Source organism: Anastrepha ludens, chromosome 4 (genome assembly GCF_028408465.1).
Source record: "Anastrepha ludens isolate Willacy chromosome 4, idAnaLude1.1, whole genome shotgun sequence".
NCBI lineage: Eukaryota > Metazoa > Arthropoda > Insecta > Diptera > Tephritidae > Anastrepha > Anastrepha ludens.
This window is the reverse complement of record NC_071500.1, coordinates 50,537,572-50,681,750: the sequence shown is the minus strand read 5'-3', so window position 1 is coordinate 50,681,750 and position 144,179 is coordinate 50,537,572. Positions and strand designations below refer to the sequence as shown.

The 144,179-nt window shown below is 37.0% G+C and overlaps 2 protein-coding genes and 1 long non-coding RNA gene across 14 annotated transcripts; 2 read left to right on the top strand and 1 right to left on the bottom strand.

Annotated features, from left to right (window-relative positions):
- Positions 1 to 25,513: 25,513 nt before the first annotated feature.
- On the bottom strand, positions 25,514 to 142,370 carry LOC128862259 (protein encore). 11 transcript variants are annotated; one of them, XM_054100784.1, is made up of 17 exons: positions 141,766 to 142,370; positions 120,614 to 120,994; positions 120,370 to 120,519; positions 71,013 to 71,165; positions 47,651 to 48,644; positions 47,444 to 47,600; positions 47,211 to 47,361; positions 46,809 to 47,141; positions 46,499 to 46,743; positions 45,903 to 46,244; positions 34,863 to 35,254; positions 34,628 to 34,803; positions 34,262 to 34,561; positions 33,716 to 34,172; positions 28,869 to 31,003; positions 28,496 to 28,601; positions 25,514 to 28,438 (listed from the first exon to the last, which is right to left on the bottom strand). In XM_054100784.1, exons 4-17 carry the CDS (start codon positions 71,139 to 71,141, stop codon positions 28,374 to 28,376), a joined length of 5,982 nt encoding a protein of 1,993 aa, XP_053956759.1. In that variant the 5' UTR covers positions 71,142 to 71,165; positions 120,370 to 120,519; positions 120,614 to 120,994; positions 141,766 to 142,370; the 3' UTR covers positions 25,514 to 28,373. The 11 variants fall into 11 exon arrangements, with proteins under 11 accessions (XP_053956759.1, XP_053956765.1, XP_053956766.1 ...); XM_054100790.1 differs by lacking the exons at positions 120,370 to 120,519; positions 120,614 to 120,994; positions 141,766 to 142,370 and adding exons at positions 71,307 to 72,226; positions 80,641 to 81,012 and having other exon boundaries at positions 33,716 to 34,052; positions 34,113 to 34,172; XM_054100791.1 differs by lacking the exon at positions 71,013 to 71,165.
- On the top strand, positions 85,495 to 87,621 carry LOC128862261 (uncharacterized). Its single transcript, XM_054100794.1, has 3 exons — positions 85,495 to 85,727; positions 86,938 to 87,051; positions 87,553 to 87,621. Exons 1-3 carry the CDS (start codon positions 85,535 to 85,537, stop codon positions 87,570 to 87,572), a joined length of 327 nt encoding a protein of 108 aa, XP_053956769.1. The 5' UTR covers positions 85,495 to 85,534; the 3' UTR covers positions 87,573 to 87,621.
- LOC128862262 (uncharacterized) lies at positions 89,958 to 114,041 on the top strand. Of its 2 annotated transcripts, none has more exons than XR_008454447.1 (3): positions 89,958 to 90,169; positions 112,698 to 112,833; positions 112,888 to 114,041. It is a non-coding gene; the product is annotated as an uncharacterized LOC128862262 (long non-coding RNA). The 2 variants fall into 2 exon arrangements; XR_008454446.1 differs by lacking the exon at positions 89,958 to 90,169 and adding an exon at positions 90,178 to 90,376.
- Positions 142,371 to 144,179: the final 1,809 nt, after the last annotated feature.

Below are 144,179 nucleotides of genomic sequence, written 5' to 3'. Positions count from 1 at the left end.
TTTGATGGCTCAATTGCCATAAATAATCTACACTCGGAACATTTGTTTTAATTTTTTTTTGCTTCATATTTTTTTCTTGCTTTCGTCGTGCCTCTGCATAATCATTCAATATTTCAGCTTAGCGCCCATCGAGCTGCTTCTGTGTTTTTTGTGGTTGCTTATGCATTTAATAGCTTTTTAATATATTTTTGTTATTACTTACTTTTGTTTTTTATTATTCTGATGGTAATGGCTCATTTAGATTTTTCTTTAGGGGCAACTTATATTTGTATTTCCCAGTAAGTATAAGCTCCACATATTACGCTAAAGCAGGTATTAAACACTTTTTTGTTTCAATATTGACTTGTGGAATTTTTTATGGCTCTTAGCCAACAACTCACCACGCGCTCCTTTGTCACACAATACCCTAAAGGGTGCTTTGTTACAGACTGCAAACATTTTATGGTTGTATTCTGTTGTTAATTTCATGGCAAGTTGAAGTTCAAAACACATTAGCTATAAAAAAAGTAGATAATATTAAGATCTGTCCTAAGGATTAGATGATCGACTCTATATACAGAGTCCGGCAGTAGAAGTGTAACCAACTTCAGACCGCTCGTACATACATCGGGCCGAGAGTAAACGCGAGAAAATAAAATCAGTAATGGATTTCAAACGCAATAGTGTGACTGCATTATATTTGGCTGGAAAATCACAACCAGCAAATGTTCGTGAGCTCGAACACCTTAAAGTAAATAAAGTTTTTGTTTATCGCACCATTACTCGTTACAATGATACTGATAGCATCGCGAAACCTCATGGAGGTGGTCATCAAAAGACTGCAACGTCACGTGAAATGGTTCAAAAAGTGAAGAAGTGACTTGAGCGAAATCCCCGATGAAGTGCCAATCAAATGGCGAAAGAACTGAAAATAACTGACCGTAGCCTCCGCCGCATACTGAAAAGTGATCTCAAAGTCATGACTTACAAGATACAAAAGACGCATGATTTCTCACCAAGGCAGCAACAAGTCAGGCTTGAGAGAGCGAAGGACTTGCTTCGCTTGGCCGAAAGCGGCCAATTTCCGCACATTGTGTTTTCTGACGAGAAAATTTTTCAAATTGAGCAATTTCTAAATTCCCAAAACGATAGGGTCTATTTGGCCGACCGTTTATACGAGAATTTGAGTTATCGATTGGCCACCAGGAGGCAGCACCAGCCACAGGTACGGGTTTCGAGGCTTTCCAATCGTTTTCATCGAGCCTGGCGTCAAGGTAAATGTGAATTATTATAGGGAAAGTATTCTAGGAGGTTGATTTGAAGTCATGGGCAAACAAACATTTCAGTGGCAGACCGTGGACGTTTCAACAGAGCTCGACACCGTCTCCCAAAGCTCAAGTGAACCAAAAATGTCAAAAAAAAACGTTCCGAACTTCCGAACGTCCACACAATAGCTCTTAAATTCACCAGACGCGAATCCGATTGATTATTCTCTTTGGTCAATTTTGAAGAGAAAGGTCTGACCTGAAAGATTCACCAGTCTGGAGGCGCTGAAAAAAGCCATTGTCTGCGAGTGGGCCAAAATACCTGCAAGTCACATTCGGACAGTTTGTGATTAGTTTCTGGACCGTTTCAAGGCCATAATCAAGGCAAAAGGTGGTCATATGGAGCAAAAGTAAATTGATTCTTAATTTCGTATTATTTTCGCACATTTTTTACTTTGAATTGAATAAAAGTAAGTTTCCAAACTAAATTTATGGCCTTTTTAATTGGTTACACATCGAGTGCCGGACCCTGTGTATGTATGTACATATGTCAAAATACACCCAGTTTAGTACCTACGTTTTTCAATAAACAGCGTAATTTTTAATTTTTTTATTTTGCTCGCTCATTTTAAGTGTTCGCTAAAAAACGAAACAATTTTGAACAGTATCTAGTAGATAATTTATTGACTTTCGAATGAACCAATTCTCGCACGCATCAGACTTCTACATCAAGAGATGTGGTGCTTTATAGACACAAATTCTTAGTGGGCAAGATAAAAATCGCTGCTATTTCTACGGCGATCGAGTTGAACGCCAAGTTTTAGGTCTCTTTCATCTTAAAATTAGCCGCTGAATATAATAGTCGGTAACAAAACACCCTGTATATTGTTACTATCTTCTGCATACATATGTTTGTACCTAAACATAGATGGGTTGGCCCTTTAGTAGGTTTTAGGTCGAAGTGCTTTTCGTTGGTATCAGAAGCAATAGTTATTATTGTTTTTGTAGTTAATAAAAACGCCCCAAATAATAAATTTTGAGGCATGTACATGTGTATGTATGTATGTAAATAGCCTAGAAAAAAGTGCAGAGCAAACAAGACGAGAAATACAAATATCGAGAAGCAGCACATGTTGCATTTCCAAAAAATGGCGATAACACATTGCATACACATACACTTCGCAGTCACACACATATGCACATAAGTATGGACTCACACTTATGTAGATACACATATACATACATACATTGTTGCTTAATGCGATTTCATTGGCCCGTAAATCATTCGGTTGGAAATAACCTCAATTTGCCATATTTACATGCATTCTTCTCGAAATTGTTATTGTTATTGTTGCGGTATTTCTATTTATTTTTTATTTACTGAACGCTTTTTTAATATGCGTATAGAAACATACACGCACGTATTTAGGTATGTCTGTATGCTGTTTAATCGCTCAACTCAGCGTGTGTTTCACCACTTTGTTTATTTTTCGGTCTGTTCTCTTCGTATGATCGACCTTTTGTTGGCCCATTATATACAAAATTAATATGTGTGCACACATATGTGTATGCTTATTTACTCCACCTATAATATCGTATACATACATCCAAAGATTTGCATACTTTTTGGTATTAGTTGTTTATCTGATGTTATCTTTTATTTTACGTGCCTAATTGGATGTCATAATTTGTCAGTTAGCCTCCTCAATTACGGTTTGTCTAATATTTATTGATCCACTAATTGCATATTGAAATATTCAGGTACTGCTGTATTAGTATTTCGATGACTTTGAAAACATGAGAAATAAGTTATTAGCGATTAACTGAAAGAGTAAAGCTCTCTAGGACCTCATTTATTTTAAGGGTGAACACCACTGTGAACGCATGAAAATGAAGTGATTTTCATGCTTTTTTTTATAAGTAGAGTTATTTGAGGATCGAACAAATTATAATTTATTTAAAATATATTCACCTATACCGACACAAATTTTTATTCAAAAATATTAAAAATTACAATTGTTATTAATATTAATGCAATGACGTCATAAAAAACTGATGCACCCAGGTGGCCACGATACAGCGGTGAAAAATCATCTGAAAGCAAAAAACCAAAAACATTCTTAATCTATACACCCATAGGCTATCGTCGTACGTAGCGATTTTTTTTTTATTTTTATTTTTATTTTTTTTTAAAATGGTGCAGGTTTGAAAAATGAGTTTGTGCCTTTAAACTTTTTTTTTTGTTTTCGAAAGGCTTGAAAAAATATTAGTTTTCGAATTTTTTAAAAACGATTATGTACGACTGTAGCCAACTCATAAGTCTTCGAGAAATCGAGAAAAATTGTTTTGAGAAAAACGCGTTTTAAGTTTTCTTTCTTCTGTAACTTCGTCAATTTTAAAGATTTTAAGTTAACATTTTTATAAATAATGCAAAAAAAACAAAATCGATTTTTTTGAAAAATCACTGTGGTGTTCCTCCTTGACCATAGCTTAAGGTCCCAAAAAGAAAATCTACTTGGTCCTATAGTGGAAAATCGTTTGTAAATTTTTTGATTCTCGACTTTGCCGCTGCACCCAGAAGGTGTTTGCAAGTGCAGATTTTCCTCGAAGCCTCTTCTTTCAAACTATTATACGAATTAATTTGAAATTTCCCAATTAAATTGTATTTGACGTAATAGCCATTTAAAAACAAACCATTTTTTCGATAAAGCACTATTTTTGTAAATGGTTTTCCAATAACAGGTGTTATTGGTGAATGGATTGCTCTATCGAGAGATGATTAACAATTTTTTATGGCCGGAATTGGATGGTATTGATCTGGACAACGTTTATTTTCAACAACACGGCACTACGTGCCACACACAGGCAACGAAACCATTATTATTTTACGGGAAAATTTTCCGGACCGTGTTATCTCTCGAAGAGGTGATCACAATTGGCCATCGAGATCTTGTTATTTAACTCCTGTGACTTTTTGGAGCCACGTGAAAGAGAAGGTCTACACACCAACAGCCCAGTGTCGATTCAAGACCTCAAAGATGGAATTCGTGAGACTATCGAGGACATAGGGCAGCCACTTTGCAATTCGTTTGTGGAAAATTTCATGAAAAGGATATTGTCCTGTAAGCGTGGTCGTGTTGGTCATTTGCCTGATGTTATTTTCCACTACTTATGGCATATCTTCATCTTTATAATGAAATAAACATCCCATTATTTATATTAAAAAATAGCATTTTCTTTGAATATCAAAATAATACCTCTTATTAAAAAACCATATACAATTTTAATTACAAAAACTTCCATGTTCCCCGAAGGACAACATTATGTGCATAGGATTAAAGAAAATGGCATTATTATCCATATATTCCAAAAGAAATCCGCCCAGTCGTAAAGGGGTTTTAAAAAATGTGGCCATAGCTACCAGCACAGTAGGTTTTGAGTTAGAGAGATTGTCAATTGGCGCCTATCGTGGTCCCGTTACTTTATTTTCAGCAAATTTGACAATTTGAGTGACGTCGCCCTAGCCTTTGTTTTTCTTGTTTTCCTTCGCGCAGGCTTCTCTCTCTTCCAACTTCAGTGCTGCCTAGTTTTGGATATAAAAAAGCAATAAAATGATAATTTAACCCTTGTGTTGCTACCCGAATTCTCGGATGCCCATCGGCGTACATTTTATTGAATAACTTTTTCCTATTAGAGATAGGCCAACCTCCTCATGGTTTGACTTATTTTGTATCGAAATATGCATTAAACATATTTTGAAAAAATTGTTGACTTAGAAATTTTTGCATATGAAATAAAGTCATGAAAATGTAATTTAAAGGTGGCTTTCTTTCAAGTCTCAAAACTAATAAATAATCAAATAACTCAAAAATACAATTAACATGGTTTTATAGAGCAGAAAGTGTTCCATTGAATGAATACTTAGCCTTTGCCGAACAACAAATAAATCGTTGTAAAATAAAAGAAAATACATACTATATAAAATCGCTAAAAACTTATTCCCCGACCCAATTCATACATATATACATTTGATCTAATTAAAGTTTTTCTACCTTTGGATAGACTCCGTTGATGTTGATTCCTTCCTCAAGCAGTCGCTTCTCGCTTCAATCTAAAGGAAAGTAGCCTCGCCGAACATAACTTTAACATTTTAACTGTTCGGCGAGAAAATGGGTGAACAGCCTCAACATTACAATGGCCAGCAAAGAGTGCATCTTCGTGAATCAATCGTTAAATTTGATTTGAGGCAACTCTCAGCCTCAGTTTGTTTCTTGCTTAAGGAGCGAAAAGAGGTACGTTAACATTTGACATGCAAAGATGTTGATGATGGATGATGGGTGTGACATATTTAATTTTCTTTTATTTTCATTTATTCATATAAATCCAAGTTTCAAACTTTAGGCATATTTAAAAAAATCCAAAAATGGTCTTTAAAATATCAAACTTTCTAATAAGAATCCTTGGAAAAATTTAAAGATGCAGCTTTATATCCTTTTAAATTTTTATCTAACAAAGAGCAAATTTGAGGTTGTTCAGAAATCGCGTTGATTTTTAGCAACTTTTTTACTGATAGTGTATTTTAAAATGTAAGATTTGATGTGACGTGATTTATTAAAAATATTTTGTGTATTGATTTTTAAAATTCCTTTAATTATTATAATAACCGAATATATGCAGAATCTTGCGAAATGTAGTTTTCATAGCAGCACATAATTCCACCGCCTTCGATATTTGTTAATCCCCATTACCGGCCTTTTTTTTAGTTTATCACGCATTTAGTGATATTGAAAGAAGACCGAGTACCACCAAACCTTGGATGGATATGAAAAAAAATAAAATTGACAATTTACAATATTGGTGGAAGTTGTACAGCACAAATTGCAAGAGATTTCACACAAAAATTTACCAAATACATATACAATATATAACTACATACAAACATATACCCGAGTGGGTTTGTTCGGTTGAGCCAGTATTAGAAGCCCATCAAATCTCCGAATGAGCTTTTTGTACTTGATTTGTGACCATTGATGAAATCCTTAAATCTTGAGACGAGACAACAGTTCATAGTATCGAATAGACGCCCATTACCGACCTCTAAGTAGTTGCAGGTTTCGAGCTCTGCTTGAATGTTTAGGGCGAATGTTTTTTTGCGATGCTCAGATAATCATCAGGGTTGCTTATTTCCAAAAGGGAGCTACTGTTACGGACTCCACACTATCCAAATCAAATAAAAGGGTTGCAGAAAGTCAATAACGAAAGGAAGTAGGGCAGCTAGGAGCACAAGTTTTGTTATATGAAAACAATGCACCCGCACTCATACATATCTCATTTTTCATGATCTAGCTCCCAGCGACTTCTTCTGTTTTTCTTGGCTACAGAAACAGCTCGGATACAGGAAATTTGGCAACTTTACGAAATTTTGGTAATAGCAGCCGTGGAAGCGTTTTTTTCGAGGGCCGAGAGAAATAGTTTTTTACTTTAGAGAAGGGATGAACTAAATGCTCCCACATATTAGGTCCACAGTATGGACACCATAAACACCATTAATAATTTCAGTGTCCCGGCTTGCATTTTGGGCTTTATCAAAGAAAAACTGTAAAATGTACCAAATTTTCTCTTTGTTGACATCCATTGTTAATACTTTGTAACTCACAACTGAATGGAACAAACAAAAACAGCAAAATAAGTTTTTAATGAAAAATGTCGCCACAACAACGAGCATAAACTTTAAAGTGTTTGATTGATACTTCACGAGATATCAATCACTACAGCCATCTACCTAGAAAACTATGGATTTTTCTCTCTGGATTTTTTTACCGAATGAGTCGGCAATTCATAGGTTGGTGAAAAAATTGCAAGAAACTGGTTCTGTCGAGGATAGAAAAAGGGCTGGCAGACCAAAAACTGTACGTTGGGTTGAGAATATTGCTGTTGTAGCGCAAAGTGTTGCTGAAGAACCTTTAACGTCGATATTCAGAGGTTCTCAATAAATTAGGCATTCATGAACCGACTGTTTGGCGCATTTTATCTGTAGACATGCTCATGGCGGATATTTAAAGGTTGTCACTTTGCACATATAATTTTTTAGAGCCATACTTTAAATAAAAATGGTCAAACTGAAAGAAAAGCTAAATCTTCAAATATTTTATTTGAAAACAATAAGTGGGAGCGTGGCATTTCTGCGACGTTTGAAAGACCCTTATGTACTCGTATATATCCATGCCCGCATGTTTAGTACTTTTCGAACTCCCACAAAAACAATAATTATACACATTTTAAAATTCACTTAATTAATATGTATATATATTTTTATCTCTCTAGTGTATATAAATTAAAATAAATAAATACATTATGTTTAATGTTTATTTGATTTTTTTTGTTTTAATTTTCACTGCACCCTTTGAATTTTAAGAAATAATTTTTACCTTTATTCATTTTTCTTTAGTTTTGTATTACGAGTAGCTTATTAGTTGTTGTTATTATTTTAGTTTTTTTTTTCAAGATATTTCACTTAATAATTCACATTAGTGTTGTCACATTAGAATTATAATTATTTTATTTTCATTACCTCAGTTATATAATTGTGTATACTTGCATTTTTAAGCTAACATAATAATAATTTATGTATACGTATGCCTGTGTCTTGTTTTTATTTCAGTTTTGGTACTAATTTGTATGTAATACTTTGTCATTTTCGTTAGTATTATATTCTTATTTAGTTTTGTTTTCCTTGTTGTGGTTTGGTTGTATGTATAGGTATAACATTCGTGCAAATTGTTGCTGCCTGCACCATTTCTGCTTTACGCCATTAATCCCTTCTCACTTAGTAACTTATTCAATACCTAAATTTGTTTATACTCGTATTAATTTTTTATTTGGTCAGATAGTTGTTAATCGCTCAACGAAAAATATATGTAGATAATTAGGGAGAGCAAAAATAGAAAAGTGCTAACAGTATGAATTATTCAAATATGTATGTGTGTATATAATCAATAGTAACTTGTCGGGTAGTGACGAAATTTACGTAGATGTATGTATGTATGTGTATAGTTATTTTTGTGAGTGTCTCATTTGTTTGTGTGAACCAACCGCTCGCTGCCTCTTTTATACCAACTTAGTGCTGTACATACATACAAATGCACATGCTTGGGCGCGTATGAACAGACGAGTTGCTTTTATAGTATGTATGTATGTATGTACATTCTGGAAGGCCCTCTGGTGTGTTGAAGGCATTTGATCCTATATATTTGCATTATTCGTTTCATTCACTGATTCAGTGCTTTCTGCAGATGCAACTGAGTTTTCATATCTATCGCTTTTACGGCAACTAAAAATTCACTATGTCTGTATCATTCATTTCGATTTTGATTCCGTTTTTGTTTCAATAGTTCAATAATATTTGTGCTGAAATTTCACTGAGATAAAATAGTTTACTGTTGATTACTTTCTATTGCTCCTAGTTTGTGTGGTAAATTTTCATAAGAATTGTAAATTGTTGAGAAGAAGTTACAGTAATTAAAATTTATGAAAAATAGATGAGTTGCATTAGTTAGAAATTCGGTATGCTTACGATGCACTTATAATTATTGACTGTTTTTGTTTTTTTTTTTTTGCTATGTAGTATGCAATTAATAATTTATTTACATCGTTAAAATCAATTTAAAAAATCTATTTAGCTCACTGATTTGCTATTCGTGCAATATTTTTCACAAATACCCATGTTTTTTCTATTCCTTAATTCAATTGGTTTGTGACCTTTTGCATGTGTCCATTTTCATATGTATACAGTTTCTATTAAATACGATTTCAATACATCTACATACATACATATATGTATTTAGATACTATTTCTTTAAACATACACCATAAAAGTGTATACTTTGCTTAGATAATTGTATACGTAAATTATTGTATTTACATTTAGACATACAAACAACATGTACCAAGTACACATTATATACTACAGATATTCGATTATTGGAATAATCATTGTATGTATATAGGCAAACAGAAGTCCATGTATTTTGAACAGTCCAATAAAATAGTCTGTACAATAGTGTAGGGTTAATATGGATCACTACAAAACAAAATTTAGTGCTTTACAAATGAAAGTGGAAAAAAAGTAGTCTGCTTGTAGGGGCAAATCTTAAGGTACTTGACCACCTTGGAAAGCTAAAAAGTACAACATATTCAATAATTTTTTTTCATGTTCTGTATAATATATTAAAATAAATTTTTTTTTTTAATTTTTATTTAGAGCTTATATAATACAAAAAAAATTGATTTATTAAAATTTCTTTTTTTAACATATATCCAGGAGGCGCCAAAGTCGAGGCCTGAAGAAAATCATGTCTTGCGGCGGACAGTTAATCTTAGAAATGGTAATTCTAAAACAAAAGAGAGAAACAAAATTTTCAAAAGGAAGGTTCCTTGCGTGAGAATTTACCACAAACTGACAAAAAAAAAATAATAAAAAAATGGCGGATGTTTGAAAAAAAGTTAAGAAAACACCCCTGTTTTTCACAATGTTATGCTTAAAAAGCAATACTTTATTAACTTTTTTTTTGCAAAATGTGGTAAATTGGCATACAAAACATCTTGACAAATAAAACAAGACCAAAATCATTAAAATCGGCTAAGCAGTTTCGGAGATAAAGTGTCCGCCATTCGAAAAAAAGTAATTTCTGGAAAAACGCGTTTAAAGTTAAAACTTGCTATTTTCTTTCCGCTGAGTCAGCAAGTAATGAGTGCAGGATGCGCCTGCACATTTTCACTGATTTCACTTTGTTAGAATTCGAATTTAAAAAAACAGTTTCAGGTGATGATTTTTAAAAGTATAAGGATTGAAAAAATGTAAAAAAAAAATTTAATTTTTTGAAACTTATAAGGTGGTCAAGTACCTTAACCAGCTGAAAACTAGTGCTATTTTCTCAAATTTAAAGCAAGCTGGACACCAGTGAAAGCCTAACCAAAAAGTATTTCGTAAATGGGTATTTTCCATCAATACAAAACACTAAATTAAATTCCAAAGAAAACGAGGAAAAAGCTCAAAAATGCATAAGTACATTTGGACAAATAAAAAGTTACATACTTTTCAAAGTAAAATAAAATAATTTCAAGCGATAAATTCACTAGAAGAATTTATGTATATTTTTTACTTTGCATAAAAAAAACCAAAATGCATACTATTACCGTCTCTGATTTCATATTTTAACTTGCGAATTTAAGAATTCTTGTCTATAAATATGCACGTAAGTAAACTGAATTTTCATCTTATTAACCTGGGAATATACTCCAATTGAATTTGTCGATTTTTTAAGTAGGAAAACGAAGCAGTGCTGGTATCGCGCCCACCACTGATGCATAAGCGGCACAAACACCTGCGTAAACATATTTTACCAGAGGCGGAAGTAAAACTTAATAAAATGAAACAAATACTAATATTTATTGCGGAAGTTGGGCTCAGAGAAATATGATACTTTGAATCCATGAAGCGAAAACAATGGATCTTTCAGGTCGCAGTGTTAAATCAGTTCGTAAATAAAAATTTTTCGCGTTGCGCCCTAAGCAGATATTTCCTGCTTACACTTAAAAATAAGATCACTAAAAACCTCAGACTAATATTGTATAAAAAATAGTATTTTGGAGAGCCGGTAGTAAAGTGTGCCAAGAAATTTTAAGGATAACTCATAAGACTACTTAAACTGAGTGCTACATATTTTGAGCATAGAAGCGTTAGTCGCACTCCGAAGCGTATACGGCTGTGAGCTATGCTTGGCATTTTAACCTGTTGTATCCTCTTAGGAAATCAGAAATAGCTTTAAGATTGCCCCGAGTAGGTTGTACAAGTTCCTTAGACACGCCAGTGAATGGCTAACTGAGATTTCTTCCGTAGTTTTTATATTTAGGTGTGGAAATTTTTTTATAACTAAGAAGACGTTAGCTAATATCGAAAAAAAAAAATTAAATACGGAGCTGATACTTTTGCACCAAAAATCTCATTAGTATCACATTTCAAAAAACTCTCATGAGCATAGTATTTCACTAATCATATTCACAATATTGTTGATTGTTTTCAATAAAATTAAAATATTTTATTCGGGGGTTAAGGTTGGATAACGGGTGGAGGTTTGGTGAAGAAGCTTTTAAATATGTTTAACGATGTTAATACTCAAATAACAAATATATATCGCACCTTAAATACAAAAGGGTCACAACTCAAAATGTACTTCTGCTCAAATATGAACGAGACGTTATCAATAAAACGGTCCGCGGATGACATATGGCAAAAAGAAATTTTTTGTTTTTTGGTAGGACTGTTATAAGCTTACATGGCAAATTTCAGCGTGATATGTCACATAGTTTGTTTTCTGTGCTACTGTAAACAAGTCAAGCTCGAGTGTGGAAAATTTTGAGTTGTGACCCTTTTGTATTTAGGGTGCGATATATATACTTACACATAGTAATGTATGTATATAAAAATACTCGTAAATAATGCACAAAAACGGAATACGAACAGATCAAACGTAGGCCTTGTAGGTCAAATTTACAATATTTCAAATTTAGTCATGGTGATAGAAAATTATACATCAGCTTCTATGCAAAATATGGTCGGATGAAAGTATGCCTGCCGATTAGAGTTTAAGTGTGCTCTGCCCAATCCATAAGAAAGGTGATCCTGCAATCTGTGACAATTAGCGCGGGATCAGTTTTCTAAATATCGCCTATAAGGTTCTAGCGAGCGTATTGTGTGAAGGGCTGAAGCACACCATCAACCAACTGGAAAGTCTACCATCGACCAAATATTCACAATAGCTGCATTCGACAATACGGAAAGGAGTTACCTGTATGCCGCGATGCGTGAATTTGATATCCCCGCAAAACTAATACGGCTATGAAAGATGACGTTGCTCAATACGAGGAGCGCCGTCAGAATTTTGAAGGACCTCTCTGAGCCGTTTGATACCAAATGAGGTTTCAGACAGGGTGACTCGCTATCGTGTGACTTCTTTAACCTGATGTTGTAGAGCATCGTACGAGCCGCAGAACTTAATCGCTCAGGCACAATTATTTATAAGAGCGTACAATTGTTGGCGTATGCCGATGACATTGACATCATCGGCCTTAACAACCGCGCTGTTAGTTCTGCCTTCTCCAAACTGGATAAAGAGGCAAAGCGAAGGGGTCTGGTGGTGAACGAGGACAAAACAAAGTACCTCCTGTCATCAAACAAACAGTCGGCCTACTCGCGTATCGGCACTCACGTCACTGTTGGCAGTTGATTTCGAGGTTGTAAAGGTCTTCGTATACTTAGGAACCAGCATTAACTCTGATAACAATGTCAGCCTTGAAATCCAACGTAGAATCTCTCTTGCCAACAAGTGCTACTTTTACTAAGTAGGCAATTGAGTAGTAAAGTCCTCTCTCGACGAACAAAACTAACACTCTACAAGGGTTTCATCATGCCCGTCCTAACGTATGGCGCAGAAGCGGGGACGATGACAACATCCAATGAAGCGACGCTTGGAGTGCTTGAGAGAAAAATTCTGCGCAAGATTATTGGACCTTTGCAAGTTGGCAACCGCGAATATCACAGGTGATGGAACTATGAGCTGTATGAGCTTTACGACGGCATAGACATAGTGCAGCGAATAAAGATCCAGCGGCTACGTTGGCGGGGTCATGTTGTTCGAATGGATACAAACGCTCCGGCTCTGAAAGTATTTGATGCGGTAGCAGCTGGTGGTAGCAGAGGAAGAGGAAGGCCTCCTCTGCGTTGGAAAGATCAGGTGGAGAAGGACTTGGCTTCACTTGGTGTGTCCAATTGGCCCGGTTAGCACGAGAAAGAAATAACTGGCGCGCTTTGTTAAACTCAGCCAAAATCGCGTAAGCGGTTATCGCGCCAATTAAGAAGAAGAAGAAACAAAAAATAATGCAGTGCGGCCAAACCATCTGCACCAACGCTTAAGTTTTGTTAGGTAAAATGGTTGCCCATGCGAGGACCCACTTGACGAATATGCAAAATCTCATCCGAGTAGAAGGAAGAAATAGAGGAATGATAGTATAGCGGATAAAGAGTTATATTTTAAGGTTTTTGGATAAGAAGACTGAAATATGACTATTCACGGTTGTGTAACCGCATCACAACACTGATGAAATTCATCAGGTGTGTGGTATTTACATTAACCCGCCATATGGCCTGCCAGGTGTAGCAAAGCAGTAGGAGCCATGATTTGTGATTCGCAGCTTGGCAAGAACGCGGCAGCAGAGGAAAAGAAGCAGAAATGATTTCACCTCATCCTCCAGACTGCTGTTGCAGTAAGGACTGGAAGCAGTATCGAGTCTGCAATATAATGTCTGGTAAGGACACCCACAAAAGTCGAGATGAGGCTTTGTTAGCCTTAGAAGTTCCCTCGAATGTCTTTCCCGCAACAGACCGCAGGTTTTCAAGGGAACCCTAATGCCTTCGTTTCTTAGGGAAACCATCTCGAGGGTCCCCTGTCTAGCTAGCCACAATATTTCTGTGAGGAAACGCCCAAATTAGACTAATTTCTGTGAGCAAACGCCCAAATTAAACTAATATAGAAGCATTCCGATGCGGTCGAAAGAGAAGTCAGACATTCTCCCGTCTTATTTCGATAGCACAAGCAATGAGCTCAGGGCTCTAAATACCGCTTGGCTGTCTGACAGTGATTACACAAGTATGCCACCAATCAACTTTTCTTTGATTGATTGATTTCGGCTACCTCCGCTCGAAAAATACTTCAGTGGTCCGATAGCCTGAGTTTGAACATGATGGGGAGCTCCTCACAGAATACTCATCTACCCACCTTTCTACATATATAACTACGAGCCATCCGTGATACAGTTTACCAGGCTTTATCTCCAATGACTGCATCCTCCGTCCACTCTTCCCTTGATGGAATGTGAGCCGAGAATGTCCCGCGTGGACTAAGGAGGGTGTACATTGATTAGTCACGAGGGGATGTCTTCTTCTGGGGCTACTTGAGAGTTCGTATGTGAGGACACCTGTAGCCCCCAGTCTGATTACGGCACGTACCATGCAATTTTACCTGTGATGTCCACCACAATGGATTCAAAGAAGTTTTTTGGTTTTAAGCACTACCCGCTCGTTGGTTAGTCAATCGAAAGCAGTTGATGATTATGAAATTAAAGTGCTTAATAATTGAATTATATTTTTCCTAAGAATCTGTTTAGTTACCGTAATTTGTACTTTTGTGTGATAAGAAATCGTTTACAATGAAAAAATTAATAAATGATTATAGTTACATATTTGCTTTTTATTAATTTAGATTTATTTAACTATATGAACGAAAAAAGCTGAAATCTCGCATTTAGGATGTTGTACAGGGAATTGCGTATAAATAAACAAGTTAGAATAAAGTCAATTAGATATAATAAGGTATTGTTATTTTGATTATTTATGATAATTTTTCTAAACTCCAAGTTAATAGAGATTTTTTCTACACGTTTAACCCTAAGTTATGAAAAAAGGAATGACTACAAGTCCATCCCATGAATGGATGATTTAGAAAGAGAAACTTTTCGATGGCGTAACAATATCTACGGAAATGAAGTGAATGGATCAAACAAAAAACAGCAAAAAATTTTTTTTAGCGTGAAATGTCACCTTGACAACGTGCATAAACTTTAAAATGTTTGGTCGGTACTTTACGAGATATCGATCCCCACAGTCATCTACCGAGAACATAATGGATTTCTTTATTAATTTATTACCGACTTCTAAGACATTAATTTTTTCGAATAGCGAAGTACTCATTGCCATATTTTGAGGGCAGAACGAGGGCCGGAAAAGTACTTCAAATCTGTCCTGGCACTGTATCTAACAAAAAGGATATTCAGCCTTCAGTAGTACTACATTCAGCCCAACCACCCAATAAGCAAAATTTATTTCCAAATTCTATAAGCGGCAATATCGAAACTACTGACCACACTAAAGTTAACATTTTTGGTATACCCAACAGTGAAATACATTTTTTTGTACTATCAGCATTAAAATCTTTCATGTCATTTTATGAAACGAAAGCATCAAAGATCCGTAACACAAATGATAAGGTATGAATTTTAGTTAAGCAGCATTTCCCAAAATCAATTAATGCAATATCACCACAAATTAATTATTTAAGTCACACATACGCTAAAGAATATCCTATACGAACATAAGGAAAGATGTACTTACACTGGTAATCAACGCCCATTGTGAAAAGATTTTAAAGGTGAGCTCTTTAACAGACCGTTATTCGGCTCTGAGTGAATTTGAAAAAATCAGCTGATGTGCTTACGTCACTAGGGATGTGTTTACAAAAAAACTGAGATTGTGTTGTTGATATTCGAAAAAAATGAACCAATGACACTTCGTTGCCGTCTGAACAACGACTCACTGTGAATATGTCTTTGGACGAGTATATGAATACATGTAAAATGCTCGTGCAGATTTCCCCTCGCAATATGATTGATTGGACGAGTGTGTGAGTACATATGAAATGATCGAGCAGAATTTTGGTTTCGAAACCCAAGTGAATTCAAACTGCCCATAAAAATTTATGAACTACGAAGATTTTTCGGAGTTATTAATTTGTACAGGACATGCTTGACAAGTGACAACTTTAATATTACTTTCTCAAAAAAAAGTTCTGACGCTTGAATAACTATAAAATATGTAGTCAAATATTGCACCTGCCTAGCTGCAAAAAAATATGACAGCTTTCTTGGAATTGTAGCGGTAGCATCAACAGCAACCAGCAGGTAATAATAGGTGATAGGTAAAAATAGGTGACAGAGTACCTATCGGTGATAAGAGTACTTTATATACTATAAGCAATAAAACATGAATTCCACATCTCCTCAAATGATGTTCCATATTTGACTTAGCAAGAGCAGTATCCTCTAGTGATCGAATTTACAAGAAGCGTGACCATTTTAACTATCTATGCACATACAAAATAAAATAAATAACACAGGCCGAAAAATTTAACCAACATTCAGACCCAGAAACCAGACTATATATTTCCGAAGGTTTATGATGCGCTGAATCCAAATCTGGCCTCAGAATTGCTCTATTAGTTTGAGTTTTCGAGATATCCTAACCTAAAAGTGCAAAAAACCCCATTTTTGCCCATATTTGAGGTTATGTAGCCTTGCAGATGTTTTCTTTCACCAAAATTAAAGGATGGCATCTTTAAATACAATCCTTCTTTTTTCAAATGGCGTTTTGTTTGCTCAAATATCATTTTTTTTCGCAGAGATATCGCATTTTGAAATTTTCATGTTTCGAAATTTTCCTACACCTGAAAATCGATTAAGATAACATAGACATGATATAGTCGCTTACTAATTTTCTTGGGTTTGAGGGCCTGAAATATATGGATTAATATTATGTAAATTTGGAGTTTGTGGGAAAGCCTGCTTGCGGTTATGTGGGTTAGCCTGCTCGCGGTATGATAGGGGTGGTTTCTAGGGGTTAGGGCTGTGTGTGACTCGGTACCCAAAGGTTAGATAGTGTAGGGATGTGGTGAGTCAGCACACTTATGGTGTGAGACAAAATTTTAAGAAAAATAAGACTCAATTCAAGAAAATTAGTAATCGAATATATCATGTCTATGTTATCTTAATCGATTTTCAGGTGTAGGAAAATTTCGAAACATGAAAATTTCAAAATGCGATATCTCTGCGAAAAAAATGATATTTGAGCAAACAAAACGCCATTTGAAAAAAGAAGGATTGTATTTAAAGATGCCATCCTTTAATTTTGGTGAAAGAAAACATCTGCAAGGCTACATAACCTCAAATATGGGCAAAAATGGGATTTTTTGCACTTTTAGGTTAGGATATCTCGAAAACTCAAACTAATAAATTAATTTTAGTTATCAATCCGAATTTTGCATGGACAGAGAAGCAGATATTAGTTTAAATTATTTCGGATACTTTTCCTTGTAGACTAGTGTAATTGGCGCGTAAACTTCTGATCGGTCTTTGGCCGAGCTCCTCTTCCTATTTGTGGCGTGCGTCTTGATGTTGTTCCAACGAAAAATCTCCTCATAAAACCCATCTGCTGTTCGAGGGCAACATAAAACTGTAGGTTTCTCCAGTTGTATAACAACAAGACGCATTCCACAAACTAGAAGAATAGCTCGTCTCAGCACTCAACAAAGGATGTAAGCGCTAATTAAACATATACTTACATATTTACAACATAAATACAATATGCCATTAATACTCATTGAAACTCATTAATACCATCGACGACTGCTGACGTGGTCGGTCTACACGTGCTCATGTGCCCGAAATATTTTTGATTAAATTTTAACTTTTTTATATTTTTAATTTTCTATAAACTTTCAACCACTTCAAATGATATAAACATAAATTTCAACTGAAATAAAGGAAACATGGTTTCGATTATTCTTCGCTTTAACTGTTTAAATATTTTAAACGAAAATGTGCACTTTATGAAGATGTTTCTCACCAATTTGTCCGAGAGACTTACAACTGGCCGCAGAGCTAGGCAAGACGCTGCTGGAACGCAACAAGTAGCTTGAGAGGCTGGTCAAGGAGCTGAATAGCACACTTGACGAGCAGCAACAGGAAATTGTGTACTTGAAGAAACACACAAATGCATTGCGCGAGGTCAACGATACGCGCCTCAAGGTGTACGAGCAATTGGTCACTGGTATACAGGATTTAGAACGCGTTAACCCACGTCCAACTGCTGAGAATACCAGTGACAAGAATAATATGAAAACACCTGTGCCCAGCATCGAAACACTAGAGGCGCGTTAAGATGAGCTCAACAACAAAGTCGAAGAAAAAACGAGCGTTTCCGCAACGGCAATGATAAACGCTTAGCGGCCGGTGCGGACGGTGAGACGCATCGGAATAACTGAGCGCGAGATAGGAGCTCTGCCGAATAGTCAACTTCAACACACAATGACTGTGAGAGTAGCGGCGATTACGGTTACGAGTCCATTACAACTACACCTGAGAACTCTAGTTTTGGATAGCAAAGTCAACTTGAGCAGTATTGGCACCAGCCAGCGCCAGAACACTTCGATGGCGTTTAGCGACTTAGTGTGCAGTAGCAAAGACAGTAAATAGATTGACAGTTTAGAGTAATTTACAGAAATTTTTACAAATAAATAGATAAAAATCATTAGCCACTGCTGCTGTGTGTTTAATGTGCCTTCCTAGAAACCTATTATGCACTGGAATATTTTCATTAAATCCAATTCATTTAACATCATCCGGGAGAAATTCCAATCATGATCACTATTTTTTGTGCTGTTAAATACCTTTGTCACGAAGCTGTGTACCTTGACCGGGGAATTCGATATTGTACCTTACCAGGGCAGGCTGGTTAGTGAGCCATTAATTCCCAAGCTGAAAATACATATTAATTATGGTTACAATCTTATGTGTATACTATAAAATCTATTTATGATATGTTGGCGTTGGAAGTTTAACCGCAAAGACTTCGCATTTCCTAGCCATATTAGCCCAAGTGCAGGATAAGGTTCCTAGGATCGCAGTTGAACGAATATGAATCACGAATTTCTTTGTGGAATCATTAAAATCTAGTTAAAATATGACTTTTTTACTTATTTTATGCTGAACTTTGAAACTTTTATACTCGTGAATAATACGTAAAATGTAACAGTGCGAGTAGAAACTTGAGCAGTCTCTACACAACGAGAATAGACATTCCTTGCAAGCAACTAAAGCATGGAACAAATACTTCGCTATGGTTTGTTACTAGTTCCCCTCATCGAAAAAACAGGCGACAATCTGAAGCAGCTACGAAGAAAGCAATGGCCGTTCGCTCTCCAGCAACAAATACTTAATCTTCGCCCGTGTTTGTGTCTTCAATAGCAGAGATATATATATTAATTCAAAAGGAAAGATCCGCAATGCAGTCGTATATTGATCACTACGGAACAATCAAGCGTAAACCAATCCCAATAAAAGTCCCGCAAGGTGTAAATATTGTAGATTCGCTATTCTAGGCCAACAAACTAATAAGCCAAATATATCTTCATCATTCGCTCTCCAAGTAATTTGCGAATTAGATTTTTGTTCGCCAATACTTAGATTTTATTTAGTTTTCATATAACCTTAGAGATTGGCACTCAGTACGTCATCACGACCGCGCCAACAATATTTTCCATCGTCCATGTTTACCATGTTTTGTTTTGCCTATTTGTTTATCTGTCTTCATTTTCGCACTGAAGTCTCCACATGTTTTACATTTGTACGAAAAATCTATTTTTTATGGCATATTTGGAGGAATTTCATCCAAAAAACGGGAAAGAGGACTCGGCGAATGATTCTCTTCTGTTTCTCAATTTACGTAAAATAAGGAACTTACGAATCTAAAACCTACAGCTCTCTATGTTTTAAAAGTTAAGTGAAGTTTAGGCTAACATGAAACACGTGATGCTGGTATGCTCGGTTGGCAGAAGTTATGAAAAATTATGGCTAACAAAGCTCTTACCCTGTTTCCACGGCGCATTCGTAATTCACTTTGGCAGAAATGTTGGTTCTTAGCTTTTTATTATCATTTTTTTTGTATATCAGAAGTGGAGTAAAAAGAATTTAAAGCTAAGGTTTTACTTAGTTTATTCCTTCCGTTTCCAGCAAATTAGGGCTACTAATAGAAATATGGGGCGAGAAGTAAAATGAGTTGAGTGGCTGCCAGAAAAACACTCACAAAATATTAGGAATAGTAGAGGAGTTGAAGAAACTAGTATACAATTTAGTCTCCTACATAATTCTAGAGGTGTGGTGCAGCAACCTCTAAGGTATAATAATTTACTATTAATATTGAACTTTTTCTGGTTATTATTCGACGTTGGTTAATTTGGTGTTGGTTTCCTCTTTCGGTTTTTATTTGACAGTTAAATTCGATAAATTTCCCATAAAATTGAGCGTTTTTAATTCGCAAGGTTACTGAGACCCAATTACTTGCAAATGGGGTAATACGCTTTACAAATTTTGTAATGAGGGTAAATGGAAAGTGAATTACGAATGAGAGAACAAATTGCATGCCGTGGGAACATTGCATTCAAATCCTCGATCCACCTCCGATTTATTTATTTGCGCGAACGCAGTTCACACTCACACAAAGATTCATTAGAAAATAATACCGTTTTGTCAGACAATGATCGGGATAAAAAAGTCAAATTCGAGACGAGTATAAGTACAGCTAACACACATACATATGTAACACATGTCCTGAAAAGTCCCGGGCCTAACCTATAGACGACACTAGTTTTATTGCATTCACCTCTTTTTCAGTTAGTACTAACCTTCAACAGACAGCCGTTAAAAAATTATGATATTCTAGTCATTCGTTCGTAAGTTATTGTGCTAAGAGTGACGCTACCTTTATTATTTTCAAAGCAATGATGTATCAAACAGAATTTCATGTTTTAACCCTCTAGTGCATATAACCGCCTACAGGCGGGCAACACTTAAAAGCAAAAAAAAAATAAACTAAAAACACGAAGTGCTTTTTTGTTTGTCATGCAGCTTACACGATTCATATTCTTCAGTTTACCCTTGATCGTGAAAGCTGCATGTGCTCATATTACAAAAATTTTGCAAGTGGAATTAAAAGAAGTGATCAAATAACCGAAAAAAGTATTTTTCTGAGAAGGTGTTTTTGTGAGACTTCCTAAGAAGTGCCCTATTGGAATATTGAGTTAAAAAAATATTTGGTAAGTAGATTGAGAAGTGTAGAGTGAGATAAAGTGCTCTCCAAGTTTTTTTTTTATGTACATTGTGCCACTGTGTGCTTCACGCTGCAACCGTCTACAGGAGGCCGTATGCAGTGCGTTAAAAAAAAAATGTTCAGTTATTTTGAACTTCAGGTTCACATATTAAACTCTGATTTATATTTTTTTTCACTAGAAAAATGTCGCAGTGGGGACACAAACGCAGATACGACTTGTCGAAGATGTCAGATGAGGAGTTCAACGACTTTATGGACTTTTGCGAAAACAGTGATGAGGAAATTGAAGGCGATGATTTCGATAGTGACAACGACGTGAATGACCCAGATTTTGTGGTCCCCAATCAAAATGATTCCTTTCTACAAGAAACAGCAAACAACATTTCTGTATCTGATCTTTCTCTTTCCCTTGCTGTACCAACTGGCCCACAAGAAAATCTAAAAAGCGGTTCCACAAGGAGAAATTGAAATTACAGGAACAGACGAATTTTCGGGAAGGGAATTCGTTGCCACCGCATTTGGAGTAGATATTTCTACTGTTGTTTGGAAGGACAGCAAACCAGTTCGTTTAGCGTCAACGTATGCAGGTGTGCAGCCATTTAACTCGAATAATCCGAGCGACCGAAACACGTTGTCCCGTCGCTATAACTGCAATAGAAAACAGTATGAATATGTGAGCTGTCCAAACATTGTCAAAGAATACAACCGGCACATGGGCGGAGTGGACTTGATGAACAGTCTAATTGGTTCGGGAAGAAATCGCCGAAACTCTCCTGCTCATATCGGAAACGAAAAAATTAGGTCGCCCCACTACTGCAGAAAAACAAGCCGAAGAAGTACCAAAGGGAAGCAAGTTACTGTACCTACCACCACCCAATATAAGGTATGATTGTCTCAATCATTGGCCAAATTTCTGCGATAAAAGTAGTAAACGTCAATGTCGTAACAAGCCATGTAAATCGGAGACTCAAGTTTATTGCGAAAAATGCAACATAGGGGGCGTCCATAAATTACGTGAGATGTTTAAGGGGGGGTGGGGGTCGAGTCAAATCTCATCTAATCTTACGTTGGAGAGAGGGGGGGGGTCTCGGCAAATATCACGCAATTTTTTTTCTGATTGAAACAAAAAAATTGTACATGCTTAAGATTTAATCTCAAGCGTAATCGTAGTATGATTAAGATCATGCACTAATTCGTTCGAAAGAAAATAATTTCATTCATACTTCGACGTTATACATTACTACTGTCAAACCACCATATTTGTTTTATACCAAATAGCTCAATTTAATCAGAATTTGCGGTACAGTGTAGCCCGTCGGTTGTTTTCGCGCCACTATGAGCCGAACGCCCTATCACTCAGGTTGACGTTTGACAATTCCGGACTTTAAAGAACATGACGGAAAATCATTTGCTCCATTTCTAATACGCGTACCGATTCAACCGCTGAATGCCTTCATCAGCACGCCTATTGATCTCTGTTGTCCAAGTATACGTGATGATTTAGAGAAAATATGCTGCAGTACATGCGGTATTTACTTCGCATCTATCACAAGAGCTGCAGAGCACAGGAGAGCAGCTCACATTGCACCAGCTAAGCAAGCGCGTATGTTCCGCAAAGTGCGACCCTCACGGATTGTCACAAGACGAGCTAATAAGTTACTGTGCGCAAGCGTCAACGGCTTAGAGTAGCTAGATTAGAACGAAGTTGAAGGAGCACATGATTTTACTGAAAATCATATGGACATGTTGGTCCCAATAGTCTCTCTTGAAACCGCGCATGATTTTCCATGGACTGAATTAGAGTAGATATTCTTTTTTTAATCGCAGTAGTTACGATTTAAGTCTTCTATTGTAAAATTTTTATTACACTTATAACTCTCAGCAATATTGATTACTAGTCTTAACTAGTCGTAAATAAAAGCACGAAGCAACTTTTTTTTCTTTTTACAATAACAATCCAACGCGTTTACATAAGAAACCCACATTTTGAAAAATCTCACGTGAGATTGGGGGATGGGGGAGGGGGTTGAATAAAATCTCACGACATCTCACCATCAGAAAATTGAAAAAAAAAACACCTCACGTAAATTATGGACGCCCCCATACCACTTTGCATGTCTGTCAAAAAATCATGTTTTAAGGAATTTCATGCTGAATAAAGGACATTTTTGAAGATATGGTGGGAAGTTATTTCTAAGTAAATGTATTATATATGTACATATATTCGTTCTTCTTAGACTTTGAACCAAACTTAACAATTTGTATACTATTTTATATATTAGATACTTAAATTTTTATAAATAAACATTTTCTGTTTACTTGTTTAAGTGGTATTGTATTTTTAGTAATTTTTTTTTAAGCTACCTGCATAAGACCGTCCAGAGGCGGGGTGCTAATTTCCAGGGCCACAGAGCGAATTCGGGTCGTACAAATAAAAATAATATTATATTTGGGTTTTATGGCCTACAAAACATAATTTTATTATAAAAAATCTTTTCTATGCACTAGAGGGTTAATTTTACACTGCTATTTGATGGGAAAAAATTCAGTTAAAGCCAATCAATGGCTTGAAAAGTGTTAAGAGGACTCCGCTCCATCAGAAACAACAATAAAATGATGGTTTGCTGACTTCAAACGTGTAACAGTAGAAATATAAAAAAATCCACAAAGTGGGTGCCCGGCTTGTCCACTGTTCTGTTTCATCAAGACAACGCACCGCGTCACAAGTCAATCAAAACAATGGCAAAACTACATGAAGTGAACTTCGAATTGCCTCTACATCCACCGTATTTGGCCACCAGAGTTGCTTCCCAGCGACTACTGGCTCCTCGCAGATTAAAAAAAAATGCTCGCCGGTAAAACATTTCGCTCGAATGAAGAGGTTATCTCTGAAAATGAGACTTATTTTGAGGCAAAAGAAAACTCGTTGTACAAAAGTGGTATTGAAAGGTATCGCTAGGATGATTTCGTTGTTCGTGATGGAAATTACGTTGACGAATACAGTTAATTTGGAATAAAAAAAAGGCGTGTTCACTTAAATGTGGATCTGCGGATAGATCGTGCAATAAAGTACCCAAAGCTCAAAAGACCATGAGGTCGATGTGCAAACCTCACAATGAATCTAAAAATCCAAAAGATTAGGCTTGTTCGAACTTCAATCACAACCGCAGTGTTGCTTGATTTGTGAAAGTATCACGTTCGATGTAAAATTCTGGCAACATTGTCAAAAGCATCACATTCGAGGTGTTGAAAATTCGGCAAATGTTGCTCGCGAATACAAATAAATCGGCATCAAAATTTTTTTGTTTGCCGAATATCAGAAAAGTATCAGTTGAGCAATTGCAACAGTGTTGCAAATTGTGATCAGTGCAGCAGTATTGGCGCTTTTATTGCGTGCCTCGAACAAGCCCATTGTCTTAAGAGAATTGCAAGGTGATCACCAGGCATTAGATGGGTATTTTGAGTATATCAAAATGAGCCCACACAATGGTCTAACAAGCCGTTAAATTAGATTAAGATTTACAAATTTACTGGTTGGCTTAAGTATAATCAGTAAATGAAACCATATTGAAAAAAAATTGTTTGACTTTTATGTAACCGAGACTCATTCATGGACGAAACGAACAATTTGTTGGGTATTTTCAAAATAGTTTATCTATATTAGGAAATCAAAATTATAATTAATATAAATAAAGTATACAGCTTATATTTATATAGTAAATTATACGAGTACGCATTTGTTTGTACGTGTATGTATGTGCCAATAAATTTTCACTGATTGGTCTATTGCATATTTTCGGCCGAATTTTTTTCTTTTAATACGAGTATCACCACTATGTTGCTCATTGAATATTTTATCGTTTCGTACAAGTGCGCATAGAGGGTTAACAGGTCAAGTTGTTAGTGTGGTAGCTATAATTTGATGTTAAAAGTATGAAAAAATAATTGATGTGAAGTAGGAGGAGAAAAGTAGAAAGCAAACATTATTTAATTGGCGTGGCAATTGCAGTCGGCGTTGCCAGATGCAGTAGGCAGTTACTGCAGATAGTCTATCACTTTGTTTTCGAAACTAGCTCACGTTTTAGAATTTGAATATTTAAGTTTTTAAAGAAATATAAATTTAAAATTTTTTTCTTTCATGCCAGATGTGTAAAATTCTTAATAATAATTTTTAGTTAGAAAACATACTATAAGCTACTAATTTTTTTAATAGAATACATTGTTCTCAACGCGTTTACTGTACATTTATTAAAGCTTTCGTACAACTTACAAACCGCTACACAGGCAACGCCTTGCTGAGCTTGTGTCTATGTATGTATGCAGAGAGTTATCATACGCCTAGGCGCACACAGTTTTTGAGATTGAGTTGTAGAATTTGAAATTTATGCAGTTAATTTGGGGTATGTTCGTGTGGTGTAGAAAACTATGTATAGTTTGCGGGAGCGTAGTAGTAGGCAGCCGATATACATACATATATGCTATCAGTTTTTTATTATTATATGTTTTACTTAATTCTTCGTTTTTAATTTAATTTAGTATACGGTTTACGTCTTTCTTTATTCACTAGGTGTTTACTTTCTCAGCTTGTAAGTCTACCTTTAGGATTATTATTATTATTTTTATTATTATATATAGTAAAATTGTTTACATACTATAAAATTATTATTACTTTAGCGTGTAATTGTATTTTTAATATTTATATATATATATATATATGTATATGTATATATTGTTTAAAAAGACACTGACTGTTTGACTGACTCATACAGTTGATTAGGCATTGATTTTGCTGGATACATACTTCTGACCACTTCTTTCTAGTTCAATAGCTTGGAAACATGAGTTTTTGGCGATATTTCTTATAGCGCTTGCGTGCCTCAAATTTAAGCGTAGAACTACAATACAATTTTAATTACAGTAGTGTAATAATCGCTTTGGTGCCACTGAAAGTGGTTCACGCTTCACGTAATTCGAGTATAGCAACGTAAATTAGTTTTTACTCAAACTTTTCAACAAATTCGTTGCGGCGAATCAGATTTTTTTTCAATTGAACAGCGGATTGGGTGAAAAATTATTTTTATTTCAAATAGAAGCATAAAATATACCACATACACAGAGTTTTGGGGAACGGTGTTGAAGTAACAGCTCTTGACCTGACAAAACCTGTGTGTACAAATTCAATGCTAAAAATAAACTATTTATGAGAATTCAAAAGAGAAAATAAAAATACCGCAAAACTCAAAGACACAAACAAAAAAAAAAAACAATAACAAGTAACAACAGAAAACAAACAAGAACAAGTTACAAAAAAAAAAAAACAAAAAAAAAAAAAAAAAAACAAGTAAAAGTCACAACAAAAAAAGCTTTTAAAATATTTGTTTTTATAAACATGAGTTAGTTAAACAACACTGAAACGAAAAACAACAATACTATTAACACTTATACAAGAAAATTTTGTATTTAATACAAACAAGTGCATCCAATCATTAATTCAGATTAGAAAATAATAAATTTTGAAATAATTTTTTACATCACAAATGAATTTTGAAACAAAAATATTTAAAGAAAATATGTATAAGTATACGTATATATATATATTTACATATGCACATCTATAAAACGTGGAACTGTTATGTATAATATTTTTTTTTTTTTTTTGTAAATAAGCATCCATACAACCTCTGACCTATTGGTTCAAAATAAGAAAAAACCCGAAACATAAGCATCGCCCATGAGAAAGAAGAAAATTTAAATGCTAACATTGCCAGTACTTTCATTCATTCTTTTATCAGCACCAGTGACACTGCCACTTGATCCAAGTCAATGTTAGTTTTCTGCCAACATTAAGTATCTGCATCTGAACGAGCCGATGCCGTCAGCGCATCAGACGGTTTTGTCAAGGTTTATGTATAAAAAAGATTCACATTGCGTACATTCCTTGTTCAGTTTTCTCCAATTTTCAAACGCCATTAGTTTGTTAACGAAGTGACATCATACATGGAAAGAGGCATTTTTTATCGCACACTACGTGACATTTTATGTCTGCATCTTTGCTGCTTTCTAGTAGCTAGCCTTTATACTTATATGCATAAACGGTGATGAAAGTTATAGAATTTACAGCAATGTCTAATTTTTTAAAAACCATGTTTTTATAAGCGCATATATAAAATTTCACCAAATCCTCTTGATTCACTTCCGAAATTCTCACTCCCAGTAACATACGTACAGGGTGGGATTATCAGTTTCATGGTTTTCCATGCCACCAAGTTCGGTAATCGTATTGTCAACCGTCTCGGCCGCGTCAATTGGCTGCGATTTGACCCTACTATACTTTTTTGTGTAGTGCCGTGAAGGACCGATGTTATGCGAGCAATCCAGTAACTATTCAGGCTCTTAAGCCTAAGGTAGACCCACAAACCTTTACCGAGGTTTTGGAAAACTGGGCTAGCAGAATGCGCAAAGGAGCCAGCCGAAGCAACCGCATTAACAAAATAGTACTCCAGTATTCCATGAATCGAATAAGCCCAAAGAATACCGAAATAATTTTTTTTAATTCTTAAAAAACCTCTACATGGACCACCCTATATATGTAATAGCGCTATTTCGCTTCACTCATTTCCATCAAAGTTAAGCATCTCCTTTTTTCGCTTGTTACTGCCAATATGCAACTCAAGTCAGTCTCTTTTTATTTGTGTCATTTTCATTTTTCTACGGTTTGTGTTTACCTTGCAATTCGTTTTTGCGTATATATATATGCCTACTTGTTTACACTTTTCAGCAATGGCACGACATAATTAATATATGAGCTCCATTTCGAATTATTTACTTTTATATTTAGTTGTGGAAGATTATTAGTTTGTATGATTCCATGTTTTTCAGTAGGCTATTGAAGTATGCTTTGTGTTTTGTCTATGTTTTCGAATTGATTTGTGTAACAGGATTTCGTGTATGCCAAAATGTTTAATAAACTTGATTGATTTTGTAAAATGGTCCGGAAAATATTTTTCAAAATTTCGTTTATGTTTTGTTTGCAAATTCTTATCTATCTTTATACATATGCAATATAAGGTATTTGCTACGAATTGTCGTTATATGATTATTTATGTTTATTTTGTTCCTGCTTTCCTAATTCTTTCCATTGGATGCAATACGTCTTTGTTTTTTCTAACATGCTGGTTTTTGTTTTAATTATTGTTTATCTACGCATATGTATCATTAGGTTAGGTTATTTTTAGCTTAAACTTAGTTTTAGGTTTTGGTATAGCGTCATCGTTTGCATATTCCTCCTTTTCAGATGCATTCAGTGTTGGTGACAATGTTTGCACTGAATTTCCTTTTTGCTGTTGCTGCGGCTGCGTTTAACGAGGCCGTGTGCCCTTATAGTTGGGATTCGGATGACGCCCTTGGGTATGTCGCGGCGCAGCTAAAAATATTGTTATTGTTTAATTGTTTTTTTTTTTTAAGTTAAAGTTTTTTTTACCTGGTATCATCATATTGACTGTCGGATACATGCCAGCGACGGGCGCCATTGCCGGCCGCAGCTCCGTTGAGGGTGAACGCCGACTGTTCGGTAGAGCGACTGAGGGCTAAAAGTAAACCAACAAATAAGGTGTTATATACCTATGTATGTATTTGTATGAGAATGAAATGAACAAAGCATATGAAGCAAATACAAGCATCATCTTCGTACAAAAGTTGTACTTATGCCGGAAATTTGAGTGACAAAACCCAAGGTTCTTGCGTCTCATAACCCAGTCACAAAAGCCAATATAAAATATATTTGCCGCGCAAGCCACTTATATATGCATACATATATTTTCCCGTGATTCCTGGTTGGAACATAAACCACTTACGTGTGCAAAATACGTTTGACCGTATTTGATGTATACTCCCGATGCACTCGGCTGGTAAGCGCTCAACAGCGGTTGATGGTGCGCAACTGTTGCTGCTACAGCGGCAGCTGCCGCATTTGCTACTTCCGCTGCTGCTGCGCCCCCTAGTACCGCGGCTGTGGTAGCCTGTTGTGTGCCTGCAAGACCGGCTGCCGTGCCGCCAGCAGCAGCGGCGGCCGCCACCATACCACCATGTTGCAGTTGTGGTGGAATGTGTGCACCTCGTGCCGGTGTAATGTATAATGATGTGCCAGATGCTGTCGCAACCGCTTGATGATCACCTGCACCGACCATACTGCTGCCAGGTATGCCGATGCCAGTGTTGACATAGCCACCCGTGAGTGTGGTGGCATAGCAATTCGGCGTGTTGGCACCACCTCCGCCACTCGATCCGACTATACTGTTCGGTGATGTATTACTGCTATTGTCGTTGCTGCTGGAGTTGCCAGTGCCTGGAGAATTGCGTTGTGATGCGCTACGCCGAAATTCATAAGCGATACCGAAGCTGCCTTTGACCCGGAAGGAAGCCGCTCCTGCATTCAAACGAATTGGCGGCTTGGCATCTGGTGACGAGTTGCTGTGCTGTACATGGTAGACGCTATTATTATTGCTGTTTACAGCAGACACGGTTGGACCGCTACCGTAGCTGGGTGGGCCACTAAGAAGTGGCGTCTGGGGTTTGTCGCCACCACCACGCTTATTCATACCATGTGGGCGTGACCCCTGGTAGCCGCTACTACTGTTATTGCTCCCATTGTTGGGAGAGGCGCGCGTATCGTTGTTGCCACCCAGTAGAGGCGGTTTTCCATTCGAAGTTCCGTTATAGGACGTAGAGTTCTGACGATTCAGCGAGTTGCTCGGATACGCTGGCGGTTTCTTACAGCCACCAGCATTTGTATTGTTGCGCTTATCGTGTTGGACATAAGAGCTGCTACGTGGGCTGTTCATAAGCGTTGTGCCACCGTCAGATCCGCCGCTTACAGTGTAATATTGCGGGGTAGAGCTGCCACTGTAGCCCCCACTATTGCTACCACCATTCGAGTTGATGACGGGCGGTGTGGAGAAGAGTGGTGGATTACGCAATACTGCTTGAGTAGGTACAGAGTGTGGCGTACTGGGCGCCGATTGTGAAGCGCTACCACCACCACTGTATCCGGGCGTTACATTATTCGAACTATTTGCACCGGTTGGTGTTGCATGCGAGATGGCCGTGAGTGTGCTGGGGTCCACAATAGGTATGGCAGCTGGCCCAGGCGTATGCACGGTGCTGCCATGTGTGGGATATGTGGCAGCTGTCATAGGCGGGTGATGAGCATATAATGGGGTGATCACAGCATTTGTTTGTTGTGCATGAGCCGCACCGCCAGCCAGGCCGGTAGCAGCTATTTGTGGTGCTGCCGGTGGTGGAGCGCCAGATGTGTGCACAGTGGGCGCCATGCCTGCTGCTGTTCCTGCGGCGGTGGCAGCAGTGGCAGGTGCATATGGAAAAATATTAGCATGAAGGAGCGCCGCATGTTGGGGGAGCGTATACATGGCGGTGGCTGGAGCGGCACCGCTGCCAACACTGAGATCTGTGGATGTGTTTACTGCTGCTGCACTGCCCGGTGTAGTTGCCAATGTGAGTGTGGGTACTGCGGGTCCCAATTGATATGTGGTAGTTGCACTGCCGTTACTTTGGATGGCTGCCGTAACCAGTTGATGGCCGCTATTCTGATGGCTGGCATAATGCGAGGAAGTCGGCCGTTTGACACGCCCCGTTCCAAAGTACGTTGTGCCGCTATGCGTTTGATAGCTGTTTGTGGACGCAAATGCATTGCCAGCATGGTTTCCACTAGCATGAATGCCACCAACATTGGTACCACCACTGACCAAAGGCCCTACGTTGGTGTTCGACGACGGTCCAGCCGCCGGCGTAGCTGTAACAATGCCATTCGCGATATTGATACCGCTAGTAATGTGTGGTCCGGCCACAGGTTGGGCGGTTGCTGCTGTAGGTGGTTGTGGCTGTGTCGGTGCTGGTAAAAGCGGAGTTGCTGCAACGGCATTCGTGAGCGCTTGCTGTGGCACATAGTATGTCATCGGCTGGCTCCAATAACCTGTGATAAAATACAAAGATAATAAAAACAAAATATAGATAATTACATCTAATGAATTATTTTTTTGTTGCGTAAATTAATACATTATTTGTATGTATATATTCTTGTATGTATTACATATTGTATGAAGATATTAAGCAAAGCGATTAAACTGCTGCGTGGGTCCCGTGTTAGTCTGACACAATAACGTTCCGGATATTATATTGACATAAACATGTCTAACCTGTGAAGATACCCACATGCACTAACCAACTCTTCATATGCCCACAAAAACCCACTCATCTAGTACTACTGCTCTCCTGGTCTCACCCTGTTGAAGTAGCCTGTTTCATGGGGACGTCACTGCACCAAGCAGGGGTTTGTACACTGCTACAAAAACAACAAAAGCTGGTTGTTTCACAGGTCCAGGCGTGTTTTTAGTCTTGCTTCCTGCAAAAGGCGCATAATTTCAAGGCAAAACCTCACTATACACCGCGTCATTGTAATCCAAGAAACCACTTTATATTTTACCAAACTTATATTAGCTAGTGAACTACTATAACAAACAACAGCAAACACCGAACTTAACCTGCTATCCCTATGACCTCATCTCTTCTGCTCTTTACATTTAAATGGCAGAGCTTTGACTTCGGCGTCATAACCAGTTTTGACCCTTTTGAACAACTCTAGTAGTTCGTGGTTGATCGCATGCAGTAACTTTGTGGCGGACGGTTTTTTGTTCAGCCATAACCAACAAGACAAATAAACTTGGCTAACTTTTACATCTGTGGAAAACTTAGAATGCCGAATGGTTTGTAATTGTAACACACATCTGCTTACAGTTACCTTTTAAACAAACCTCCTATGTATTTTTTAACAGGCATATTATTATATTATACGAGGGCGGTTCAATAAGTACCCGTGTTTGATGACAGAGGGCGTTCCCGAGGGAAGTTAGTGTTAGCATCATGTGCTGCCATCTATGAAACGACGGCAAAACAAATTTCAGACGGACTGATAGGTTAACTTGGATTTGACAGCTATTCGAGTAAGACGCTATTTTCGCTAAGATGAAAAAATAGCAGTATCATTCGGTAATTCGCTTTTTGTTTTTGGATGGAAAAAAATTCGTGGAGATAAAAGCAAAGTGGGATGCTGCCTATGGGTACCATCTATGAGTGCGCGAAGTGCGCGAAGTTACAGAGGTCATAGGTGTGTCGACCGAAACAGCAATTAATATTTTACATGATAAGGTGGTAATGAAAAAAGTGTCGGTCCGATGAGTGCCGCAATTGCTCACAAGTAACAATGTGATGTGGCTGTTTACTTCGAAGCGTCGAGTTGTCACTGTTGATGAAACCTAGATTCATCATTACACACCAGAAACTAAGCAACAATCAAAACAATGGATTTCTCCCGGTGAATCTGCTCGAGCGAAGACAGTCCCATCGGCCGGGAAAGTCATGGCGACGATTTTTTGGTATGCGAACAGCGTCATACTCATAGATTTTTTAGAAAAAGGAAAAACGATCACTGTACAATACTACAGTGAGTTATTGGACCCCTTTTCACAAAAAATTGAAGGAGACATGACCGCATTTGGCGAAAAAGGCGTGTTTCACCACGATAATGCACATTCATCCGGAGTTGTTGCCTCCAATTGTTATGAATTGCTGCCGCACGCCCGTATTGTATTCCCCAGGCCTGGCTTCCTGCGACTTTTTCGTGTTCCCTAACATGAAGAAATGGCTCGCGGGAAAAAAATTTAGTTCAAAGGCATATAGAGGCGCATTTTTCAGAGTTCGACAAATCCTATTTTTTTTGAGGGGTTAAATAATGGCCGGAGCGTTAGGAGAAATGTATTTTTCTAAGAACAAAAATTTTTTTGGTGTCTTTATTTCTAACACGGGTACTTTTTGAACTCCCCTCGTATATATGTATTTTATGTTTATTATTTTCTAATTGGTGTACGCTGAACCTGCTACATTTATTCAATACTCCTCGGCTACAGCTTTATTAAAAGTGTGTGTTTGTTAATGGCAACAATTTCTGTTAGAACTGTCATTTATGATAATTAATATAAACCCCGATATGACCTCGACCGCGGAGCGATCGATGTTAAAAAAAAATGTACAATTTTTGATTTTTCATGTCCCAGGATTTTGGATCAAAACTACTAAAGGGTTTTTCAATAAGGGCGGGTAGATGTTGAAATGGAATAAAATGGCGTTTGCTGTGTATCGCCGTCCTGCTGGACCCACATGTCGTCTAGGTCCATATGGTTCAATATGGGCCATAAGAAATTGGAAGGCCCACCACGTCCAAAAAATGGGAACAATGCGCGCAACGTTTGCGTTAATGAACACTCATTTTGATAATAAAGTTTTATCATTTGAACGTGCTGTTCAATCGTGTAACTTGCCATGATGATTTGGCATAAAAAACTGAATAATAAACAAAAGATTTGGCAGATGTCACCAAAACGAAATGGCTGCCACAGGGCGCCAAAATCGACCCGCGCCAATTGAAAAACCCTTTATATTCGGATGTTACCGATGTGACAATCGCACTTACCTCTATATCCAACCCCCATTTCATCTCAATATTTATCTTTATCTGTATATCTCTACTACCACAGTTATTACCATTTTCATTAGCACACAACCACATTTGGTATCAAATTATTTCATCATCAAAGAGATAAAAATTTTAACTTATCAAATAATCACTTACCATTATAGGCATACGGATACCCGATTGGGTAAGTGGTCATCGGTATCTGTTGCAGTTGTCCATTCGCCGGTGCTGCTGCGGCGACAGTCGCCGCACCCGCTGTAAATTGGTCAGCCGAATATATCAATTGACTCGGGGCGTAGATGGGTGTACCATTGGCGGCGGCGAATTGTGCGGTCGGGTATGCGGCTGCGACTGGTACCATTGTAGCTGTACTTCCTGCTGCTGTAGCGGCAGGATATAGGGCCTGTGCTCCCGCTGGTATGAGACCGGTTGCATCGGTGCGCGGTTGATTTGGATCAAACACCGGCATGAAGTAACTCTGCACTTCACTCTCCTGCAAAACAGACAACGAATTGAATTGACATTTCAACTGTTTCTGCGGAGCGTGGCTTACAACTGGCGGCGGATAGGCATAGACCATGCCTTGTGGAATGGCATAAACACTACCATCAGGCTATGGATAGAAAACGAAATGGTGTTACATAATTAATTATTAAATAATATTTTTTTTTTTTTTTTTAAATAACACTGCGCTGATCTTACCCCCTGCTGATATGTTGCGCAATACGGTGTGCCACTAGGCGTAGAGGTGGTGTGAAACACCGTGGAGCCATCCGGTGCCTGGTAGCTTTGTGTATATGTCCACGTAGTGGGTTTTGACTCTTCGGAAGCGCGATTCTTCGGTTGCGTTGACTCGCTGTTGCTGAAAGGTGTGGAACGCGCAGAATGTGGGGTATCACGTTGCAATGGCACGTTTACGCCATTTGGGGGCGTTTGACTTGGTGGTGGTGGTGGCTGTGTTGCTGGGGGTGGCACATTTGTAGCATCTAAAGGTGCTGAGGTCTGAGATAAAAAAAATAAAACAATCGCTACAAAAAATTTCGACTAAATAGTTTCTCAGCTTACTACCTCACGCTTTGGCACCTCCTCCTTTTCAGCTGGAATATTCGGGCTGGTGGCTTGATTCTTGAATTTTTGCACCTCGATGCGATCATAACTTTTGGTGGAAGTTGTAGTGGTGATGCTCAAACAACCGGTGGCAGATGTGTCATCGCACTCGTCAACACCCAATTGGGTAGATGTTTCTACAACATTTTTTTGGATAAATATAATTCATTTCACAATGACACACACACACACTTACCTTCCATGGTATTGATTGCCATTTCCATATCTATTCCCTCACAATTAACATCGTTGCACATAGCCACCGTCTGGGTGGAGGATTCAGATACAGATTCGGCTAGCGGAATTGTGACGACATTTTCATGGCATGACACATTCTTGCAATGAATTTGTTGTTGTGGCGTTGGAGTTTCAGCCGGTGATGTAATTGGCGATGGTGACGACATCGGTTGTGTAGTTTTATTCTTCTTTGTATTGATGTCTTGCTTATGTTGATGTGGTGTTGTTTGTTGTTGCAGCTGCTGTGGAGGCGATTGCTGTTGTGCGTAATTAGCGGTATTGCTTCCTTGATTTGGATGGTATGTAACCTGGTTGGGTGGCAGATTGGACGGGTCAAAGTGATAAATTGAACTGCAAAAGATATTAGAAAAAAAACGGAATGCGAAAAATTACCACATTTGTAGTATTATTTCAAATTTGTAAACAGACAAGTGGCAAAAAGAAAGTAAATACTACAAACTTATTTATGGGACAAATTCATATATATACAAAACGAGGGCGCAAGATTTTAGAAGCGAAGTTTTTTAAACTAATATCAGATGTGATTTGAGCAGCTTTTAGTGATTTTCTTTATTTGCATATTTGTACTTATAAATGCGCATACAGGTTACGAACATAAAAATGTGGGCACAAAAAATAATTGATGTTTAAAATTTTACTCATTGGAGCGATACGCTGTGAAATCGACAACTCGACCTGTCTGAATTTGAAGGGAAGTGCTAAAAACGGTACTCCATTGTACGTCGTTGTATAGCGCGCGATATTTTATGGCAGTAGTAAACAAGGCCATTTCACATAAAGAGGCAAACACAATTTTTTTTTTAACAAAACCCGCTATGGAATTCTGACTAGTTCTGACTAGTTTAGCATAGAAAAAATTTAGAATCCGGAAACACAGACAAATTAGCATACAAATTAATATTTCTCATATTCTCTTATATTCTCTTATATCTCTCTCATATTTCTCTCATTCAAAACCATTTTGCATTAATTAGTACTTACAAACTTATTAAATTTCAATTATTTATGATTGCCATGCCAATTAGAATAATTGGCGGTTACCCCTTTTTTTGGGTGTTTGGCCGAGCTCCTTCTCCTATTTGTGGGGTGCGTCTTGATGTTGCTCTACAAATGGCGGAACTTACCCGACTCCGAACGCAAATGATTTTTTATAAGGAGCGTTTTTATGGCAGACATACAACCGGAGGTTTGCCATAGCCTGCCGAGTGGCGACCGCTATTAGATAACACTTTTTTATTTGGGCAAGACATACCTTTCGCAATTCACAAACACTTTATGATTTCAAAAGTCACATAATGGATGCATTTACTAACATACATATATACGGAAAATTACTACATCTCGGTATTTTTATGTCCGCAACTGTATACATATATATCAGATGGCAATGCTTGTATGTGAGCTTATTAATATTTTACAATTTTTATTTGCATGTATGCACTTATTTGACAAAGACAAAGCGAAATAGTAGTGCTTGCTAAGGAAAATATCAAAATTAAATAAATATGTATATATACAAGAAAACTGTTTAAAAACAATGATAAAATCACATTTACATCAAATACAATAATCAATTTCACAAAGATGCACACTACATTTTGATTTTTAGGAATCAGTTTATTTGCGATCTCTAAGCAAAACATTTTTATACATATGTGCATGTGCTTGTAATACAGTATTTATATATGTCTTTATGAGCGACTGAAAATTTTGTATGGCGTTCAAAATGCTAGTTTATTTTGGATTACCATATTAAGTTCTGCGATATTTACAGCTTTTTCCAGCTCAAAATTTTGACTGTCAGTACGCAGAATGCAATTAATCGCTTTAAGTTAAATAATATTAATAAAACAAAAATAAATAAAACACTGGATAATATTACAACAAAGCGAGTGCAATGGTGCGCAAGCAAAACCGAATGGGTAGCCACGTAAAACCCGGCTCGGATACGAGGGCCGCCAAGGAAAAAGATGTTAATAGGCACGTTTTGATTTACAGTTTGTCCAGGAAGTGTTTTGACATCTACTAATCTAGCCGAATTCAGAAATGTTGTTTAAGAAAATGTGTATTTTTGCTTTTCTTTCCGGTTTTATTTAACTAATGTAAGTAAGTCAAAATATAAGTAACACAAAAATAAACAGCAGAAACAATACCAGATTATTTAATAAGTTTTGCGGTTCGCTAAGAAAAATACAATTTTATGGTTTGCTGGTTTTATTCAGTGCAGTCTCCCTGAACATAAATACACTTGTTCCAACGAGATTCCAATTTATGCATTCCATTTCTGAAGAGAGCATCTGGATTGGCTGAAAAATACACTTCCACAGCTGTTATGATGAAAAAAGCTTTCTGCGCACCATTTTATAGGCGTGGAAACAGATAAAACTTGCTAGGGCAAATCTGATGAATACGGTGGATGCTCCAACAACTTTAATTCATGGATTTTAGCCATTGTCAAGATGCTCTTGTGACAAGGTGCATTGTCCTGATGAAAAATGCTTTCTACGCATCATTTTATAGGGCTGGAAATAGATGGAAGTCGCTAGGGGTCAAATCTGGATGCCCCATAATTCGAACTTTTATTCATGGATTTTAGCTATTGTTAAAATACATACATATATACTGTTGTGACACAGTGCATTGTCCTGATGAAAAATAATTTTTCTCTTTGGCAAACCGGGTCTTTTTCAGGACTTTTTTGCTTCAGCTGATCTAAAAGGTTACTATAATATTCCGAATTTATTGTTTTACCAGTTTGCAAGTAACCACCAACAAAACTCCTTTCTCATCCCAATAATCTGATGCTAACAACTTCTTGGCTGATTTCTGGACACGAATTCGTTTCAATGCCGAAGAATCAGGCTCTCACCACTCTTTAGTCTCTTGTTTTGCTCTAGGATCATGGTGATAGACCCAAGTCTCATCCATAGTGATGAAAAAATGCCCGAAATCCACTTTATCCTTTCGAAAATGATCTAAATGTGGCTGGGAAAGTCGAACTCGAATGTATTTTTGTCCCATTGTTAACGAATGCGGCATCCATTGTGCATACAGCTTTCATACAGCCAATGAGATGCCTAGGGCTTCTACTAAATTGCTTTCAGTCACTCGATGATGATCCCATATGACAATCTGTATTTTTTATACCATTTCTACGTATTTGACGTGGATCGTTTTCCAGGCTTGCACGACCACGTCTTTCTAATGTACTAATTGATGGCGAAAAGTTCCTATAGGTACACTTTCAGCATTCGTTCATAAATTTTCTTTTCTTTTAAACCTTCCAAATATAAAAATTCAATTACTGCACGATACTTGATTTTTTCCATTGCATTTAGTAATTTCAAGTTATATGTTTTAAAAAATTAAATGTGAATCAGTACTTTGTATGACTAACCCGAGCATCTATAACACCTTGTACCGAACTTTTGAGTGTTTTTCTGCAACTTTTTCTCTAAGTATGTCCACAAATTTTCAATTCGATTAATATTCGGGCTTTGAGCTGGTGTATCCAATACTTTACTGCAGTAAAAAGTATCCACATTCTCACCATATGAGCTTTATGTTTTGGATCGTTGCCGTGCTAGAATTTAAACTGAGGTTTATTGTCAACAACAAATCCATATTTTGTTGCACCAAATTTCACTGCCTTTTCAGTGCTTTTAATGGCTGCCTCCACATGCTATTGAGTTCCTCGTTGTAATGAAGCATGATTTTAGTCTCATCGCAGAATATGGTATCACATCATCCCAGTAGCTATCTGGCTGAGCTAGGTACGTTTTAGCGAAAGATGACCGGTTTTCAATATCCAGCGCAGATAACAAAGGTTTCTTTCGAGTAACTCTTGAATTATTACAGTGCTTCTGTAAAACCTGGCGGACTGCTTCACGCGAAACTACAACCCCACACTCATTTCTAAGTTCACTATCAAATCTGCGTGTTTGCGGCTACTTTTCTCAACAAAACACGCTCGGTGCGGCCATATATATATTTTCGGTGGTCTTCCACTTGTAGACTTTGGCTCCAACCGATTTGAAATTTCTGCGCGATGGATTATGTCATAAATAATTTAATGATTTCCGTTTCACTTTTACGATTATTTTTTGCTGATTGATGACTAACGCGAATGTAACAACTCGGTGAGATAACAGTATAGCAAATCATCTGAGCAAACGAAGTCGAAAATTGGTATGTAAAAAAATTTTTGGACAGCTGAGAGAAACATTTGTTTTGTTTTTGTTCTTTGTTTCGGGTTGATTTGGTGGATTCCAAAGGTTCAGCGTTACGATGCACTGGTAACTTTGTAAGTTAATGAAATAATTTTGAAAGGCTCACCAAATTCAATAAGAAACGATGGTTTTAGTTGAAGAAATGCAAATGACTTGTATATTTTCGCATATCGGAGCATTTTCTTGGCAAACTGTATGTTCATTTTGGCTTAGTTATAAAAAATAAACTTTTATGTGGACCATCATTTGCGAATGTACATATGTACTTATAGTATTCCAAAATATTTAGGTAGGTTTAAATAATTTATACCTTCATTTAACACATTTATTTGGAAGAATTTCTTCAGTTTTGTACTTTTATTTTTCGCATTAAATTTTGTATTGCTCATAATTCCATTTTTTACTGGTAACAAAAAGCAATGTAAATACTCTCAAATAATTGGAAAATACACGAACACATATTAAATATTATTTCGCAAACTTATTTAATTAGTAAAAATTAATTATGCTGCAGACTGTCAGATGCGGTACCCAGTGCTTTCACAGTTATAATAATGCTAATGCGCTTGGTGTTGGCTAAGATTAGTTGGTTTTTATAATCATTGGCAGATAATTTACGAAAACACTTGCAAATTATATTTTGCCAGCAGAAACTGGAAAAACGTTTACAAAGTTTGCAAAATGTTTAAATGCATGACATGTGGACGAGAAGAGAGAAGTGCTTGAAGTATAGTGAACACAAAATTTTACAATAAAAAGCAAAATTTATTTACACGCGAAATATCAACGCGTTAAAATTGTTTTTTTTTTTTTTTTTTGAGAATTTTGTAAAAGCTTACTTTATTCAAAAACTTTGGCCGATGATACGTTATTTTTTTGTCAACTAAGGATCGCCTCATTTATTCAATATTATAGATAGATAGGTGCCTGTATATGCTTATAGTTAAAAACGTTAGTACCAGAAACAAATTTGCTTCTGGGTATACAAGAAATAGAGCTAGAGAACCTAACGGGAAAATTACGATCTATTTTATCACTCAACATTCATTCATAATACTAAGAATTAATCATCCAAGTTTCTTTCCGAATAACTTTATTTACTAAAAAAAAACCGATATTGCGTGATGGAAATCTTTATTTTAACCTTTACGCGCTTCATTGCTTGTCTGTTTGTAAAACGCCGTCTAATAGGCGCGTTACAATCGGTTCGATGCGGCAACGAATTCGACTGACAGCTATAATGCACAAAAACTGGCAACTTCTACTTTTGCCGTGCGGCGAAAATGACAACTGATTTTAAAGAAGAACCATTTTGTGTCGCGCAAATTTTTATTGATGTTTTTTTTTACTACATATATTAAATTAAATACAGAAAATAAATGGAATTGAAATTAATTGAGTCAATTCATAAGAATCCTTATCTTTCAATAAAAGCGTGAAGGAGTAGAAAAAAAATTAGGTTGTTCTGAAAAATTAATGTGCGTGCCGATCTCGAGATTGTGGTCGCACCGACTATCTACGATTACCATTGATCATTTGTTTATATGTGGCAATACTTTCATTGTGGCGCCACAGTACATTTTACACGTTACATCTATAAAAGCTCGAGTCATTTAGGAATGCGTTTAGTTTGCCTACTACGCTTTTTCTAAGTTTCTATGTATATATAATATAGGGTTTTCCAATAACAGGTGTTATTGGTGAATGGATTGCGCTATCGACAGATGATTAACGATTTTTTTTTTGCCGGAATTGAATGGTATTGATCGGGACAACGTTTATTTTCAACAAGACGGCGCTACGTGCCACAACAGACAACGAAAACATTGATCTTTTACGGGAAAAGTTTCCGGACCGATGAGGTGATCACAACTAGCCACCGAGATCTTGTGATTTAACACCTTGTGACTTTTTTCTTTGGGGCCACGTGAAAGAGAAGGTCTACGCCAACAGCCCAGGGTCGATTCAAGACCTCAAATATGGAATTCATGAGGCTATCGAGAACATAGGGAAGACTCTTTGCAATTCGGTTATGGAAAATTTCATGAAAAGAATATTGTTCTGTGAACGTGGTCGTGGTGGTCATTTGCCTGATATTATTTCCCACTATTAACGGCATACCTTCCTCTTTATAGTGAAATAAACATCCGATAATACATAATTAAAAATAGCATTTTTCTTTGGATATCAAAATAATACCTCTTATTGGAAAACCCTTTGTCAGTAGTTATTAATGCCTAAGTTCGTGATTTTTAATCATTCGACTGAGTCGAATATTCCAAGGTTGGTGGAACAATTCCCAGAAAAAGTTTCTGTTGGGGATAGAAACAGGATTGGCCGACCCAAAACTGGAGGTTCCGTTGAGAATATTGCGGATGTAGCACAAAGTATTACTGAACAACCTACACCCAACAACATCGATAGTTCGACGTTCTCATCAATTAGACATTCGCGAATCGATTGTTTGGAGGATTTTACCCGCAGACCTGCACATGGTGGATATGATGTCATTTTTCATATACAGTCTGTGCCAAAAAAATGGAACCGCGATTTTTCATGAAGTATAAAAGATGTATATTTAAAATTTAGGTATACAAAACTACGAGTCGCAATTACTAAATAAGCTGTGTAGTCTCCATAGTTGTCGAGTATAGCCTGACATCTTCCCGGCATGCTTTGAAGCTTTTCTGAGTAGCTCGCCGACAAACAGGACTAGATTTTGCGAGCTTAACGCACGAGTTGATTTAAATTATGGACTGGGCTTCCGGCAAGTTGCGTTTTCATAATTCCCCACACATTTTCAATGGGGTTGGCGTCTGGGGACTGGAAGGCCAGTCCAATACTGTGACGCCATTTGCTTGTTTTGTTGTTTCTCAATGTGTTGTTCTGAGAGCAATGGTTTTGATGATGTGGGACGGTAAGATATGTGCACCTCCTTCAGTCGTCGTTCGATGGTGTTGATACTCATATATATTTCTGTTTTAGAAATAACTGATCGGACCTGGCGTAGTCACAAAGACGGGTCGCACTTAAAAAGTTGGACCATCACTTTATCCTGCTTTTTTGTCGTCACTCGCTTCAAGTCATCAACATTTTTTTAAACCTTATACCGCTGATTCCACATTACAACAAATTTTATCGATTTTTTAATCACTTTTGATATTGATAATTTCGGCCCTATCGAATGCGTGCATAAAAATACGGGCTCGAAACGCTTCGTGTACTTCTCACTCATTTTAGTTTGGTTGCGTTGACGGGAAAGTTTCGAACGACACTAACCTGAGTTAGTACTGGCGTCGAAGCTCTTGAATGGGACTATCATGCAACTAAAAAAAGAACGAAATATATCTTGAAGTTACAAGAAAAAAACCAGTTCTTTTCTTCTGACACAGACTGTATAATTTTTAAGAGCCGTATTTTGAATAAAAATAAGGACACCTGAAATTATCTAAATTTTTACATGTTTTAGTTTAAAACAACATCTAAGCCCGTCCGTTCGAAAGTCTTTTTATATAGTGGCTAAAAGCAACAAATGGCGAAATTCATATTGTGGAAATTTAGGTAACATTATTACATATATTATACATAAGTACATTTTTTTACTTGAGAAACTCTACGATTTATATTTGCATATTTGTGTTTAGTTAAAAGCTATGTAAAATTGCAGTTAGAAGAGCGGCGTGCGCATAAGCAGAAAACATTTTGCAAACTTTATATAACAAAAATACAAAGAATGGCGCACAGTCATAGTCGAAATATAATATAATTTAATAATATTCAATTATAACTTTTATAGCATTTTATCAAATAAATATAATTAGGTCGGTCGTGTTGAACAGAATCAGAAAAATTTAAGAAAACCAAATAATTTATAATCCCATTATTTATTCCTCTAATGTTATGCATTGGGAGTTTATACTTTTTTTCTGGATAATTTTTAGATGAATTTTAATTGGATATGCCAGGTTTGTTATATCATACACTATCCTACCAAATACAGCCTACTTGAGTTGATATAAAGAATTTGAGTTGAATTCTATGCTACCCGATTAACTCTAGAAAATAGATTAACAATTAAGCTAAATTTCAAACTTTTTCGCTATAAAATGAAACGCAATGGAGCGTTGCATAAGTTTTTTTAAATATCGAATAAAATATACTTTATATTTCCGAATGTAATGAATATATTTAACAACAAAAATAATAATTTAGTTTTGCTTTTCGTTCACAAATTTTACAAAGAGCATATTTTTTGGCATGACAACAATACAAAATATAAGAAGTTTTGAACGTTCTTCCGCAAGCCAGATGTAAAACAAATATAACCTACCAACCTAGGCTCAATAGTTTTCGAAGTACATATAGTTTCCATACAAAAAAAAAAAAAAAAACCGGCTATGTTTTACACACCTTGCCACATAACCAAATTAACACAAATTCGCTAAATAATAATGTTCGTATGTAACTGGGATGACTTTTTCGTTATCCCTATATAAGCAAATGTATGCGCATTTGAGACAGTTCTTTCAGTAAATTTTATTGCAATTTTCAGAAAAACTTTTATATGACAGTCACGATTTGGGAAAAGGGTTAATTTTTTATGCGAGAAAGGAACAAAGAAAATACTATCCATCAAAAATTCAGTTTTGCGTTGGTTTCGTTTATCCATTTTGCTTTTTGGCAGGATAGGTGATTAGCCTGCCGTTACCAGTCCTAAATAGTGGGATTGCCCACCTGTCGTTGAATAAGAACAACGCCTTCTAATTGTTTAGAGCGCCATCTGTGTTTCAAATTTTTCTGTCAGAAGGATCACAGGATGGTTGAGGACTTCGCTACATTTTGGTGTGTCTGCGCTATAACAGCGATTGCCCGCTTCCTCTTGCTGGCGCCACTGATGCAATGTGCAACTATGTGGTTTTCTTTGTTTTTGCTTGTTTTAGCAGCCACAATGCAAATAATGCACAAACTAATATGGGCGAGAGTAAGGATGGAAAGGAAACGTTTTTGGGGTTGAGGAATGAGATTTTTTTGTTTAGAAATAGAGAAAGTAGGTAAATTTGGAAGAGTGCGAGGACCGTGTTTTACGTGGGTTTCGAATCCACAACCTCTGGGATGGCAGGCTAGTGCACTTACGCTAGACTACCGAGGCCACTACCGAGGCCGCTACCGAGATACAGTATACAAACGAGCAATGTTTCTATATCATAATTTTGCCAAATAATAATTTTTTGGCTAATGCTAATAATTTGGAAGTTTTGTTAGATTAGAGGCAATAACTGAAGCACTTTGTGGAATTGATGAGTAAATAACGCAAAAAATACGAAAGCGGAGTAATTGTAAATTTATTTTTTAAAAAAGGAGACACTACGAGGGTTGCTTTTTACATTTTGCGTCTTTGCAACACTACGTGTGATTACTTATAATTCCATATCGAAATCAATTTATAGAAAAGTTTGGTATTTTTTGAGCATAAACTTATAGTACATATGTAAGTTTCACGTGGCCGTCGGTCTTCACAGGATAAATTTCACGAACGCCGTCTAAAAACGGTTATTGTGCCAGAAACAATCGATGCTGGGAGTCAATTGATAACGCAATATCGTCATGTGACATTTTACGAGATAGAGACAGAGATTCTTGGGAATTAATTAGACCAGCGCACATTCAATATTGCCTGTACATTTGGTCATCAAGAAGATTTATTTAAAAATGGACTTGCGTCGCTAGGTGTAGACATTTTGAAGAAATTGAGTTACTATAATGCAAAGCACGCCTATGACATCGTTACAGGTGACGAATCTTAGATCTATTCATATGAAGTGGAAACAATACAGCAATCGTATGGATGTTCTAAGACGAGCTTAATGCACCCAAAATTTGGTCGCGGAAGAAGCAATTCACAGCAAATGCTCACCAATTTTATCAGAAAATCTAGTCATGTCACAACCGTACCGCTAGAAAAACTTAAACTAGTCTATTCTGAATGGTGCCCAACCATTTGTTTATAAGGAAAAACAATCACCTAAGACGAATCTTCCTTTACAATGACGATGCGAGCTCTCACGCATCGGCTCACACAAGAGAGTTTTTCAGCACTCAAAAGATCATTAGTATTACAGTCTTGACGAGGGACTTGATGATTTCTATTTTCCCCGAACATTAAAAATAAAACGCAAGGTTAACTTTTTTCAACGAAAACGCTGTTGAAGCCGTTAAACACCTCGTTTTCGAGGTAACCATAGCTATCCACTGAGTGGCAAATGTGCTTAGGAATTTGGTTCAAGCGAATGCAGAAGTAGATTGAGATTGATTGGAAAATATTTTGGAAAACAATAAAACAATTTTCATTATTATTTTACTGTGCTTTCATTATTGGTCGCAAAATATAAAGGTAACGCTGGTATAAGCTACTGATAAAACTTTATCGATACTACGGCAGGGCGACTCTCTGTTACTACAATAACCATCTTTATTCACTACAATTAGACACAAAATTACAAAAACGCAAGTGCGAGTAAAGATTTCCCTACGAGCTCACTTGTCACATTGGCGACATAATTTTCCTTATGCAGTACACAAATAGTGTATACTAATTGACTATGATACACATAAAAAACTAATTAAGGTTCCATAATTTCACATTTGACTAGGACTGTGCGCCAGAAGCATTTCTTCTTCGTAGCGTAAGATTATTATTAATTTAAGAATAATTTTCGAATCTGTAATTTTTTGTTTGTTCTGTAAATTACCCGTCTTGGTTAACAAATGGTTGCAATGTTTGCGGATTGATTAGCACGCTGCCCTTTGGCACACTCCTAATGTCCGTTACAGCCCACACCAGTCCACGACTGGACATCGTCGTGCTGTCCTCCATTGGTGTTGGCGTCGTATCGGCGCAATGCGCTGGAATGACGTTGGCACCGCACAATATCGTAGGCTGCAGATGAAGATGAGTTGGCGATTGCAGGTGACAAACTGCCATTCTTTCCGCCGTCAATATTAACGGCTCCGACGTTTGATCCTCACTACAATAGCCATTCGGTGAAGGTGTTACCGAATCGGAATGCACCGATTGGGTTTGAGTTTTATAACTACGGTTGAAGTTGTGGCAGTTGGTATAGTTGTAATAAATGATATCGTACATGATAATAATAATAATAATAACAAAAGTAAAAAAAATCAGTATACATTTTCATTTTCAATTTATAATTAGCCAACTACTAAGCTTTAATAAATATATTTTTCTAACTGTAAACCTATAAAAACTCATTTGCCTTGGATGCAAGAGATAGCTGTAACATATCGTTCCATTATGATTCTGTTTTTTTGTAAATGTTGGGCTTACCCGCTGCTGGATGGTGACAAACGCCAGGGTGTATTTGTGCTGCCAGTTGAATCTTGCTTCGGATACGATCGCGATCCTCCACCACCTCCACTGCCGCCAGATCCGCAATTTTTGTTCGAGTTTACCGAGTCACCGCGCATCATAGGCGGACCACTATTTTGTGATGGCCCACTGCTATAATTATTAAAGCTAGGAGCTTTTGGTACTGCACCACCACCAGACCGGCCATCGCGAGGGTCATTTGACTGCAAGAAAATGTCAAAGGATCAATACCATATTTCGTCAAGAAGGCATGTATTTTTCGAGTTACATTCTGCAATTTTATAATTTTGCTATTGGGACGTGGACGATTTTGTTGATGCTGCTGTTGCTGCTCTACTGATTGAGTCCAACTGACATTTCCATAACCATCGTCTATGCCTTCACCGCTGTCGTTTTGGCTACGATTGAAAATGCGACTGCGTGCGCGTTCGTAATCCTCTTCGCGCTCTTCAAAACTCTTTGCCTTACGGTCCAGCATGCTGCCACGATCCGGACACAAGTAACTACTTTGATGTGCCTCGTCGAAGCTGTGCGTATCGCGTTTTAGTATCGATTTGCGTGTATCGTCGCGATGATCCCGCACCAACGATTTGAAACGAATCTATAAATGGAAATGAATATCAAGTATTTGTTAGGGGAACTAAGCGAGAGAGACATGTAAACTATTTACCTCGGGTATGCGTGTGTTTTTGGTAGCTGCCACAATTACGCATTGCTGTGTTTCGGTATCGACATTATGCTCCATGCCAAAGAAGGCCGCCGTGCGATGTATCAACATGCGGTTGTACGATGAAGCCGGTGGGAAGCGCAATTCACCGCGGCTAAGAATGAACAATGATATTGCCATTGAAAATAGTATAGTACAAAAGTATGTGCGCAACTTGATGTTGTAAATGAACTCACCTTTTTTCTTGCACGAATTCCGTGAGATCTTTTTCCACCTTCAACAGAAAATGTCTGTCTTTTGGATGCTTATTAAGGGTCTCCTTGAAGAAGCTGAACAGATCGGTGCCGCCATGGTCAGTGAATTGTTCGCTCGAGTTCTCTGAGTTGTTGAAGACTAAAAATTATGAATATATTAAATTGATTTGATACATTCCCGGTACGCACCTCTTGATATGAATCCCGACGTATTGTTGCTATTCGAATTGCCACCATCTGCACTGCCCGAAGAGGAGCCGCCAATATTCTTCAAACGCGGCTTATTGCCTTTCGAGTTGGAGTTGGTGCGATGCTTCTTATTGCCACCTCCGCCACCACCTTGACGATCGTAATGTTGTTGCTGTTGTTGTGGCTCCTCATCATGCATGTTGGACATGTTGCTGTTCTGGCTGTCGTTGCGTGGGCAGCGATTCTCCTTCTCGTATACGATCTGATGGTGTGATTGCTGCTGGCTATCATTTGAATTCAACTGATAGTTCATGCCGGAATTGTGCAGCGATGTGCCCGCACCGCCGCCAATACCACCACGCACCGCCGCCTCGCCTACACTAAGGGCTTGGTGCAATGCATTGCTTGCATTGTATTGCTGATGTTTACTGACATTACTTTTTGTCGAGTCATAAGAGACACTACCGTTTCCGCCATTTGCACTGTTTGGCATTTTTCTGCCATTGCTATTATTGTATTCCATTTTGTTGTTGCCATCGGTAACACCGTTACTATTATTGCGTTGACCACTGCTACCGCTGCTGCTGCCATTGTTGCCACCACCACTGCTTCCCTTTGTCGATTTCGGCGGTGTAAGTTTGGGGAATTCGGCTTCATTGCATAGTGCAACATTTGGTTGTTGCTGTTGGTTGTGTTGACTAGTTACAATCACGGCAGGCGCATCTATTATCGGTGAATTGCCTCGGGCTACGTTTGATTGTGCATTCAATTTGTTGTTGTTATTATTGTTATTGCTATTGCTATTGTGTATATTCTCATTGCCATCCATGTGTTGCTGTTGAGACTGATGGTGATGCTGTTGATGATAATTGTTGGTCGCTTGACCGTTCGGAGACACCTGGCCGTGTTCGGCACGTGGTGTAGGAGTACGCGGAGGCGATGTGGCCTCACGCATGGCGTGACTACGAGTCAAATGCTTTCCCTTCATGTTGCCCTGCATGTGTGAGAGAGAGAAAGAGGGAATAAGGAATGAATAAGGCATTACTTTTGTATCAATCGATATGATTTTTATATTCGCGCCCTCATGCACAGGGGTATTGTAATCTTCTTCACATGATATGTAACAGCATAAAATAATCGAGATAGAATCGATAGAGTTGATTTAAATATATATCTGTTCGTCTGTATATCCCTGTTCACGATACTCGAACAACAATTTAATACATATAATGAAACCCACTAATACACAAAAATACATAGGAAATTTTGTAAAAAGGCAGGCTGGTATTGAAAATGGAATAATTAGATCAATAACCACGCCCACTTCTCATATAACAGTAAATTTCAGAAAAAAAAAAAAAAAAAAAAAACAACTATATTACAATTTGGCACGAAAAAACGCAGAAGAAAGGAAATACGACGCAAGTAAAATTCTGAAAAATGGGCGGTTCACATCCACTTTTCGACAAATGCGTGTATCTCGAGAAGGAGATCAGATAAAAATTAAGCCGACGTTTTACATGCTAATACTAATTTTCTAATGCTACAATCCATAACTCTCAGTGTCTGTGTACTTCTCTTTATTGAGTTGGCAGTCATAGATGGCTTCGGTTGAATTTTTTAAGTTTGCAGACGTAGTACAAATGTAAAACACATTTTGTTATTTGCAATAATGGGCAATTCAGCTGTATCAGTAAAAAAACAGTATTTTGATCGGTGCGTAGTTTTCGTTTGGCGTTCGTTAAAAAATGGAAAATCAAAAGGAACATTTTCATCATATTTTGCTTTTTTATTTCTGCAAAGGGAAAACCGCACCGCAAGCTCATAAAAATGTATATGCTGTATATGTGCCAAATTTCGTTCTGGTGATTTTTCACTCAAAGATGAAACACGCTCTGGTCGTCCAGTTGAAGTTGATGACGCCCTAATCAAAGCAATAATCGATTCGGATGGTCACAGTACAGCACGTGAGATTTCAGAGAAGCTTCATGTATCACATACTGAATTGAAAGTCACTTGAAACAACTTGGCTATGTTCAAAAGCTCGATATATGCGTTCCCCACGAACTGAAAGAAACGCATTTAACGCAACGCATTAACAGCTGGGGTTTGCTAAAGAAACCTGATAAAAATGAATGAGTGAAAATCAGTTTTTAAAACGACTGATAACTGGCGATGAAAAATAGGTTCTTTACAATAATATCAAGCGGAAAAGATCGTGGAGAAGGCCAGGTGATCCAACTCAAACAACATCAAAAGCTGCTATTCACCAAAAGAAGGTTTTGTTATCAGTTTGGTGGGATTACAAAGGAATTGTCTACTTTGAACTCTTACCACCCAACCGAACGATCAATTCTGATGCCTACATTGAAAAACTAACGAAATTAAACAATGCAGTTGAAGAAAAGCGGCCAGAATTGACAAATCGAAAAAGTATTGTATTCCATCATGATAATACAAGGATACACATATCCTTGGTCACTCGGCAAAAATTAATGGAGCTTGATTGGGATGAGTTGCTACATCCACCATATAGTCTTGACCTTGCACCATCTGATTACTTTTTGTTTCGATCTTTACAAAACTCGTTGAATGGTAAAAATTTCAATAATGATGATGATGTCAAATCGTACCTGATTCAGTTGTTTGCTAATAAAGACCAGACGTTTTATGAACATAGGGTTATGATGCTGCCTGAAAGATGGCAAAAGGTCATTAAACAAAATGGGCAATACATTACAGAATAAAGTTATTTTGTTCCATGAAAACATTGTCTTTGATTTTCTAAAAAAATCCGCAATTGTTAGTTGCCACCCCAATATTTCAAAATGAACTGACAGTGAAAATTAAATTTTACTAGAATATAGACATAAATAAATAATTGGCGGATGCACTCCTGTTAGGTGTTTGGCCGAGCTCTTCCTCCTATTTGTGGTGTGCGTCTTGATGTCGCACCACAAATGGGGGGACCTACAGTTTTAAGCCGACTCCGAAGGAGCTTTTTCATGGCAAAAACACACGGTGGGTTGCCATTGGCTGCATTCCCGTATGCACTTGTCAATACAGAGAAGCCACATTGAGAGGGTGAGCACTTGTCCTCAATTTCTGAGTTAACATAATCTAATAAGCGAATAAAACGAGGCGTTTGCGCAGAGCAATCCTCAGGTTGTTGATGTTCTCGGGTCCATGGGCACACTATCGAAAATAGTAGGAAAATTCGCAAGGCGAACATGTCTCGTCTATTTCTCGAGCTTTTTTGCATATTTTCGTATTTCAGCAACCCAGAATTCACTTTGGAAGTAAGTTTTTAATATTTAGAAACTTTATTCAGGCGGAAAGCGAACCATTTCATACTGTTGATTTTGTGAACTCAAAAAAGCGTTCAGTGTGAAAATTTGATGTACCTAATTAAAAAAAAACTATTTCAATGAATTTATAACAAATGATTGCACAATTTTCTGCGATTCGCTATCCTCCTATATATAAGTATGGAAATAAGATTCATTAATTATTAGATAAAAAATTGAGAGAGAGTTTAATGGAATAAGTATTGATTTTTCCCGTGGGGTCTTGAGCTATTTCAACTTTATTAGTTTAAAATATTTGACGCAAAATTTCCATTTCCATGGAACAAAACTAAAATCGTATTTTACGCAATATTGTGTTAGATTGAAAAAGTTTCTCAAATTTCAATTTATCACTTGAACTTCGATGACACTATTCACTGAGAATCTTAACATATTCGGTGCATATGGTTACACAGCCAAGAAAATCGGCCCAGCCTAATGTAGCTACATGCAAATACTGAGTGAAACCGCCATTAAATCAATGAAATAATCGGATTGTAATAAAAGCTTCTGTCAATTAAATGGATTAAAAGACAAAATTTTCATATAATTTTCCCTCTCATACACAGAAATAATTTAACCTGAAAAATGCAGAAAACCATTAGTGATTTGAACGCCTTTGTCGTACTGGAAATCAAAAACGAGTTTCATATTCTCCCATTGGCCTAATTAGCCAAAACAAAAATAATAAAAGTGTTCATACAGCGAATTTAATTATGCGCGTGTGGGTAGCTTATGGATACGTACATACATATATATATACATATAAATATACTAAACACTTATCTGCAGTAGAGTCTGGATAAATTGAACAGCGTTTAATTCGCACTCCGACTATCATATTTTATATTTTGTATGCTGCAATGTTTTTATTCACTTCTAAAGTACGGACACCGTAACACTTTTTTTGTAAATAATTTCGGTCTTGCCGAATAGATTATAGAGAAAAGACTGTCAAAAGCTGTCAGAGCTATATAATTCAATTGTTTTGCATTGCTTTCGAATAATTGTCAAAACCAACTGTTCTGAAACAAATAAATCCATTTTGAGAGAGAGTTAGGAAAATTAAGTGCATTGGGCAGAAATTGGCCGTTGAGGACATTTTAAATCTTGATTGTCTAAGAGAATAAAAATTCTCATGCCCTGTTTCATAGTCCATGCGTAAGCTATGTTTAGATAATATAGCGCAATAGTTTTTCACAGTTCATACTTAAGTTTAAGAACTGATAATCTGAATTTTAAACATTAAAAGATGGAGATTATAACAGCTGCTTTTGGCGGAGGAGAAAAAATCAAATAAGAAATTGCTGAGCCTGCTGAAAATATGGGATTGGATTGGCGTTCCGATTTTGAGTGAACTGTGGAATGTTCCTACAATGAGTCCAGATCGCTGCTAAAATTGTTCACGGTATATGACGAAAAATATTTCCGCGACTGATTCAGGATTAGCATTGTAGCCGCCTGGAATTCGCTGTGTTCGAGCCAAAATTGAACAGAAAACCAAGTGGTAAATCTAATTCACTTAGCGCGGCTTAATAATGTCTACATTTCTTGTAGGAATCTCTATTGCCGGAACAATTTTTTTTTGTTTCTGCTGCGTTTTTACGCTCCAGGAAGTAAGTTGAGGACAGTAGGGAACTTATTTGGAATAATTTATATCATTTGGAGTACAACAGGAGCTTCAAATTAAACAACAAAAAAAAAACATGACTTTTATTTCCACGGATACTTTTCATTTTTAATGGATAGCTGCTTCGACTCGCTTGCGGTGAAATTTGGTATCCTTTGGCTGCTTTGCTCCATTGAACTTTTCAATATTTAAATTACGTTCACAAATTTATTTATTTCAATCACAAAAATTCTAGATATGTACAAGGTGAAGTACAAAATGAACAAGACTGAGCTAAAACAGAAACGATGGGAGCTTTGTTCTGATAACTTCGAGATTAATTATTCAAAAGTCCCCTCTGGCCTCGATACACTGTTTTACGCGATCCGAAAGCTTTTCGAACGAGTGTCTCAGGTCAGTGACCGAAATGTCCTTCAGGATGTCGGTACAACCCTTTTGGATAGCCTTTACGTACACAAAATAATTGCCAAACGCAATTTTCCGAATAGGTAGAAGTCACAGGGAGCCCTATGAGGTGAATACGGTTGATTGATCGTTAAAATGCGATTTCTAGTCAAAAATCAGTCACAAGAGTGGATCGATGAGATGGTGCAAACGCTTTAAAACGCCAAGGTAGAAAATTGCATTAACGTTATCGCCCGTTGGCATGAACTCCTTGTGAACATTTCTTTTGAGATGGTAAAAACAAATAGCATCGACTTGATTTTTGACTTCTTCAAACGCGATTTTTTGGGTGGTGACTCGTCTGGGGCCTTCCATTCAGCACTTTTATGCTGAAATGTTGGAAACATCACATTTCATCACCAATTACAATGTTGTAAAGAAGCTCCCGCCTTTTCTCGCCTGATGCGGTCTTTCGAATGTTAAATTTTGAGCAATTTTTGGTCCTTAGTTAACTTGAGTGGAATGAAACGTGCACAGACCTTTCGTAAGCCCAAATGATCAGTTAAAATGTGATATTCAACTCCGATTCCATGAATTTCAACGATGATTTCGGTTCATTTTTGATAAATTCGGTGAGTACTGATTTTGGGCGGCCCGTATGTTCATTCTCATTTATGTCCTCACAACCATCTCTGAAACGTGTAAACCACTCAGGAACTCTGGCACGAGATAGGCAATCAGGCATCAACTTTTTTCATCAATTCAAATGTTTCGGTAAACGATTTAGCGATTTTAAAACAAAATTTGATATTTTCTCTTTGTTCGAAACTCATTTTCGTACCGATGACACAAATATGCTGACACTTTAGGTGCAATAACTTCGCTTCCACTGAACCGAATGTCACCAAGCTCTCACCGGAATGTCACCAAGCTTCACCTGTCAAGCAATGGTGCAGATTTAAGATTTTATCTAATTATAACTTAAGCACCGAGTGTGAAACTGGGCACTATTCTCATCAAATGAAGTAATATATGTGATTTAGAAAATCAAAAATTGTTCAGTCAGACTGGAAATTTTAGTACTTCGATATTCGCACTCGGGAATTTTTTATATATATTTCCATTGTCCTCTACTTTTTTCGTGTTCGATTCTAAAATAAATGAAATCCGGCGAGAAAACTAAATATTCAATTCTAAGAATGCCACACTCAACGAAGGCAAATGAATCAAGTTGTTTGCTTTGAGAAGCTTTGTAAGCGCAGTTGGTTGTTCTGAAAATCAGCTAACTACTTAAAACGTTAATGTTAAGAAATACGTGTGCCAGACAACGACAGATAAATACTCGCAGTGTTTTTTGTTTTTTCTGAGTAAGCGAAAAACATGCTTACACTATTACATATTTCGTAGAAACGATAATACCACCAGTAACCGCAAATCCCGCTACTTCGCACTCTTAACGCCTTTGAATTGTTCGCATTAAAGCGGTTACACTGTACTGTATTTGTTTATACTACAAGGCACCACATTAACCCATATCCGGTCGCAGCTACGATAACAAGTCGTGTAACCTTTCGCTTTCCTGCGCGTGGGCAGTTCGGTGTACATTGTTTCAGCGCAAATTACATGCGACATTCCTGGAAATCTGTGGTTTTGTATTGGGACAAATTTGGTTGCTGACGTCAAGTGACATTAAACTTTGTAATGGCGCGCTTTTCACTTCGGCAGAAGTAGGAGTACAACTTTACAGTTTCGACTTTGGCATTGATTTTCCTTGTTTTGCATGTGCGTGTGGATGGGAGTAGGGTACGAGTATTGTGATGGTCAGCATACCACCACACGTACATAGTTAGGGCTGACATGAGTAAACAATATTAGTGGACTAAACACAATATAATATAATCGGAAGCGTTATTTCGTGAAAATACAATTAATATATGACACGAAAGCTGCGAATAATTGTATAGTAAACTAAAATTATATGAACTGTCGACAAAATAAAATAGCTAGTAGAGTCCAGTGCAGTAAATCATAGTTTACACAAAATGTTTAAGGACTCGGAATGATTAAACTTGCAGATATTGCTATGAATTACATTTATTTAGCTTTTAAGTGCTAAAGCGAAACATATTATTTAATTCAATCTCCATGTATGTATATGCAATACCGTTATGTATGTGTAAAGTAATTTAAATATGCAGGGTGAACGATATGAAGTGTAGCCTATTCAAAACACCATATCTGTTTTGTGTGAAATTAGTTTTTATTGATTTCAAAGACAAAATTGTTCAAAAATGATTACAATTTTAACATACATTCACTTTAGCTCGATATGACCACCTTTTGCCTTGACTATAGCCTTCAAACGGTCAAAAAATGAGTTGCATGCTGCACGAATGTGATCTTGAGGTATCTTGACCCATTCCCGTATAATCGCTTTTTTCAGCGCATCCATACTGGCATGTTTTTTAGTCCTCCCTTGCCCTCCAAAATGGACCAGATGGAATAGTCCATCGGATTTGCGTCTGGCGAATTCGAAAGCCATTGTGTGGAACATGATTTTTTTACCATTCTTGGTTCACACGAGCTTTATGAGATGGTGCCGAGTTCTGTTGGAACGTCCCTCTGGAAATGGTAATTTTAGTCACTTAAACATTTCTTCGAGTACCCTGAGAGATCATAAATATAACAAATAAATTGTAGGCTAACAATCATCTAAATGATTCAAATTACAACCGGCTGGTTTTTAGTGAACTGAATGTCGTTCACGAGTTTTGGTGGAGGGACGGGCACGCACTTAAAGAATAAACTTTCCGATAAGTTATAAAGCCAAAAACTGTAAACAAAGTATTTATTTTTCCCCAAAAGACTATTTGTATTTGGACAAACTTTCGGCTGAAGGTATGAATAAGTCTTTAACTCTTACTTGTGTACCTTGCGTGCAAATGCGCAATTTTGATTTTAAGTATATGGCTAACAATAATTCAGTTGGCTTTGAACTTGAACCATTACCCAATAACACGAATTCAAATGGTATACGTCTATTGCACCTGTAGTACAATTTGCATATACAGGGTGTTAAAAAGAGAATGTAAAGCATTTAAGTGACCGTCGTAGCCGAAGTACACAGGTTCGAAGGCCTGGGTGCCAATTGATAGATATTTTTTTAATGACGGTCGTTACTTGGCAGACAATGTCAAGCCTCGGAGTGTATTTCTGTCACGAAAAAACTCCTCACGAAACCCATTTGCCATTCGGTGGCAGCATAAAACTGTAGGTCCCTCAATATGTGGTACAAAATGGAGCCCGGCCCAACGAACCCAATTATGTATATTTGTATATCAAAGAAGGAGGTATATAGGCACTTAGGAGTTGGTGAATTCTTCCAAGCATACGATGCCTATCGGTTAGTTCTGCTTCAGAATAAACAACCGTAGCAAACGAAAATATGTGAACTTGTCGAATTCGAAATTATGATTCGGATGGTGAATAAAATACTTGATTGAACATTTAAAACTCTTATTGATGGTTTGTAAATAAATTCCTCCCTGGTTCGTGAGAATTTCTATATAATTTGACAAGGGATAATTTTATTCGAATTCAACCCAAACAATTTCACAAAACATCTGTCAACTGTGACAAGAATATCCAAGTAAAAAGGGAGTAATAGCCAGCAAGAAAGGATCTAAAAACAGAACAACTTGCCATATCTCCAAAACCGTTAGTTTGCAGACATATCTTTATTGCTTCAGCCTATTGGTCCTTAAATATTTTAAATTCTTTCTCCTTAAATATTTTAAATTCTTTTTTTTAACATCCTGTATTAGTCAAGGCGTTCGGGTGGGCGTGAAAGTTGAGATTTAATTCGCTAACAATAGTTGGCACTGCAAATTCGTTGGCAAATAATGGCCTATAAACGTACCAGCTACATACAAATATAAAGGGTGGGCCGTCTAACGATTGCTACTTGAATAACGGATTGTCTTTACAGTGTCAAACAAAAAGAACATTGGAATCAAGCCAGAATATTAGATTAGAATCTGCGATTTACGAAATGGGTCAAATTACGCTTGAACAAATTTTGGAAATATTAAAAATTTACTGGTGATTTGGCGACTCTAGAAGAAAATGACGTTTTAAATTCAGTAAAAGATAAACAACTCCCGTGCAATTTGTGCATCAGTTTATGTAACATGTGCGTGAAACTGTATCTTAATTGCATACAACAACACGTCCTCATGCTCGTACAGCACGCTTGTCCGAAAACTTCGCCACTGTTGCTGGAAGCGTGCAATAAAAGCCAACAGCATCAACTCGCCAGCCTTAAAAGCTGACAAATTGGGGTCATGTTGTAGCAGCATAAACATTCTCCGTGCATGCACAGGAAATGGCGCTGGAGTTACAAGAGGTCTTAGTCGGATATAAGTCTGGGTCATTCCGGTAACATAGAACCGCCTGTCGTTGGAATAAAATATTGTGTTCATCGTGTCGGTTACTGCAATACCCGCTGGGGGATTCATTTGAATGATTTATTATTCCATAATTAACCTTAAGGCTTTTACATTCAAAAATAAATAACACATTAAATTGCGACGTGTATGAAGAAGGTGTCATAGGCGAGTCTACATAATGGAAACGGTTTGCAAAGTTCAAAAATGGCGACTTTGACGTAGAGTTCGATTACGAACGTCTCAAGTCACTTTTGATGGAAAAGAGTCGCCAAACCAGTCGTGAATTGGCGGCAAAAAAAAAAAACGATTCTCAATAACCTTCATTCAATGGGATTTACAGAAAAATTGGGAGCCTGCCATCAAGCAACACGCGGTCATAAACGACGCTTTTTGTACCAAATCGTCGCGGAAAATGAGATATGGGGCCTATACGAGTACTTCAGTATGAAGCAAAGAATGGAATGGGTGGCTCCAGGAGATACGCCAAAGCCGAGAGTCAAGCCGGATTTTCATCCAAAGAAGATAATGAAATGTGTTTGGTGGTACTAGGAGGGTGTGCTGCACTGGAAAATGCTCGAAAAGAATGCCACGATCAACAAGGAGCTCTGCATTGCCCAGCTACATTGCGGGAAAAAGGAAGCTATTCGACTGAAATTGCCTGATCGACATGGTCAAGCCATACTCCTTCAAGACAACGCCAGGCCTCATATTGTGCATGTTACTTTTCATTTCAACTTTTAAACGTTAGATGGCCCACCCTGTATAAACCTACTTCGGTTTGCAATCACTAAACATGCAATAAATCGCTCTGCTACACCTCAAGCAATGCCGTTTTTTTGTTCAGCCAACTGACGTATCGTGCATGTCACGCCATTCAATTCGATTCTTGTGCTTTTCTTGTATTATATACGCTGTTCTATTGTATAGGTATAGTGCGAGTGAGCATATGCTACGAACAATGTGTAAGTCCTTTATGCGCTTTGGTATTGCTTAAGTACAGACGTAGGCTCATAAATACTTGTAGATACTCGTAGATGCTTTTGACAAAGACCTGCCGCTTTCCTTAGTGTTGTTGACAAAAATTATTTACTCAGCAATAGCGAAGCACTAGTTTACTCGGTTGCAAATAGGAATTAAGTGGATGGCACCTGCACACGTGCATGCATTTGAAGAGAATCTTGGCGTATTTTGAAATGGCATGGCTTTAATTTTTTTATAGGTCTACTCAAAGTTGCATAATTTGTATGAAACTACGAATGTATGTCCGCGTACGGTCCCTTTGTAACGGACATATATATATCAAATTGCTCAGAGTGAGGAGAGGAGTCAATTTAGCTATATATGTCCGTCTGACCGCGCTTTTGAAAGCTCGAGCAAAAATTAGTGTATTTCAAACGTATTTAAAAAAATAACTCTTTGTCCAAGGTAGCGTGGTATAGAAAATGGGCGAAATAGGTCAATAAGCAAGCTAACATCACATCTAACGGTAATTTTCAAAAGAGCAAAAAACGTAATATCTCTGTAATAGGTTAAGCAAAATAACTAAAATTTGGTTCAAATAATGAACCTAAGAAAAGGAATATGACGCAAGTAAAATTTAAAAAAATGGCCGAAGTTACGCCTGTATCAGGATAACTACTTAATAAAACTCTTCGAAACTTACTAAGCGTATTGATCGCGATCTTCCTATAGATCGGATAAACCACTCCTACTTTTAATAAGTCAAGACTAAATTTCTATCCGACTGTCTGATGACATTTTACTAAACGTTCTCTTTTGAGTGAAGCTCCTCTTATTAGTTTGGCAAGACTAGAAAAGCGATTACTGCACTGTATGCATGCAAAAAGGCTATAGGCAAAAAATGAGGCTTAGAGCCGCGCATAGTACAGTGAGTATACACTGCAGTTGCAGCCAATCCTTTTCTACAGAACCTCTGTTTGGTGGCCAGCATTGGAAAATACGGTATACAAGAGCAAAATTAAAAGGGTACAAGTACAAAATCCGAACAGTCACAGAAGCGATGCCTTCTACCCCAACCAAGACTCTATTAAACCTTCTCCCCGTAAATACTTATAGCAAATTTCAGGGCTAATTTTAACGCAGACTCAATACAGACGTACCCTGCAAAGATTTCAGATCTGGGCACTCGGAAAATCTCAGAACTCTTCCGAGAGCACATAGGTAGCTAAAGCACAGTTCCACAAATCTGTTTTGAAAATAATGTTTCCACACGAATCTTATAAATACATGAATGGGATAACATTAAAGACCTTGACCCAGGGTAAGTGGCTATCTTACTCTCGGCTTAAGATTAAATAATAAGGTGGGATGGTCAGAAGTGCCGCAACACCTCTATACTCTCTTCTGACAGTCAAAGTAGCAATTGAGTGTTGAGCTATTCTTAATAAACTGTCTAAGCGGTGCTTCACGAACGGGGTCGGAGTTCCTCGACATAGGAAAATTCCTGAAACAACATCGCGGATGAGCTGGATAGGAGGGGATCTGATCTTACAATAAAACAATCAATTCTGCCCAATATGTAGGCTACGCTTTATTCTCAAGCAAGCTCTGGATCAAGTCGGCCTATATCACGCAAGTCAACAGTAGACGGACCACGAAGTTCACTGTCGTAGCTGCAAGAATGAGGAGGAGGTGATTTGAAAACTGTATCTGCCATTCCCCCACTCTTGCCAGAACGCGATATCACAGTTCAAACCCATTACTTCATTCGATATCTTGCCGACTTGGAATTGACAACCATCCACAGTATGCTATTTTATCGTTTATTCAAGAAATGAAGTAGTTTCACCACATTGGGATTACATGGAGAACTTGAGGCCAAATTAGTAAACAGAATGAGCCTGCAGGCCTAAGCGGGCCTTCTGTAGAATAAAATTTAATATCGCTGATCCATATACATAAAACAAAAAGTTCATTAATTTTCGATTGACACTTTTTAACATGTAAACAATTTATTTCTTTACCATGAGAGAATGGGTTCGAAACCAATTTTTTACTGATAACAGTCACTCCTCGGCTGGCAATGCCAGACCTCCGATTGTAAAAAACCAGCTGCTGTTCAGAGGCGGCATACAATTCTAGGGCCCGCAGACAAAAAGCTGACAGAGCGATTGACTCCCCTTCAGGACTCGGGAAAATTTATTGCAATATTCCTAAACGAAGCTTACGTAATCTTGATACTTTCTGATTGGGCACGGTTCGAACTATTTAGTTAGTTAGTTTATATTTGCTTATTTCCTTAAAAGAAAAAGCGCAGAGAAGGTTGCTAAAAAGTTGCGTGATTTGTATGGTGATAAAGCCTTAAAAGAAAGACAGTCTCGCAATTGGTTTATCAAATTTCGTTTTGGAGATTTTTCCCTTAAAGATGAGGTCGGCCAAGTGATGTCGGTGAAGACGTTATCAAGGCTTTAATCGCATTTGGTCGTCATGTAACTTTGCATGAGATTGGAGTTAAAGTTAAATGTACCAAAATCAACCGTTCATGAGTATATAAAAAAAGAGTTTTGGACTCGTAAAAAAGCTTGATATTTGGGTATTGATACTTGAGCTGCTTCAGAGGAACCAAACGATTGATTCGGATGTCTACTGAAACATTTGAACAAATTGAATACAGCACGAGAAGCGACCAGAATTGATCAATCCTAAAGGTGTCATATTTCATCAGGACAACGCTAGACAGCACACATCTTTGGGCATTTGCCAAAGACTGAGAGAGCTTGGCGGGGAACTTTTGATGCAGCCACCATATAGCCCTGACCTTGTACCGTCAGACTACCATTTGTTTCGGTCTTTGCAGAACACCTTAAATGGTAAAACTTTCGACAATGACGAGGCTATAAAAGCGCACTTGGTTCAGTTTTTTGCAAATAAAGGCCAGAAGTTCTATGAGCGTGGAATAATGAATTTGTCAGAAAGATGGTAAAAGGATATCGAACAAAATGGAAAATATATAATTGATTAAAATTCATTCCAAGTTTTAATAGAAATGTATTTACTTTCTTTTATATATATATATAAAATATATATATATAAAATATATATATATAATTGGCGCGTACACCCTTTCTGGGTGTTTGGCCGAGTTCCTTCTCCTATTTTTGGTGCGTGTCTTGATGTTGCTCCACAAATGGAGAAACTTACAGTTTTAAGACGACTCCGAACAACAGATGGTTTTTTATGACGAGCTTTTTTATGGGAGAAATACACTCGGAGGTTTGCCATGGCCTGCCGAGCGGTGATCGCTATTAGAAAAAAAGTTTTTATTCATTTTGCTATTTCATGGAGATTCAAACATACATATATTACATAATATACGTACTCCGAATGGTAGTCGCGTACTAAACGTTCGGCTACGGCAGTCACAACTGAGTTAGAAACTAGCTATTCATTAATTTTCTTTCTTCTGAAATAAATAAATAAGTAAAAAATATTTAGTCAGCAAAAATAACGTACTTCTTATACGAAATCAATTACAGACCAACAGCAAAAACAATTACTTATTTTCTCTGTCTCTCGCCATACAAATCTGGATAATTGTGACTAACAAACTTCAATTAAATGTATACATTTACAGTGACCTGATTTCCAGATAAACTTCCGGCGGAAAAAACGTGAAACGACGAAAACTGCGAACGAAGCGAATTCAACTCGGTTTCAGTACAGCATCGTCAACAAACGTAGATGGCGAACAAAGTGCACACTAATAATTATTGTAGGCCCTTGTTGACGGGCATATATCTATACATACATACATACATACACGTGTATGCATATACACAAACTACTATATACTTTTGGCAAGCGCCATAGCTAAGGGTGTATTCGTACTTTGCAGCTACGGACTGCTGTTGCTGTTGTTGGTGTTGCTGGTGCTGCAGAAAGTGGAAAAATCAATAAATCGACCTTGAGCGCTTTTCGAACTTGCAAAAATAGTAGTAAAGGGAAAATGGTAAGCCAGTATGTGGAAACGTGCTTAGGTACACATACATATGTACATATGTGAGTATTGTTGCAATTTTTTCGGTGTACTATAGGCGAAATGAGCGAACAACGCAAGGAAGGAAAATGTAAATGCAATAGGAGTTTGGGTGCAAAGTAGGTTCCCGTATTAAGTAAAGTTTATAATGAAGGAAATAACAATTTTTTGCAGCCAGTAGTGAGTAATAGAGTGTGAGAAGTAACTGTTTATTACATAAAAAAACGAACCCCGACTATTCTAAACTGGCTTATGGGAGCGCACGTTTAGCGCAACTGCTGTATGATTATGCAGATTATCACAGCGATTTCTATGCAAACTTTTATTCCTTTGCTGTTTTGAGTTTTTTCAACGTTTTGAACCTTGAACTTTAAGTGCTAAGTAAATGGGGAATGGTGGAACTATTTACTTATTTCCTATATTATTTAAGTGCGATTATTTCTGCGAAAATGTCCGCGAGGCATGGAATTAATTCTATGAAGTGATTAAATGCAGTGGTAATGTGGAGGTTTCGATTTAAATGTTGTTGGTGCAATTACATGCATACACACGCATATGAATAACGATTTTTCCGATACTAATGAATATTTGAAATACCAAAAAATAGTATGTAGCTCTTAAAAATTCATTGATTTAGTTATTATATTCCAGTAAATATAAACGTTTCTATAGACTTCATAGTATAAGCAGTAGGCACGAAGGTGTTGCGAATCATTAAAGTACCTGCTATTAAAAGACCGAAGTCTTATGCTGTACTACTGATGTAAATAAAAAAAATTTATAAAGATTTCGTTTAGAAATAATACAAAATTCGATTTGGAAGAAGACAAATCAATAGCTAAAGAATTCGAGAGCAATTCAAATTTATTTAAGCCAGTAAGTCCATGAGAATTAGGTAGGTAGGTTGGTAGGCTGACGCAATGACACGCTTAGACCTGTCGTAGATCCATTGTGATACAACTCGAACTTATCTTTACACTATGGGCTCCTTTTTAAATCATTCTATAGCTTTTATAAACGAGCAAAGCTACGTTAGTCTTAGATGCGCTATATCCACTACATCGAGGGTAAAACGAAGTATATGCTGTCTACAACGCGGAACACACGGCGTGTAGGAACGTACGTCATTGCGGACAACTAACTATACCTTCGAAGTTGTGCCAGAATTTATTTACCTTGGCACCGCCGTTAACAGCAACAACGATATCAGTCTGGAGATCAAACGGAGAATCACTCTTGCTAATAAGTGTTACTATGGGCTAAGTAAGAAATTGAGTAGTCGAGCCCTCTCTCGCATGACCAAACTGACACTTTACAAGACGCTCATCATCATCACACCCGTGTTGCTTTATGGCGCAGAGGCATGGGTAGTATCACAAAGCGATGCAGGCGCGCGAGGACCAGAGGCGCCTGGAGAGAGCTAGTGAGGACGGCCGTAACTCGGTAACGGGTTGTTATGTCCACCTAAGTAAGCAAGTATATGCACTACATCTGTTAAGAATGCAGTACAAGTGAATTGGAAACAAAAATATACTTGTATGTAGCTCTAACTCTCTCCAATAAAAATGATACTGTAGATAAGAAAATTGGGCCCAGAGGATGCAAAAGCCTATTGAATTTGTTAAAGTTTTAAAAACGACAATTGTAGTACGCGAAAAGTAAACAGTAATTTCAAAGTGTACGCAACAGCACCTAAACTAAAATGGCGGGGTAGAGACTTAAAACGGACCCACGAACTCGCAGTCCCCGGTAGCACTGCGTTAAGATCAGCCGGTGTAGCTGATATATTTGAGAATTTTGTGAATGCTATGGTTGGGCAAATCCTGGAGAAACTTGTAGTCCGGTCTTTTCTCAACAAAGTTGGGTATCTACATTGAAGGTTTTAAATAGTCTAATTTACATTTTCATTCATGCAAATTATACAGTATGTAATCATTGAAGCTATACTCAGCTTATTTGATGTGAATAGGCTCGATGGCTAGTAAGAACGGCTACAAGCCTCGAAACAGTACGCCTGGCCTATTCCAACAAATTGGATGTTCTCTTAAGTTATATTCAGATCATATGGCATTGGTAGTTTTGCAGCCGGCGTCAAACCATCATCAATGAACCATCTAAGGAATTAGAATTTAGAGTCAGACGCTACTTTTTCACCAGTAATTTTAATAAGAGTGGTTAGCAGAAGCCCATCCATTTGCTCTAAACAGGTATTAGGGAACCACAGTTAGGGAATTGAAGATAAAAAAGCTTATAAGAAAAACTTATTCAAATAGCGAACGCAGGCAGGCAATAGCAAACTTCCGAGTGAATCTCCTTAGTAAAAAAGCATCTCAAAACATGATTTTGCCATATTCGGTGTCACTATAAAACAGCAGTACTTTTCATTCGAAAAAAACAGAAATCAAAGCAAATATTTGAGAAAGAACGAAGTCAATCGGAAAGAAGATACATGATAATTAATGGTGTAATTATTGGTGTAAAGTAAGGACACATCAACATTTTCAAAGGATATTCACTTTTTTCTCTAACCTTCAAACGTCACTTAAATATCAAAATTAAAACTACATTAAGTACATGCGTGCATATTGTTAATGAATTATTGAGCTGAGCCAGTAAAATCTAGATCGCTAACGACAACGTAGCTAGTACTGGTATATGGAAAATTATAGCACTTAAACATGGTTATTTATATCCAAGCAAAGTAAATAATGACACAACCCAAGTCATAAGGTTGTGTTTTATTTTGTGGCATATCTAATATATATATATTGTACTACCATATATTATATATATATATTACATATATATGATATAATTGGCGCTCATAGATAGTTTGTTATCAGCAGTTTGTTTTTTTTTTTTTTGTTTTTGCAGAGTAGGTTGGCTATTACTTTCTGAGGAGCACCGCTTAAAAAAACCCTTGGTGTTTCATGCACGAAACTTCAAACCTGTGCACTTCCGAATGGAAGTCACGCATCAGCTCGTTCGGCTAAGGCGACCACTTCTACATCTAAAATATTGTACTATGTCCCAAATCTCTTTTTGTTCAGTTTTATGTAATTTTTCTATTTTTTGCAGATCGCAAGCCGTTAAATATAAGCGCCTATCCTCTAGAGGGTTCGGATATTACAGGTGCATATCCATAAATCGTTGTCCTTGTTTTATTGGCAAATGTCGGCAACCCATTAAAAGGGCATCATCGTAGGCCTTTTCGGTGCTTTCGCAAACAAATGCCCGTTCGCGGCCGTACTTAGTGTCGATTCCGTAAACAGAATATTGTTGAGTGTTTCTACCTGTATTGTGCCATTTAACTTTAGTCGCCATTGTACTTAACACAATATTTTCCAGTTAATCTCAGCTGAATGCTAGTTAGAAACTTTCAATATTTGCGGGAAGTTCTGACCACCGAACCATAGACGATGTTATAAGTGCCTACAATAACTTTTCAGACAAATAAATGCCTGCATAATTTTCATTGTAGCAGTATTTAAATACACATGTGGGGCCAACCATCATACGGTACAACTCGGCGTATACGCAACATACCTACGATCAATGCTCAGTGATGCTGTTGCCGATTGCTTCTTGCTATAAGATACTCCTTATATTATATTTATAAGTGTGTATGTATGCATATGCGAAGTGAATAAACATAATATGCTACGTTGCGTAGGCTTTTATACTCTGTTGACCTGACCTACTTTTCAAACAGCTTCTATACCCACCACTTTAACCATCAGTACCAACTTTGCCGTGAAATTGAAACAATTGTCGCATTGCCAATGGCGAAAAATCACGTTTTACTTTGAGTTCATCGAATTAGGAAAATATATGTACTACCATATGTACAAATCATATGTATATTATTACTGTACACACGTTGCTTTTGGTTACTTAAGCTCTCGAGAGTAGATTTGAATAGTTGAATGTTTTATTCGTCTTGCTTTTCATTGCTTCCCTCACTATAACATTTGGGTGTGAGTAAAATTCCTACAGTAGGCGGTACTAAATACTTCCCAATGGTTTTGTACTCTTCGGTGTTAAAAATCGAAGTAAAGCCTATCTGAAATTTACTAATGACTTGTATAGAAGAGAAGCCACAATAGTATATTCCAAATTTATTTAATAGCATTTATGGAAAAGGCAAAGAATTGAAGAGGATTGAATTAGTGGACGAGCATAAGTATCTTCTTTCATCAAACAGTCAACGCACTGCTCTCACTTCACTGTTGATGGGTGGTTGAAAATCTTGTTTACTTGGAAATCAGAAAATGTTGGCGCTAATAAACTCTATTTTGGAAATTGCGCAGTAATGGAGGCTTACTTTATGAATTTCTAGTAATATCCATAGTAATAAATGGCACAAAAAGGATGAACGCCGACATATGATATGTGTTGGAGAGGAAACATCAGCGGAAGATTTATTGAATTGCCGCCTTAACGAACACGAATAATATGAACTATGGAAATATGAGCTTTACACATCGATAGTGAAATAAGATTAGATACGAAAGAAAAGCTTAGTTAATGGGACAATGATGTGCGCATGTATACGAGGTTGGTTAAAAACGTATCGCGAATTTTGAATTATCGCAGGTTACGTACATTCGAATTTCGATTTTTTTGTGGCGATATGTTGGTACTCATGTCTCTCACACATGCCGATGAGTGTGGCCATTTTGAATGTTCAGTTAATATAATTGTTGACAGCTGCTTTGCTTGCACGTATTTCGGCTCGTCTTCGATTTTTACCTATTCAAAAAGATGGATCAAAGAACCTGTATCAAATTTTGTGTGAAAACGAAATTAAGTGCGCGGATGCATTCTGAATGTTGACTGTGTCATACGGAGAAGCTACTTTGGACCAAAGCAACGCTTATCGGTGGTACAAAATGTTCTCAGAAGGCCGAGAAGATATGAACGACGAAACGCGTGCCGGACGCTCTAGCACTTCGACAACAGACAAAAAAATTGATGAAGTGAAGAAAATGGTATTGGTCAATCGTCGAATCACCGTTCGAGAAGTTGCTGAGGACCTAGACATACCGATTCGCTCCTGCCATTCAATTTTTTTCAATGATTTGGGCATGAGACGGGTCGCCGCAAAATTCGTCCCAAAACTGCTCAATTTCGACCAAAAGCAGCATCGCATGATCATTGCTAATGAGATGTGGGACTCTGTCCGCGACGACCCATAATTGCTCCAGAGGGTCATAAGGAATATTACCTGCAAGATATGTTTAATTTGTGCTAAGCAATCCGCCAGAAATGCCCGGATTTGTGGAAGAACAAAAATGGGATCTTGCATCACGATAACGCCCCTGTTCACACATCGTTGCTTGGGCGCGACTTTTTGGCCAAACTGAAGAGGCCCATGAAAGGACAACGCTACGCTACGATTGACGAGATAAAGACGGCATCGAAGGTGGAGCTGAATTAGATAAAAAATTGATTTTTTGAAGTGGTTCGAAGATTGAAAAAAAACGTTGGCCCAAGAGCATAATATCTCATGGGGATTACTTTGAAGAGGACAAAATAGATATTAATGAATAAATAAATAATTTTTGAAAAAAACACAAAATTTGCGATACTTTTTTAATACACCTCGTACGTACTTGTATAAACAGAATACTCCACACAGAATTTTTATCTGTGCAAAAAATAAATAGGAAGAAATCGATAAACATCCATAAGACGCTCGTTAAGCAGCTTGCAACCATGGGGTTGCTAAGAAGCTGCAATATTAGCGAAAATCAAGCGAAACAAGAGGAATGTCTTCCGCAGAAATTGCAAGAAAGAAGTTGTAATTGCCTTAAATCGAGTTTCACGCTCATCAGCTGCTTAGCTTTTCGATTCTTACTCCCTGATAGATCAACTTTGTGTGAGCATTACCGGTTCTTTTGGAAAATTGTTCACGTTCATTATACCTCCAATATTCCACGTTGTGTGGTTCAATCTCTGTACCATATATCGCTTCCGTATATAATAATATTACATATATATACGAGAACAACGAGGATAGTCATTTTTGAATTCCCGTTGACTTTAATCTCAATTAGGTTGTTTGCTCTAATATATTAAATGTGAATTTCTTATGCTTTCTTTCTTGGATAGTATTATTCGCATTAACTTTATTCAAATTAACTACATATCTTTTTGATAAGAAAAAAGAATTAAATAAATAAAAAAATTCATAATCTTTCCTTTTATAAGAATATCTTGAATTTTCATTTAAACGATTGCAGCATCACATTTCCGTTCATCATCTCTAGAAATTATTGTGGTTGCCATATATAAAGAAGTCATACGGTATTTTGATTTTAGAGTCACTGATTTTGATTCTTTAAATTCCTGAATTATTGCATATAACTGAAGTTCAGTTTTTGCTACAAATAATTTATACGAAAGAAATTTAACACAAGAAAGTTATTATATTTATTTCAGATCTCACTTGCATGAGCGACGCCGCAAGTTCTGGTAGCCCTATTGAGGTCACTACACCAGAAATGGTCACGTCATGATATTGGACGATCGGAGGGTGATGTTCAGCGAACTTGGGTAAGCTAGAGGCTTATCACATGGATCAGCTATTTCAGTTTTGCGTAAATATTTATATGTTTATTAAAACATCTGTCTGGAGGTTAGGATTATTGTCACAAATGCAATCGTTTGACAATGTCAAAGAATCTGTTCAATCGCAATCCGATAAAGTGTTTGCGCCGTTGGGTAATGAAAACAAAACGTATAATTAATTCATACAAGATCAGGAGATCAAGTAAACACCGACACGGTGAACGGAAGAAGGCTAGGGTAGGTCTGCCGGCTAATGAGATTGGACGACAGAGTTTTTGGGGATATGCGTGGTGGCAACTGTACAATATTACAAGAATTAGGGCGCAAATGGCTCGTTTATCTAGCAAATTCTCTAGATTCAACTCTTTGTGTTTATTTCCTGTGTGATTTGGTGTAGAGAGTGTTTGACCGAATTTAAGTGATTTGGTAATAAATACAAATTGGAAGGAGAAATATTTATTTATTTAATGCATTATTAAGTAAAGTGCATCGAGCTAAAAGGATACCATGTTGAAAAAGAAAACGCGTTTCAACCGGCAAGAGTGTGCCTTCTCTGCTTTCAGTTATATTGGGAATTCCACGTAATTTCTTGACTAAAAAACAAAAAAATAATAATTTTGAGTGATGAAAGTGTTTAATTGGACCTTCACGCGCTCCATTGCTTGTCTGTTTGTATACTGTAGCTGTCTTTGTCAAATATAATTGATGTACGACACCATTTGCAAAAATGATACATCTTCCGATAGGGTAACTATTGGGTTGGGAATTAAGTTCATAGCGCTTTTATATATTTCTATTATTTTATAACGATTTGTTTGCTGTTTGGCAAAGGGTAAGTATTCATTCGATAGAACTCTTTTTGCTGCACGAAACTAATATATGTTAATTGTATTTTTCAGTTATTTAATTTTTTATTAGTTTTGAGGGTTAGAAATGGAATATCCAGAAGACAAAATCTACATCTACGACACCAGATCTTCTTTGCTTTTAATCGAGGTCAAAAAGCTGCCGAAGCTGCCCGCAACATTTGCAACGTGTATGGAGAAGTTGTCATAGGCGAGTCTACAACACGAAAACGGTTTGAAAAGTTCAAAAATGCCGACTTTGATGTCGATGACACGTCCCGTAGCGGAAGGCCTTATGAATTCGATAAAGAACGTCTCAAATCACTTTTGAAGGAAAACCGTCACCAAACCAGTCGTGAATTGGCGGAAAAAATGGGTTGTGATCATGAAACGATTCTCAATCACCTTAATTCAATGGGATTTATCGAAAAATTAGGAGCCTGGGAGCCTCACGAGCTCAACGAAAAAAAAACAAAGAAAGTCAAATGGCTTCTCAGCATCTCGTCCGCCATCGAGCAACAACGCTTTTTGTACCGAATTGTCACGGGAGATGAGAAATGGTGCCTATATGAGTACACCAATCTGAAGCAAAGAAAGGAGTGGGTGGCTCCAGGAGATACGCCAAAGCCGAGAGTCAAGCCGGATTTTCATCCATAGAGGATCATGATATGTGTTTGGTGGGACTGACAGGGCATAGTGCATTGGGAAACACTCGATAAGAATGCCACGGTCAACGAGGAGCTCAACATTGTCCAGTCCCACCGCGTGAATGAGGTTATTCGACTGAAAAAACATCATCGACATGGTTGAACCATACTCCCTCATGGCAACGTCAGACTCTATGTTGCACAAGCCGTCTAAGCCGCACTCAAAGAGCTCGAATGGGAGGTCATTCAGCATCTGCCGTATTCTCCGGACCTTGCACCGACCGATTACTATTTTTCCCGCTTTCTGTCAAACCATATGAAGGGCGTTACCTTCGACAACTAAGAGTTCCTTAATAAACAGGCTTCTTTGCTTAAATAAAAGTCCACGCTACGAATTTATTCCGTAACCTAATAATTTTGCGCCACCTTGTATTACAGACAATCCCGAAACAATGTTTTATCTGTAAAAATCTATGAATTAAATATACTCACTCTGCGATTATTGCCGAAACTATTTTGCCGACCTAGAGACTCTTCAGTACTGTACTCTTTTTGAGTTTGTGATGATGATAGACTTGGAATATTTGTAGCGACTGCTACTTGCGATTTTGTGGAACTCATAATCACAGTTCATTTAATTAAATTCTGTAAATAAGGAAAAGGAAACTATTTTATATACTAACTAAGGAGCATTCATCGTAAAAATAAAAATAAAAGAATTTAATTATAATAATATGAAAAGTGAGTGTTAAAATTTATGGCATAAACACAAGCATTCAAATTTACCTCATGTGTTAAATTACTGCAATTTCACAACTATTTGCAAAACTTTATTTGTGGCAATAGAAAGGAGTTTTTACGTTTTTCACTACACAACACCATTACACCCATTTTGCGTGATAGTTACTTTTCTTTTCCTGTTCTATGCTCATCTTTCGTTTTTTGCCTCCGTTCAGAAATATGGATTGATGGAATTCATTTTGAATTTAAATTAATCATTATAAGCGAGTTGGCAGTGCAGCGTACAGAAGAATTCGATTTTGTACACAAAAGATTTCAATGAACATTTTTAGGGATTTTTGTGCTGTGATAGGTGATTTGGTGATTTGTTATTTATTACATATTTTTCATTACAATTATTTATTATTTTATTCGCTGGAGTAACTCCAAAATCACAACTTTAAAAAATATCCGAAATATTAGCAGATTTCATAAATGAACACAAGTCGAAAACTATTTCTCTTTTCAGGAAATCTCGAAGGTTTTCGCGGATTGCGACTAATTTATAAAAAAAAGTCACTAATAGATTTTAGTAAGTACATATTATGTAAAATTTAAATTTTTATTCTATTATTCTTAGATCTTAGATGTAACTTTCTGATTTGGTTTTTCAGGGAAGGGGAAAATTATTATCACAATAGCGCATCACTACAAATTACAACAATAAGTTTACGTATATTTTTCTTGGGTTGTAATTTTTCCTTTTTTAAAGCTCTTTTGCGTTAGGCAAATAGTTTTTTTTATTTTTACATCGTTCTTTATAAACACTGTTTATTTTGTTTTTTGTTTTTCTTTTGCTTTACACAATTATTTATTTTTAGTTGTTTTGCTTACTTTTTGAATAGTTCCATATACACAGATTTTTTATTGTACACCGAAAGCACCCATACTTGACTATTGGCTAAACTTAATGCCTGTTGTATAATCTGGAATTCACAATGAGTAATAAATAATCAATAAAAAATACTTCTGTATGCTTGGAAAACAACAACAGTAATGTAATTGCACGGTGAAAAGATTTTTGCCAATATCAGACCGTTAGGCGGTTCTCAGCGAATTTGACAGAATCTGCTGACAGGTTGACGTAGCAGGGGTAATGAATCGGTTTGTTTACGAAAAAATTAAGTATGTGTTAGTGATATACGAAAAAAATTAACCAATATGATTACGTTACCGACTGAAGAACGACTGATTGGACGAGTGTGTGAAATTTTAGTCCAAATTTCGACTCGCGAGAAGATTGTGTTAGTGATATAGGAAGAAGAAAAAAATGAACACAGTATTCGCTGCTTCATTGCTATCTGAAAAACGACTGGTTGGACGAGTGTGTGAAATTATCGTGCAGATTTCGGCTGCCGAATACCCCGTGACGTTGCAGCCGAAGTTCCCCTCACAATTTTATTCTTCAACAAAGTTAAAATTGGTAAATCTATAATCCTTGATGTAATATAACTAGGCTCTTAGGATGTTTAAGAAATTAATTAATTGCTGCTGATGTTCGTGAAGAAAGTCAATAACAAAAAATATGATATATGTTTACGGAAATTGGCCAATGGGCCTATTGTGATTGAGAGCGCGGTAATAAATTGAGGAACATAAACATTATATGTATATAAATGGGTGTTTGGTCGAGCTCCTCCTCCTATTTGTGGCGTGCGTTTTGATGGTGTTCCACAAATGGAGGGACCTAGAGTTTTAAGCCGACTCCGAACGGCAAATATTTTTTTTATGAGGAGCTTTTTTCACGGCAGAAATACACTCGGAGGTTTGCCATTGCCTGCCGAGGGGCGACAGCTATTAGAAACAACTTTTTTCTTTCTTTTGGTCTTTCACCGAGATTCGAACCCATGTTCTCTCTCTGAAATCCGAATGGTAGGCACGCACAAACCCATTCGGTTACGGCGGCCGCCATAAACATTACGAATGCCAAAAACAAACCCAAAGCATTTAGAAGCCAACCGTTGCAGGTGGGACTTTTCACAAACCTTTTTGTTTGTGAATTATTTCAAATCAATTTGTAGCATTGATTTATGTGAGCTTTCGTATATAACACATACTAATATAACATGGAATATTTGAGGGAGTTCCGGTACTACTTTCCACGAAATTCCAAAATGCTGCGCGAACAGCAGCTGAATATGTAAATGAATGTGTACATATGTAATACTGTAAATCTACATACATACATACATACATACCTACATAAATAATAAAAACGAAAGGAAGGATATCATAAGTTTATATTTACTTAGAGGGGAAACGGCTGCAATACATTTTTCATTGCAAATATTTTCGGTAAGCACGTGAAGTTGATGTGCGAGTGGGTTGAAAATATTCAAAAACTACCGCTGACTGTCATACACATGCCGTGATACATTAGGTTTGTTCTTATTCGTAAGACATTTTTATATTAGCTTGCTCGAAACAAGCGCTACCTTAACGATTTAATCGAAAACATAGAGCTGTTCAGAAGCATTGAGAGAAGAAGGCCGTAAAACATATCATTAAGTCAATCCACTTTTGAAGGTGTTGTTAAATTCAAGTACATAGGTACTATTTTCGTTCGAATCAGTGTTGTGCCACTTTATCACAGTTTTTGCATACCTACCAAATTTTTGGTAATTATTCATTTGAACGATGGCTACTAAATATTTAAAAAAAATACCACAATTCTACTGAAATTATTAACCTAATTTGCAAAAATATTGCTTTCATAAAAGTTTAACAACAAATTTACTATTCAATATGAATTTAAAAGTCATGAATATTTATCGTAAGTCACTTCACTGCTCGCTACGTTTAGGATCTGTTCACTTGACGAAAAACTTGCTTGTGAAAGTAACTTTAAAGTTATCGAGCAAGGCTTGCCGCTTGCGAGTATGGTTGTACCTCATAAAACTGGTATAACTCAATATTTTACATGCTGCCAACTCTGTTTCATGATAGCTTCATTAGACCGCGTTCATACAGGGAGACTTTTGTTGCTTCAATTAGTTTAGTTGAAATATTTTGCTTTAGCTTAAATCACATATCACAATAATACCAAACCATTCACTGAATTTTCACATACACGTAACTCCTCCTCTTCTTATTTGTTTTGTATTGGTATGGAGCATGACGTCAAACTTGTCATAATCGCGAAAAATAAATTAACTATTTAGGAAGACGCCTCCTTCAGTATTCAATTCGCCTTGCGGTACGAGTATAACCACACACGCCAGGTGAATCTGGCTCAATAACTTTGTTATTGCTTTCACATGCAAATTTTTCGTCAAGTGAGCAGAACCCAGAATAGTGAGCAGAGAAGTGGCGAATCGAAGGCGCCTATGTAAAGTTTTGACTATTAATTATTTTTGTAAATACAACAAGAACAATAGAAGTTAAAGCTTCAAACATGATATTTATATACATATATCACGTAATTGGTATTTGTGCTATGCTCCTTCTTGATTTCGCCAAATGGAGGGACCTGCAGTTATGTATAAGCCGGCTCCCCGGATGGTTTCTAATGAGGAGATTTTTCATTCGGAAAAATACACTCGGAAGTTTGCTATTATTTGCCGAGAGGCGACCGCTTTTAAAACGTTTTTTTTTTTATCTATTATTTAATCTTTTATGTTCGGAGAATCGAACCAGGCTACTTTAAAATGGTGGTAGTTATGCAAAAACCCATTTGGTTACGGCGAATTGTGGCATTACACCAAATGTTAAAAACTTCAACATTTTTCATATAAATTTCAAATTTTAGTCAGATCTTTTAGAAAATTTTTGGGTATACAGTTTTATAGTTTATTCATAGTTTGTATAATTTTGTGGCAGTGCAAGGTGGCCCGAAACTAGCGTTGATTTTTGATAACTTTGACGGTGTTATGCATGCTTTCCAATATAACAAATGCTGGAAAATGTTTTGAAATAATTTTTTAGGAAAATGTCTTAACAGCCAGCAAACATAAATTGCCACTTTGCTTTATTATACCAGAAGATTCTGATTAAAAATTTGAAATTTGTTAAAGTTTTTAAAATTCGGTATATAATTTTAGACTTCGAATTATGTGGTTTTTGTTGTCGTATAAACTACATTTTTAGAAGAAAAGTAAAATAAATAAATAAAGTTAATAAAAATAGAAAAGTCGAAACTTTGCAATATGCCCCCCTGCTATTTTATGAGCACAGGTGTACATATTTATGCTCACTTAATTTTTTGCCATAAATTATACGATCAACAATAATAACACAGTAATTTGGTCAAACAATTCATTTAATATTAATTGATTATGCATATATTTATATGTACATCCATATGTCTGTACTTATATGTGCTCGTATTGCACTGAGAAAGGTGTCTCACATCAGTGGCGCGTGCGAAGAAATGAACGCGAAAACGTGCGAAATGATGGGGAAATACCCATAAACGACCGAGCACGCCAAATGAAGAAATCTATATACATACTTTCCTCACAGCTCATGTGCTGCCAAAGTTGGTGTATGCATGTGTGTGCGTGTTTATATGCATTATATTGACAAGTAAAAACTATGCATCGATAAATTCAAAAATTATATTTACATATGCGGATGTTGTCTATGCGTGTGTACGTGTATGTACATATGTATTATAATATGCCTTTATATATAAGTTGATATGTGTGTGCTTTCATATTATATCCTTTGCTTTTGGTGCCAACAAACCAACATTGGATATGTGCCGTACTAACTATATACCAGAAGAGGGGGATATTTACATGCATATGGACGAAATAAGCAGTAGCGAGTTAAACTAACTGCAACAACAGCTGCAAGCCAGCGCAAGCGAGAGTTACGAATAGTGGGGTATCGAACAGGCTACATGCGAATATATATGTACATATATATGGATTTATATACATACAAATATGCGATATACACGCATACGTAACAGAACATATGGATGTGTTTGTTTTAGTTCGATAGCCAGCAGTAGTAGCAAAAAAAAGGTGAAGTTCGAGAAATTTGGGGCAAAAATGTTGTACACGAGAGTGGTGACAATGATTGCAGTGACCGAGAAGGAAACCAGCAACCGCGGCGTAAAATATGTACTATCATCAAAGAGTACACCTATTCTGATTTTGGCTAAGAGCGAAAGAGAGTGCAATTATACACACATACATACTTACATATTTATGTATTATATATACATATTTACATACATAGGTATATATTGCTTGTACTTAAATATATGTATTTTACGAGCGAATGGTAGAAACAAAGAATATACAGATAAAAATATAAAATAATGTAGACATTAAACATACTTATATATACATATGTACACGTGCACCACATATGTATGTAGCTTATAAAGGAGAGCTTATTTTTATTGACATACGGCCTACAATTAATGTGTACATAGGAAAAATGTAAAAAATATGGATACTGTAGGTACACAATCTAAAGAGGAAAAGCAAAGAAACATATATGTAGTAACAACCACTATAGTATGTATGTACGTGGGTACCCTTGACTTAAGCATAAGCTGACCATCAGAGAGATAACGAAAGAAACACATATACACATATGGTACATATGTACATATGTATGTGTATGCAAACATTTTGCAAAATAGAAATGAAATACAGTTGCAGCTCACATTCATTTTAGAGACACAAAATCTAATCGTATTTTAATTCGTACAACGTATTCATGTTTGCATGAATGTATACTATGTACCTTATTATTTCGTTGTTGCAAACATTTTATAATTTTTAGGCAGTTGTCCATAAGCACAGCCATAAGTATATACATATGTATGTAGATATGCGCATATACAAATACACACGTATACATACCCATGTATGCATACGCATGACTACAGCTGGTGGTTGATGTTAGCTGGTTTGGCCTGCCTCATTTGAAAATCGCTTACGCCAAAAATCCATTCGGTTAACAATGGGGCATTTCGCATACCTACATATTCGTATTTTGTATGTGTCTGTGTCTGCACCTCGTGCTTTTGATTATACTACTCGTAGTGCGGAAAATTCTCTACAACGTCACTATGAAATTCACTTCATGAGGCCATACAAAGAGCACATTGCGTAGTGAGCGGAGAGTTCTGCTGTGCACCCCTAGATTCGACAAAGTATTGTAGAGAAAGAAAGTGCGAAGAGCAACTGAATGGTTTGTATTGCTGTTTAGGATTGCCAAAAAGCTTCAGCTTCAAAAAATAAAACAAAATCTGTAAAATAGACTCGAGACACTTTTCAAAAATTTCAGAAAATTTGCTTCAAGATGCATTAATTTTATTGTTAGTTATCTGACACAAAATAAGATCAGATATGTAGTTTTTAAAATTAAGGGGTAACACCACTCTACACGCGTAAAATAAACACGATTTTTAAAGAATTTTTTTGTGTAGAAAGAAAAGGAAAACAATCACTCTGACTTGGGAAGTTATTACTTATATACTAAAATACAAAACTACAAAGTTTGATCGAAAAATTTTACAAAATGGCGGCATTGGAGACATTTTTGTAATGTGGTTTCTCTTGAAGGAGCTCCGCGGCACGCAGCACAGAGGGTGCAAATTTTAATCTGGAACAAGGAAATTTTTTTTTCTTAATCTAGATAAGAATAGCTAGAGAAACACGTAGGGGATTTAAAAAATATTTATTTTTGTGGAATTAGCAAGCATTTGAAGGAAAATACTCTATTTTGGGCTAAAAAAACGGCACTTAAATAATTATAACAATCGTTTAAATTAATCTATCGAAAATCCCCTACGCTCTTCTCTTAAGAAGGTTATTATACAGACGTAGTGAAAAACCTGATTAAAAATATTTAAAATTGTTTGAGTTATGCTGCGTGCCAATTTCAGAAAACGTGTTTTGAGAAAAACGCGTTTAAAGTTTGGAAATTTGGAGAAATCGTTAGGTAGCAGTCACTAACGCTTGGTTAAAAGCTTAAAATATTTATGAAATAAACTTCGGTAACGTATAAAACTTTTTGTTCTGTATTTTAAAAGCTTATAAAAAAAAATAAATTTTTTGAAATTTCTACAGTGGTGTTACCCCTTAATCATTGAATATCTTTACAACTTTACAGAAAATATTATTGTGTGCTGATAGTTAAACATCTACCAAGGGTAGGTGGAAATTGTATTTAAAAAAAAAAAAAAAACAATAACAGACGCACAAAAATATCTTGCTAGAAGCCATGAGTGCATGCATTTATTAATAATTTTGTGTTATTATGAAGTTCAACTCAAAAGCTAAATTTTCAACCACTTTTTGGAGAATGCTGATTTTTAGTTTTTGCCACACCGATAGGTAAACGTTATAGACTACCGAATTCACATAAGCCCACAGAAAATAGTCCAGATATACGAAACTGTAGGTCGTATGCCAATTGATAGATCTTTTATGTGAAATTATGCGGACATCGACTGTTTCATGTAATAAATAGATTATTTTGTTAGAACCATAGCGCTTTCACCTTAACCCCCCGGTAGACTGAGTGAGGAACGAAATGGGTGGAAATAATTAATCCATAACGCGCTCCACTGATTAATCTAATAGAAAAATAATAAAACTCACTAAACTATCGAGAAGAATATACATGAGAAATATGCCTGTAAAATTGACCAAAAAACCGCTTCCTTCTGAATGCACTAAACACGTAATAAGCCTAAATAAGAGTAATATTTGCTTAATAACAACTGCCATTACGAGCCATTATCTGGCATCCAGACATAATATGTATTGTATGTATATACGGACTAGATGTACACAAGTTGTTTTAGTACAAATTTTCAAAACGAAGAAGCGATGAGGACGATCTTGTTGCATTGTGACAGTGCACTTCCCCCGCTAGGCGACGACTTTCGAGTCGGGGAAGTCATAAGATAAGTGGAATTTATCGATCATATAAAGTTCAATTTCGTTTTAGAAGAGACTCAACGTACTTTTTCTCTCTCCTACAGCAAAGTTATACTCTCCATCCTAGAGTACAACAGTTTTAATCTATCATATTATGACCGAAAGTCATAAGGAAGCAAAAGCGGTTTTTATAATTTCGAATTGCATGTTAAATTATTCATTAAGTTAGTAGAAAATCATTGACCGTGATTTTTAACTTTTCTGCACATTCTACTTTATATTCACACTTTGGCAACACTACTACATATGTAGACTGTGTTTTCCAATTTCAACTGTTCACCTCCCCTCATTTTTTCTTTTGCTGAACTAATCGACAGTTGCATTGCAAACAGCGGATTGTGGATTATGTGTATGAGTGGGTGGTGAAATTTTTTTGAATTGAGAAAGTCCACAATTCTGACAGCAAGTCCATTCTCTTAAAATCTCTCCCAAGCGTGCTCATTCCCTTGCTTATTTTGTGCCCGAAAACTTTTCATTTGATTGTTGTTGTACAGCTCCTTTGATAATGCATTGCTGTTTTCATACATTTTGTTGGCACAGGCAGGAGCACAGTTGCCCTGTCATTTTATGTTGTTGCGCTTTTGCCGTTTTTAATATTACGCATGCAAGAAAAATGTGATGCATTTCCGGATATAATTTTTTGGGTTACACGAAAAACAGTTTTTTTGACTTTACTCAATGGGTTTTTTTTTACTTTTTGTTTTCAATAAACCACGGTTATTTGTAAATGACTTTTAAACGAAAGTATTTGAATGGTTGTATCCTTCGAAATAACTTTTATAATTAATTTCACTTCCAATTTTTGTTTTACATATTTAAATACTTTTAGTATATTCCAAGCACTCCTACACACCCCTTTCTATTTTGCTCAGACTTTTTTCAGATATTATTAAGTTTAAAACACTTTTGTGTTTGAATACCAAACATTTACATATCTACATAAAAAATCCATTGCTATTTTTCTTTTTCTTTTACATTTACGATTTTTTTTATTGCAAGTGCCCTTCCGTAGGGATGGAGGCTGACAAGTCGTCAACTGTTCGTCCGTCCAACGACACCACTATGTTCAACTACAACGGCGACGGCAATGACGACCAGCACAAAAACAATGTTGCAGCAAGCGGTTCGGATTGCCTGGTACATGATTGCTATTCACGACGATGAAAACGCGACGTCCGCTAGTAACAAAATCACGAGAGCGTCGGCGACGACAACGAAGTTGAGAAAAATGTGTGCTTGTGCATTTGCATTAGTATGTGTGTTTAGATGGAAAAAGAAGAAAATTTTTTCATTCTATACAAAATCACTATATTTTTATGTTTTACGAACAATTCACAACTCTTCACAAAGTTTACATGGGCTCAAGGCAATAGATATCGAGTATTTTTACATTAATTTCCCTTAAATTGATTTACCACTTATCCACTTACATTTCTACCCCTTTTTTATTATTTCAAGCATTGCTAACTTTTTTTTCGTTCTAAATTTATTTCAATTCGATTTTAAATTAACTTTGTATACATCTTCAGAGTAGTCGCGCAAAATTGTGCAAATTTTTGTAGAAAAACAATACAAGTTTATCCAAACATTTCATTACTAGTGCTGGTGTAATTTTGTACACATTTGTTTCCTGTTTCGATTTTTTTTTTGTTTTGGTTGCTACAACACTATTGCAATAACTGAGCTTTATACTTCTGTTTCTGCTGATTTGCTTCCATACAAGGCGACCACGACGTATCCACTAGTATGACAGACATTATGGGGAACGTACGAATTGATACTGGGCCAAGCAGTTCTGGGAAGATTTATTTCAACATTCAGTTTATGTTTTTCTTGCTTACCTTCCGCGCTCTTCTCATTTCTGTATTTATCCTTTGCTAGAATCAAGTGTGGCGCGAGAGTAAATTTATATTTTCCGATTGTTGGCGAGAGAGGCACTACCTTTATCATTGCCACTTTGCATGCTCTCGACTGAAATCGTGAAACTAATGAGTTGAAAACAAATTTATTTTTGTAGAGAGGTTTTCTACAACGGCACTTTTGTGGAAAAATGCAAACGTTAGCGCTAGAGCTTATAAAAATATGTGCGAGAGCAAAGAAAAAGAAGAAGAGAGCATACGGAGAGGTATCGCACACTCAGGCTCATAGTGAAACAGGTTAAAACTGGGCAACTTTATAATGGGGTGATTTTTCTATTGTGTAGACTTTATTGTTGTTTCTGCAGTTTGTATTATCTAAGTACATAAGTATGTACATACGTACAAATAAATTTCGACAGCAACTTTTTGAAAAAAATTTCAATTCTCAAATTCAATTACATTCTCTTGCATTATTTTCGAAAAACTCTTATGAAAATAAGTAAGTAAGTTAGAATTAATACTGAAGAGTAATTCTGTAGATGTAAGCATCCTAGCAGAAGTCATCAAATCAACCAGCAAGTGGTGAAGCGCCCTGTACCCAAGCAAGGCAATTTGGATCCACTTAAGATTAATGTTATGCAGATTCAAACAGATTCAAAGATTTAAATATTGTGTATATTAGTGCTACCGGTCGCTACCCGCAAATTGTTTTCATTTAGCATAACAAAGCTAGATAAAAAAAATGTTTGTCTAAATAAAATTGTCCTTATTTTAGGTAATTGCTACACATTCCGAATATGACCCAAATCGGTGCGTTCAACCGATTTCTCGGAATATCTCAATCACTGATCCTCCCTGCATATACACTTTCTAAAAACATTTATTTTTAATTAGTTACAAAATCAACAACAGAAAACACTTCTTTATTTGAAAAGACATTTTTAAGCACTTAATGGTGAAGCAATTTCTGATAGTAGCCATTTATCGCAGGCTTGATAACACCTCAGTCAGGAAATTCAACTTTCAATTGATTTCAAAAAGCTTTTTCTAAGGGTAGAATGGTTCATTTTACAAAGTTCATACATATATTTACGTTCTTTTTGAGAGGTTCTTGGGAGAAAAGTTAAAAACCATTTAAAATAACTTTTCTAAGAATTGATTTTTCATGAACACAGTTCGAATCGGATCCAGAACCTCCCGTTTAGTAGTCATGCATAATTATTCGTCAATACGCATACGCAATAACAAAATTTTATGTAATACGCACATATGTACATGACAAGTTAGAGCAGTAAAGCGCTGCTTTAGAATCATTAAAGGACTCTAAGAAAGTAAATGAAACAATGGCCCCTATTATGAGCAACATTCGATCTTCGACTGTAGTCGAAAGTGCTGATCGAACGAATTTTCATTTGGTATTATGGTGCTCATTCGTTGAAGAATAGGACTATTGTGAATTTCGATCGCTCGACGCATTTACAATAGATAATTTTTTCTCAGCTGATACAGCAAATCAAAATAAAAGAACAACCGATTGTGTTGAAATTCTTTGCTAACAACATTTTTAAAAGTTAAAAAAAAGTATTTTTTGTGAAAATGAGTACAACGGAGTTGTGGTGCGACGATTCATCGGACGATGAAAGATTAGTGGAACTAGCTAGAAGTAGTAAACAGTTGAGGGGCGCATCCAACCCCCTAGAAATTGCTTCCACTGAGTAAGTTTAGAATTTTCAAAATGTGTTGACGTACATAATATTACAGAAATTTCCTTACAGTTTTTTAAAGAACTTTAGATTATCTAAAGAGCCGTTCATGAACCTACTGTCCAGTACAAAAAACCAGTTGCAGCAGTGCACCCGAGCCAAGAGCTCTTCACTATTCTCCAAAAAAAGCAAAACAAATTATTAATGTGTGTGCAGCTTTGCACAACATTTGCTTGTTTTATAATGTTCAACTTCCAGATGAAGAGTTATCCGATGAGACCCTCAACGATGATGCTGAAGATATTGAAGTGGAGCCAAATAACGGAGAAGCAGAAAACATAAGAATTGAAATTCTTAGAATATTATAGAAAAATCTAAAAAGTATTAAATAGAAACCTTTACGCCACAGTTTCTGTTTTATTTTTGTTATAAATTTTCTTTATTCAATTATTCGTCATTCGAAAAAATATGTATTTCAGTTCCTCTACGTATTTCAGCCCATACCTACCAAGGGAAAATAAAAATGTATTTCTATAAACATAAAAAAAACCATTATTAAGCTTAATTCATTTTGCTGCCGTTTTCACTGGTGGTCCCAAGCAATTCAGCTCCGTTGTAAATTCCTCCCATTTTTTTGCTGCTTGAACTTTGGTGCAAATCCCTTTTGCGAATTGTGGATTCGCCTTTCTAATTGTTGTTTGGTACTCACGACTTTCGCCCTGCATAAAATTAACAAAATTAGTATATATTTATTATTTGGTTACTATAAAACCATAAATAATCGCAAACAACTTACACTTTAACAAGTTTTCCCACAATACGCTACACGATCGAAAGCAAAATTGCATTCGACTCTAAATTCGGTAAGCAACGAAAATTTCGATAGGGTTGCACCGCTCATAATACCAAATTAACATTCGATTTTCGATCTTCGACAACCAGCGAATATCGAAGATCGAATGTAACTCATAATAGGGGCCAATATCGCATGCTTATCGAGGGAGCGTCGTGGACTTTAAATATTTTACAACAAAAATTATGTGCAGGGAGTAAAAAGCAGCACAAGTGAGAGAGTAGTTATTGTTGTCAGATTATGTTGTAAAATTATGCGTATAAAAGGCAACAACACAAAATCCATTTAAGTACACACAGGCAATTGCACTTCCACTCATACATAAAAAAAAAAATACATGCGCTTACGTGAATTGCTGTCAGTGAGTAGAGTACGGTTGAACGTGTAGAAGAGCAGCATCAGCAGCAGCTGCAGAAGTAGGAGTAATAACAATTCCAACAAATGTTGTCTTTGTGGAATATGTTATTTTTCTGCTTCCGACGAACTCAGTGCCTGTTGGCTAAGTCTGACGACCGGCTGATTGAAAGCGTCGTATTATAGACACGAGCGACCACTGACAATCCAAGCAAACTAATAGGACTATGAATAAGTTCGTGCGGTTTTTTTTCGAAATTTGTAACTTTATTGACGTAAAATGGTTACAAATTTAATATTCAAAATATTGTCCATCGCTTACTACTACTTTTTCCCATCTTTCTGGCAATTCACGGATTCCCTTTGTGAAAAATTCGGTCGGTTTTGCCGCAATCCACGAATCGATCCATTTTTTGACTTCATCGTAATTACGGAAGTGCTGGTCAGCCAGGCCATGTTGCATCGATCGGAAGAGATAGTAATCGGATGGCGCAAGGTCTGGACTATACGGCGGGTGGGGTAGGACATCCCATTTGAGCGTTTCTAAGTATGTTTTGACCACTTGTGCAACATGTGGCCGAGCATTGTCATGTTGCAAAATAACTTTGTCGTGTCTATCGGCGTATTGCGGCCGTTTTTCTCGCAGTGCTCGGCTCAAACGCATCAATTGTCGTCGGTAGACATCCCCCGTAATCGTTTCATTCGGTTTCAGTAGCTCATAATACACAACACCCAGCTGGTCCCACCAGATACACAGCATAACCTTCAGGCCATGAATATTCTGCGCCGACGTCGATGTTGAAGCATGGCCAGGGTATCCATACGTTGCCCGACGTTTTGGATTGTCGTAATGGACCCACTTTTCATCGCCAGTCACAATTCGATGCAAAAAACCCTTTCTTTTGTGCCGTTGAAGCAGTTGTTCGCATGCCATAAAACGGCGTTCAACGTCTCTTGGCTTCAATTCATACGGCACCCAATGGCCTACCTTTCGGATCATTCCCATGGCTTTTAAACGTTTGGAAATGGTTGATTGATCAACTCCCAAAGTTTTTGCAACCTCTTCTTGCGTTTGAGCCGGATCTTGATCGAGCAATTCCTCCAATTCGGTATCCATGAACTTTGGCGGCGCACCCTCGCGTTCTTCGTCTTCCAAGCCAAAATCACCACTTTTAAAGCGTGCAAACCACTTCTGGCACGTTCGCTCAGATAGAGCATGCTCACCATAAACTTCCACCAAGATACGATGACTTTCGGCTGCTTTTTTCTTCATATTAAAATAATGAAGAAGAATTCCCCGCAAAAACACATTATTTGGCACGAAATTCGACATTTTCAAGTGTGGTAAAAATATTGTTGTTTACGCTTCAAATAAAAAACTTATACTGACGTTTGTGCCTTACGACAGTAGCTCTCCAATGAATGTTTGGAAATGTGGATCGATGGAATAATAATCAAGTTACGCCATCTGTTGTAAAACCGTAACGAACTTATTCATAGTCCTATTACCTTACATTGAAAGGGGGGTTGCGCACGAACGCTGTAAGGCAGAAGGATGGGGAAATGCGTTATTAAGTGCGTAGCGATATTCTATGCAATGCCTGCTAGAGCGCCCGCAATTCTTTTGGGTGATTGTTTGGTTACATTATCAACAAAAGGTCTACACTTTTTGCTGTGCCTCCGATGGCTAGAAAAATTTTTGACAATTGCAACGCTAATTGTTTCATATTGTTTTGCTGGAAATACACGTGGGTGCCCCTAAATTGAATTTTTATATAAAATAGGTGAATTTAAAAAGTAAATAAGGAAGAGAACAAAATATAAACAAGAAAGCAATAAATTTTGACACAAATAGAAACATTGAAAAAGAGGCAGGAAATTTTAGTGAACGCTGAAACATTAGAGGTTTTTTTGAGCCTGCCGAAGACGACTCTTCTGACAAAGATCAATAATTTTTGTATCAATTCAAAATGCTGAAAGGTTTAGGCAGTTTTGAAGAATATGAACTTTTTTTAAACAATTTGATACAAAAAAATATGTATTGCATTAGGTATGCAGATTTTTTAGTTTTTTGTTTTGTATTAATTGGGTAATTAGAAACGTGTACCTGCACATAAACTTTCAATTAAAAAGAACGCACAGAAAAAGGCTGAAACTTAAAACTTGCACCTTTTTAACATTTGTGAAACTATATTAATTTTACTTTTTTCATAAGAACTACCAAGCAAAGGATACTAGAGAACCCCAATGATGAGCACAGCAGAAATCATTGCCTGGGCTATAATTGGTCAGTAACATTGGTTGCAGGTCAATAGTATATCGATACGGTTGATGTATCAATCGTTTAAACATCGATATTCCCTTCAGGGTAGACTTGTGCTGGCTTAACGCATTTATTTCATATTCACTCGTCTTCTGTTTGGACTTTCGCAATTTTCCATCAAACGTATGTAAATGGTAAGCTTTTTATAGTTATTTTGAAGACACTCTACGGCGTCGACAGTGCAGGCAATGTTGCACTCTAGGCAACAAGACAACTTGAAGGACTTCTCACTTAAATGTTCTTTTGTATGCATGCACACAAATATTCGTAGAAACAGCATACACAAGTACATACAAATATGTAAACTAGGGAGTGCGCTGAGATAGGGCTTAAATTGATCAAAGTTTTCAGAGCAACAGGCTCTATAATACTTTTAAGTTTTTCTGGATATCAGTTCTTTATTTGTATGGTGGACTAATATGTGTTAAGAAATTTTCGTAAATAAATAAATACAGAGAGTGGCCAATATAACTTTTGGTATTTGAACTTTAATTGCTTAAGCAGCCAAACCAACAAAATTGTGTCGGAAAATTCGTTTAAGGATAGATATTCACAAAATGGGCAGCTGCCCACTTGATCAAAATTCGGTTAGTGATCGAAAATGAACATTTTTAACGAAAAAATCATTTTTTCAGATGAAGATCATTTTGCACCCGGCGCCTATTTTAACAAACAGCATATTCGCATTTGGAAGTCGGAATATCCACGCGTCGTCATAGGAGAAGCCGATGCACACAAAATAAAAAAAGGTATTTGGGTTCAAATTCTAATTGAATGACACATCCATCTATGATTTTACCTTCAGGATGGCAGTTCCTCCAGCACTTTAAAATTTTCCAGTTTTTTTTTCTTTTGTTTTTGCTTTGTTTTCAAATGTTTAAGCTTAATAGAAACTCTAAAAATTCACTATAAAGCCAGTGAAGTGATGAGCGTCGAACGAAAGATGAGTAAGAACGAAAATTTTAGACGCGCTTTTCTCGAAATACGTTTTTTTCCACGCTGTCGAATATAACTCAAGATGTATTCAAGATATCAACTTTAAATTTTATAGAGATATTCTTAAACATATTGACCTTTGCATACACCTCAAATTTTACATTAATTATCATTAAAAATATTTTTTTGATCAATTGTTTATAAAAAAAGCGCAATTTTTTCACTTCAAATTTTAATTTTTTTTCGTTAAAAATAGCTAAGTGCAAAGCGGAATAACTTATTTTAATGAAAAATTTGTATCTGGTTGATTTCAGTTGATTACAAGAGGCTGTAAATTCCCCGGCGCAAATTAAAGGAGCCACGTTTGAGCAGTTGTAGCGTCGTTATTATTTTATTTCAAAAAAATGTTTGTATATTTATTTAAGCATGAATATTATCATGTAATTCTTTTAAGATAATAAATATTCTCAGGTTTTCGCAAAAATTTATGAATTTTTGATCGTTGTCTGGAGGAGCTGGTCCCTTAATGCCTAGTGAAGTGAGTTATTTTTGATAACAGCCTAGGAAATAATTATACCAATTTTTTCATATTTTGGTGGAAGTATGCATATTAAAAAATTGTTTACCTTTAAAATGTCGCCAGTACTCGATAGGATTTATAGTAAGTCTGGCTAATGTAGAGGGCAGCTCAACACCTTGATATTACTTGATATTATTGGAATAATTTTTTTCCATTATCTCATTGAATTACCTACAGAGACAACAAATTTTATTCAACAAAAAGCATTATCGTGTTACTTAAAATATTTATATATATTAAACAGGTTCTATCGCACTTTCAATCCGATATCAATCCCTATTTCACTGTATAAGAAATAACCCCATATATGTAAGTATGTTTGTTTCAGCTCCGTGTTTTACAGACTGAATGGTATAATGTGAAAGAAAAAAGAGATTATATATTGTCTCTATTTTAACGCACACCCGCTAATACAGTAATCGGCCTACTGAGGCTAAAAATTACTACAGAGCGATCTATGTATGCCAACAAAAACGTTACAGTAACTACAATTAAAGCAATAAAAATTAAAGAGTGTACAGATCCTCTTTACTACAGATTGCAGTCCCAACAAGAATTGGATGATAGAAATTAATTCAAATACACTGTTCTTCTTTTAAATACTCGTTGCTCTGTGCATAACAGGAGCGATGAAAACCACTCCAACGGAGTATCATTTCCACTCAGCATGCCACCTATTGCCCTTATGGCGGAAAACCTGGCAGCGGGGGTATTCACCTGCAGAACCTTCGGTCACAGCTCAATAGGAAAGTGGAGCACACGTTGCACGGACTACATGCCTCCGTACTTTAATTGGGAGAGCAGGTTTCGCACTACAATTGAAGAGGAAGGATGGCACAAAGGCATGAAGCCTGGCCATAGAACTTTTCACATCTATACAGACGGCTCTAAAACTTTAGACGGAGTGGGAGCGGGTATTTACTGCTCAAAACTAGGGATAAGGCTATAAGCCTATCAAGCTGCCAGACCACAGCAGCATTTTCCAAGCGGAAGTTTTTGCTATGGGGAAAGCCTAGAAGAAAAAACTCAACTATTAATAAATACGTGGACAGTCAGGCAGCAATAAAAGCAATAAGCTCATATTGTATTAAGTCCAAAAACGTTCGACGGAGCAGGGAGGCCATAGAAAGGCTAGCCGCAAACAGTAGGCTACATATCTATTGGGTACCTGGTCACAAAGGCATTATGAGATAGGAAAAAGTGCCGTTAGACTACTTTTTGAGCAAGAGAACGACATACCAAAACCGCTAAATACAATATACAATGAAATGGACGACCACATGAAAAGGCGAGTGGAAGCAAGGTGGACTAATCTGACCACATGCAAAACAGCAAAAGTCATATGTAGAACTAACGACAAAAAACTGACTCAATTCGTACTTACACTCTCGCTAAAGGACTGCAGAACTATCATAGGTATGCTGACAGGTCATAATCTATTGGCTGCACAAGCGTACAAGATAGGTATTGCTAACACGGACAAATGCAGGAAATGCAGAGAGGATGCTGAGGAAACTTTAGAACACCTTCTGTGCGTTTGTTCGGCATTTTTAAAAACGCGCTTAAATTGCCTGGGAACCCCCCGGATCTCCCAGCTCTGCTTAGATTCGCCAAAAGCGTTGACATCCTACATGATGTCTACTTTCAGTATTCGTAGAGGTCGGTCTCCATCTGGTAAATTAGTGCAAAAGGAATCATTCAATAAATTTATATGCAAGTTTGAAACAAATAATGCATTCGTCAGAGTTGTATTTTTAATGAGGGAAGAACTTGCAATTGATAATTGTTTCGTGACGCCTAAAAGCATACAAAAATTAAATCATTTAGAAATTTAACCACTTGACGCAAAGGCTCTTTTCACAAAAATGTGTTTTTAGTTTAGTTTTCTATTTTGTACATAGAAATTTTATATTATTTAAAAATTAAAATAACAAATGACAAGTAGCGAATGGCGAGCACGATTCGTTCATGTGTATATACATAGCTAAGCAGACTTCTCTCCCCATTCTGAGCATTTTGGTATGTACATACTTACATACGAGTACATGTCTGTGTCTACATATCTCAATCCCTTTACGCTGTTACTTATAACCGTTATTTGAGCAAAACTATTGTACCTTAGGCAAAAGGGCCCACGGGTATAAAAACCAAATACCTGAAGGAGAGATAGACGAAAACTACGCTCTCTCTTAGTTTACAGTTGATGATAAATTCCTTATCTTTTGTCTTTATTCCTCATTCTTTGCCTGCTCTATTTTGTATTAAGTGTCACTACTAACTTTTGTTTGTTTTTGTGGTAAGCCAAAAAAAACCGGTGCTGCACACAAGGAAATTGAATATCGTTCATTTTCGTAAGCACGGCAATTAGCAATAAATTATTTTACCAGTTGACTTGAGTTTTAGAATAATTCTGTATAAAAAAGTAAATTGCGGGAAAATAATTTCGATATATGGGCATTTACACCAGTAGGTGCACCGCAGACAAAATATTAGCAATTAATAATATTACATTATTTTAGCATATTTGCACAAGAAACAACCATATTTAATGTAAATATGTAAGTATTCATAAGAGATTTCGAAAAATCCGAGTACAAAGTCGTGCAAGCGCAACTTTTTTATTTGTATTGTATATCTCTATTGCACTTTTTGCCAAGTTCTTAAAGAGAGGCATTATGTCTAGACTTTTGCCCTCTACATCTTTCGGAGAAAACAAAAGTAAACTATCTGATTGCAAATAATATAGGTTTCTGCTTTTGCATTATCGCATATTTCGACGTCCCGTGCGACATTGACAAACGACATACATACATATATATGTATGCATGTTATCACTTTCTCGAAGGGACATACAGAAAGATCACCAAATATTAAGCATAAAGATAGGTATTTTATGCAATTAAAATAAAAGAAATCGTACTGAAAACTGAGAAGATTTGTGGTTTTGGTACTTTCGTATATAAAGTAGATCACGTGCGACATTGTAAGGGTGAAACTAAAAAAATTGAAAATTAAATTTATGTGTATTTATCAATAAGTCATTCTGTAAATATATACTTTTGAATCATTTAAATCTGGATGAGCCAAAAAGACGGAGATTAAAATAAGGAAGGCAACGATGGGGAGAAAAGGTGAAGGAAGATCAAACAAAACTACAAAAGAATAAATGAAAAAACAAGAAAAGAATACGGAATTCTAGTAAACAGTGGAAAGCGTTGGATAAAGGAAACAATGAAATGAAATAATGAATGAAAAGAAAAGACGATATGAGCGCGTATGCTTGAGACAAAGTCGGGAGAAGCTCGCAGAAATGTGAAATGCAAAACGAACAAGCCTTACAAATGCAATCCAACGTTGGCACAAGCTGTAAAAAAGTGGAGGCGTTTCCAAACGGCATGCAAAACACAATTAAAAGTACTTGAGGAAATATGAACATCCACAATTTGTGAAGCCATCATTAAATGGTGTGAGGCTAGAAGTAGGAGATAGCGCTAAATATTTAGGTGTTTTCATTTAACATTTTTGAGGCGTCACTACGTTTTTAACACATTCGCCACCATTCCTAAGAATATATTACAGAGGGTAAAGGACTTTAAAGGTCATGAAATTTTATTGAGTACGAAATTTCTTTCAGTCGTCACATTTTATTCTTTCACAATCGTACTCGATTCTAGGCTTTATATGTCGCAATGCATCTTAATTTTCTGACCCGTATACCTAATAATAAAATTCAATGATTTGCAAGCGTTGTTCGTTTGTAAGACGATTCATGGTTAACTGAAGATTTTTGGCAGTGAAACAAAACACGAAACGTGCGTCAACTGTTTAAAAAGATAATAACTAAAAAATCACCTTTTAGCTTCTTCTTCTTGTTATTCATATAGGATTGAAGTCTACGGAAAAGGTGATAATCACAAGGTGCAATATCCGGAGAGTATTATGGTGGATGCGGCATTAGCTCCCATCCGAGCTCGGTCGGCTTGCCTAATGCTTGCCTTGCGGTATGAAGTCTTGCGTTGTCGTGATCAAACCGAATATAAACGACTGTTTACGGCTCTTGCTTGTTCTCACTTATCATTTGGAGACCTTGCGACCAACTTTGAATAACATAGAATTGAACATATTCAAAATATATTTCTTAAACAGGCATTACGTTTACTTCAATTTGAGGCCCCTGTTCTATCGTATAATTACTTATGATTACTAATGATAATTAATCCTAGAAAAGAGAAGAACAGTCCTTTCACTTTTATTTATTTTCAGTATTATCGTCGACTGCCCAGTTCTACTTGACCGGATAAGCTTTAATGTTCATCAAAGAAGCCTTCGCAATTTTTACACTTTTTATGGGGAAAACTAAATTTGCGAATAATGTATCCATTTCTCGCCCACTTCGAGACTATAATTCATTATCCAATTCCAGGCTGGTTGATTTCGCTTTATCTCGATCTAATTATTAATTGTAAAAATTTAAAATTTAGTGTCTTAATATCGCTCTTATATTGACTGCTAATATTTTTGTTACCAAATTTTACCTGTTTTTTCCTCTACATTTTTGTCCAGTCTGTAAGGCACTTTATACTGTAAATTTTACAATTCAACTAGACGTGAGTTTCAATATACCTGCTCGGAAAAAGAGAAGTAGCTGGTAACCTGCTACTGTGGTATCACAACGGTTTGGCAGCGGTCTAATAGCGTAGACAGACGGCGGTGTCAATCGGGATTTAACGGGCAGTTTTGTCAGTAAAAGGTGGACCGTAGGCAACAAATACGCGTATTAGTCTAGTTGCGTTTAATTCCTACGATAATTCCGAAATAAATCATTAATCGCGATCAACGCTACCGTCTATCTGGCCTATAAGTGAGTTGATTTAAATACCGACTGCCCCTTTTATGAAATTAGTCACACCGAAATATTGTATGAGGTTCGCTGATATCGGCATTTGCATTGTTGGCCGCGCTAACAATGATACTTTGGTGTTTCGAAATTATTTTGAAAACCAAAAATGTACCAAACTCAAATTTAGCACCCATCAGAGGTTTAAGTGCTAAAAGCTAAGCCTATTGTGAAACTAAAACAACGTTTTGGATGAGGTTTTTTTCCAGTTTAAATGTGTACCATGGTCACGTGCGACATGATAAAAATGCCCATATGCACAACATTTAGTCCATTGTACTGCACTCGGGTTCCCTTTTTAATTTTCTTTAAACCTACTCGACTTCCGAAGAAACCTGAGTCAAGGCTGTCGCTTCTTAACACATCAGTGACAAAGACCTCAAACCTGATTCGAGCGAAGGTCGAGCAGACGCACAGAAAGTGGTTCACCGTCTCATCGTCCTCTCCACATGGTAGGCAGAGTGCACTGTCTGTTTCGCCTATAGAAAGTGACCCGTCATCAGTCCAACCAGCTGCCTACAGCTCCTAATGCTCAATGACAGGAGGACCTGCGAGAGCCGCTCTCAGCCTGCCAAGCTCGCTTGTGGGTTGAAGTAACCCGTTTGCTAAGCACGGCTTTGATGGCTGCAGAAGCGAGAGGCCAACTTCTTTGGCTCGGAGCCTATTCTAGCTAAAGAGTCAGAGGTACGCACGTGTCCCGGGACTCATGTTAGCATCATAATGTTATGTCTAAAAACATAGTTTAGGCTGGATTTACAGGACTCAATAACCCTTAAAGTGGTTGGAGGGCTGTTTAAGGCCACGAGCACAGCTTTGCCGTTTCTGCATGCATATACAGATTTGCCTCTCGACCAACTGCCTGAAACGCGATTTCGTTAATATGAATTCTTCTTTACTTTAATTAAATTAATTATTTTTATTCTTATTAATGAAGCATTTTTTCTTTTCCAATTTTTGATTATCAAATTTCGAAATATCATTCCCAACGCTAAATGCACTTTTTAGTAGATATCCCAGCAATTGCCAACTTCAGCTTTAAAACTAATTATTTTGAAACAAAAAAAGAAACTTCAATGCAAAGTTTACAACATGCAACATGTACTAACATATCTTCCAGTAAATTTCTTGGAAAATCGCTTTCCTTTGTCCTTCTGATAGGATGTAAATAATCTGCCAAACGAAAGATGCTTTATGTGTATGTATGTACGTGCATATGCGTGATTATTTTCAAAATGGAAGCAATGCCATTTTGAAGAATGAAGATTACTCAATGGCCTTATAATAAAAGTAGAGAGTATCATTCTCAGCACTATGCTCTGTTGTTATGTATTCGTATTTAGGTCACACGACCCACACAACAACAAATGTCACATAATCTCTGTAATATGTAAATAATATATGCTTGTGTTCACACAAAGCATGTTATATAATCAGCGTTCTCTTGTAAATGTACATATTAACACACACACAGGCGCATATAATATTCTCGGCAGGAGACAAGGGACTAGTGATAAAAAAGGAAAATAGAGAAATCCTGTACAAAGGACACGATTGAAGCTGTGATGCTGTGTCGAGGCCGCCGCCAAAACGAGAGCTTCACACATACATATATACACACGTACATTTGTACATTTAGATGTAGGGGCAACAGTAGCAGAAACAATGGCACCAGCGTCGTTGCAATTGCAGATTCTGAACACGCTGCTTACACATACACACGCATGTGTAATGCTGGCTAAGATAAAGCTGCATACGTACATATGTGTGTGTTTCTGTTGCAGTATTCGTTGTTGCATATACATACATAGTATTAAATTGGTGGTATGGTGTAGTGTACGAAAGGAGGCGTGCATCCGATGCAATTCGGCGCCTTGGCCAGACATTAAGTTGACTAGACTTGAGTGTGCTGTGAGCATGATTTGATTTGAATTCAGCACTAGTATATATGCATTTGTGAGTAAGTTGGTGTTTGTGTATTTGTGTGCTTTAAGGCAGGAGGTATGGCTGGCTTACAACTAAACTACATACGAGTGGTATGTTGCAACAATGAGCACGCGACAATGATCGTGAATTTTGGACTATGATACGAGCATTCACGATGCGACTATTACAAATAAGTATGTACATAAATTTGCATACATATACTTACATATGTGTGTATGTATGTAAATTCTTGCAAATGCACCTGTGCACAATGGATTTCGCATTTAAGTAAATACTGTCTACCAGGAAGTAAAAGCCTTTGAGCATTCTCGAAATTGATGCCAATGTGTTTTCTTTTACTCTAATTTGCTCTTGGCTACACATATTCCAGTAGGATTATATCTCAAACGCTAATGGGTTGAATATTATATGTAATGCAACTTTCAAAACATTTTTACTAATATTTATTATTTTTGCCCTAACCAAACAAATGGTATTTATTTTCCTTCTTATGAATCGGCTGTTTAGCTGCTTATACGTCTCCTCATTTTAGACTATAGGTGATATGGCGTTGATGTTGTTTTTTTGTTTTTTTTGGAGGAAGTGAGGCACAACTTCAATTGAAGTTCCAATCATTCAGGTCATTTAATTTTTTTCGAAAGGACTTCCCATAATGGAATCTAATGAGTCAAAAGTGGAACCTTGTGTGCTGAACCTATTTTCTGGTGGATGAAGAATCGATTGTACTACTTTTGAATAATTGAATTACTAGGTTGTGCAATAAGTCCCTGAAGCGAGAACCTGGAAGGGCTGAAAAAAAACGCTTCCATAGCTGTCTGACCTCAACATTTGATGAAAAACGCTTTATACGCATACATGTTTTTTGGTCTGAGAACAGATGGCAGTTGCTAGGGGCCAAATCTGGTGAATACGGTGGATGCTTCAACAACTTTAATTCATGGATTTCAGCCATTGTTAATATGCTCTTGTGACAAGGTGCATTGTCATGATGAAAAATGATGATGAGCTAAATCTCATCCATAATAATGAATCGACGCACAAAATCCACTTTATCTTTTCGAAAACGCGCTAAATGTTGCTGAGAAATGCGTATTCGAATGTGGTTTTGTTCCGTTGTTAGCGAATGTGCACAGACCCAATACTTCAGTCAAAATATTGCCTCCACTGCGCAATGAGATGCCTAGGCCTTCTACTGGATAATTTCCCAATACGATATCCTGTATTTTTTCCACGATTTTTAGTGTTATTGTTGTTCTTGGATGTAATTGAGGTGGATCGTCTTCAAGGCTTGTACGACCACGTTTAAATTGAGCAACCCATATTTCTACAGTAATAATTGATGGCGAAAAGTCCTTATACACTTTCACCATTCGCTATGCCAAGCTGTGAACAAACTATGTGTGAGGTATTTACGAATCTCTGCTTTCAGATTATGGGCATGTATATGCCACCAAATATGGAATATGGCACTATTCAAATGTTCCCCGGGGCTTCGCACAGTAGCATGCACCGAGAAGTCGAATTTCTTATGTCTCTGCTACATAGATCCCGCGTAATTTCAGCAAAGGTCTGAGTTATGTTAATTTTAAAGGCATCGGACGCTTGTCACTTGTGGTGACTTCAAATTACACACGAATCGCCCGATCTTTTAAGCCGATTCATATCATCTCCGCTTTACCGGTTATCAACAGCGACCCGTCCCAATTAAAAAATCCTGCATGTGCTTAGGCCGCGACAGAACAGAAAGGGGACTCAACTGCGGATAACTTCGAATATACATAAGTGCATATGAGTGCTACTTAGTAGTAATAAAAACATCAGCATGACGTCTTTAACCATTGTCCATCTGTAAACCCTTAATTTCTACAAGGATAGATCCAAACTAGAAAATAAGAGGCTATGGAGTTTTATTTTTCTAAAGAATTAGGATTAGAATTATTATCCGACTTCTGGACTACATCATCAATCAATGGAGGCAGCTATACTAAGATCAAAGGCAAGCGTGGCAGCTCTAAATGATATTAGCACTGTCTTCAGGGTCAGCCTTATATGTGTCCCGAGACATAGAGATATTGAAGGAACCGCAAGGCCGACGAACTAACCAGAAAGGGTACTAATTTTCGTCTGTTTGAAAACAGAGGCAATATTGGAATTCCTATGGCAACTTACAAATTAGGGATAAAAAATAATATTCTGAATGGAGAGAAGAAAATACGTATTTTACAACCAGGCTAATTTGGGCGCAAGTAGATTAAAAAGGTAAGGAAAATTGCTTAACCTCTCAAGAGCGAACATCTCGAAGGTCGTGGCTTGTGTCACTGGTCATAGGCTGTTTGGTAGGCACTTTTCTAGGTTAAGAATATTTGCGCATGAATACTGCAGAAGTTGTAGAGACGAGGAACAGGAAGAAACAGTAGAACACTTCCTCTGTAATTGCTCAGCCTTAGCTTGGAGTAAAGCAAGGATGTTAGGAAAATACCATTTTGACTCTGTCACGGAACTATCAGGTGTTGGGATAAAACCTCTCCTGCGCTTCATAAGAAAGTCTAATTGGTTCCAAGAAAAGTAAACAGAAAAGTTCCCGAGTTACACAGTGGCACCACAACGGACCTATATGGTCTAAGTGAGCCATAAGCCAACTGCCACAAAAACCTAACCTAACCTAACTAATTTATATTGTATATAATATCATATTTCATGATGGAATCTAGCTAAAAGGACTGTACGACTCTTCCGAGCCAGGAACCATATCTCTACTACTAAATTTCAATCTAAGAAGATTTGTAGGGAAGAGCAAACGTCTTTTCTTTTTTTTTTTTTTTTTGGTAAGCGAATAGTTTATCAGAATTAGGCTGCTGGCGCGCAAGGAGGACAACCAAATATATGGCCTAGCCAAATTTGGACTGCTTCCTTAGTTTCAGCAGAAAAGAGCGTCGAACGCAATTGTTGGTATCCATTACCACGTCGTACTATAATCACATTATTCACTTTTCCTTCACTTATTACATATACAAATAGGTATATAATTGGCGTTTCCAATCTCTTTTGGGTGTTTAGCCGAGCTCATCGTCCTATTTGTGATGTACGTCTTGTTGCTTTTCCACTTTTCCTATTAAGCTTTTAACCCTTCGCGGACAAACCCGCAAACGCCATAACATAAGAGCAGGACGACATTCCCCGTCATTGATAATTGAAACAAAATGTTACACAAACGATAAAAGCCACAAATACGGGACTTCCCGATCTGACCTATGCTATCAAGTTTGGATTGCAAATAGGAAAGGACGGCTATATTCGCAAAAATAGAATGCATATATAATGTCTAAAAGCTAATTCAATTATTGATTTCGATCATTTTGCTGCAATCCCGAAGTGATTACCTTCATTGCATCTGAATATATAGCAAGTGTCCCACTGAAACGTCATTTCAGAAACTATTGACCGCGAAAGGGTTAATAAACCACTGCCCCTGACCCACACGGCACCAGTGTGAATTTCTGGCACTAAAATTAATATATTATACATAGGGTTCTTCGATAAGAGGGATCGAACTTTAAAATTAAATAAAGCAAACAATTTAAGTGATATCGTCACACAGGCTTCTTATTTCATATGTTGGCGGCCGCTGTAGTCGATTGGGTTTGTGTATGACTATTACTCGGATTCGAAAACCACTGTGGGCAGTAACATCACATGATAGAAAAGGTATTTTCTAGTAGCGGTCGCTTCTCAGCAGACAATTGCGAACCTCCGACTGTTTCTCCGTCACGAAAAAGCTGGACGTAAAAAAACACTTGCGATTTGGAGGTGGCATAAAATTATAGATTTCCCCATTTGCTGAACAACATCAAGACGCGCACCACAAATCGGATGACGAGCTGTGTGAGCTATAAGCTGTGCTGACCTTCATGGCCGCAAACGTTTATGGTGTATCTGCACAGATCAACAAATTCACATAGCGCCACGGTGGTTAGTGAATGCCAAGATGGCGAAGGCCTGGAATTTCTCAATTATTGGGCATGGGAATAAGTTTCTGCCCTCGTAAAAGAAGGTGTCACTGCTGATAATATTTTTGAGTCCGCTCTAGTAATATACTGGGGATTTGAAGGTGTAAATGTGAGGTCTCGATCGTAGTAGTTGGCATTCGTTTGAAGCGTAAAGATCCTTTTTTATCTCACGTCAAAAATATCTACGTTCGTCTCGAAAAACAGCATTTGCGGGAAGTCATGTTTCATTGCTACCTTTTAAAGAAAAGTGCAGCTGAAACGTTCGTATATTGATCAATATTTACGGTAATCACACTCCATCAAATACAACTTAAAGAGTGCTTCCGACGCTTCCAAAGCGGCAATTTCGACGTAAGCGATAAAGATTGCGAAGGGGCCCGAAAAAATTCAAAGATACTCAACTACAACAATTATGGGGATGGTCCAGAAAACAGGTAACTGGGTGCCCCATCAATTGAAGGAGAGGGATATCGAGAGACGTTTGGTGAGTGCGAGATGCTTCTTGAACGGCAGAAAAGAAAGGGTTTTCTGCATCGCCTCGTCACTGGCAATGAAAAATGGATGTAATGCTTTCATCGTCTGATATCGATCGTCATAGACAGTAAGCGCAGCTCTTTGCGTATCTTCGGAGAAATAAGATTGCAAAACAGTGTATTTTTCGGTTTCGGTCGCATGGATCTTCCGGGAATTCTCGTAACCCCCATCAACTTGAAGAACACTTATTCTGCAATCCGCTAATTTGACAGCGGTAGCTTTCACACAGAGACAATTCGAGTGGACTTATTGAAAACCCCTTATGCTCGCTTACTTACCACGGAAATCAGAGGCGTTTTCATCATAATTATAAAACACACGACATTTAACTTTAATGCCTCATAATAAATCCCATTTTGCTATGTAGTGTGAAGTAGGATGTTTTATTATTCAATTAAAATGATTTCAACAAAATGCTTTAATTAATTCACTTAAACACGATAAAAACAAGACAAGTACCAGGAACTCCAACAAAAGAATAAATAATGCACGCGATTATGGAGGAAAACGAAGCCTGCAAAGGCCAATGGATAAATAGTGAGCGGTACAGGGTAAAAGGTGGTAAAGCAACAAGAGCAACAACATTGCAGTAGGAGAAGCTGCAGTGCCGACACTTTGATAAGCATCCTTTCAAAAATGGATGCAACACAGACCGTCGTGCTGGCTGGCTTCTGGTTTATGTGAGTGCGGCTAAAATTTATATATGCACATAGTTTGCAACTATGGTTGTGTGTTTGCGGTGGGAGAATGCCCAGATTGGTGTGTGCGTGTGTGTGTAGGTGTAGATTTGTTATTGGTTGGTGTTTTGTGGCGCATTACACATAATTGCGTTAATGAGCGAGAAAAGAATAATTGTGTCGTAAGTGAAGTGAAATGAATATGGGTAGTCAAATGGGATGCCCAGGAACCGAGTTGGGTTGCAAGATTTCCGATCAACAAGCAAGCAAACAAACGAAAGCGATAATAGAATTGATAACGACTATCAACGTGTGTGAGTGATAACGAGAACAATTATGGATATATTTCATAAAAACTTTGCTTTTTCGCAGTTGCGATGAATAGTGAAGTTTTTAGGTTATACTAATACGTATGCAATTTAATTACTGTTCACGTATACATATGTAAGTGCACATGGATTACATAGTTGCACTACTTCCCATGTATTAAAAATGGTTTATATACAGAAAATGGCTAGCATTTACAATGCATGTGCACGACGAACGTAAGTATATACGTATGTATATAAGAATGTATGTATCATATATACATGTTCCAATTAAACTATTTACGTAACTAGCCCACATGACCTGACAGTGGTGCATTTGGCCCACATAACAAAAATCAAAGCGTAAGCAAACTTTGGATGTGAGTTTGAGTTAATTGTGCGAGTTTAGGATGTCAGCCGGTGAGAGAACTGCACACGCAAAAACATATCTCAATATATGACATATGAACATCCTCATGTATTATGTTTGTATTTAGCAACCAGCGCGCAACAAAGATGTGGTTGGGGTTCTAACAAATTATGCTGCGATATAGCTTAGGTTAGGTTAGCCTGGTTGGCATTAAGCCACGTATAAACCTTTTCGTCCCTAGCGATACCAGATGGAGACCGGCCTCTACGAATACTGAAAGTAGACATCGTGTAGGCTGTCAACGCTTTTGGCGAATCTAAGCAGAGCTGTTAGATCCAGTGGTCTCCTTGGCATTTTCAACGCGTTTTTAATAATGCAGGGCAGACGCACAGAAGGCGTTCTAAAGTTTCCTCAACATCCTCTCTGCATTTCCTGCATTTGTCCGTGTTAGCAATCCCCATCTTGTGCGCTTGTGCAGCCAATAGATTATGACCTGTCAGCATACCTATGATAGTTCTGCAGTCTTTTCGCAAGAGCGTAAGTACGAATTGAGTCAGTTTTTTGTCGTTAGTTCTACATATGACTTTTGTTGTTTTGCATGTGGTCAAATTAATCCAACAAACCTCCATTCGTTTTTTCATGTAGTCGTCTATTTCGTATTTAGCGGTTTTGGTATGTCGTTCTCTTGTTCAAATGGTAGTCTAACGGCACTTTTCGCTATCTCATCTACTATTTCGTTCCCCGTAATGCCTTTGTGACCAGGTACCCAATAGATATGCAGCCTACTGTTTGCGGCTAGCCTTTCTATGGCCTCTCTGCTCCGTTGAACATTTTTGGACGTAATACAATATGAGCTTATTGCTTCTATAGCTGCTTGACTGTCCACGTATATATTAATTATTGAGCTCTTTCTTGTTCTTGTGTAGGCTAGCTCTGCGGCTTTTCCCAAAGCAAAAACCTCCGCTTGGAAAATACTGCTCTGGTCTGGCAGCTTGATAGGCTGCTTTATCCTTAGTTTTAAGCAGTAAATTCCCGCTCCCACTCCGTCTAAAGTTTTAGAAACTTCTGTGTAGATGTGAAAAGTCCTGTGGCCAGGCTTCATGCCCTTGTGCCGTCCCTCATCTCTAATTGTAGTATGAAACCTTCTTTCCCAATTCAGAATCACAAACTTGTTGATTTGAAAACTTTGATTAAGGGAGATTCGCATCTCATATATATAACGACTGAATTTCTTGCTTCGCTTAAAAAACAATTTTTCGAAGAGTTTTACGAGTCCATTTTGGAAGAATTTAAGAACACAGTATGCGATTGCCAGTTTAAGAGACGCACTCGACACTAGAAATCCGTGCGATCGAGCTTTAAATCATGCGCCTGGTACTCATTCTATTACGTGTAGAGATCGCAACAGACGACAGACTTATAAAGTAGACGGCAGACATTGTGAGCACCTACAAACTCTCCACGGGCTACTAGACCCTTACAACCGAGTCTATAGTTATGCGCCTAAGTGACCAAAATCCCAAGCAGTTGTTGTATGACAGCGAGTACTCCTTGATAGTAACAAACTGTTCAATTGTTAGCTATCAAACTAATTTTAGTTAAGAGCAAACTTTTGTTTGAATGCCCTCGTACATTAAACAAGGCTCATACGTTTTTATAAATTTATTTCTACATATTTTATAATGCATTCTGCCGCAAAAACTACTTAACATGTTTTCAAAGTTTACGTCATTCTACATTCATTGTCAAAACGAAAATTTTGCTTCTGATACTGATTAAGTCAAACGCAGCACACTTACGACACAAAATCCGACATGGCACACGTTTTCGCTAAACTATGCCAAAGTGAATGTGTTTGGCTTTTATAGGCACACATCTACACGCACAAATACCCACAGACGCCTGTACAGTTGCAGTTGAATAGATTCATCATATTTGAAATTACAAATTGCATGCTTCGATGTGCTTGCTATAGCTGCCGAAATTTATATGACTTTTCTCGTATAAAATGGCTAATCAATTTCTTTTAGTTGTATCTTACAGCGATACGCTCCATGTACATTTTGTCAAAAAAGTATCAGAAATCGGTAAATAAAACATGAACCATTGATTATTCATTCAAATTCATTATATTTCTTTCAAGATTGAACTCTTTCGGAATAATAAACCGACAAATAAACCAATCATAAAAACATTTGTCTAACAAATATTTCGAAATCGGCATCAGTTCTCGCCGCGTATTATTTTTTATGACTTCTGCAGACTCGTGGTAAGTGATAATTTGAGTTTCAAAGCGAAGAAAAAATCAGCCGCGAAAAATCAGGGGAAAATGATGATTGTATGCATGATGATCTGCGTCGAGAACCTTATCGCGAAATTCGTTCACAACATATAATGACAGCTTTGTGAGATTATGCATTATCGAGATGCATAATTAATAAATTTTTTTTTTCATAAATTTGAAATTTTCGGTGAATTTCTTAGCTTCCTGCAAATATTTGAATGGGCTTTTTTGTATAATGAATGTTCGATACTTTTTTTGACAGAATGTGCCTTTAGCAATGCAAAAATAATATTCGGTGAGTGAGTGTATGTGTGACAGCATGTATTTGTGGACGACCACTTGTAAAATGAAATTCTCGAAATAGCGGCGCAGCCAAAGCCAATAAAATAGATGAATGCGCGCGCACAAATCTAAAATGAGTTGAAAAAATGCAAACTATGTACTAAATAACCATTCATTTTCTAATGTTTTGCTTCTCTTATTTCCGATTTGAATCTAATTTTTAATTTGTTTCTTTGATTTTGTAGTTTCTTTTTTTTGTCCTACACCGCGTTATGGGCTGTTTGCGACGTTGTGTACGATATGGCGGTGGAGGTACGCGTGTCAGCAGGGAAGAAGCACCCGCAGACGGAGTGACAATAAAAATAAACCATGCGATTAAATAGAATGAAATAATTTTTACTTATAGTGTAAACAAGTCCAACAGTTTGTAAAAATATTTTGGGCGTGCGTGTGTATGTGCACACATGTTCCCGGCAGTGAAACACCAAAGTGTTGAGAAAAACATACTAGTTTACTATTACAGGGTCTATACAAGCAAGGTCAGACTATACAAAGCAAGCTTACTGCTAGGATATTTGCCTACAAAATGGGCTGAGGTTAAGGTCGTATTTATTCCAAAGGTAGGGAAAAAACCCGAACAATTGCCTAAATCATACAGACCAATTAGTCTCAGCTCATTTTTCCTTAAAACAATGGAAAAGATAGTTGATCAGTATATTAGGGAATACAATCTAGCTAAATTCCCACTGCATCGACTTCAATTTGCCTATCAACAGGGAAAATCCACTGAGACTGCAATACACAGCCTGGTAACAGTTATTGAAAAGGCTATTGAGTCAAAACAGATAGCTCTATGTGCATTTATTGACATATCAGGAGCCTTTGATAACACCTCCTATGAGGCAATCTATAATGCCCTATATCTAAAGGAGGTACCTGAACCCATCACTAGATGGATAATATTCATGCTGAAATCTAGGACGATCAGCACCGAACTAGGAGGAACAATCAAATCTATCAAAGCCACAAGAGGTTGCCCTCAAGGTGGCGTACTCTCTCCTCTTCTGTGGACTCTAGTTATAGATGAACTTCTCCACAAACTGAATAACCTAGGATTTCACACTCAGAGTTACGCTGATGACCTAGTAGTTTACGTATTAGGGTGGCATGAGGAAACCATTTCGGATCGCATTCAGCAAGCCCTTACAATAATAAACAAATGGTGCACGGAAAAAGGGCTCTCCATCAACCCATCCAAAACAACACTTGTACCGTTTACTAGGAGAAGGAACATAAATCTCAAATGTCCGACCCTTAATAGAACAACACTTGAACTCTCGACAGAAACGAACTATCTTGGCGTTAGTCTTGACAAAACGCTTACGTGGAACTCCCATATTGAGAGAGTTACTTCAAAAGCCACAAGGGCATTCTTTGCCTGTACAAGGCTTTTTGGTAAGACATGGGGACTAAGCCCTAGAATGACCTTCTGGACATTCACCACAGTTGTAAAACCCATAGTCACTTATGCATCCTTAGCATGGTGGCCCAAGGTCAAGCAAAGAAAGGCGACAAACGAATTAAGCAAACTGCATCGCCTGGTATGTGTTGGTATTACAGGGGCTATGAAAACGTGTCCCACGGATGCATTGGGTGTGCTCCTGAACATACCACCGCTTCCAATTCTAATTGAAAGGGAAGCTCGATCGAGTGCCTTAAGACAAAAAGGTATATCTGAACTTAAAAGTGGGGATATGAAAGGACATTTAAAGATCTTAGAAGACTTCCTACATAGTCCCATTCTTCATAGGGATGATATACTATCACCCAAACCAATACTCTTCAGGAACTTCCAAGTTATAATCAATGAACGAACAGACTGGAGAACTAACTCTATCACCTTCAAACCTGGCTCCCAGCTATGGTTTACTGATGGGTCCAAATTGGAAAATGGTAGAACAGGGGCAGGAATCAATGGGCCCAAATTCAAAAAATCGATTCCGATGGGATCCTACCCAACAATATTCCAGGCAGAAATACATGCCATTGAAATATGTGTGAGAGAATGCCTTAGAAGGAAAATGAGAGGTACTCACATCTACATACTTTCAGATAGCCAAGCGGCTTTAAAAGCCCTTCTATCTACAACCATCACCTCTAAATTGGTAAACGATTGCCTAAACCTCTTAAACACGTTAGGAAACCTCAACACAGTAACACTATGTTGGATTCCGGGACATGAAGGACATGAGGGAAATGAAATGGCTGACGACCTTGCAAAACAAGGAGCAAATATGCAACTTACTGGTCCTGAGCCTTTCTGTGGACTGACAAAAGGCCACATTAATGAATTCCTTAGGAAATGGGAGGAAAGAAAACTTGCCGCACACTAGCTAAACTGTGCCGGTCAGCGTCAAGCCAAACTATTCCTAAGTCCCAACAAAGGAATATCTGACAAACTTCTCTCACTAAACAGAGTAGATCTGCGTCTTTTAACAGGATACCTTACAGGTCACTGCAGCCTGAGGTACCATCTAAACAATATTGGTCTATCCGAGACCAATGTCTGCCGCTTTTGCGAAATGGACATAGAAAGCTCAGAACATGTGCTTTGTGAGTGTCCTGCGTTGGGCAGACAAAGACTTCACCACCTTGGTGGTATCGTAGTATCTCCATGCAATCTTTGGAACAACAAACCCAAAACTGTGCTAAAATTTCTAAAAAGCCTAAAACTCTAGGGTTACAAAATAGGCCTTTCACAATAGATCAGCTCTGGTCGCAGTGCGTAATGGCCTTCTAATAATAATAATAATTACAGGGTCCGGCACTCGAAGTGTAACCAACTTCAGACCGCTCGCGTAGCTGATGCACGGGCATCAGCTGTCTGTTAGTTGGCTAAATGACAGTCCAGAGTATTGTTAAAAGCGCGCGGGAGCATTTTGCCAAGAGTAAACGCGAAAAAAGAAAGTAATGGATTTAAAACCTAATAGTGCGATTGCATTATATTTGGCTAGAAAATTACAACCAACTAATGTTCATGAGCGCGAGAACCTTAAAGTAAATAAAGTTTTTGTTTATCGCACCATTACTCGTCACAATGATACTGGTAGCACCGCGAAACGTCATGGAGGTGGTTTTCAAAAGACTGCAACGTCACGTGAAATGGTTCAAAAAGTGAATAAGTGACTTGAGCGAAATCCCCGATGAAGTGCCAATCAAATGGCGAAAGAACTGAAAATAACTGACCGTAGCCTTCGCCGTATACTGAAAAGTGATCTCAAAGTCAAGACTTACAAGGTCCAAAAGACGCATGATCTCACACCAAAGCAGCAACAAGTCAGACTTGAGAGAGCGAAGGAGTAACTTTGCTTAGCCGAAAGCGGTCAATTTCCGAACATTGCGTTTTCTGACGAGGAAATGTTTCAAATTGCGCAATTCTTAGACTCCCAAAACGATAGGTTTATATGACCGACCGTTCATACGAGAATTTGAGTCATCGATTGGCCACCAGGAGACAGCACCCGCCACAGGTAATGGTTTGGGTCGCTGTAACCGCAGACTGGCACTCTCCAAACGTTTTCAGGCCTGGCGTCAAGGTAAATGCGAAATATTATCGGGAAAGTATTCTAGAGGTTGCTTTGAAGCAGCAGGACAAAGCTCGAGTGAACGAAGAATGGCTAAAAAACAACGTTCCGAACTTCATAACGTCCACGCAATGGCTCTCAAATTCACCAAGCGCGAATCTGATGGATTATTTTCTTTGGATCTTTTTTGAGAGCAAGGTCCGAACTGGAAGATTCACCAGGCTCGAGGCGCTGAAATAAGCCATTGCCCGCGAATGGGCCAAAATACCTGCAAGTCACATCTGGGCAGCTTTCGATTCCTGGACCATCTCAAGGCCATAGTGAAGGCAAAAACTGGTCACATCGAACTAAAGGAAATTGATTATTAATTTTGTATTATGTTCACACATTTTTTACTTTGAATTGAATAAAAGTAATTTTCCAAACTAAATTTATGGCCTTTTTAATTGGTTACTACACTTCGACTGCCGGACCCTGTAGAATTTCTTTACTAAAATCGAACTAGTCCGAAAAAGACCAAATTTGTACCGATTATACAATAATTTTATTTAATCCTTGGATTTATGCAAATATTGAAATATTATATTTATAAATTTTTTTTTTCCATTTTAGCAATACTCGAGAAAGGGAGGACTAATATTAGTAGTAAATATAAGGCTGTTAAATAAAACCTTTTAATATTTTTAATTTGACCTAATAAAAAATTTTTAATAGTGTATTCACGATATTTTTTTTTAATTTTTAATTACTCATATTATTGATTTTGGTCTATAATTGAACTAATAATGAGAACTAGTATCAGACTAGTATATTTCTGATCGAAATCTGATAATTGACATCCCGTATGGCATCCTCATGTACAAAAATACTAGTTGATTGTTTCGAAAAAAAAAAAAAACAGGTGACACTAATGAAATAGTTGGCTTTTCAGTACTAGCAAAGTGGCTGACGAATGGCAATGCAGAGCGAGGACAATTGACTTCCGTCTAGGATATTCTAACGTTAAATTCACCAGTTGATTACAAGCAAATTATGATGATGAGGATCACCGAAGTGTGGAGAAATCGCTAGTTCAGAACTAGCTATGTTTACTGCAGGGTTAGCTTTGTGCGCTTGCTCGATATCATCACTAATGGTAACGCAGCAGCTGCTTTTGGTGATCTCGCTCATATTATTGTTGTTCTTTTAGCTTTTGATTTTTGGCTGTATGCCAAAAGTAATGCAAGCAAAGTAAAATTATTGTACAGTAGCACCCAAAAAACAAACAAAAAATAACGTAGTAAAAAAGAATTTTCCCCGGGCTGCGAGCGTTCAGACGGAACGATCTCAACATCAGCAACATCCGATACAACAAAAATTCAAATTAAACGAATAAAGATCGAGCAACCTATGCAACTAACCCATGTATCTATGTATCAGTCAGCGGTTATCTGCCAATTGCTTACTACTGCAATAAATTGTGCCATTAAATAATTTGCTGAATGTTTTTGCCTTACTTCCAAATTGTTAGTATTAGCTGGGTTCGACTCACCACTTCCCTGCTCGCCAAGCGAAATATTCCTATGTGAAAGCAACAAAAGTTTATCGATTTTCAAGCAACATTGTTTTTAGCCTCTTAGCAATTTTCAAGCAACATTGTTTTTAGCCTCAAGCGACATTTTTCCAAGTATACGTAGGGTTATTTTTTTTTTTAATTATATGTGCTTACCAAATTTAATCGTTCAGTGTCCATTTGTATATTTTTAGATGTTTCTGTTTCGTTTGCTTTTCTTTGATCACAACAAATTGTTCCACAAATTTTTTACTATGCGAACTGTCAAAACAAAAATAAAGCAGTGCTGCCAAATTATATGCCGCCTAATCGCTAAGTTGTTAGTGATTCAAAAGCAGCTATTGCTTATCCAAATCCAATAAGAACTAGCATAAATCTTCAAGCAAACACAAATTTGACAGCTAATTTAATGAATCTTGAGTCCGACTGTGTAAACGGGTAGATTAATTTATGCTTCTATAATTGCGCATACCTATATACTTTAAATGAATGAGTGGATAAGCGCATGGTGTGTGAGCACATTGTCAACACATAGCAAACGAAACTAAGTGGTAGAATAGCCCCGTAGGATCTCGGGAGCAACAGCACTTGAAATGTTATTTTCGTGACTGTATCGACATTACTAAGAATCAAAATTACTTGTTAGGTTGTTCGCATGAAGTTCTAACTTACGCAGATGGTGCCGATATCGTCGCATTCATTACTCATACGGATTCTGTCAGCTGGGCGTAAACCGTGACAATTAGTAGAAGTAGTTGAACTGAGTGGGGAATTAAGTATTCATTTTATATGTCGTTAAACAAGCAACAAATATATTTTTAGCTTAGATTGGAGTGAATACCAAAAGACTACGGTAGTGGCCTGTCTCTCCCACCAACCATGAACAACGTGTGTAGTCAACGAATCGGACCAACTGTCGCATCCTTAACTTAGCTGTGTCTCTTAGATCCACCAAAAATTCTGAATTCATGAACTCCGTCTCTTTCTCGGAAGAATGGAGCATTGGTTACACAGGTGTCTTAAGTTATATCGTATTTCTCTCTGATCCGAGAGAACCAATTTTCAATAGCTGCTACTGCTGAATTTGAATAAACTCCTAAGTGGTGTTAACTTTGAGAACATCGTCGACACAATAAAAAGTCTGTAGAGATACGAGTACGATAAGAGTACGATCTTGGTATCCAATTTACGCCACCTCCGCGAAAGATAACCATACCCGCAAATCGGTCATGATAAAGTTTTAACATTTGCAGATGCTGTTCAAAAGCATTAATTAGGTGCCAACAAAGCCTGCTACACTTTAGTGCTCTCAACATCAGAAGACATACTGAACAGATGAGATTATTTACAACTTGAAATTTTTTACTGGTAGTTTTTTATGGTTAAAACACCTAATCCACCTGCTGTGATGAGATGCTTTTCGAGAAGAAGAATATCTAATCTTTAGCACACGCAACAATCTAGTACGATTTTTGTAAAAATCGCGTTAATTTACAAGTGAACTATGCCCAAAAGGCAATCATTGGCAGAAGTTTCGGCCGCCCGATCATCATTTTCCTACAGACAAGCCAGCTGCTTGCAAGCGACTAGCGTATCAGCGCACACGAAACGCGAATATCTCATCTCATACAGCGAAATTGAAAGCAGGTTAACGTAAAAATAGCTTAGTCCAACATGAAAAGAAAAACAGAAAACGTCACAACAATAGCGAAATAAAAATTGGGGAAAAATTAGCTAAACTTGCGTATATGTTGGGCACATTGAAAAAGTAATGCGAGCGAAAAAGAGAAGCAAATAAGGGAATAAAAAAAAAAGAATTTGCTGATGTTTATCAAATATATTCTTCTGCGAATATGAAAACTCTTAATTGTAAACACGTACTCGTACATATGTATGTATGTACATGAAAACAAGCATATTACACAGAGTATACAAATTGCTGCGCAACTTAGTCAGCATAAGTCACCATGAGATGATTTAGATATGGCACAGGTGAGCTTGACAGCCAATCAAAGTGCGCTGCTTCTGCCTAGTGAGAGATTGTGATAGTTAACCCTTTGCACTCCAGCCTAGTAATGCATAGAGGCTACCAGCAACTCCAGCACTATATTAGTTCCAAGTACATACCTATGATGTAGAAGAAAAATAGAGTCGTTTCAATAAAACAAAATTTTTATTTCTTAGCTATTTTATAAACAAAACATATTCTAACTTATATTATAAAAGAAAAACATAAATTTTAGGACTTAAAATTTCTTAAAGTGTGATATCTTTCGAAACAATTGCCCATATGCATTCGCGGTTTACCGGGACAAGTATCACAGTATTCCGAAGTTTCGCGTCTTTGTCCTTTTTCCTGTCTATTAGAACAAACAATACAATCTCTTTTCTTGCCTTTTCGCAATATGTGCAGTTTTTTGTCCAGTCTTGTTTCAGTTGCTGAAGTGGAAGGTCTTGATCGATCTTCGCGGAATTCACCTACAAGTTGATCGACTAATCTCTTGACGAACTTCAAATGGGACAGTGGTTTTTCGTTCTTACTTTTTTTTACACACTTATATAAAATGTATGCATTTATTGCAGACATCTCCATTCCCCAAAAGAACAGCTTCCTCCACCACTTAAGAGATTTTCTTAGAAAACAATATGATGATGCGTATTGATCAGCGCGATCAACACCACCCATTGAAGCCGTGTAGTTAACAACAATTTTTGGCTTTTCCACATTTTGTTGTTCACCTCCTCTTACAAATCTGGTTTTTGTAATGAATCCAGCGCTATCACTGGTGCTTATCAGCGTAACCACCCTTTTATCTTTCCAAGACAATATCATCGTTCTTCCCTTTTTGTAAGCGATCGATTTATTTTCACCGAATTTGGGTTTCTTTATTGGATCAGGTATGCCCTTGCGATTGATTTTTATTGTACCTGTTAGATGGCATTTCATTTGTAATAATTCTTCCGCCAGGACAATGCTAGTGTAATACCTATCTGTATACATATGGTAACCTTGTGCATCTGGTACGTTCGACAATAAATTGTTATACAGGTGCAATGGAATTCTAGTACTGACAGGCAATTGAGGTTTTATAAGATTATCGGAGGTAATACTACCATAATATGGGAGAATATTGTACATATACCCAGTTTCTGAGTCAGCCAAAACGTATATGCGTATGCCCCATTTTGTAGGCTTATTTGGATTGTAGGTTATAAAACTAATTTTACCTTTGAATTTTATTACCGATTCGTCGACACATATATCTTGTCCTGGTATAAAATATTCCGCAAATTTCGAATTGATATATTCCATAAAATTACTGACCCGTTGAATCCGTGTTCTGATGTCTGTTTGTTGCTGATTAACTGTTTTTAAATGTAGCATCCAAAATAATTGGTTAAATCTGCTTCTAGTGAACAAATCAGAAAAAAATGGTATTTTGGTATTTGCACTAGTAGACCAATAATCTTGAACATTTGGCAAAACCACAGTTCCCATATTCAAAATTACATCGATAAAGGCCCAAAATTCCTCCTTACTTGTGTCGCGCCATGTATGCCATATAGAATCTTTGGAAAGAGTTTTATTTTTCAATTTGTTCTTGGCGTAACTATTTGTTTCTGACACTATTTCGTCCACTAACTCTTCCGTGAAATACAGTTTAAAAAATTGTAATGGTTCCTCGATGTTGAAAACTTGTGGCCCTGGTATTTTATTTCCTGTTGAAAAATTGATTTTTTCCAAAGGAATGTCGCTTCCCGTAATATTACTCCATACATCGCCGTCTACAGATGGTGTATCTTCGTCCTCTAAATCTGATTCAATAATTGCAATTCTTCTTTTTTTTCTAACTACTATTACGTCACTATCGTCACTATCTGTCTCTAAATGATCTTCTAATTCTATTTCACTTAAATCGTCGGCAAGCAACGCAAAATCGAGTTCATCTTCCACATCACTTATTTCACAACTATCGTCAAAATTTTCGCCTTCCATCTTCACTAGGGTTATAACGTTATGAGTGTAACGAAATAAACTTAAATAGAGCACTTTTTACTCTTATTACAATGTAAGCATAATAAACGTATCATAAACACTATAAGATTTTTTTTTTTTTTTTTTTTTTTTTTTTTTTTTTTTGTATGTATACTTTTATTTGCAATCTATCTTGACGACAATAAGCAAATGTTATAATATTTGTAATCTTAACCTAGGTACTTAACAGAAATGGTTTAGTATCCACTGAGACTAACCATTATATGCCATTTTATGTTGGGATATTTTATATTATTTATATGATAAATCTAGTATATGGAATCGTTTTAGTCGTCGTATACTTTGACTATTATCTAACAGATTTATAGCTAGGGTATTACAATGATTGTCGAGCCGATTAATATAATTTTTGCTATATTTTTTTATCTCTTCTTTAACATAAGGAATATTGAGGTCTTTATGTATCTCCTCATTTTTCACAAACCAAGGAGCACCTGTTATTAGTCTCAGAGTTTTTGACTGGTAACGTTGGACTATTTCCACATTGGAGTGACTTGCTGTTCCCCAGAGTTGTAAAGCGTAAGTCCAAATCGGTTTTAAAATTGCATTATAGATTCTTACTTTATTTTCCAGGCTTAGCTGCGATTTTTTACTAAAAAGCCAATACATCCTTTTTGTTTTCTGGTTGAGTTGCTTCACTTTAGAGAGTATATGTGATCTCCAGGTCAACCTTCTGTCAAGATGTACACCAAGATATTTCACAGTCGTATTTTGTGGTATTTGAGTACCACAAAGATTAACAGGAGGACAGTCTCCTTTTCTAAGAGTGAACGTTACCTGTGTAGATTTTTGGGGGTTGACTCTAATCCTCCATTTGTGCATCCATTTCTCTACTTCATAAAGCTCTTTCTGTACATTCAGCGACGCTCCTTCTGGGGTCAGCGATGTTGCAATTATAGCTGTGTCATCAGCATACGTTGCAATGCTTACATCTGCCAACACTGGCAAATCGGCAGTGAATATTGTGTACAGAACCGGACCTAGCACACTGCCTTGCGGCACACCAGCATTTATGGAGTATATATTAGATGTCACGCCTTGATTTACAACATAATACTATAATAGATAAGCACAGACTATTTTGCTTACCTAACTGTTAAGGGCACCAAGGCAGCAAAACAACCATGTCGCCGCTACGGCGACAGCGGATTTATTGTTAGCTTTTTAATGTCGCAAAAACGGCGACAACGGAGTGCAAAGGGTTAAGTTCTTTCGGCTGCTGCTATAGTGATGAGGAAACAAATGGGACGCGTCCTTACTAATTTTACGAATAATACACGTTTATGAATCATATACGTCTACATTTTTAGCTGCCAAAACCAGTCGACTTGAAATAAAACTGAATACTAGGCACACGAGATAACCATTTATTAAGATTGATGCGGGAAAGAAAGCAGCTGTAACTCAAACTTAAGGTAAGGTGTCGATTGTAAAGGACAAAGAACAAATGAAACAGTTACTGGAAAAACGGGAAATATTTAGTATAATGTATATCGCTTTGATAAAAAGGTTAAAAGGGGGGGATAGAGGGGTGTATCACCATCTTAAAACTGAAAACCGAACCTGCCGGAGGCTTATAGTTTTTAAGTAATTTAATGTTAAAGTTCTCTTATTTAGTGAAAAGTTGGTGTTGCCATACACAATAAAAACGAAGTTCGTATGCAGGGATGTTCAATGGAAGGTTCATTGTAAAACTGCAGTATTTTTTGCTGTAATTTAAAATTGAGAAATATTTTTGAAAATAAAAACATACAACTCATCGAAACTTAAAAACAATGATATTAAGCGTATCACAAAAAATAATAAAGTAATTAAAAGCCAAAAATTACGGTTTATAAGTGTATTGTATTGCTTCGATCATTATTATTATTTCCCGAATAATTTGGAGTTATAAAGAGTGTTCCTTAACACCTCACTAGCATCCCCACCAAGTTTCATTAATAAAGACATAATAGTTTGCCAAAAATTGCCCAATAGACATTATTCTAAATTCCAGCCGGAAAAACAGAGATACAGTGGCTCAACAATTAACATACATAGCATGCAGCTTCAAATTCAAAGTTTTTGTAAAAAATGCAAGTTAAATACTTTTATTTTTATATTTTTCTATTGGAGATTCAAATAGAATTTAAAAAATAGTAATAATAATTTACAAACCCATTACCTTCTTGTTATAAAAAATTCATCATGCAGCATTCGCCAAATTGGTGCCAAAAAAGAAGTCGGACATCTGGCATTATTGCGATTGTTTGGCACTTTAAAACGGGGAATTCTACAATACAATTAATTTTCTCTCGGTAAAACAGTGCACAGAAAAAACCAAAAGTAATAAATTATAATAAAATTTCAGTTGTTTTTTATTGAATTAAATTCCAGATATGGGTAAACAGCGCGGACACAGCTCAATTCAAGACAGAAATTTAATTTTTAATCATCATGAAAAGGGTAAAACCGTTCGGGAAATCGCAGAAATAGTAGATGGACCCCGTTCGACTGTATACGACGTGATAAAACGATTCAAAGAAACAAAATCCGTGAAAAAATAAGAAGAAATCGGGACGACCAAAACTGTTTTCAGCAGATGAATGCAGATGAACGATGGATAGTGCAATAAATTAAGAAAAAATCCAAATTTGAGCGCTCCTAAGCTCGCAACAGAAGTCGTGCAACACCTTAACTAACTGCAACCCCGAAAGTATACGTATAGTGTTGCGAGAGAACAATTTTAATGGAAGAGCTGCACGAAAAAAACCTTTCATACACGAGATTAACCGACACAAGAGAATAAAATTAGCAAAGAGATAAGGAGATCGAGTTCTGGAAGCACGTTTTATTCGCAGCTGAAAGCAGGTTTAACATATTTAAGACAGATAATATGATTGTCGAGAAGACCTCATGAAAAGTTGCTGGTTTAAGTACAATTTCCAGTACTAGCTAACAACGATCCCAAGTATAAAGCACTTGATCTCCATCTATGGCTTATGTACAACTGTCCTAAAGTACTTGAAACCCCTCCGCAATCTCCAGACATCAATGTAATTGAACATCTGTGGGCTCATTTGGAAAACCAATTGAAAAAGCTGGTTATTAGAAATAAGAAAGACCTAGAAGATGCTATTAAAGGAGAGTGGGGGAAAATAGATCCTTTAACACGCAAGAAGGTGGCCGAATTTATGCCAAGAAGACTCAATGCTGTGAGAAAAAATAAACGCTTGTCGACATAATATTAATTTTTTTCTTAAATATTATTTGCCTAATTCTACTTTATATTTATACGTATATGTCCGACTTCTTTTTGGTCATGCTACAGAATCCGGCACTCAATACAAAGTAAAAAATGCGTGAAAATAACACAAAATTAAGAATCAATTTTCTTTTGCTCGACATGACAACCTTTTCGCAAGGTCCCGAATGTGACTTGCAGGTATTTTGGCCCACTCTCAGACAATGGCTTTTTTAGACGCCTCAAGTCTTTTAATTTGGACCTTTCTTTATTAATGGCCCAAAGAGAATGATCCATCGGATTCGCGACTGGTGAATCTCAGAGCCATAGTGTGGACGTTATGAAGTACGGATCGTTGTTTTTTGACCGTTCCTGTTTCAACCGAGCTTTGTGAGACTGTGCTGAGTCCTTTTAAAACGTCCGTGGTCTGCCACCGAAATGTTTGTCTGTCGACGGTTTCAAAGCAACCTCCAGAATACTTTCCCGATAATATTTCGTATTTACCTTGACGCCAGGCTCAATGAAAACGATTGGAGAGCGCCCATCTGCGCTTACAGCGTCCCAAACCTTTACCTGTGGCGGGTGCTGCCTCCTGGTAGCCAATCGATGACTCAAATTCTCGTACTTTATTTACTTTAAGGAGTTTGAGCTCACGAACAATTGCTGGCTGTGATTTCCAGCCAAATATAATGCAATCACACTATTAGGTTTGAAATCCATTACTGGCATTCTTTTTTCGAGTTTACTCTCGGCAAAATGATCCCGCGTGCTTGTAAACAATGGGCTGAACTATGGACTGTCAATTAGTCAACTAACAGACAGCTGATGCCCGTGCATCGGCTACGCGAGCGGTCTGAACCATGCTACGTTTTGGGCATTTTCGTTCCGCGAGAGAGAAAAGAGATGTAACGTTGAGGAAAAGGAGAGAGAGGTATACCTTATATATATCTTAGATACACTTTATGCAATTTTTCCTGAGTTTTTCCTTGTGGTTGCTAATTTCTAGTGAGAAATAACACTGCCTACTTTTTGGCGTTATTAACCCTTGGTGCTAACTGTTTGGGGCGTTTTTTGTTCCCAATTTTTTTTTGCGGTTTTTTTTTTTTGGTGCCTACTTTTTGGCGCTTATTTCCGTTCCTGGCTAGTGCTTGTGCGTACTATAAAGTTCTATCTATTCCGGCGACGGATTTATTGGTATTGCCTTGCGTAATTTCTGCCGTTGCTGCGGTCCTGGAATCGCTGCGTTTGTGCGCGTGATAAACGCTCGGAGTAGTGCGCGTTGTTGCCACGGTTTGTGTCTGGCGCTTACCTACACCGGTCGACCCTTCTCCGTTTTTTGTAAATTTTGTCTATTTGTATTCTCTGCAAATGTTGTGAATTTATTTAGATATATATTCTTTCTCTCTCTCTCTCACTCTCCCTTTTTTTTGTCCGCCTTGAAAGTTTCACTTCTGCTTTCTGCTATGTGTTCTACACTACACGCACTTTTTTTATTTGAAACTATATCACTTAGGTGTCCGAGTTCTTTATTGAGTCACTGTATTTTGTTTTCATGAAGGGATTGGTGCTCCCATGAAATCATTGTTGTAACTGTGCCCTTCGTGTGAATTAAAGGCATACATACCAGGTTGTTCAATAATTTTTACGGTTCGATAAGAAAAATACAATTTTATGGTTTAAAATTATTTATTTTTATTATTCAGTATAGTCTCCCTGAACATCAATAGGGGAAGTGGGGGATAGTTGATCATAGTTTTGGTTTAGGTCAATATTTATGAATTTCTGAATAAATTAGATAACAATAATGACAACTCACGAAAGTGACAACATTCCTGCACATTATTTTTATCACGTTACTTTTTAAATAGGTGGGCATATTATTTTATTATTATTATTTAAAAAATAGTGCAAAATGATCAAGTGTCCCCAATAGTGGGATACTTGAGCATAAACAAGGGATACTTGATCACAGATTAAATAAAAACAAATTTAACTCAAAAACAAAAACAAAACATTTATTTCAAAATACAGTCGGTTATCTTAAATACTTTTAAATATATTCAGAGCCTTCATGAAGGAATAATACATTCTTTCACCTTTTAAAATAATATTTGGATCTGGAACTAATCCAATAATGTCTTCAAATTCAACATCGCTGACATCAGATTCTACTAACGAGAACAATTTTTTAGTTTCATCCGCACATTTCAAAGAAATAACGCGACAACCAAGATCGTCATAATATACCTGGTCAATTATGCATAAGTACCGGTATATTGACGACATTCTCTTGCCTCCTTTAAAGCGCACAACAATGAATTTCCCCTTTTTTAAATTGCCTGAATTCACTGCCTTTAACTCCTCAAATTCTTCTTCAAATTCATTTAAAGAATCTTCAGATTCTCTAAACGAAAGTTCCCCTTCACTATAAGAAGATGAAAACACTCTTTTCCTTTACCCTCTCCTTAGGCTTCTTGTCTTTAAGAGTTTTTTTGTTAGTCTTGTCTGCCTTTTGTTTCTTCTTTTCCTCTCTTAATTTTAGCTCTGTTTCTAAGTCTTGTTTGACTGGTGTGTCAGTTAAAATTGCAGATTTTAACTTTTTCTTCCCTTTTCTATTAACTGCGCTTCTTGGACCAGCTTTTGGAAAGGGTATAACTTCAGTAGGACTAACAAGGAAGCTTGATTCTTCCCTTTGATGTGAAGGAGAACTGGGTCCTGGCTTTTTAATCCTGAATTACTTGATCACAGCAATCAGAGAAGTTAGATGGCCCCGGGAGTGAAGTACAACTTGTTACTGCTTCCTCATTTTGTGCAAATTGGGAATGGATATCAAGCAAGTCGGGTGGCCTTGCTTCTTCACACTGCGTCTGGGCTGATTCTCTTTGATGCTCAAGCAATAGTGGACTATTGTTTTGTTTATTATTGTCTTTTTCTGCGCAATTTTCTATGGTTATGACTTAAGAAAGTTCATGCTCAGGGCGGTCTGTAACATATGCACAGAGAAAGTCATCATCAGTGAATATTAATCGATCAACAGGTTTTTACCTGTTTTTTTTAAACTATTTAAAATATTTGTTGCAGTAAATGCAAGAGGATATGCTTTTCCAATAATATAGGAGACATCATATATTGTTATAACTCTTCCCAGGTTTTTTGACATCCATTCATAAACAGCCCGGTCATATGCATTTTTGAAAGGCCCAAAGACTCCAACATCAAGAGGCTGTAGCTTATGGCTACAGTGGGGTGGCAGTGTTAATAATATAATCCCATTCTCTTTGCAGAACTTTAGAGATATTTAGTATTAAGAATATCAAGGGATACTTGATCATATGATCATATGATCAAGCATCCCTTTAAAGCAATGATCAAGTATCCCTTAAAACAGGTGGTATCTTAACCTAAAAAATAATCACTTACCTTGAAATATAAAACATCTACAACATGTTCAATAGATGCACAATAACCAACAAACTTAAAAGGAAATTAGAGAAAATCAAAGAATACAATACTATTCAAATCAGGAAAAAAAATCGTAGAACCGAATTTTTATCGCGGCAAAGCCGAATACTGCTGATCGTCGTATCGAGTTGACACATGAACTGATTTTAGGCGCGAAAATTTTGCTGGTTTGCAATATCTTATTAAACTATTCTAAATGTAAGAATTGGCTTTAAATAATATAGGTTAGTGAAAACTGTAATTTGATCAAGTATCCCTCGTGATCAAGTATCCCCACTTCCCCTACACTTGATCCAAAGAGATTCCAATTTATGAATTCCAGCCCTTAAGTGAGAATCTGTTGTTAATCTGAAGTTAACGCTTCCTCTGATGTTATGACCTCGTCATTTGATCAAAAACGCCTTCCAGGCATTATTTTTTTCTGGAAACAGATGGAAGTCGCTAGGGGTCAAATCTGGTGAATATGGTGGATGCATCAACAGCTCGAACTTTAATTCATGGAATCTAGCCATTGCCAAAATACTCTCGTGAGACGGTGCATTGTCCTGATGAAAAATAATTTCTTTCTTTTGCAAGCATGGTCTTTCTACGATTTTTATTTAATTGGTCTAAATGGTTACAGTAATATTCAGAATTTATAATTTAACCAGTTTGCAAGTAATCCATATGCCAAATTACTTTTGCATCCCAAAAAACTGATGTTAACATCTTCTTGGCCAATTTCTGAAAACGAATTCGTTTCGGAGCCGAAAAATCATTAACCAAAGAATGAATTGACAGATTGAAATGAAATTTCACATACGTTCATATAAAGAATGTACCATTACAAAAATAAATTATCCTCTCTAATCGAACCGCAAAACTTATTGAACAACCTAGTAAGTCTCAAATCTAATGAACAGCGACAAATAATATGAGATACAATTGCCGATTGCAACCAGTTTAACCTTTTTTGCTGTAAGCAATTAAAATACTTACCTGTCCGCTGTATAAAAATACGGTTCGGTCGACTGGGTAATAGATGATAATAAGTACCTATTTCTTAAGGGTTTTATATGGAAAATTACTTCCTCATTTTTTTCAGGTTGGCGATTTTAAGCTTTTTGTTTTCAAGTTGGTGGCCGAGGAGATATATTGTATTTTTGACCAAATCGCATTTTAATATCAATTAAAATATTTTATATTAATATAAATTTAAAATAATTTCCCAATTTCTCCATTAAAAGAAATATCAAAACATTCGGTTGCAATAATGTAATTTAGCAAACTTTAAATTGTTTTGGTGTCCGGATTTTATATGCACAATTCTAATGCATTTCAATCACACAATATGCCAATTAAAATAGTGTAAAAATTATTTTGTAACTTACTGATATTATGGGCACTCCAAGGCAATCCTTGTTTTTTCCACGTTGTTTACGTTTTTGTTTTTACTTTTCTCTTTTTTCAGTATACAGAACACTAATAAAACAAATGTCGTATTAAGTTGTTGTTTTTATAGTCCAACAAATACTTTTACTCTGAAAATATGAAAGAAATTAAAAGTTAACAATTTCTAGTTTGAAACAAAAAAGTTTTGTAATTAGTGTGTAGAAAAAAATTTACTCTACTCACCAAAACTATGGGAAAGTGTTCTGAAACGTAGAGGCCGGACAAGCCTGCAAACGATTTCCTTTCCCTCTAGCACTTTACTTTATATAATAGCACGCATATTATGGAGTTGTTGATGTTGAACACAAAGCAGTTATGAAAATTATATCATATTACAGGGAGTGTAGGACGAAGAGTGCCCACAAGCCGCAGGTGACAAACTGATGGCCAAAGAACAAAGCGCTTGTAAAGTCATCATTTAATGTAGGCCGCAGATCTTATGTTCCACTAACATAAACGCTTTAAGCACACTCCCACAGGCACTAGTTTTTCGCACTCATGTTAGTTTTTTTATTTCTTGATGCTCGATTGGAACGCGATTCATTTAGCCTTGTTGTAAACACTCTAAAACAGGAATTAAAAAAAAAATATTTTAGTTCTTTTTAATGTGTTTTCACAATGATGGCATTAATAGTGTTCTTGTTGTTGTTGCATAACATAAAATAAAAATATATTACTATGTAATAGAAGCTAAGCTTTCGCTTGCAAGCCTCCTGGTTACTTTTTTATTGTAAAGGATGCTTCAAAAAGGCTCCTAGATGTTGTTTTAAAATAAAAATGTAAAAATTCAGATTCTTTCAGGCTTCATTATTCTTATTGAAAATACGGCGCTTAGCAATTATAAGTGAAAAATGGCATCTCTTAAGGGTTCCCGGTGGTCTAGAGCCCGAAAATTTAGGGTATTTTCATGCATTTTTTTACAATAAAAAAATGAAAAACGATATTTACATTTCTTAGGCTTTTTATTTAACTTCATTAGAAAAATAAAAAAATAATATTTTAAAAAATGGCACTGAATTTGACCCTCCCGGAAAATTGGACTGGACGGTGTTGTCCATTTTGGATCTTCTATTTATTTAAAACACGAAAACTTAAGAAAATTATTAATTAGTATGACTGTAGCGCCAAAAATGGCGCGGTTTTGAATTTGATACTCTAAAAATCGTTTTTTTTTTCAAAAAACAGGCGAAATAAATGAAATAATAATATGATACTAGTACGGGCGATTGTTGTTGTGAACATCATATTAAACTTTCAGACGATTCGGTTGAATAGTTTTTTTGACAACACCAGGCCGAAAAAAGTCGTTTCGAAATAAATGAGTTTACAGTTTGAGGTGCAGGAGCGCGCGGACCGCTCTCTACCTTAATGGGCTGTAGAAGTTATAATATTGGGAATTTCCGCACGAAAATTTCACAATATATCTAAGATACTATACTTTCGAAATATCAAAGAAACAAAATACCGATTTTTTTAAATTTCTAGCCCCACAGGTTCCACCATGGGAACGTCTAAGGGTAAAATTCGCTAAACAGTCGATTTATGAATGACTAATTGTTGAGAACGTCGAGATATCGATGTTTTTGTGTGTGGGTTGTTCAGCAACACTCTGCGCTAAAACAGCAATATTCTCAACAGAACTCCGATTTTTGGTCTGCCATCTTTTTTCTATCCCTGATACAACCAGTTTCTTGTTCACCAAATATTGAATTTTTGACTCATTCAAACGATTATTTCCATAAAAAAAATCACGAATTTTCCGATATGTTGTTCTTTAAGACCGAACATTTTCATAATAACTTTCAATAAATTTAACGAGTCGTTCTATCGTGTAACATTGTACATCTGCCTACTTGACAAATTTCAAAGATGACATTAAAAGGCACCATTTAGGATTTATTCACTGTATCACTTTTGAAATACCCTTTAGTTTCCATTTATGCTTTGCTTTTGCCCGGTGTTGTTTATCCATTAACGAGAGTACTGCTAAAGCGCGTGCAGCATTTGAAGGTCAAGGCTCAAACATAGCGTCCCTCAAAACTGCAGGAAAACTAAAAGCAAATAAATATGTAGATGTGCATACCGATCCACCCGGTTTATAATATTCAAGGCGAACAGGATTTTAGTTGCAAGTTAATTGAAGGAAATACATATATGGATATCTATGAATGTACATATGAACACACTGAGATAAATGCATATTCTTTTGCGAAATTCGGTCATGCAAAACTCTTTTTTATCAGAGACATTATGCCTTTAAGTGGCAAGCCGCTGAGTATGCCAATTTACCACTTGTAAATTTTTAAAAGCATTTTCTAGTAAAATATACAGCTCGACTTTAAATAGAAATTCTACGGGAAATTTTGTTTATCCTCTTCCCTCCTATCACGAATAAAAATTTTAAGGAACTTTTTTTCTCTTTTCCATTTTCTCTTATCACAAACGAACTTCCATTAAGGCAATTACATTTTGGGGAATGACTTTCCCGCCATCGAAGTGTGAGCCAGCAGTACTCAAAAATGTAAAAATTTAAACTTTTCAATGGAAAAAATTTGTTTTTAGGTCAAAAACTACCAACAAGAGTCAACTAGAGTTACTTGTAAACATGAAGCAAGGAAATTCACCAGAGGATTTTATAAAGACAGCGAGGAGGAATTCGCCGAAAATGCCTTCGCCTCATATAGTAACCGTCGCTACTATGTGTGTGGTGATTCCACTAAAAATATCCCTCCTCTTCTCTTGGATTTTTCCTTCCACCCCGGGACTGCTTCGCATTGCTTCGAGGTAGGGGGGCCAATACGGCGTCCTAAGAAGGACACTTACTCACCCTCTGTCCAGGGTCCCCTGTTTTGAAAAATCTATGCTCAATGATCTTCAGCATAACTTTCCATTTCACGTTTCTTTCTTCAGGTGTAAATACGCCAATAACTCGTTGCAGACCTGTTCTCTCTATGCTCCACCTCTCGCATTTAAAGAAGAATCATCATACTCAGTATCTCCATATATGCAGTTTGGTAGGCTCACTTTTCAGATTCGCACAAATACTTGCGAAAGGACCCATGTCCGGACAAGAACTGTGTGAGGTAATAGTTAACCTCACCGTGCTTTCTTTCTCCCCATTTTTTTAGATCGGGTATTAGTCTCGCTGTCCATCTACCGTACCATTCAGAGTTCCATTTTGCCTGCCAAAATGTGGCCCTTTGTACTCTGATATCGGAGAAGCGTGGTACTGGGATTCCTCAGATTTTTGCCTCCCATCTCCGTTTGCTAGATTATCTATAGGGATGCTTCCGCTGATAACTAAATAAAACCGCTGCTTCAAATACTTTTCTGTATGAAAAAGTCACTCTGAGAGCGCAGGTGCGCTCAGATTGCAAGATTTTCCGTCGGCATTGCACCCTTAGCGAATCTGCCCATGTTTCGCATCCGTATAAAAAATCGAGTTCGTCGTGTCCATTAAAAGTTTTAGCTTGTTCTGCGTTGGACCTCCAGGGTTTGCCATGAGAAGGATTAGCTCTGTTTTCTCTGTGACCAGCTTTAATCCATGGTCTTCTAGCCATGTCTGAACTCGGATCATAACCTGATTTAACTTCCTTTTGGCTTCGTCAGTGTTTCGAGCGATTATTACAGCTGCAATTTCATCTGCATTCCCACTTAATGCACATCCTCAGGTGTCTCTATTCGAAGGATTTCATTGTAGCATATATTTCAAAGTTCAGGTCCGAGTATTGATCCTTGGGCCGTACCTGCTGTTATTTGTTTAGTCTTGAATCCTTGTCGCGCTTCGTATAAGAGCACACGATTGTTTGGATAGCTACGAATAGTCTTGCATAGATTATTCGGGATCTTGAAATTTACCTTTAAGGCTTCAATTACGTCGTCCCAACTTAAACTGTTGAAAGTATTTCTAATATCCAGTGTGTCTAGTAGTACTAACCGTTTGGAGTATCGATTACCTGCCTGAGCATGTTCTATGTCCCTGCCGGCACTGTACAGTGTACTCTTTCCAAATGGAGACCTCTCTTAAGCGGGCACCTACAATAAGTGGATACTTTTTTCAGTACATACCACAAATTCTTAAAAATTTATTTAGAAAAAAAAATTCTTGAGCGGACAATCCTCCTAAAACACGTTAGCCCACCCTTAATATATTTTTAATTTTTGTATACTTTTTTATAAGCGGACACCTCCCATAAGTGGGAACATTTTTCAGTCCCGTAGGTGTCCATTTAAGAGAAAGTACACCGTATTTTAATTTTATTTAATAGTTGATCTTTGTTATAATGCAAAAATTCCACATAATTGCATGGCATATCACGCTTCTTGAAGCCCTAGCGTATATTGTTTATATCGATATTCAATTCAAACCTACTTCGTGAAAAAAGTAAATTCTCTGTAAAACATTGTAAGAATAGTTATGAACTATACAGGGTTTGATTGAAAAGTAATGAGCCTTCCCGCGTGGAGCGTCTGAAGAGAGCAACCGAATCGGCTGGTGAGGAAAAATGGTCGTTGGGCCTTCCCCTTCCACTAGAAACCAGTCCCAGTTCGCTGGCAAATGCGATGCAGTCAACATCGCTCCGCTTATATTTTATAATAAAGTAAATTATATTTTATAATAAAATAAATACAACTTTAATTAGGTGCACGCTACTGAACATACATATGTGGGTGAAATACCACTCTGGCACTCCCCAAGTAGCACTAAAGCGTCGTTTTGACACCATTACAAATTCATCCAACAGGCAGATATCTACAGCCAGACAGCGCTGTTGATGTAATGGAGAAGATTCATGGCATTTAGAATGACGCACTGCCCCAGGCCGTCGAAGAAATAGGCAACCAGTGGCCAGTAATCATCTAGCTGCCAAACCCGGACATTTACAGAGAAAATGCTCTGCCTTTTGGAACAGAATTAAAAATTTTCAATACCTAAAAGATATGTTGCCATACAATTTAAATTCAATAGTTCTCATGGTCTAGATTATGTCTATAATATTTTGAGATTTATGTTGTGAATGAAGAAATAAAAATCACGAAAAAAAATCACAACATAATCGTCATTCTCGGGGGAATAATAATCAATAAAAATCGAATAATAATAATTACCCTTGATCCGAAATATAAAATGAAGACTAAATCAACTTTCATGCAAAAAAAACAAAATTACTTTTAATCAAAACAAAAAAAAAAATCAGTAGATAATTATTGATCGTGCTGAAATAAATAAAAATCAGACAATAATAATTAAATATTTTTTTAATATTTTTGAACTTATGGTATAATGATTACAGCCCCTGGAACTTAGTTTTATTGAAAGATAATATAGTGATTCATTGAATTGAAAAAAAAAAATTATATATACACATATTTAACAAAATCGCGACCTATCAGAATTTAAAGTTTTCTTTTGATTTAAAAAATGTGATTTTCAACTGTTAAAAAAAATGTTTTGCATAAAAAGATCCGTCACTGGATGAAAAATCTTATTAGATTTTAAAATAGGCTATTTATTGGTATTTGAGTAATTGTGGCCACCGATTAAAAGATGTCGTTATATGCAAGTTAACACGCTGCAGTCGCATTTGTTGCGACGCTCCCACGGCTGCTCGCTACACGTGCCGCAGTGTCAGCATATTTCAATTTCGCAATGCAATGCAACAGGAGACGTTACCTGTTGCACAATTACATTCAATAACGCACCCGTGGGAAGTCAAGGCCAAGTCCGGTCTCAGACAAATTACACAACGACTGCGCCGCAGCTGGGGAAGGAAGGTGTAAAGTAAGCGACCGTCACCACGTCCAGTTAGTGGAGTTTGAGACGGGTTCCGGGTTAGCTGCATTAGATTAAGTAATTTGTGTAGAATAAAAATAATTGTGAACTATCAAAAGAATTATAAGTGTTTCTTTCCTGGGCGGCTGGCCCTTAATTTTTTTTAGTGTAACGGACCCAAGATCCGTAACTGGCGCCCGAGCAGGGACCCAGGAGTGTTAAAAGTGAGAGTGGATGAAATAAAAGAAAGTGTATTAAATAATAACAAAAATAAATAAAAAATCCATTGGCAAAATTAAAAAAGTGAAAAAGGGTTTTTGATAAACCAGCTCAGCAAAAAACTAAAGGATCATAGGGCGTAAGGCCAAGGAGAGCTACAATACGCTGAACATACAATAAAGGCGCTGATGAAACTAGAGTGTATCCTTGCGTAAGTTGACTTAAGCATTTCCTTTTATATTTTCTTTTAAAGATGGAAGATTTGAGGGCCACGGTAACAAATTTAACGGGGGCAGTTAACGCCCTGCTTGAAAAAATGAACACCATCGAAAGACGGGTATCCCGCCTGGACTCAATAAGCTCCAGGATGTTTACACCAACCGCCAATGACCAGACGGAACCCAGTGAAGAGATGGTAGCACAAGCCCCTAAAACGGAAGCCGACATAAGGAACATCAGTCGACTCCCTGACTGTGTCAAGGAGCTGCAGATTTTTGATGGGAATCCTGTCCACTACGTGTCCTGGGTGCACTCGGTAGAAGTCATCCTTTCGGACTTCGAGGTCGTGAGGGGTAAGCCCCTATATCGGGCAATTTTACAGCACATTAGACAAAAGGTGAGGGGTGCTGCTGATTCCGCACTAATTTCGTATAACATTTTCGATAGCAACTGGTCGAAAATCAAAGAGTGCCTTTCTCTGCACTATGCAGATAAAAGGGATATTCGCACCCTTGAGCACCAGTTGCATCAACTTCAGCAAAAGGGAATGAGAATTGATGAATTCTACGCGAAGGTGAATCATCAATTCTCTCTCATAATTAATAAGATAAAAACCGAGTCCTACACGGACGAAACAGTAAGAGTTTTAGTTGAAACTTACCGCAACCGTGCGCTAGACGTATTCATACGCGGGTTGAATGGGGAAATGTCGAGAATGATGCTTATACAGCGTCCTAAAACATTGCCGGAAGCTTACTCGGCATGCTTAGAGATCCAAAACGTCGACTTTAGAAATTTTACAATTCATTCTTCCACGGCTAGCAATCGTGTGGTGGTGCCCATAAACAACTTACCGAGCACCCCTTACTCCCCAAATAGGATCAAACCTCCACAATTGCCACCAAAACCTACATGGCACGCTCAAGAGCAGCGTGCACAATATCCAAAAAATTATCGTCCTTTTTCAAGAGATGACATCCAAAGTTCCACGTCGCGTCCGCCAGTTGAGAGGATAGAGGTTGATCCTTCAGTGCAGACACGCAAAGTAAACTATATCAATCGACCCAATCCTTTTAAACGTAGTGCGAGGTCTGAAAATCTCCCACGGAAGCAACAAAGGCTGTATCACACTGTGCAGGAGGAACGCGAGGAGCAGGACGTCAAACAGCAAAGTCTGTATCACATAGCTCAAGGGGTGAGCGAAGAACAGGATGCCAATCAAGAACCTAGCAATGACGAAGAATCTGAGGATTTTCTGTCCTCCGGCCATCTAGCGTACCATACCTAGAATATACGATGCCGGATGGCCGCGTTTTAGATTTTTTAGTAGACACCGGTGCCAACAAAAACTTCATTAGACAAACCATTACGAAAAAAACGACTCCGGTGCAGAAAATTTTTAGTGTGGCATCTGTGGGGGGTACTGTGCCAATAAAAGATAAGGTACAAGTAAAATTATTTGAAAGCATTGGGAACTCCACTGAATTTAATTTCTTTGTATTACCTACTCTAAGTGGATTCTGCGGGATCATTGGGGACGACACCTTGAGAGAATTAGGTGCGGTAATTGATAGGAAAAATAACTTACTAAAAATAGGGAATTACAAAATTCCACTCAAGGCACGCACGTCTTGCCATGTCAATTTTACAATAGGCAAGGATTTGCCTCTGGGAATTCATCGGAAGGTCGAAACCTTATTAAAAAAATATTCGGAGCTCTTTAAACCTTTAAATGGCAATGAGCTCGTAGAGACAAACATCCGTGCTGAAATAAAAACATCAACTTCCGAACCAATATACAGTAAAAGCTACCCGTACCCAGCGTGTATGAGGGACGAAGTTGAAAAACAAGTGAATGAGCTGCTTGAGGAAGGTGTCATCCGGCCTTCAAAGAGTCCTTATAATTCACCAATATGGGTAGTGCCTAAAAAACCAAAGGCGAACGGGGAAAAACAGTACCGAATGGTGATCGACTACAAACGACTAAATACAGTGACGATCGCTGACACTTACCCAATTCCTGACATAAACGCGACCCTTTGCAGCCTTGGACAGGCGAACTACTACACGACAATAGACTTAACGTCTGGATTCCACCAAATACCAATGAAAGACTCGGACATCTCTAAAACGGCTTTTTCTACGATGAACGGGAAATATGAATTCCTCCGTTTACCGTTTGGTCTAAAAAATGCGCCCGCTATTTTCCAGCGAATGATAGACGATGTGTTGAAGAAATACATTGGCAAAATTTGCTATGTCTACATCGATGACATCATCGTATTTGGCAAAGACCCAAACGAACACCTGGATAATGTTGAGAAGGTTTTTTCAAGACTCCTAGAAGCGAACTTGAAAGTTAATCTTGAAAAAACATGTTTTTTTGAAAAAGAAGTCGAATTTCTTGGCTATATAATTACTCCCGAAGGAGTACGCGCTGACCCTAAAAAAGTCGAAGCAATTAAAATGATTTCACCTCCAGAAAACCTGAAGGATTTAAAGAGTTTCCTTGGTATGACCTCATACTATAGGAAGTTTATTAGGGACTATGCCAAGGTCGCTAAACCCTTGACCAACCTCACACGAGGGGTAAATGCACAGGTAAAAGCCAACGCCTCTAAAAAAGTAAAAATTGAGCTTGACGAGAAGGCTCTGGAAGCTTTCCATGATTTGAAACAACTCTTAGTGTCTGCTGATGTCTTAGCCTTCCCAGATTTCGCCAAACCCTTCAACCTGACGACAGACGCATCGAACTACGCTATTGGTGCGGTTCTATCACAAGGGGTGATAGGCGAAGATAAACCTATAGCGTATATTTCGCGATCCCTGAATAAGTCAGAAGAGAACTACGCCACGAATGAAAAAGAGCTCCTCGCTATTGTTTGGGCACTTGACAATCTACGTTCCTATGTGTATGGTGCAAAGAAAATTAAGATTTACACAGACCACCAGCCGCTGACCTTTTCAGTGAGTAATCGCAACTACAACGCAAAGCTCAAGCGATGGAAAGCTCGAATAGAGGAGTATAATTGTGAAATAATTTATAAACCAGGAAAAACGAATGTGGTCGCCGATGCACTCTCCCGTCTTAAGACGGAAGTGAACGCACTCACAGACTCAATCGTTGCTCAGCCATCGGGTACTGTAGCTGACGCACCATCTGATACAGATACTGCATCGGAAGGTACTATGCATTCTGCCGAACAGGATAGCTCAGACCTCATACCACACGTAGAAGCACCCATAAACGTGTTTAGGAATCAAATAATACTTAGGCAGGGGGCGAGTTGCGAATGTAGCGAAGAACCGCATAGGGGCTATAAAAGATACTTTATTACGATGCCCATACTAAATTGTGAAAACCTGGTGCCTCTTCTCAAAAAGAATCTTAACCCAAACGTAATAAATGGAATTAAAATACCTGAAGGTTCAATTCATAATTTGCAAAATGCGTATGTTATATTAATAACTTCAGTAGATACAAAATCAGGATCACGCAACGCATAGTAGAGGATGTAACGATTGCTGATAGGGTATTCAACATAATCGAGCAAGAACACAAACGTGCTCATCGAAATGCTCGCGAAAACAGGGAACAAATCCTTGAAAAATTCTATTTTCCAGCTATGTCCAAGCAAATCAGAGAGTATGTTAGTCAATGCGAAACATGTAAATTAAATAAGTATGATAGGCACCCTTCAAAACCGTATCTTCAGCCAACCCCAATTCCTAGTTATCCGTGTGAGATCCTACACATCGATATTTTCGAAATAGAGCGACAAAAATATTTGAGTTGCATCGATAAGTTTACAAAATTTGCCAAACTATTTCCAATAAAAAACAAATCTTCCACCCATTTGCGAATAAAACTAACAGTTGCGCTGCACTACTTCACAGTGCCACAGGCTTTAGTTATGGACAATGAGCGCGGATTTTTGACACCACTTGTATTAAACTATATTAGATCCTTAGGAATAGAGGTTTACCAAACGCCAACGCAGCGAAGTGAGGCCAATGGTCAAGTCGAGAGATTACATTCCACTCTGATTGAAATATATCGCTGCCTTTGCGTTGAGTTTCCTAGATTAACACCCGAAGAGCGCGTTGCCATAACGGTAGACAGGTACAATAATACAATACATTCGGTAACAAAACGGAAGCCCGCTGATATTTTCCTTAACAGAACTGCGAGAATAAATTACCAAGAATTGACAAACTTTAGGGAACATACTAATGATGACGTAAAAGCCCTTCTATTACACGAACAAGAAAGTAGAAATACAAGACATAATAAAACTCGCTCGCCCCCTCGCAATTTTCATAGTGGTGATGAATTATTTATCGCCAACAAACAAATTAAAAGCAAAAAGAAACCGCTTTATAAAAAAGAAGCTGTCGCTGAAAATAGAAATGCGACTATTATCACGCAAAGTGGGAAAAAATTCCACAAATCAGACATAAGAAATGTCTAGTAATATAAAAAAATACTAATGTTATCCAAAGTGGGTAATCCCACACACAAATGAGACAAAAAAATGTCAAGAATATTTCAACCAACATGGGTCAAGAGACAAAAAACTCATGCATAGATCCTTAAGTCCCAGGCGTTTGGGTACAAATTTTGTTTGTATTCGATCAAGTCATATTGGTTCAATTCCAGTTTACTCGATGGTTCGAGTGACGACAATCGAAGTGGTTCAACTCCACCAAAAGGCTATGGCTTTAATTGACGTGAAGTCACTCGTGCCATGAGTAGGCCATTTGCAATCATTAACGCTTATGGCTAAAAGGGATAACCGCGAGCCTTCCAATGTCATCTGAGTTTACGTCTGTATTCCTATGGTAAAAAACAAAAAAAAAAAAAAAAAAAAAAAAAAAAAAAAAAAAAAAAAAGAACGACAAATAAAATTGTGCCATGGCAAACAAAAGCGATGAAAGGTTTAAGACCATAGAAATAAAACTGCATGAATTGCATGAATTGCACACGAATAAACGCTATAAAGCGCAAAAAAAAAAAAAAAAAAAAAAAAAAAAAAAAAAAAAAAAAAAAAATACCTAAAGAAAAAAAAAAAAGAATCACTAACTCGCTAACTAAAACTAATAAATGAAACTAACTTATTAATCTACAGAAACTACTACAATTCCAAAAGGATAAAATTAGTCTAACTTACTAACGTTTACTAATGAAACTAACCAATAATAAAATACTAAAAAATAATTGTCAAAGAAAGTTCCACTCTTAACATCACTTCCTGAGTCCTCACGAACTTCCGATAACCCTTCGCCTCCCAGACTCCACTCACTAGTAATAGTATTAGAAATTTAAAGCCTTATTACTAAGTTTGATTGCCAATGAATGGAGAAATGTTTTCGAAGGTTGTAACTACAATAAATTTCAAGTAGCTATAATTAAGTTTAAAAATCAATTGCATTCTATTTAATTGTTTAATTGGTATTTACGTTTAAATTTCCCTCTTTCGTAATTTCCAACCAAATGTGTAAACATTACTTAAGAGAAATACTAGTGTTTTAGTCTAAATTCAATTTATAAAATGTAAACTGTGTGGAAAATAAACTAGGATTAAGTTAACATTTTGTAATTTAATTTGTAGAATCTGCCTCTGTGCAAACGCACAAGCATATGTTGTATTCAACCTAGATTCCCCTGTTCTAACTGTTCGTGATGGGTACGGCTGGATAATCAACGGACACTTCAAACTGGTCCACATCATCGACTTAATGCGCTACGAGAGGGTTGCAAACCGGCTAGAATATGAAACTGCCAGGACGAACGAGACCGATCCAATTACAGATGTCACCATTTATCAGTTACAAAAAATTCGAACTCAACTTGAAGAGCTGAAGGGTCCTACAGCCAAAAGACCAAAGCGTTCAATCAACTGGATCGGGTCAGCTTGGAAGTGGATTGCTGGCTCACCTGATGCTTTAGACTGGGATGAAGTCCTGCGGAGCCAAAATGAAATAATAGACAACAATAATTTACAGTATAAGGTAAACTCTGAAATTTTCAAGAAAACTGAAGAGTTATTACAGGTCGTGAACGGGATTGCAACGGCCACAAATGACGTCCTGGGACGTACCCACCAAGCCAAATTTTCACAGGAGATACAGCACAAATTGATGATTCTCAAGGATGACGTTAGTGAATTAATACGGGCATGTCAAATGGCCAAAGCAGGCGTAGCAAACAGCAATCTTTTGAATAAAGAGGAAATAAATAGCCTAATAAGCGAAATCGAAGTCCTTCCGTACAGTAACGTCGTCGAAGCCATCGAATATAGTGAACCATCAATCTACACGAACGGCACTCTTCTACTTTACGTGCTGTCCATGCCAAAGGTGGCTCAAACGAGGTTTAATCACTTGATCACACGCTCTATTTTGAAGGATGGTCATAGAGTTGATCTGAAGTACAAGACAATCTTAATTAATAAACAGCTGACATATGGTATTAAAAATAGCTGTCTCCACCTCGCCACCGCCATGGTCTGCAAGCAGGAAGCCCTAGATTTATTGTCCGAAGATGAATGTCTACCACGTCTACTCAAGGGTGGGCAAACAAGTTGCCGCTACGTAATTGGCACGGAAACAACGGTTGAGGTGCTCAAGGAGGACACAATATTCTTGGATAATTTCAACAGCAGCATATGGTCAGGTAAAACACATAAACACTTGTCTGGCTCTTATATCCTGCAGATGGAGAACGAGACTATTACAATAAATAACCAAACCTACTGGAGTACTAGCAGCTCAGGCGTGCAGGTGCTCCCACCCGTGTTGTCCACCATAACGAATAGAAGCCTGGCTGTGGATCTCAATCTCGTCCACGAGATGACCTCCGGAAACATACGACTCTTGGGTTACCTGAAAGATAAAACCAACTGGTTTGCAACATCCGAAGCCCTAGGACTTATTTTACTAATGGTCTTCATTTTGCTAATTTGGAGAAAGCTAACAACTGGAGCAAAACTTCCTGAGCTGAATATGTCGATACTGCAATCAAGTTCTCGGAACCGACCAAAAAAGGTCACCTCTCCAAATCATGATCTGCGGGACGCAGATCTTTAGAGGGGGAAGAGTTAACACGCTGCAGTCGCATTTGTTGCGACGCTCCCACGGCTGCTCGCTACACGTGCCGCAGTGTCAGCATATTTCAATTTCGCAATGCAATGCAACAGGAGACGTTACCTCTTGCACAATTACATTCAATAACGCACCCGTGGGAAGTCAAGGCCAAGTCCGGTCTCAGACAAATTACACAACGACTGCGCCGCAGCTGGGGAAGGAAGGTGTAAAGTAAGCGACCGTCACCACGTCCAGTTAGTGGAGTTTGAGACGGGTTCCGGGTTAGCTGCATTAGATTAAGTAATTTGTGTAGAATAAAAATAATTGTGAACTATCAAAAGAATTATAAGTGTTTCTTTCCTGGGCGGCTGGCCCTTAATTTTTTTTAGTGTAACGGACCCAAGATCCGTAACTTGCATAACAGGTTTTAAGTTTCAACTTAAGACATGAACTTAAAAGTCCAGAGCCTAACAAAGAAAACAAGTATTTTTCGTTCAAAATTAGCTCTATTCATTAATGTAATTTCCACCAAGAACAACGCAATCATTCCAGCGCCGCACTAACATTTGTAGATCGATTCATCTTTTGCCTCAACATAGAGACCTCAGTTTCAGCGATAACCTCGAGAGAAATTCCTTACTCGCGAGCATTTTTTTAGGTCTGCGAACAGCCAGTAGTCGCTGGGAGCGGATACGTTAGATATGGGAGCAATTTGAAGTTTAATTCATATAGTTTTGCCATTCTTTTGATTAACTTGTGACATTGTGCGTTGTCTTGATGAAACAAAACAGTGAGCAGACGCGGCACCCACTTTGAACAGAGCTCTGTCATAGTCAAATGCTCGAGCTATATAAATCTAACACGTTCTTTGATATCTTTGCGATTTCAGCCAACTCACGCAAATTTATCTTTCGATCATTCAAATCGATTTTGTGAATTTTTTTTTTTTGATGTTTTCTGGTGTTGCCGGACGTCCACCGCGTTGTGCATCATCGGTGTCTCTACGACGACGCTTGGAGTCTGCAAACCATCGTTTTATTGTTGTTTCTGATGGAGTGGAGTCACCATAACACTTTTCAAGCCATTGCTTCGCTTGAACGGAATGTTTCCCATAAAGAAGTTGTGTCAAATTAAAACACGAAATTATTTTCGATCCAGTGTTTTGAAACTAACAAAAGTTGCACAACAACTCACGAATCCATTGAATAGAATATCGTGAAATTTTAACAGCTGTCTTTCTAGGGTTAGTACTAACTACTACCTATGTGCTAGGCCCAGGACTTTTCAGCCTATATGTTACCTTTATGTGAAGGAGAAGTTTTTTAGGGCATCACAAATAAAAACAAAAACAAAAAATTATTGAGGGCAACAATTAAGCAAGAAAGTAAGTTTACATGGCCAACCAGAGAAGACCAATTAAGGCGCGATCTCCCGACAGTCGGTTCCACGTCACCTGAACAGCTCTTATGTAAATCGGGTAAAGTACTGTCTGCTCATAGTACACTCCAAAAAATAAAGAGGACAATTTAAGGCTGTTACAATAAATCATGGTTTGAATTCATGTTCTTTAATGATGTAACGAAAGAATCCGTTCAACATTGCTTTTTTATCTGAGATTGTTTTATGCCAAATGATATAAGAATTACCGCCCGAGGACGCGCGTAATATATTATATTTATATATCTACAAAGTAGTGCTTATATATTTTAATCTCTTTTTTTTCTCTGTTTACCAACAAGTTAGTTCCTACTAATGTGCGTTCATCACTGACATTGAGAAATAGCACGAACACACACCGTCATTGGCCTTCACATTCGCGTCTCAATGTACCGGAGTTCGTGAAATACAATGCATTTTTCCATTCAACTGGCACATTTCACTCTGTGGTGGCAGGTGAAGCATTCAGGCTCTTGACACTCTAATGCAGAACTCCCTTTGCATGCAAATTAGAACTATTTAACGCTTAACACAATGAGGGGTAGGAATGCGTATGCATGTATGTGGTTCGGTAGTGTATAATTTTAATTACCTCGCAAGGTATTAAATGCAAGGCGTGAAAATATCAGCGAGCATACTATATTTATGTATAACGAGTGAACTAAGCTAAAACTTCACAGCAGTCCTTTGAGGCGTACTGACTTTCTAAGTTGTTTAGGTGTTACAGCCGTTGCAGGCATTAGACATAGACAACTCCATCGATAATTTTCAGGGGGAAGAATTTTTACATTTTTTACCTTTTGCAATGAACATTTGGCGACGTTGTCAGAATGAGGTCTACAGTGTTCACCTATCATAAAATTAATTTCATAAAAAACATTAATAAAGTATTAAAATTAAGAGAAAAATACAACGCCATCTCAGAAAAGTGCTTTGCAAGATGAATAACAAGCGGAGATTAAAATTCATTTGCGTAAAATATTCATCCTTAGTAAACTTGATCTTTTGACATTGATCAATGCGATTCTTTAATTCTTGCTAATTCTTGAGGCTTATCCTGAGAAATACGCAGTCTTAAGGTTGCCCGTGCGTTCTCGATACAGGTTTATATTTTCCGGTGGCCACTTCAAAACCGTAATACTATTTTTTCCTAAATTGTCTCGTACTACTTTTGTTGCGTGAATCGGTGCATTGACGTGCTGTAGAAAAAAATTAAGTGGTAAGGGGTAGTCAGAATATCTTCAAATATTCTGTGAAAATTTGAAGTGAACCCGACAAATACTTTTCGAGTTATTCAACAACTAACAAAGGGCGCTCGGGCGCTCCGGAATCGATAGCAAAATTTTAGCGCGTTTTTCTCAAAACTATGGTTGAACTGGTGATCACTGTTACTTAAAAACCGCTTAATAGATTTCAATAAAATGTATACTTCTTTTAAAAAGCATAAAAAACTCGGGACAGATCGAAGGATTTTTTTTTTTTCAAAAATTTCGATTTTTTTTTACAATTAATTGTCGGTTTTTTTCTCGGAAATCTAAAAAATATTTCATGAGGCCGCCATATTGTTAATTTAAAAAAACATTGTCTATTAATAAAAGTAATTTCTTTTGTCCGATTGATTTTAGATGAAACTCCAAGGATTTGTGATGATCACCGCAAGGGACTTCTGGGACGGGCTCCACACAAACAGCGATAACTTTTACAATTATTAATTTTTCTTTTTTGAAATTTTGCTAATGTCAAGTTGAAATATGATGTATTTATGCTTTTTTTTGTAAAATAAAGCAATATACTGGCAAAAAAAAAAAAAAATTATTGAAAATCATCATTTTTTCGGGCCTCTTACTATCCCTAAGTTTTATTTTAACCGTCTTCGGAATGACGTTTTGGAAGTGTTTTTAAAAACACAGCGGCGGTTACTTTGACCTCTAAAATTACCAACGTCGGGGTGGAAATGCTATTTTTTTCATTGCAAAACTCAGTAAATTAACGAAATCAGCTCTTTTAAGTCAAAATTTGGCAATTTATAAATCTTGCCCATTCGCACGAAGATATTAAAAAAAATCAGTTGTTATCACACTGACAACTTTTTTTTGCAGTTAAACTTACCCCTTTCAGTTAAACTTATCCCTTATAAATCATTGGTCAATAAAAAACTATCTAAACGTTGCAAAGCTTGCTCCGATGCTTACGATTTGAAAATATGCAAAAACAAACGATATTGGGTTGGGAAATAAGTTCATAGCATTTTTATATTTTCTTTTATTTTACAACGACCTGTTTGCTATTTGGCAAAGGGTAAGTATTCAATAGAACTCTCTGCTCTACAAAACTATGTTAATATATTAGTATTTTTGAGTTATTTAATTTCTTATTAGTTTTGAGGCTTAGAAATGGAATACTCACGAAGCAAAAATGACCATTTTCGACACCTGCTTTTCTTTCTTTCGCTGACACGTCCCGCAGCGGAAAACCTTCTGAATTCTGAAATGACGAACGTCTCAAATCAATTTTGAAGGAGAACGGTCGCCAAACCAATCGTGAATTGGCGAAAAATATGAGCTGCGATCATAAAACGATTTTGAATTACCTTAATTCAATCAGATTTACCCGAAAATTGGGAGACTGGGTCCCTCACGAGCTCAACGAAAAAAACAAAGAAAGTCGCCTTCAAATTGCTTCCGAGCATCTCGCCCGCCATCGAGCAACACGCGGTCATAAACAGAGCTTTTTGTACCGAATCGTCTCGGGAGATGAGAAATGGTACCTATACATCAATATGAAGCAAAAAAAGGAGTGGGTGGCTCCAGGAGATACTCCAAAGCCGAGAGTCAATCCGGATCTTCATCCAAAGAAGATCATGATATGTGTTTAGTGGGACTGTGAGAGCATGGTGCACTGGAAAATACTCGAAAAGAATGCCACGGTCAACAAGGAGCTTTACATTGCCCAACTGCACTGCGTGAATGAGGCTATTCGACTGAAAGGACCTGATCGACATGGTCGAACCATACTTCTTCACGACAATGCGAGCCCCATGTTGCGGGGCGGATGTATAATTGATTAACTTATTGATATATTTTTGTTTTGGGTTTAAATAAAAGTATTCTTTAAAAACGCTACGAACTTATTTTTAGAAAATGTAGAAGGAGTTATCGTCTATATCGTTGTCGTATTCGGTCGTACTAGAATTAGAATTATTAGCCCATAAGGAAACTATTTGGTCGAACATTAAACACGCAACCTTGCTGGGTTAAGCTTTGGAAAAATCGTTGTAGCGAAGGATGTAACGCTTTAGCTAACCAATCTTTATTGTAAGACTAAGAAAGACACTGTTTTCTTTGAAATTATTGTGAAGGATTCTTCTAGAAGAGAGGGTATTAAGCATGCAATTTTATGAGAGTTCCATCAAAGCAAAAAAAAAAAACCAACACAGTATTATACGAGCAATACTCTGTCCATTTGTAGGAAATGATATCTATAGATCGCGTTCAGAGAAACCTTAGTTGCTTAAACTTTACAAATACTCCTTTAGTGTTGCCCGTCTGGTCATGGTGAAAATAATTGCAAAGGTGTGGCCAATAACATACCGTTAGCCGACTCTCATGCAATTTGACAGAATCAGCTGCGTGGCTGACGTAAGAGGGGTCAAGTAGCGGTTTGTTTACAAAAAAACTAAGATTGTGTTGGTGATATACCAAAAAATTATCGCTGTGTCACTTCGTTGCGGTCTTCACAATGACTGATTGATGAGTGTGTGAATACATGTGAAATGATCGTGCAAAATTCGGCTGCCGAATCCCCCGTGACTTTGCAGCCGAAGTTGTTCGCACAATTTTGTTTTTCACACAGCATCGGCTGGTATTAAAGTTGGTTTTTAACAAATTAATTTCCAAAATTTACGATTGCCTGCGCACCTAAATATTCAAGTCGAATAAAAATGTTTCATTTTAAAAATACTGAAAGAGATTTTGATATAATAAGCGATGAAAGGTTATTAAGGCTCTGTATAGAGAGAGCCAAATAGCCGCCGTAGCCGAATGGGTGGGTACGTGACAACCATTTGGAACTCAGAGAGAACGTAGGTTCGAATTCCCGTAAAACACCAAAATGAAGAAAACGTTTTTTCTAATAGCGGTCGCCCCTCGTCAGGCAATGGCAAACCTTCATGTGTATTTCTGCTATGAAAAATCTTCTCATAAAAAAATATCTGCCTTTCGGAGTCGGCTGTAAAACTATCGTCTCGGGAGATGAGAAATGGTACCTAAACGAGTACATGAATATGAAGCAGAGAAAGGAGTGGCTGGCTCCAGGAGATGCTCCAAAGCCGAGAGTCTTGCCGGATCTTCATCCAAAGAAAATCATGATATGTGTTTGGAGGCACTGAGAGGGCATGGTGCACTGGGAAATTCTCGAAAAGAATGCCACGGTCAACAAGGACCTTGCCCCGACCGATTACCGTTCTTTCCGCTCCCTATCAAACCATATGAAGGGCGTTACCTTCGATAAAAAAGAGGTCCTTAAAAACTGGCTCAATGTGGCTTCTTCGCCACACGATCAGGCGATTTTTGGCGGAGAGGTGGGAAGAGGTTGTAAACAGCAACGGCGAATATACAATATAATTGATTAACTTCTGGACAAAATTATTATTTTTTGTTTAAATAAAAGTCTTCGGTAGAAACGATACGAAATTATTCCCGAACCTAATACATACATACAGGGGCTCACAGAAATATTTTGCAAATGAAGGACATGATTTTTTATAATTTATATATGTATAAATTATTTCACGATGTATTAAAATTGCAAGCTAATGCGCATAAAACGCCGCATTAGTTTATGAAAAGGTATGCTTGGGTGGGGAGAACTGTAGAAGCAACATTGAAGTAAATAAACAGCAGAACATAAATGTATGCAAGCAAGGATGACAGGTTACTACATAGGTTTGGCCAATAACTATGGTGAAAACTTCGGCTGTGAGGAACTTCGGCTGCCACGCACAGGGGGTGATTCGCCGGCCGAATACTGCACGATCATTTCACATGCATTCACACACTCACGCATTCGTCAAATCTCCCTTCAGACAGCAAAGAAGTGACACTGTGTTAATTTTTTTCGTATATCACTAACACATTTTTGGTTTTTTCGTAAACAAACCGATTCGTAGATCCATTCGCTGAGCCCCGGCTAAGGTCTGATATTAGCCACACCATTAAAATTCTTTTCACCACGTATACATGGACGTATTTAAATACTAGACATATGATACCTATAGCAACTGCCCCTTTCTTAATTTATACCATATTCTTACTATAGTTTAGTAATTCATCAATTCTACCTGAAAACATCGACTAAATTTCCCTTTTTTAAATTATATGTATACCACCTTGATCAAAAAGTTCTTGGAACATATTCAGAAAATTCAAAAAAAATGTTTATGGTAACACAAAAGTTATATTATTGCCTTCAAGTGATCTCCAGCAACTACAACTCAGTTATGCCAGCGTTTGATTCAGCTCTCAAAACATTTGTAGAACTCTTTTTTTCGATCAAAGAGTTAAACATCGCAGGGAGTCATAACAGGGGGGTTTGCTAGCTGTTGGACGATATCTGTTTCATTTTTGGCCAAAAATTCACAGATTCGGATATTAGCCCTTCTGTAGTCTGATCTTCTCGCAAAAAATCTTGGTGTACAATACCGTTGTAATCCCTAAAAACAGTATGCTTGGGTGCATCACCTTCGTTTTTGACTGAAAACGGCGTGGGTTGGTTTTTTGGTCCTGGTTCAAATTTAATACAAAGTAGAAGACCTGTAAAAAAGCGTAAATACGTGCAGAGTAAATCTACCTCAAGACGGTGGAATTTTTACAAATGTCAAGCAATGGCGATACAATTTTGGTAGGAATGTTAATCACAGATGCGGTAACCCAATTCAAATCAGCTGTCTTAGAGCGTCATCTGGTGGTTGTTCTGGGAACTTTTTGACCAAGATGGCATCAGCATTTAAAAACAGCTGATTTTTGCCTGTTCACTTCAGGTTCTAGGTATCCACAAAGTTCTACATACATATACCGACAGCGTCCAAGTATAGGCCCATCGTTCTTGACTAATTTTACTCCACTTGGAATTTGTGCGGCTTGATATGCATTCAAACTAGGTAATACATACACATGCACATATCCATTGGCAAAATTAATACCACAACAACACTAGTGCAAATGTTATAGTCAGATGGTTGGCTTTTGTCCTTTATTCTACCAAATCAGTCAATATGAATTAAATTATTTATGACGATTCTTATCAACCATTAAGCTTATTACACATTTTTTTATAGTAAATATTAAACGCTTAACCTTAAAATCCAATTTTTATTTGTTGGGAAAAACGCGAGGCAGCTTTCAAGAAAGGTTCTTACAAACTTGATTTTTTAAACGTTTATTGGGCATTTAGTTGAGTACCAACGATTATCAAACGGTTTTTTCTGCTCAGGTTGTCAAGTGACGATATTTTAACTGCATTTAAATATGCACGTACAATTATATGTACATACATACGTAGATATATAAATCATTTATAAATTTTTGGCTTGAACAAATCTTACTTTCTTGCTAAACAAGTTGGTAGTTCGGCATCTAACGCAGTTGCGAGATTGGTAATCAGCTGCTTCTTCCGTTTCGCTGCTACATTCACCGATTTGCCTCTGTCCAACGCTACTGCGCTGCACGCGTCGTCACTTTTGTTTTATAGCGACGACTGTCACTATACCGGATTCACCAAATGAATCTTTTCACAAAATCTCACCATTGAAAATAGCAAATATAATCCCCAAACCTATTTCACAAATTGCTCCAACCTTTGTTGTTGTTTTTATATTTCCACATTTATGCACTACATGCAATTCTTTTGCATTCTCGTTTACTACTTTTTCATTCTCTGCTTCTTCTTACACTACACACACTTCTCTTCTTGTCGATGGGTTTTTTTGTTTTTCGAAATACTTTACACAACCTTTTTTCATTTTCATATTTTTGGCAAAAACTAGGGAACTTATGCAGTTTACATAGGTTTACGTACACTTCTTATGAAGTCTTCACAAGTTTACAAGTTAACAATATTTCTTTCTAATTAGCGCAAAAATTATTCACTTTTTTACTATTAGTTACCAGAAACGAAGTTACTTTTCGCACTGCAAAACTAGAATGAGTGGAAATCGCATATAGAATAAATATAGCAACGAATACAAAAGGAAAGGGACGCTAAAAAGTACGGATAGTCAAAAGAAATGAAGTTAAAGCAGAAAAAGAGAAAGAAGAAAGAGCAGTATTGCCAACTCTTGAGTTACAAAGAGCACTAAAACTTGGGGGAAAAGCGTATCAGTACACTAAAAGCACTAAATTTTTTAAATCAAAGCACAACAATAACGCAAAATACCTGCTTTCTCAATGGTTATGTAAAACAAATGGACAAGTTACATCATAAATTAACTGCAGAGTCCATTTCTTCATCATTTTTACCTTGTGGCCTTAAAATTGAATTTAAGTCATACTTTAAACTCTGATGAACGTGTTTGTATGGCAAGGAGACCAAAGAGCTACATGTTTATACCCAGGATGACTCCATTGTGTTTTTCCACCCACTGCCAGTGCTTTTCAAAGTCTCAGAATCTGTAAATTATTTCGTCAATGGCAGTAGATCTCTTTCAAATGGGTTAATTCAATGATATAGAGATAAATGCTTCTTATTTTATTATATATTTTAAAGTTACGGGTAAGTTTAGATATTTCCTCGTTGATTGCCATTTTGACGCAGCCAACAGAATTTTTTGAAATTTCCTTTTTTCAGAACTTATTTATAAGGATGTGCAAACATTTTGTTTATCTCAAGTACCAAATTGGCAGTAGATTTCATTAATATTATCTTCCAAACAACTTAATTCGACATCAGACCGCACCAATTTTGTAATTAGAATTTTAAGAAGTTTGTATAAACCGGTGAAAAGTGTTTAAATCAGTGCTGCTTCGAAAGCTCTATTTACCCTTTGCTAATTTATTAGTACATCAGGTAAATGAACCACTATTAGTTTAACTTTCTTTTAGAAACATACATGATTTTCAGATGAGTTCAGTTCGCGATCTTGGCTGTGACTGAACGAGCGAGGCAATTCGACGTAGCTCAGAAACAGCGACTAAAAATCATGTCAACGAGGCAGCATCCAGCTTTAATTTAATTCGGCTTCTTATGGAGAGCGAATAGCGATTATATTTTCATGCTTCAAGTTAAATTAAATTAAACCAAAATTACTTACAAGTATGCTTATAGCACATCCTTATCCTATTTATTAGGAGCAATTGTACAACACTCCTAAAAACTGAATAAGAATCATCAATACAACAACACAAATAAATGTTAGTTCAGGAAAAGCAGTAAAAATTGTAATGTGTTTGGTAGTTCATGAAGTAGGAAGCTGGCAACTATGACAGAAAACAATCAGCATTCTGTGGCATTTGTTTGACAAGAGGATTAGCTCACATCTGAAGCTATTCGTCAGTAGATGGCACGCGAAGCGATTTGTTAGGATTATCTAACAAGTTAGAGTCTTGTCTACCCAATAGACTGCGCCCTCTAGTGTCAATTTTGTTTTTGATTGTCAGTGAACAGGAGCGTTTCACACAGTTATGAAAACTGGAAAGGGGCGGTAAAAAGTGCAATAAGAATCAAATTTGCATATAGTGGAGATATCAAAATTACCGAGTGCTTAAAATTTTTGGGCGGTTGGTGAAACCAAAATTTTCTAATAAAAGAAAACTATTTGAATATATTTTGCACCCTAAAGTCTCCAGCCTCCGCAAACGGTAAGACAGTCAACCATTTTCTCCTACGAAACTTAAAAAATGCATTTGCTAACTTTATGTAACAGCCGTTCGGCCTGCTGACTACCACCAAATTGCTACGAAACTCCTCCTAATTCCTAGTTTCTAATTTACATAAACTTGTATATGTTGTTTAATTATGAAG

What these genes read in the sequence shown, in the direction of transcription:
- LOC128862261 (XM_054100794.1), top strand. Translation starts at nt 85,535, where the DNA reads ATGGGGAAATGCGTTATTAAGTGCGTAGCGATATTCTATGCAATGCCT. An exon ending in TTGTTTTGCTGGAAATACAC is followed by an intron (nt 85,728 to 86,937) that starts GTGGGTGCCCCT and finishes TCATTTTTTCAG; the next exon opens with ATGAAGATCATTTTGCACCC. An exon ending in TGCACACAAAATAAAAAAAG is followed by an intron (nt 87,052 to 87,552) that starts GTATTTGGGTTC and finishes GGTTGATTTCAG; the next exon opens with TTGATTACAAGAGGCTGTAA.
- LOC128862259 (XM_054100784.1), bottom strand. Translation starts at nt 71,141, where the DNA reads ATGAGTTCCACAAAATCGCAAGTAGCAGTCGCTACAAATATTCCAAGT. An exon ending in AAATTATAAAATTGCAGAAT is followed by an intron (nt 46,744 to 46,808) that starts GTAACTCGAAAA and finishes ATTTTCTTGCAG; the next exon opens with TCAAATGACCCTCGCGATGG. An exon ending in GTATCCGTATGCCTATAATG is followed by an intron (nt 31,004 to 33,715) that starts GTAAGTGATTAT and finishes ATTTTATCACAG; the next exon opens with GTTATTGGAGCCAGCCGATG.